General features: G+C 35.7%; 3 protein-coding genes and 1 long non-coding RNA gene across 4 annotated transcripts; 1 reads left to right on the forward strand and 3 right to left on the reverse strand.

Annotated features, from left to right (window-relative positions):
• Positions 1-28,530: 28,530 nt before the first annotated feature.
• Positions 28,531-53,213, reverse strand: LOC140165993 (uncharacterized). Its single transcript, XM_072189355.1, has 2 exons — positions 51,855-53,213; positions 28,531-30,058 (listed from the first exon to the last, which is right to left on the reverse strand). The coding sequence occupies exons 1-2, from the start codon at positions 52,389-52,391 to the stop codon at positions 30,011-30,013; spliced, it is 585 nt and encodes a 194-aa protein (XP_072045456.1). The 5' UTR covers positions 52,392-53,213; the 3' UTR covers positions 28,531-30,010.
• Positions 53,214-55,117: 1,904 nt separating this feature from the next.
• LOC140165994 (uncharacterized) lies at positions 55,118-81,927 on the reverse strand. Its single transcript, XM_072189356.1, has 2 exons — positions 80,956-81,927; positions 55,118-56,610 (listed from the first exon to the last, which is right to left on the reverse strand). The coding sequence occupies exons 1-2, from the start codon at positions 81,489-81,491 to the stop codon at positions 56,526-56,528; spliced, it is 621 nt and encodes a 206-aa protein (XP_072045457.1). The 5' UTR covers positions 81,492-81,927; the 3' UTR covers positions 55,118-56,525.
• Positions 81,928-107,033: 25,106 nt separating this feature from the next.
• LOC140165348 (uncharacterized) lies at positions 107,034-108,772 on the reverse strand. Its single transcript, XR_011860685.1, has 3 exons — positions 108,729-108,772; positions 108,097-108,182; positions 107,034-107,427 (listed from the first exon to the last, which is right to left on the reverse strand). It is a non-coding gene; the product is annotated as an uncharacterized lncRNA (long non-coding RNA).
• Positions 108,773-129,165: 20,393 nt separating this feature from the next.
• Positions 129,166-133,121, forward strand: LOC140165995 (achaete-scute homolog 1a-like). The gene is made up of 2 exons (XM_072189357.1): positions 129,166-129,963; positions 131,572-133,121. The coding sequence occupies exon 1, from the start codon at positions 129,392-129,394 to the stop codon at positions 129,917-129,919; it is 528 nt and encodes a 175-aa protein (XP_072045458.1). The 5' UTR covers positions 129,166-129,391; the 3' UTR covers positions 129,920-129,963; positions 131,572-133,121.
• The last annotated feature ends 11,058 nt before the right edge of the window (positions 133,122-144,179 follow it).

The raw sequence follows: 144,179 nt of genomic DNA on the forward strand, positions 1-144,179 counted from the left end.
AACCAAACAGCTTCTGATCGTTGAGATGTTTCCACATAGCCTTGTTGACCAACTTCTCTATGATCATTGGAGAGTACATGAAGGAGAGAGATGGGCCGGTAGTTGCTTGGAGAGTGTTTGTCCCCTTTCTTGAAACATGGACCACATCGGCAACGGCAACTTTCCGTTGGGCTGGCATGTGTCCTCTGTTGAAACATAGCTGAAAGAGCCATGCAAGAAGAGTGGCCAGTTCAACAGCTGCGGTTCTCAGAACTAGAGCGGGAATCCCATCAGACCCAGACGCTTTGTTGATATCTATATAGTTTGGTTAGCTGTTTTCTTACTATCTTAGGCCAGAAAATCACACTGGAGCATTTGGTGGTCGTCCTCGGAGGAAGGTGAAGGAATTGCTTGCTATTTTCAGTTTCAGTAATGGTTGACTTGTCACTGAAGAAGGAGGCGAAACACTCTGCCTTTTCCTTGGCAGTAATAGAAATTAGAAATAGACATTGTTACCATTTCATGTCACAATTACCCATCGACACTAGGGTCCCTATCATGCTCGTTATTTAAAGGAATAGTTAATTGACTCTCAATAATTATGTTTTTACATAGATGAATAAATTACATAAATGTGTTGGGTACAAAAACTCATGCTCAACAATAAGGTCATATTTTGGAGCTATCGTAGTTAAATGGAGGTTTATAAACTGCGCCGTTGAAAATAGTGATATTGTGGCTCCTATAATGCGACTCATATTATAATGATATTCATGGGCGATCCCTGTCATGCACAGGTCCGGAAACTGCTTCTAAACAAGAAGTAAATTGAAAGTCGACTTCAGCGCAAGGCGTGTATTGACGAGCTTGCGAAAAAACACCTGCCTTTAGATATACGCATAGCACTTTACATCATGATAAGACATGTACACGATATATACATGCATTATAGTTGGGATATAATCAGGTTGTGTGCAGATTTAGTTATGTTGTTGTCACTATACATTTTGTATTAAATTTTAAATTTTGCTATTATAGTACTGTTATTTAGCATACGGAGACCAAAGACTTGTGAGTTTTTTTTTAATATAATGTTTACGAGACATTTATACCTATTATAGAGGTCATTTGAAGAACAGTATAGATAAAATCATAAGCAGTAATAACGCAATATTGCAAGCGAAAGTATCAAATCTGATAAAAGTTTCTAAAATGATGTGGATGTTTGCACAAAAAAAGCGCGACGCTTACAAAAGACACAATACTGTAATTTCCATCCGTAATAAATATGCATTTAGATTATCGTTTTAAAATTAAATATTTCATGTGTATAGAATAAAGTCAAGTCGTACTGATTTCAGTTAACATTTTAGAGAGCATGTATAACAACGGACTTGCTTCCTTTGAACGCTTACAAAAATTACTTATGGATACCTATAAACGCAGAAATAGAGCGCAGTGACAAGTCACGAAAATGAGGTAATTGTTTACACGAAGATGTCATAATTTTTGCACACTTGATTTGTTTAACTGGATGAGACTTATGATTAAGTCATTGCCATGGGCTCTTATCCATAGTCCCGTCAGCATTACCCTGTTTATATTATATCCCAGCTCCACTGCTCACTTTCAATCCAATAAAATCATTACACTTCAAATGAAATGCCGAGGGCACAAAATCGTTCATATGTTTGTTATCAAAATATTTAACGGGAACTCTGTTGTGTCTTTTCTGTGTTAAGTACTTCTCCCCCTAAATCTCATAAATGAGCAATAATTAATAAAATTTGGTATGCTTTGTCATGATTTTGTTTTTGTAAAATGATTATAATAAGAAGGTTCGGAGTTAATTGTGCATTACTAAATACAATTTTAACATAATCATGTTCATAGTCATGATTATATTGCTAGACTTACTTGTTAACATAAACATATAACTTGAACAATGAATTATAAGTAAAAATAAAGGGGTTTGCACTTCAAGAATTTTCATGTCGCACGTACAAGTGTTGTTTCATCAAATATTTTCATATCGCATTGTGGTATAGAGTACAGCCATTGTAACATACAAAATGTTGCTAAAATATTTGCACAATCATGCTATTTATTATTGTCATTTAAGATTTGCATAAAATTGTTAGTTTTAAGAATTCCACTCATTGCCAGAACATATATGTTGGTGTGTAACACTATCTAAGCAAAATAAATAAGAACTACGTCATGTAAGTTACCAACCAAGACAACAAAGGGTATTCTGATGCCATAACTTGATTAAAACTTTTGTAGATGTTTGGTCGTAAGCTATCGCAAACTTTCGCAAATGAATTAAGGGAAAACATTTGATTAAATAACATCAAAAGTGCATGATTAATTCGTCCGAAACATCTCACTGTGCAAATTCTACATTTTAACTCGAAAAATTACAGCAATATGTTCGATCATATGTAAAAGCCCTGAAATCTCAAGCTAGCTAACTTTATTGCAAGGGCTGAACTTGTATTTGACGTTATTCATTTAAAAGAACTTAAATCGATACAATAAATAAATAAACTAAGAACCATACAGAGAAAAGTAAACTGAATCACTTCAGTTGGCAATCACCTGCTCCAAGTCCGGGGTTTTTTTTGTTGCTCTTGGCTTATGCTTCGGCTGCTTCGGTATTATCTACAAGTGTACAGAGCGACTTTGTAAAGAACTTGTGTGCTACGAGGAACCTCATAAATTCTGCACGAAAGAGCATTGAAAGAGACTGATATGATGAGGCTATAAAACGAAATGACGATGATACTACAAAATAGATGATTTCACTTGATAAGGTGACTGATTATTATTTTTGATTTGATTTTGATTTGATTTGTTCGGGTTTTGACAACCCTGGATAACCCAAGAAAGCCTCTATTGAAGCTTATTTCCAATGGGGTCCATTTGAACACCTAGACGGATTGGGAATAGTCAGGGGTTAACACCCAACTCTTTTCGAAACTGGCTGCAAGATACGTGTACAGGTATTGCTCTCTGCATACGGGATCGAAGGACGGAGTACTTTCATGATTCATTTACCCAATTCTAAATGAACCATGGGGAGAGCGGAAGTCTGAATTTAATCTACAGAGGTTGCCAATCAATTTCAGATTTTTTTCAAGTCAATATCCCAGCAAATAGCCACTGCCGGGAATTGAACCCGGGACCTCATGTACTAAAGGCAAGTATCCTAACCATTACGCCACGCTCTCCCTTGAAGAGTTGAAAGAGTTTAGAAAATAAATAAAAACGCTCCTTAGAGACAATACAAGTGGTGTCACTTTATCGGTACTACTTTATTTTTTACAAAATGTTATCACAAACAGCCATCAATTTACTTTGATATTGTTTTAAAATACATGTAGTTATTAATATTATAATTGAAATAGTATTCAGAATGACTTAAATAAATTAATGAGCAATCTCGATCATTTGAACAGGTAAATTAGGTTGTTTTCTATTTAGGAGAAAATACTGCTCTAAATTACAGTCAGATTTGGAAAGGCAAAGAAAATCCTTAACACAGAAAATTTCAATAAAAGTCAAGAGAATTAACAAATGAAATTAATGACAAAAATGCCATGGTAGTGGAAAGAAATCTCACAGTGCCAAAAAAGGAATATTCCTCTCTTAAAATAGTCTCTCGCCGTGGACAACCCTAAAACTAAAGTAGCATTACACTTGTATGGCCTCTAAGGAGCGTTTTTATCTATTTTCTAAACTCTTTAAATTAAGGGTGTTCGTAATAGTAGTTTTGTATAGGATTGATTGCCGGGAGCAAGAAAGAAACCACGCCTTCAACTTAACTAAAACATTATTTTTAAATGGCTGCATGTTTCTTATAAGCAAGCAATTCGTTAAGTCTGAGGTAGTTAGAAGAAATCAAATGAGTATCAATATCGTTGTTGTCCGGACAGCGTTTCTCTTAAAAATGTTATTGTAGTCAGAAAAATAACATAACCCTAATACTTAAAAATATAAAGGAAACCATGTCCGCCCATTTGGCCGCGTGACTGAAATGTAAACCACATGCACAGAATACGGCGAATTTTGTACCATTATTACAAGTGTTTTAATAGTGTTATAATAATGGAGTATACTAAACTAACACCCATTGAAACTTTACAAAAAAAATCAAAAAAATTTAACACAGTGCCCACCACTTGTAAAATAAGGGCTAAAATTGAGCCATTTCAGCTCAAAAGAAATAGGTAGTTGCTGGGCTGAGTCGCTTTATTGGTCCTGTGTTATTGAATGTTTGTGTACATTTGCTGCTTCCAATAACAAGCCAACTTATTAAGGATATTCATACCATTTCTCGCCTGAATTACGGTAAATTATGAAATTATGACAATTTATGTTATCAAATGTTTTATTTGTGCTATTAATATAATCTGTTCTTCTTAATAATATAGTTGTGATTTATCACGAACAGCTAATAACGAGTTCTTTTTTTCACTGATGGTAGCTTTCATGGAATGGGCAGGTGGTTCGGTCGCTTGGCTGCACTTGGTTTTGCTTAATCGTAGCACGACGAGCGACGTATTCGTTAAAATGGGTACAATTTCATAAGAAGAATTTGAATGAAGAAGATGAAGGTATAAATCAAACGAAAAGAAAAGAATGAATACAAGTTCAAATACCTTCATGTGAGTATAATTCTAATAACATAAAACAATAAACCAACCAACCAAAGAAAACGTATAGCCAGCTAGATAGCGAAATAAAGTGCAATCGATTTGAATTATTGAATAAGATTTCACAAGTAGCAAATCAATGGCAAAATTTTCACAAGGTAATGTTGGCGGAGCAATTTTACAAAAACCGAACCGTATTGTTTTGTATGAGAAACAAACAACTGAGAAACAAACAAATAACATTTTCAAAGACGTCTCATATTATCAATAACCGAGTGAGTGGTTTGAAGAGAGTCTGTGTTTTTCATATCTTAACAACAAAGTACTCGTACTATGTACGAATCGCATCTTTTATGCGAGCTTTTATGACTTTCATAGAGGTTGCGCTTTAATGTACTATACCAGAAACTTTGAAGAAACAAAACTTGATGGTCTCCGTGGACAAGTTAAATCCTCAAACCATTCACTTGCATCAATGCTAGACCTGTGAGTGGGTCACTTTTAAATATGCTAAAAGCCAGCTTAGATCTGCCCAAGGCACGTGTCACCATTTGCTTTTCAAAATAGACATGTCCACTCGCGGTTAAAATTTGATGATGAAAAAATATTTTATAAGAGTTTAATGTCTTGAAGGCAAGATATATTCTGCGCGTGAAGATCGCATGCAGCTGCAACGTTCCTAGCTGCCTATCTACTCCTCCCTGTCTGTATGGTATATAACCAACGGATAAACCCAGGCACTGTATAGTTAAGTCGCGGGTAAAATTTCTTACCAGTAAAGTCATTATCCAAAAGATGAGGATAGAGTTGAATTATTGTAAGAAAGATTATCCTAGCACCTATACAAGCCAGCTTGTTTTATGAGTTGCTGGGCTCATTTTATCAAATGCAAAAGGAAACGTATTGGAGTGATAGTCTTCTTTAGGCTACTAATTTGAAAAGGCATTAGTTAATACACCAGCGAGTTAAATAAACTTAGTAACCAATGGTAACTTGACGCTCTGGTAATTGACTACATGACGACTGTGCGGCTAGTTTCGCCGCCTTGTTGCCTCTGGCGCGCTTCTTTAAGATAAGCGAAAGTTAAACAAGTTAACGGATTCAAGATAGAAACTGTTTCTTTTCTAGTTTCTTTCAATCAATAGAGTTTACATGAAAGAGATACTTGTCACTTACGGCTTTGCCTGGCTACTTTGAGCCCCATCTACTCAGTTAGCATGGATATTAATTGCAAATCCTTTTCTTTTGCTCCCCTAATATTTTCATAAGCTCAAGTGTTAGACAATAATGCTTATTGTAGCTGTTGATCAAAACGGATTAGTTTCTTGAAATGTCATTTTTTTCTTTCTTTTCAAGTTTTTTCATTGCATCTTCCTTGGGCAGTTTTAGACATCACTATTGACAGGTTATTGAATGTGCTTTGTTAGCATCTCACACATTTTCTTCAAGAATCATATTTTATTGAGGCTATTAGGCGATCCTTTTAAGTATATTCTTTTATGCCATATTATACCATTGGAACCATACGTTCTACCTCCCTCCCAATTTGTGGATCCATGCCTAAAGCAGGTTACTCCTTGTTTTGATAATATAACATTGTATAGAAATCTTGTTCTGATGTGTTAAATTGAAAGTACCTATTGTCTCCTTACTGTGATAATCATTAATCAATAAATTATTCAATACTTAAGATTAATTAAAGGACCCATCAAAATTAACATGTAGCATCTGATACTCCGCGATCTCCTACAAGAGAACATTATTAATGTCGCTCTATACAGTCTAAACGCAGGACAACCGTTCTTTTGTTCTGCTTAGTCGCGCTAAAAGTCGATCGATACATGTTAAAATCAGCACAATTCCGAGATACACCTTTTTGCTATGAAATTTATTTTCTCGGTCAAATATAAAGCAAAATTTTTTGTTTCTTCAGTAATGTCAAATAAAAACATAGTGCTTGGATGAACATTTTTTTTAAAAATCCTGGTGTTAAAATTAAGCATCAAATTGTGTCTTTTAGTGTGATATTTTTGATTTTTATAGGCCTTTAGTTCGCCCGTGAGCTTTTTGCAGAATTCATTTTTTAGCGTCTCAAACTAATATAGTTTGCTAAAGAAAGATATTTCCCACCTCTGTAAAGCACATCGTGTGGGTCTACATATTATAGTTTTGTCAGAATTTCCGTTTTATTTTACCCTTTTCCCTCCATGCTCCGAAAATGTCAAACTTAGTACTTTACCTCGAGAGCAACCAGCACAAATAATCGATATTTCAATTGTTGTCAACCCAGGTCCCTTTTCCATTGAAAACCAGGATTGCCTGACCAGCGATTTGGTAGCCCAAATCCCCAATTCTGGTAAATGAGGTGGATTTTGGAAATTTGCTCCCGTGATAGCCTGCAATTTCAATTTATAAGGGCTAGGATGAGGTCCATGGGAAAATCCACTGTCCAAACCTAGAAAAATTCGCGTGTTATTAGAGGGGATTTTAATTTTCTGTCCCTCCTATCTCCAGGTGAATTTTGAATGACCCCCCCCCATCGCGGGTTGGCATTTTCATTACACCCTTCAGACTTGCGTTCGGGTTTGTGTAGGCCTATTTGTCATAATTTAGCGCTCTAGGACCTACTTTCTAAATGTATAGCTATAGCCGTGCTATATAAATATTATAAGGTACCGGTATGTAATATTATGTAGGCCTATGGGGGTGGGGTGGGTACTCAACACATTTGAACCATGACTTACAATGCAAGGCTCATTGTTACCATAAATGATTTTTCCTTTAGCTAGGTCATTATAATAGGTTGTTATAAACTTCCGTGTTTAACCTTGTATTGTTTTGGCTGCTTCATTATGACTTTCGGTGGGTTTAAGCAATTTCAAACAAACACAAACAAAAGGCACTATACCGAAACACTAGGTAATTTCTTTGCTATATTGAATTTCTGGCAAAACTGTATCCAGGCCGGGCACCCAGAGATATCGATCCACAATGCTAGTATTTCACGCGTGGATTTGAAATTTTTTCAGCTGGTATTCAAAAATTATGGAATCAAAACGGAAATTCTGACAAAACTATAATATATAGACCCACACGATGTGCTTTACAGAGGTGGGAAATATCTTTCTTTAGCAAACTATATTAGTTTGAGACGCTAAAAATGAATTCTGCAAAAAGCTCACGGGCGAACTAAAGGCCTATAAAAATCAAAAATATCACACTAAAAGACACAATTTGATGCTTAATTTTAACACCAGGATTTTTAAAAAAAATTTTCATCCAAGCACTATGTTTTTATTTGACATTACTGAAGAAAAAAAAAATTTTGCTTTATATTTGACGGAGAAAATAAATTTCATAGCAAAAAGGTGTATCTCGGAATTGTGCTGATTTTAACATGTATCGATCGACTTTTAGCGCGACTAAGCAGAACAAAAGAACGGTTGTCCTGCGTTTAGACTGTATAATTTCAAAGAAGTTAACCCTCTGAAAAATTGCCAGAACTTTAAACAAAGATATGACGGATGCGTAGATGATGAGTACGACAGAACCAAGTATAATCAAAAACAATGAAAGAGAACAAGTTAATACAGTACTAAACTTAACTTCGTAAACAGTGTGGTTAGAAACTTCTTGACGAGTCGTCAGTAGCTACGAAAAGACAAGAGTCGCGAGTAGAGTCTACGTCAAGACTTACAAATGGTTTATGCTCATTATGTTGCTTTAAACATGTTAAACAACATATCAAATTTCAAAGAAAAACACAATTCTGTTTCTTTCCTTTTGTTTCTTTTCACTGACTTTCTTTCTTATATTATTACATCTTTCTCAGTTCCAAGTGCTTTAGCCATGTTAACTCTCACTTCATTGATATTTGTGCCGTTATTATTTATTATTCTGCTCTCTCCTCTTTTCGGCAACATTCTCTCTAATCTCTTATTTTTATTTTTGACATTCTTCAACCCATTCAAATTTGCTCATTTCCTGTCATGTCAGTGAGTCCATCTTTATTCATTCACTCTTATACTTCTTTCTCCTTTCTTTCTCCTAAGTTTTCAGTATACAAATTCTCTTAACTTGTCACCGTCATTTTTATCCAGCTAAACAAAATTAAGTTTGCTGAATGCTTTCTGAATTTGAAAACACATAGATCGCTATCTTCTGATAACAAGACTGCATGTATAATTGCTTTATATGCCACAATTGATTTAGGAAAATATTGGTCATTGATAATATACTCGTGTGTTTAAGCTTTTAGAAAGATAGCGACACAGATAATGAGTAGAAAACAAACTTGGTGGCAATGTGGAGCATTCATTTCACGGATGAGTACCATTGATCTTCTGCCAATTTCTATTATTATTGGCTAAGTCCACGTATTCAACTTATCTCTGGTTTGCTCTAGAGATAAATACACACAAAACGTCGTGATTTTAACCATTACTCGTTGATGGTCGATAAACGTCCCAATAAATCGGACTTAGTCACCGGTCAGTTCTACAGCATAGATATCCATGGCTAACGATGGTTAACTATGGAAACATGTTAAAGGACATCAAGAAAATTTTCTAAGTTATTTATTTTGAGCTCTTTCGAGACGAGTAATGGATATATTCTGTAGATTTAGGTTTTGTCTGTGACTGCTAATGTGAGGCCGTCGTAGGTCGTACGGGGCTCAAACTCGGTGGGTGGGTGTAGTTCTGTCCTGGCAAGAAGAAGTTTATGTTCGTTAAGTCATCCGACCCCGGGGCCCCCTCCAAGGGGTCATTTGAGGTCAAATGACTAAAACTGCCATATGGGCATGAAACTAGGTCGTACAGGGCTCAAACTCGGTGGGTGGTGGGTGTAGTTCTGTCCTGGCAAGAAGATGTTCATGTTCGTTAAGTCATCCGACCCCGGGCCCCCTCCCAGGGGTCATTTGAGGTAAAATGACTAAAAACTGTCATATGGGCATGAAACTAGGTCGTACAGGGCTCAAACTCGGGGGGTGGGTGTAGTTCTGTCCTGTCAAGAAGATGTTTATGTTCGTTTTAAAGTCATCTGACACCGGGGTCCGCTCCCAGGGGTCATCTGAGGTCAAATTACTAAAAAGTGTCGTATGGGCATGAAACTTGGTAGGTACAGTCAACATTTAAAACAACATTTTTTGAAGGTCATTTTGGGGTCATCCAAGGTCACCACAGGTCATCTGAGGTCAAATTAGTAAAACTCATATATGGGCATGAAACTTGGTGGGTACAGTCAACATTTAGAGTTATAAGTTTAGATCATGTTGGGGTCATCCAAGGTCACCCAGGGGTCACCTGAGGCCAATTAGTAAAAACTGTCGTATGGGCATGAAACTTGGTGGGTACAGTCAACATTTAGAGCCAAATTTTTGGAAGGTCATTTTGGGGTCGCCAGGGGTCATCTGAGGTCAAATTAGTAAAAACTGTCATATGGACATGTCACCATCAGCCTGGTAATCGCGCCCAGCCGAGAACCGCCAAATATGGTAACCGACTAGTCTATTTTAAAACTGATGCATCAATGATTATGTTCATCATGCCATTATTCTATCATTCTCACATACATTAGGAAATTAATTTGGAGAATAGAGGCCTTGCATGTGACATATCATCCCGTAAATATGGCGGACTACTCAAATGCATTCAACAAAAGCATGATTGCAATCAAATAGGTTGATGACAACATTTGATTGAATGGACTGCACTCCGCCATAACTACGGTGAAGGACACCGGCTCAAATCCTTTGTTTGGAGTCAATCGATAATTTCATGCAGGGCCTCTATACTTTCTGTTAATAAAATACTATGCTGACCTCACACTCCAGTAATTTCAGATCATTGAGCTCAGTAATACATCAAAGAATGTCTTCCAATTCATGAAAACAAATAGATAATCTGCATATCGGATTAAAAGCTTGAGGCATTTCAATTGCAAGGCCCATTACTTATACACCAACAACAACATAGGCCTACAAGTGTATATAATGTAGCATGTGCACACATTATCATGTTGTGGATGGTGAATCAAGCTGCAGTGCCTACCCATTCCCAAATAAATGCACTCATGATTGACGTACTGTCATTATGTATGATTTAAACTCATAGGTTTTGGCCATTTGGGAGGGAGTGGGTTCAAAATGACCCCATAGGATTATACGGGGGTAAAAATTTCAAATTGCTCAAATACCCCTTTCAAATATATCAAATTATTTAAATAAATAAATAAATAAATAAATAAATAAATAAATAGATGAATGAATGAATGAATGAATGAATGAATGAATGAGTGAATGAATGAATGAATGAATGAATGAATGAATGAATGAATGAATGAATAAATAAATAAATAAATAAATGAAAAAAAATTGAACAAATTGTAGCGTAGCATTAAAATCATAATAACCATTGCTGGCAGGCGGATTCGAACCAACGATATTGACATTACCAGTCTGATGCTCTAACACTGAGCTATGCCATCATCTAGTAATGAGGGTCGAGTTTTTAGCGTATACAGTGTTTGTCTGTGAAAATGCCGCCTTGTGAAATAAATAAATATAAAGTCTCAATTTTTAATTTAATTTTATTTGATAATTTTCTAACCTATATTTTCTTTAGAGCAGGGACAAATATTTCCCCTTTTATCCGATTTGGCCGCTTAATAAGAATCTACTTCTTTTATTACTGATTTAATTCCGCGATTTGTTCCATTCAGCAATATCAAAGATTAATGTCAAGCATCTCACGACAGATATTTAGTTGGCTTAGTGGTTTTGCACAGTGCTTTTTAACCGGGAGGTACCGAGATCGATTCCCACCTCTGCCTGCAATTTTTTTTCAAGACTGGGAAATAATAACCTGACATTCGCCGCTGACATTCGTACTGCAGAAGCGGAGTTGTAACTTGTTAAACTTTGCTCCTTCCGTAAAAGGGTACATTATTTTGGCACAACATTATTTCTTTTTTTCCACATTGCTGGTAGGCCCTATTAAATATCAAATGGTCATAATTGGCGGTCACTTCAAATCATCGCCAACTGAACGAGGATCAGGAATGTACTCTCATTGTTAATTGTTGGTTAATCCACCACTTGAACAGGACTTAACCAAAGCAAACAAAGACTTAAGCTTTTTTACGAATGATATACATAAGTATAAGCTTATTATCCTCTTCAACAATAGGATTAAAGATTGGTGCTTGACTGGAATTACGTGCTAGTGTCATTGGTTATTGTTAAAAGGCAATAAGGTGTGTAATTGCAATATTTCCTCTGAATAGGAAAGACTCTCTACATCGAACCATGGATGCTGGTGGTTCGAATTAAGCCCGATCCTGACTCCACTTCGCAGCGGTATGCGATGCTGCGATGCTTTTCAAACATCTCAGCATCCCGCGATGAAATTAAAATGTACAGGTGGAGTCAGTATCGGGCTTTAGGAATAAAACCCAATTCGAAATGATGCGCTTGAGAATTCAACAATATAAATAATGGTAGCTCTATTATAATACACATTAATGATAAAATTCCAAAATATAATACGTTTTCTGTCTTTGCTTGTCACGTGGTAGCGATTATATTTTTAAATAAGTTTCAAATGAATAACAAGACAAGTGGCCGAGTGGTCTAAGGCGCTAGGCTCATAGGGCGAATTTCTCGACGGGTGGCTTAGCAATTGGCTTGTCTAGCCTCAAGGCTTAAGAGGTCGTAAGACCAGGCTTAACTGAAAACGTATTTCCCGAAGCACGGCTACCATAGCCTCGAGGCTTCGTTAGCCCGTGGGCCAGGCTTGTAGGATTAGCCCCAGGCTTCAGTAAAATTTGCATTTCTCGAAATCAGTCTTCTGTAGCCGTAGTCTACACAAGCCTGTTAGACCAGGCTTACAGCGGCTTTTCTTGGCCCTGCCTCAGAGCAGGTCTTAGGTCGTAAGCCTTGGTCTATTTCAATTTACAAATTATTTAAATTGTAACACAAAGTTTATCTTTCATATTTTGACAGTCTTTCAATTAACATGAGTAAACAGTCGCGTAACTAGGGGGGGGGGAAGCGGGGGAGCTCTTGCCCCCCCATGAAAAAAGGTAAATTAGGCCTACTTCTGAGAGTTATTAATTAACCTCATATTTGGTCATTTTAACCTTAAAAACTAAATTTTTAAGGTTAAATAAATTGCATTTATCCCACTTTTGTACCATTGGCCTATATGTCAACAGCTTTAATAGCTTAAATATGGCATTTGTACCATTTTTTTTTCAATCCCACCTCCCCCCCATGTCAAAAAGAAATCTACGCCAATGTTCCGGGGACACATTCCAAGCAGATCCCACAACTCCTCAGACCCACTCCACCCCTTACAAACCCAAACAGCATGAACGATGCCTGCCCCACGTTTATTATGTTTGCCCCCGCTTTCCCCCACCCCACCCCAAAATGAAAATGTCTAGTTACGCCACTGTGGGTAAGTAATTGTTCGATTTGGTTGAACATTTCAGCATTTTATTTTAGTGTTCATTTGAGTTAGTTGAATTTTTTCAAGTAGCTGTTGCTATCATAAGACCTGCTCATTTTGAATGATGATTTTTTTAACAACGAATATAATTTTTTTAAATTCTTTCATCATCATCATCATCATCATCATCATCATCATCATCATCATCATCATCATCATCATCATCATCATCATCATCATGAAGACCAGATGTCCCTATCCAAGCCTTAATAGTTTGATACTCGTACTTTTCATAAGTAGGCCTATTACAATATTATTTTGGAGTGCCTATATTATACCAGGTTGGACATCAATTTAATACAATAGATGAAGGACAAAATTGGTAAAGATATAGCAAATATTTGACACGAAACAATAATGCATGCAGTATTAAAACTGAATTTACGGATAAGATGCATATAATATTGCTATATCTTCTACTTAAATAATTATAAATATTGTACCAACAGATAACTTCATGTGAGATCTGAGAAGACTACTGATATCAGCAGTAGATAGCACGTTGGTTGCTTTCCGTTTTAGGGGAATCACAGATTCCTTTCCATTAGGCTTACAGTTTTACCCTTTTTGGGATGCAAAGAAAAAATCACGAGTATAAAGCATAGACGTATCATTCATACAAGTTGGACTTACAAAAAGTCAAGTGGAAATAAAATAATACATAAAAGACACAAAAACAGACACAATATTCTTGCATCAAGTTGTGTAGCCTACGGTATAAGCCCAAGCACAAGACCGCGGGTCCAGGCTCGTCTTTGCGCCGGGAACATTGCGATAATGAGACGGCAACCTTGTTAGTACGGTAAACCGTGAGGACCGCAGCTTATGTACATCTACCTCCAACAGCCTATACAATTAACTCGCTGGTAGAAAGGGACGAGGCTATCACGCGTTAAGCCTGCAAGGCCACTAAGACTAGGATGAATTTGCGTTGAAGAAATCCGGCTAGAGTTAAGACTCGGGCTTCGAGAGCGGGCTAGGCTTAGTAGCCTCAAGGCCACCTTAAGACTACGGCTTAATAAGACTCCTGTCGGGAAACTCGCCCATAGAGTACTAAGCGTTGCGCCGTGAGTTCGAACCCCGCCTCTGCCAAACTTTAAAAAAGTAAATTAAAATTTGACTTTTTTAATTTCATATTTGGGAAATGTGACTGGGAGAATTTATGTATGGTGTGGAGTGGTGTGATAGGGCATGTACTTTAACTGGCCGGCGCGGTCCGGTGACTAAGTCTTTATTGGGCGTTTTATCGGCAGTCAACGAGTAATGCGGCCATTACTAGATTGGACAAAGTTTGGATGTCACTTCAATTGAGCGTTGACTTATGTATACTTTCTTTAAATAAGTTGTTCATAAAACGCCATGCGCCATAAATGCCTATTAAAGTATATACCTTACCAAATTATGTTCAAAATATTTTAACAACGAATGAATATATACATTTTAAAGTCACTATAGTTTATTTCTTTTCAGGAGTCATTATAGTTACTGGTAATATTTAGATTTCTGCAAGTAACATGTTTATGACAAAGAAATGAATAATAAAACACCAATGACCTTCACAAGTTTACTTGAAACTGTTATTATCTTAGTTTTGATTTTAAAATATTAACGGAGGGTGATGACCACATTATCGCTTTGGTTATACTAAAAATAATATATCTACCGAATAAATAAATATGGTGCTATGTGGTTTGATAAAAAATATGCATTTTGTTACGCCGTTATTACGTTAAACCCGATAAAAATAACAACTTCTATGACTACTGCCATTTTAATTGATATAAAATCCATATTTTTATCGTATCATAAAGTCACCTGTCAAATCTGTCGTCTTGGAAGTTAAGATGAGTTCATTCAGTGGGTAAATAAACCGCAACTTGAGACTAGACTAAGGCTTTATAATGTCTTTTAGACGAGACAAAGTAGGATGTACAATGTTGTACTTGTGGTAAGATATATGCTTTAATTAAATCAACGATAATTAAGGAAATCGCAGAAAGCATTGTCAAGGTGTTGGATGCAAGTACGCCAATAGGCACTACTTCATAATACGCTTGATCAAATACATATTCATTCATAGTAATGGTAAGAGTGTGTATTATTTAAAACGTTATCATTTATGCTCAGCATATGATTCCTTTATTTGGTGTGGTTTCAAGCATGTTCTCTTTCCTTTTAATTAGGTACTGGACATGGTGAAGTCGAATGGAAAGCAAAAAAAAAGAGTCGGTATCAAATAGGGCGATACCACATTGGTTTAAACCTCCTTTGTAAACATTGTTGTAACAAACACTAATTTGGTGTAATTATCAAACCCAAGACAAGAAAGAATAACAAAACATTAACAATAGATTTAACACAAAAGGATCCAATGCTAAGGTCGATTGATAACGATCATTTATCATTATAAAGCTAAATTAGCTAATTTGTAGTTTTGACAAATTGATAAAAATTTATAATTGGAATACTGATTTGAACAGATTATTATTTTCGACAAGGTTCTCAAAAATAAATCAAAAGTTTTGGTGTATTGTATTTACACACTTTAGTACTTGAATTGTTCGTTTCATCTCTTTCACAAAAATATTTTGTAAATTTCTGTTTGCCAATTCATTGCTTATATTGCTTATATAAATGGTTATTTATTTTATTTGTTCAAATCACTTTTACCTATTATATTTGAGTAATATTTAAAATGGATTGTATTTTATTGTCAAAGGTAAAATAATTATCGTAATTAAAATAAGTTACTTACCGTTTTATTCAACTTTTAATGTTGATTAAAGTTAATGATAGATCAACATATTTTTCTATGTTCATATTTTTGATAGCGCTTTAAGCTTTTAAAGCTAAAACATAACATTACGATAAAGGACGATAAATATGATAAAGAATGATAAAGGTAGTTGCAAAGAGAGTTTACACTGTGCAGTTGTAAAGAGGTCCACATCGAAGAAACGTACCTAACAACTAATTACCTCACATCATATAGTTCATATTTATCAACATTTCTGAAAAATTAAAAAGAATGATGCCATGTTTTGCCCCAATAGCGCTTAAACCATGACATTACATCTATAAAATGACAGTTTTAAATAATTTATTCACGATAAAGAAATATGAATTAACCATATTGACAGCGGGATTCTTCACCTCAAAGTTTATAGTCATCATCACATACAAAAAAATAAACATGAATTATATACTGCTTTGCAATTAACTTGCCCCATTAGCACTTAAAACAAAACATTAAACTATCCCTGAATCATAATCTTAGCTGCAAAATGGTTCTTTCTCCAATGGAGGAAATTGACTTAACAGCGGGGGCTTTACCACCTTAATAGTTAAAATGTCAAAATACCTCGCTAATGAAGCGAAGTCGCACGGAAATAAGCAAGTCTACAAACACGATTCGAAAACTCGCAATGTTTGTCTTATGCACGTGTCTAAATCAGTTTCATTGCACTTGATTTGGTATTAATGAATCGACTAATAGGATTGAAACCAAACTTTTTTCAGAGCTTAAACTTTGTACTTTTTATGCAAAGACGTCGTGAATTTGATTTAAAAATTCACCGTGATAATACACAGATAAAGGGTTGTTAGATTCTTTTTTTTAACAAAGCATTTGCAATTCAAATTGAATATTATTTTTAGGACATTTTAATAATCTATACCAATTTCATGATATTCAAGTAAAATAGCAAAGAGTAGGTTGCACTCGCCCAAGTGACTCGATATGAAACTTTTCGTTCAGTTGAAAATAGATTTCAATGCAAGTAACCTTTCGGGCGTTTTTTGAATATTATGCAAATGTTGCTTTATGCTGCACTATGGATGTAAAACTCCAATAGAGTAAACTGTGATTCGTGCAACTCTAATCACCGTGAAAATAACTTACACACTATTAAAGAATTATATTCAAACTTTCAAAATCATCTGAAACAAATCAAAAATAAAACTCAAGTGGCTGAGAGAATTGTTTCTACACGAAACATTAATCATTATCATACATATACTTGTTGCATTGCACTGGTAACACCCTTTAATCGTACTGTCGCAAGCAATAATGAAATGCGCGTGCTCTTTCCATACCCTGTCACGCCGTTTACTTCTACGCTGTAATGTGCGCGACGTCCAATCGAAATAACAGTCGGTTCATGAGTAGTAACATTTTGTGAATATTAATTTTGTTGAGCCTCCCATTTTATTAACTAAATGAGAGAGCCCTACGATGTATAGAAGAGTTGCAGTTGAACTTTCACTAATCCATATTATTCATACATTTTACTAAACATGTCGCGTGTCTGAAAACCCTTGGTGGACAACTTGGTGAAGACTCCTTTTTAAAAATGACTTTTGACGGTTTTGCTAGCGAAATCACTACAGGCGGTCTACTATTTTCAAGCCATTGCCATTGCCATCAAAATCAAAATCATGAACAGCAGCGTTGTTCTAACAATCTTTCCCTCAGGACGTAGGTATTGTTTTGAGTAAACCAGTTTAGTGACCACTCGCGTGTTCATACTCGACTTAATGCACCTCGAATAATCTTTTATTTTTCTATGGAATTTTAAAATTCGTTGCGTTCAGAATTTTTTTTTATAGACGATGAAACTGGAATATGCAAATATATTGGTACATAGTTTATTCCCTTGGGCAGTTAAGTTTGCAGATGCATCATCTGAAGGGAGAATCACGGGTTCAGTAGGATTATAAAATGTTTGACTTGGTCCAGTTTCCAAGTGTAAACCTAATCAATAAAATTCGCTTCCACGATATAGCATTCAATGATGAAAAGTATCAAACGCTAAAATTTGTTCTTACAATATTGTCAATAATTTCTTAAATTTGATTTAAATTCATGACTTTGAAGGTGTTCGGATTGACAAAAGCGCAACGTCGTGTTTATATTCCTGAAATACGCTGACAAACCAGCTGCTTACGGTTCCTCGTATACAACGAGGCCTTTGCACTTTCACTTGGCATAATAGCCTAAAAATCGTGATCTAAAATTTAAAAATCCATTTAAAGGAATGGGTCCCATCATGTATAAGTTGTTCCATCATAAAACTGGTTCCATAGACTTTTGACTGTTTGATATAATTTTATCAAGATGCGATATGGAACTATAATCATTCTGTTCGGATACTTCTCTAGCCTTTCTCGCACTGAAACAATACCACCCTAATATGTTTTTACCAGTCAAGTGCAAATATAGGGTCCCATCATGTATAAGTTGTTACTGACCATCCTAAAACTGGTTCTATATAGACTTTGGACTGTTTGCACTATACAGAGATAGAAACAAAGACAGACAAGAGTCGTCAGCCAGCAGCACAGACAGACAGACATACAGAAAGAAACCGACACATATATATTCTGCGTCCGTAGCTTGCACTCCTACTAACCATCCACCTACTATAAACATACCCACTCCTGTACGCACCTCATCCATACCTCACCCATTTACCTATCCATACACATACCCCTACACATACCTCTATCCACCCCCACACAACCCTCACGGGGACGGTGTGTATATGTGATAGAATGTGAGGTGTATTCAAGGGTGGATAGATGTGATGGAGTAGGTGGGGACCGGTGTGAGGGTATTTGACGGTGGGATAGTGGATGGAGTATTACCATATATGATAGGTTTATGAATCCACGTCTTTATCTTTACATAAAACTGTACTTTTTGAGAGTTTTCTTTCACCAATCATTCTTTGTCACAGTGCCTACAACTGATATGATAGACGGGTAAACTACTCACGTGTCATATTGTCATACCAATCATTATAGCGTATTCTAAGCAGGTGGTATTTTATTCTTTATGAAAAATTATTGTTCATTTGTCGCAGTGATTATTTTAATAATAATTGGTTTATTATTTTGAACTGTTACCTTATTCTTGTTCGGCCAATACTTTGGCATGAGTTCAAAATGTTAAAGCAACAAGTATCGTCCTATTTCGTTAGAGATAATTAATTAATTGCATACAGTTTTAATTGACAAGAACACAATGAAAAAGTGAAAGTCAACCCTTCTCCGTTATCATGTTATGGGATAGTAAACAAGTTACGACTCAATATAATATCGTAGCACTATGGTGTAACTACGGTGTTTTCCCGTATACGTTTTATCTGACTCTTCCCGTATTACCTCCGATTCCCACATGCAATGAAAATTATAATCAAATTAACTTCTTTTATGGATCACTGGTGATTGTTTAAATCATCTTTATGTAGATCTTTAAGACATTGTTACCTCACAAGAATTATTGGCTATCTCAATTTTTCTCCTTTGTGAGTTAACGTACGTCCCATTATTGTGTGAGATTACCAGGATAATGTACATCCAATTGTTATGGCTGTATAATAGCAATTAAAGAACTTTACCGGCTGCTTAAGTCGCAATACGCGTGTACCTTATATCCTGATTTTTGAATCGTTTAACCAATTCAGCCAATTATGGCATATTGTTAACCAATTTAGAGTAATTCTCCCACACTCTTAATCTCCATGTAATTATTTGTGGTTGGTAATGATAATTTGAAAAAGTGACCGTGAAAGACAAATTGTATGTGAAAGTTGTTTTTCCGTTTCCCCATGATGTTTCCTTATTAGAAATGAATACTATCATAATTTTAAAAAGTATTAATTAATATCTTTGTTAAATATCATGACAAGGGGAAAATGTTATCTAATATGTTGGTTTGTACTGTTTTTCTTCCTTTGTTCATCTTTCTGTAGTCCTTTTCTTCTTCCTGTTTCGCTTTCTTTCTTTCTTTCTTTCTTTCTTTCTTTCTTTCTTTCTTTCTTTCTTTCTTTCTTTCTTTCTTTCTTTCTTTCTTTCTTTCTTTCTTTCTTTCTTTCTTTCTTTCTTTTTCTTTCTTTCTTTTTTTTACTTTTTTTTTTTCTTTCTTTCTTTCTTTCTTTCTTTCTTTCTTTCTTTCTTTCTTTCTTTCTTTCTTTCTTTCTTTTTTCTTTCTTTTTTTTTTCTTTCTTTCTTTCTTTCTTTCTTTCTTTCTTTCTTTCTTTCTTTCTTTCTTTCTTTCTTTCTTTCTTTCTTTCTTTCTTTCTTTCTTTCTTTCTTTCTTTCTTTCTTTCTTTCTTTCTTTCTTTCTTTTCTTTCTTCTTTCGTTCTTTTTCTTTCTTTCTTTCTTTCTTTCTTTCTTTCTTTCTTTCTTTTTCTTTTCTTTCTTTCTTTCTTCTTTCTTTCTTTTCCTCAATGTTTGTCAATTGCGTAAATGAACTTCGGCTCACTGGAATACAGTGGATTTTAAAGGTGTTTTCCATACCTTTTAATCAATGACACACAATGTTTATCTTTAATATTCTTCTTTTTTTCTTTTTTCCTTATTCTTTCCATGTCTTTTCTTTTTGCATAATATAATAATTTGTTGTTCCTTTTCCTTTCTTGTTGCACAAATAACATATCAAAATATACTTCTTTCGTTCTATCCCCCACCCCTTCACTTTCCATCATAATTATCTCCTTATATTCATCTGAGTTAGCAATGCCGTCTTTCTGTTAACTGGGAAATCATGTAGTACAAATTTAGTTTACATTAATATTAACAAATACCTTTGTTAACATGGCAAGTACAAAATGTATATCCTTTACACAGCGACACCAAATGGCCCTGTCGCCTGTTGCCCTGGTACATAAATGTAAATCACCATGATCATGATAACGTTTATCGAATGAGTCCAGCAGTTTCATCATATACATGAAGTAAAGGGTGCCTATATTTTGATAATCTTTTCTATCACTTTCCATCACATTTTAAAATCAATTAAGATCCCAACATTAATTTACCAAATTTAAAGCGTTTTGAATAAGTGACAATGAGTGATCACGATACAGAAGTATATAAAGATATTCGTCGTCAATGCGCAACATTTTAAACAAGCTTGTTAAAGTAACTAGCGCGTTTTGTATGAAAGTATGCCGCAGGGATGGATATAGCAACCTCCCGCTGGAATTACCATAACGCGTATGTCAGGTTCTGCGTTCCTTAATAAAGGGGATTGAAAAGTCACCCAAACCTGCAACTTTATTCTAAATGTATTGTTTTGCTAAACCAGTGTTATGAATTTACTTCTTGTTATTATGTTATGATTTGGACGTCTGTTGGCTTTAACAGATAATAGCGAAAGGAGAGTAACGTTTGAAACATTATTTCTTTAAAAAGCGCGTGTGCCCTGCGGAATATATGTATACAGGAGGCCTTTAAACACGATAAACAACAACAACAATCTCTTTGGATGACTCTACCAAAGGGCATTAAACAGAAATCTTTGATTGACAACGTTTGGAGGTGCAGTCAAGCACATAACATTGTTTTCATCTTGGTGTTTTACCCGCCCTAGCCATTCAAAATGCGGAAATTATGCCAGAAAGGAAATTTTCTTAAATTTAACGTGTGATGCCTATTCGTATGCTTAAATTCGCATTAGCTTAAAATAATAGAGAACTAATCCCTTTGACCTATATTTGATCTTTCCCGTAATTGTCAAGCTTAAATTAACTATTTCTGCATGCTTCTTGATTCTCTCTTCCCTTTCTTCAACTTTGGGTAATCATGGTAATAGTATAGAGTAAGACAATCTCTTTAGCAAGAAATACACTGAAGGATATTCTGTGGCCGGTCATTCAAATTGATAAACATAACGGAAATTGTTGGCATATAAGCAGCAAATAAGTAAGTTTTTAGACCCTTTTTGAAACCAGATAATGTATTTGATTCCCTGATGGTAGTGGGCAGATTGTTCCAAATATGTAGTGCTGAATGAACAAAAGACCTGTTTGTAGCAGTTTTCAGCAATTTAACGCTGTTGATCTCAGAAAGACGTGTTGTATCACAGGCGGATCTGAGGCCAGATCTGGCTGGACAATACAGAGAGAGCAGATCAGTCATATAAGAGGGCTGATCCATTAAGGCATTTGAAAATAATCATCATGATCTTGAAAATGATCCTCTCTCTGTTCCGAAGCCAATGTAATTCTTCTAAACAAGGCGTAGCATGGTCCTGTTTTGTTCTGCAACAAATGAGTTTGGATGCCCAGTTCTGGATTCTTTGCAACCTTTGAATGTCAGATGTATTACTACCCAGAAGGAGCCCACTTCCATAGTCAATGCGAGACAGTATAAGACTTCTAACAACAAGGTGGCATGTGTCAACATCCAAGAAGCGTCTAACACGGGATATATTGCGAAGCTGGTAATTCAAACTTGAACAAAGTGAGCTGATGTGTGATGTCATTGTCATTTGACGATCAAAAATAACACCCAAGTTCCGAACATTTTCAGGCGGCATATTTTGCTTTTGGTAATCAGATACCGCAACAAAGAATTCAGTCTTCTCGTCATTCAGACGCAGCAAGTTCCTGGTCATCCATATTTTGATCTCACTGCTACAAGCTGTGAGGTGAGTAAGCGCATCATGATGGATGATAGATTTCGGGGATCAAAGTTGATGTATAATAGCACCGTGACATCACTTAGTTTGACTTAATGAAGTGGGCATGATGATACTTTCCATCTAATGTATGCTCTGTGTAAAGCAGGAACAATGTTTGTACGTAATGTCAGTGTATGCCTCAAGGTATTGGTTGCTCTCATAAGCAATTGAAACAATAGTTATTAGTGTATTTAACACTTAAATACACCTTAGTTTCCACATACTCATAAATATGAGCGCTATAACTGGTTAAATTAGGTGTTTATTTCAGCATGACAAGTACCACGCTCTTCTGTTCGAGCCTGGTGCTCTTTGGCACGTGCTGTTTAGCGAGCCATCAAGCCATGAATTCGACTCACTGACTAAACCTTTCGGGTAACTGCTTTATCACCTGGGCCTTCCACGAGTCTACAGGTTTATAGAGGCAAAAATATAGATAACGTAAATTGCTAACACCTTTTCCTTTTCATTTCTCTGAAGAAATTCATAAGATTTCTAATATCATATATACCATACAACAAGACTCAACATATTGATATTGATTGGGGAAATATTTAAAATGATTGTCTTTTTACACTTTCACAACCAGACTTGGAGAAAGTGATATATCGATTCATGTGAGGCAAACTAAGATAATGATAATTATAATTATAACAATTGCTTGTGTTAAAAAGACACCAACTCTACCTCTAATCGTATGTCCACAAAGAGGTTTCATTTCCATTATTCTTTATCTTTATTATCTAACTCGCAATTTTCAAAAGTCATACAACGTGTCTATCATATGAATCTATTTGTATAATTTTTTTTTCAAAAACAATCGTACGGTTCCCACGATTGCTTTTTATTTATTTATTTTATTTTTTAGCTTTATAAAACTCTTTTGGAATTCGTCACACCGAATAAATTCCTCGTGTGTGGATGGGTTTATGTGCGTTTATGCGAGACCGTGATAAAGACCACAATTAAGTATAAAAATAGTTTAATTATCGTTGCGTGCACCTTAATGAGTTCGTAAATAAACGATTTTCTTTCAAGAGTTCTCTACTCCCGTGCGTTCGATAGCTCTTCTCCATGTACGGAGTGTAGAATTTTGGCGTTTTGGCATAGGTTCATCGCAAGAACCATCGCTGCTACCAGGTGATGATAACACGGGTGATAACATCATGTCCGAGAGATTTAGTCTGGTGCCCAAGCCAAAAACCCAAAAGTAGCGTCCGCACAATGTTTTTTTCTTGTTTCTATATCACCAAGACCTACTGATTCAGAAACTGACTGATGCCACCTCAGCACCCTTGGGCATTTCGAGATATCCAAGATGGCCGCCAAAATAGCTGCCATCACATATAAATAGCCATATATAAGCTATATAAACAGGTACGGTGATGATTTAAATTTGTCTTTGAATGGGTTTTAGAGGTCAACAAATTTATATTAATCCTTATCTAAATCACAGAAGTCTTTATTCAGGCTGAAATCCAATATGGCCGCCAAAATGACCGCCGCCACATATACATATCCATATATCAGCTATATAAACAGGTATGGTGATGATTTTAGTGTCTTGAAAATAATGGGTTTTAGGGTCAACCAATTCATATTTGGCCTTATCAAAACCACCGAAGTCTTCATTCACATTAAGATCCAATATGGCCGCCACCATCACATATAAAATGGCTATAAACAGCTGTGGTGATGATGTTAGTGCCTTTAAATAGGATTTAGGGGTCAACGAATTATATATTTGAATTGTTGCATCTGAGTGCTGAGTGTGCTTAAGAGCTATAACAGTGATATAAAGAGCTTTGATTATATTGAAGGGGATTATGTGGTCACTTATTCATCAGGTACAACTACATTATCTGGTAATGTCACAGGTGTTATACGCTTGTTTTCATCTTTAAGCCACCCCAACTGACATGGATCCAACTCAGGTAGATGATCGGGGGGGGGAAAATGCACCCTTCCATGTAACTTGCAAATGAGCTTGTTTTATATTTTCAGCAAATACCTCAGTTGTTGGTGCCAAGTTATTCAACTTTGGTGTGGTTGTCAGTCACTTTCCGTTTGCAACTTTTGACAACCAAGTGCTGTACCGAACCTCTGACATTGTTCCAGTTGGCTACAACAAATGTGGTAGCCTCTGCAATTGTGTCATCCACTGCTTGCTCTATATCACCATCTTGCCTAGCTTAAGAGAAGCACTTTGATAACAATTGCCTTCCAATTCTTCAAAGATGCCATAGTGTCACAAACAGAGAGGGTATGAGCAGCCAGAAGTTGTGGTACAATATATACATGCTTCTTTGCGGTTGCTGAAATATTTATTATTGTATGCTTGAAAATACCTTCCCATCCATAGAAAGGTTACAGGTAAGGTAAGATTGCTGTGACGTGATATGAGCAACGGGAATGCATCTGTGTCATCGCATATATGACTTTGGTCTTCTTAATCACTTGGTTGACGATGAAGACAACTTGCTGGGACATAATAACATCAGCTTCGCATGGTTTATTTTCATATCAGTCCGCTGGATCACAATACCCAAATTGACTTCTTGTGGGACAGAATAAGATCTTGCAAAAGAAGTCGATGTGTTAAAGTGTTTGTTTTTTCACACTATACAACAAAATAACATTGTGTGGATTGAGACGATATTTTGGGTTTCGACACTATTTACGAGAAAGAATTTTGACAAATTAGTGTACACAAGCATGACAAGCTGAGATGTTGATGCATACAAAATTTATCTTGTGAAAAGATCTTCAGCAAACAAACACTGCAACTCATCGATGTGCTGTGACTGTTCCACAAGAAGTCAATTTGGGTATTGTGATCCAGCGGACGTAAACGAACCATGCGAAGCTGATGTTACTATGACCCAGCAGGTTGTCTTTATTGCCAACCAAGGGATTGAGAATATCATCGTCATGTGTTACTACCTGTAACCTTTCTATGGAAGGCATATTACTACCTGTAACTTTTCTATGGAAGGTACAAGTTCCAAGCGTGCAAACATTTAAGTATTGCATCGACCGCAAAGAAGCATGTAGATGTTGTACCACAACTTCTGGTTGCTCATATCCTCCCTGGCCATACTGGCTGTGACATTGTGACATATAGTTGAGAAATTGGAAAGGCAACTATTATCAAAGTATTTCTAAAGGGCCATAAATTAGAAGTTGGGTGATATGGAGCAAGCCATGGATGACATGATTACAGAGGCAACCACCTGTGATGCAGCATGCGAGCAAGCAGTCATCTGGGACAATGTGAGCGATTTGGTACTACAATACTTGGTTGTCAAAAATTACAAAACGGAAAGTGACAACCACACCTAAGTTGAAACCTTGCTACCAACAACCGGGGCATTTGCTGAAAATGTAAAACGAACGTATTTGCAAAATTAATTAGCATCTAGAGCCAGTGTTAAACCCGGATCCACCTGATCCATGTCAGTTGGGTTGGCTAAAAGATGAACCAAACGAGTGATATTACCCGATATTGTGCAACCACCACCTTCAAAAAATATTCAGGATGATATGCTGTGGTTGTCAGATGGACAAAAACTGTCATGAGCAAAGCGATCATGAGGATTATGATGATGAATCTGATGAATAAGTGACCACATCTTCCCATCAAAGCTGATTATATCATTGTTACACCTCTAAAGCACACTCAGATGTAGCCTTTCATGTAAGATGGCGACCTCCTTGGATTCCAATGTGAATAAAGACTTGAATGTTTTAAATAAGGACAATATGTGCCAAATATGAACTCATTGACCCCTATGACCTTTTTAAAGGCATTAACATCAGCGCCATACCTGCTTAGATAGCTGATTATAGCTATATGTAGTGGTGACGGCCATTTTGGCGGCCATATTGGATTTCAATGTGAATGAAGAATTCAATGGTTTATATAAGGACACATATGAATTCATTGACCCCTAAAACCGAATTTAAAGACACTAACATCATTTCCATATTTGTTTAGATAGCTGATACAAAGCTATTAATTATGTGGTGGCGGCCATTTTGGCGGCAATATTGGATTCAAATGCGAAAGAAAATTTCAGCGGTTTATATAAAGACAGATATGAATTCGTTGACCCCTAAAACCTATTCAAAGACGCCAAAATCATCACCATACCTGCTTATATAGCTGATATATGGCTATTTATATGTGATGATAGCCATATTGGCGGCCATCTTGAATTAATTACACAATTATTGTATTGTTATTATATCCACACCTCCGTTGATTGCTTTAACCAATAGCCCGTCTTCTATCCACCCCTGTCTCTCTATCAGGTCAGCAAAATGCTAATAGTGATATCATGTCTTATACCACACAACACTGGTGAATATATAAGTTAACATTTCCTTTTTGTGCCTGCTGAGTATACAGAATGAGCACCTCGTACTTGAAGTTTAAGTATCTCATTAATTATTCATATCGTGTTTAACTACATGAGTTTTACCAAAACAGTGCCATAGTCGAACGCCAGCACGCGCAACTCGTCGTATTGTACTGATATTCCCTAAAACCAATGCTACTTTTATTTAGCTCTATTAGTGGTTTATCCCATTTCATCGTTTTTGCTAGACTTTGATGAATTTTGATAAGTTTATGCCTGCGGCTCAGCGGGGTCCAAAAAAGCAGTAGCGCGCAAGCGCAAAGGGGTTGTACAAGGGACTGTGACACTTCTAAATCGTGCCGCCATGCGGAAACCACTCACTAGCGGCATAATATAGAACAAGAAGAACTGTTTTCAAATAAAAGCCGGGATCATCTAATTGGACAAGACAAAACAGCCTCTCAACAAACGTACGGTTTTAATTGGTAACTTGTTCACATCTTTATTGATATACATTTTTCTTTGAATAGACACGGTAAGGAAAAGTAGCGTCTTTTCCAATGAAAATAAGACCTGCCTATGGGCACTACTTTTCCTACACTTTGACTCGAGTATCTGTTAACTACTTAAAAAGTTTAACCCTCCCTTGCAAGCGACCATTTTGATTTGTAAAAAATGAGTGTAAAAATGTGGTTTTTTAAAATCCGAAAATATTTAATATTTTTATGTTATATCTGAAGCACCATTCAGAAAATTCAATCACCGACAAATAAGATGTATCTAGAATTGTATTCTTGGTTGGTAAAAAGCCTTTGATAGAGAAGAAAAAAATTAGGTCGAATATAATTTATATCATGTACACGTGAACATGGTGAAGTCGTTTAGAAATTATGATAAAACCCAAGGATTATCCACCACATTGGAACCAGGCATATTTTATCTTTCTTCTAGGCTTAATTGCGATGTGGTTTGATCTTAGTTTGAATAACAAAGGCATATTCAAAGTCTGTGTTTTAAGGCGGAAGTCCAATGATGTCTCAATTTTGTATCAAATTGGCATTAAAAGCTGTGATTTATCAGCCGAGTACTTAACAACAACTATTTTAGTTCTAGTGTAACAATCTGTAAGGAATTTAATTATTCATACTTTGTAACTTCAAGACATCACTGTATTAATTAATTTATACAGATATAGATATAAACGGAAAATAATTTAATTATGTCTGAGAATAACATATGACTCAACGTAAATGATTTGACAAATAAAAGGTGTAGTTTTGCATTGGTAAAAAGTATTATGAATTTATTTAAAAAAAAATCAATACTTAAAAAGTAATGGCTCTAGGATATAGAATACATTAATGTACTTATGGTTTTATTAATATATCTGTCTGGTAAGCATCTGTATTTGAATAGGATTATGCTACTCTTATAAATCTGCTGACCCTGAATTTGATCCTAACATTGGAAACTCGATCATAATATTTCCCCTAAAAATTATGATAATATACACATGACGTATGACAAATTAAACTTCAGACAACAAAGTAGTCTTCATAATCTATAACTTAATTTGTTTATAGATTAAGTTTATTTGATTGATTTATTGGTTTCATCACTGGTATTTCAGTACATCGATCATACGGTTAAAATATTTTTTCATACAGCATCAATAACAAGTTTAAAATATAAGAATAGGTGGGACGAACATGTGCATATCCCCTCTAAGATTACCACACCTTTAGATCAAAAAGGGAGGGGATATTATATCAACCAACAATTTGTGTACCTCATGAAAACAGAGCCTCCTCATGTGCATTTGTTGGAAGGGACAACATTTGAAGCAGCCACTAAAGACCTGGCTCATGGGCAAACTAAAAGTTCAGGTTACTGGAAAGGGGAAGACAAAACCTACCATAAACATGATAAATGACAGCGCAGGGTAATGGCCGGGCCACCAAGTACGAAAATGTATTTTTTAACAAATTTGATATTTTCAGTGATATTTCAAGAACTTAAAATGCCAAAGACAGATCATTTAGCACATACAGTGTGCTTGTTAACACAGCTTTTTCAACACTCTATATGAAAACTCAACCTTAGTTTACCAAGTATCAATGCCTATATCTTTATGCTTGTGATTTGATTCAAACTTTACCATTCATGCTATAGTAAAAAAAACCATTGGGTTTCTTTTGCTATAAAAGGTAATGACCTGGCATATGAAGATGAAATGTATCCTTTTGAAGCGCTCACAATCATGTTTGTCTTTAACATTAAAATAACATTTGACATCGTCAGTAAGCATGGCAAGCAAGGAAAGAAAAAAATGGGCGACTTGTTGATGTACAAAACAAAAAGGTAAGTGCCTTAAAATCGACTCCTGTGGAACTCCGGAAACATCTGGAAACCATTCAGAGTGAATGCCATTTACGACCACTCTCGGTCGGTTTCCCGTCAAATAGGTTTTAAACAATATTTTAAATGAGTCTTTTACATCCGGGTTCACAACCCTCTATCAATAACCCAGAAGCGATTGTCAATGAATTATATCTCCGGAACACCACCGCTATATCTTCGCGTAGTCTCTCCATTGTTTTGTATTTCCATTAAGAACTGTGGCCTGTGGTCGCAAATGTATTGTTGTTTCCATAGAATCACGGAATGCTTCGATACAATCATGGAATGTATCATCAGAGCTAACTGAGTTATTACTGTATTTAAACACGCAGTATCATGTTATCTCGTAGAGGTCTCAATCCCTGATGATCTTACTTTAGTAAGTTATTACACGCTGACTTGTTTTCCAAAGATGCCTCTCCATAAAGTCTTCTATCATCAATATATACATTTAGAAATATTTACAATATTATAATATTTACAAAGTAATAATGCACATTTCCCATCTGATCAAAGTGAATTGCCAAGCAGTCAGTCGCAGTTTTAGTCCAAGTTTAACATTCAGTGATTGTTTGTTGTTGTTACTACACAATTTCATCTGATAAATCCAGCGACTGCATGGTGACCATTTACTAGTAGTAGTATCCGCCATGATTTTCCCCGTACTCAAACCCATTGCACTGAAAGAAATAAAAGAAAACAGAAGAGGAGAGTGATGGTTAGTTAGGAGTTTAAAAACACGCATATAACAACAAACAAACAAAATAATGAGATACTGGTGGATGTTAAATATTGTGTGTAGTGGGCATCGTCTCTACATCGTGTTTATTACACAACACACATGGTCTTTCCAGCAACACCATGTTGTATAAATTCTGCAACACTCTTATTACTGAATAAGGCTTGTTCGTTGAAAAGGGCGGGTGGTGTTTATTAATGACCGGTGTGTGGCGTTGTGGGGTCTTTGACAAATGGATACAAGATGGGTTAATGTGCAAGTATCTGTTTGAAAGCCATGGTACGAGTATTTCATTCTCTTTACTAGTCCTTTTAAACGACCTTGAAGGCATAAACTATAGAAATAACACCTTTTTAACACTTCAACACAAAATATTTTAATATAAACATGTTGTTAATAGTTGTTATGAAAAACCCTTGTAAACGAGTTGTAGTGTTAATCGTAATCGACGTGTAAAGTGCTGAAATAAAACCCGTTGAAGTGATAAAAAAGGTGTTTGCGGGAATTTGACAGTGTATAAGATACACGTTGTCATTATTACTATATTTGGTAACGGATCAAAGCTAATATTTTATTCATTTCAATTAATTACGTGATACGATAAAACCTAGACGCTGTATACTGTTCTCTAATTATTTCCCGCACTGGATCGGTAGCTGGGTCGGCCAGCGGACGAGAAGCACGCCGCGCCGTCTACCTCGCGCGAAATCGCCTCATTCCATCTACCGATTGCAGGTGCTTTTCTTCCCCTTGCAGGTGATTCGCATATCCCTCATTTACAATTTATATTAAACTCCGTTTACGCGACACGTGATTTCAAATCAATTTGAAGACTCAATTATATTCAATAGCCAACGGGATTGACAATTTGATACTAGCTGATCAAGGCCACTTGTGGTGTGATTTCCACATTATTAACCCACTCAAGAACATCGATGTTGCTTAATGACTTTCAAGGGTCGACCACTTGATTCATGTTAGAATAAGTTAATGATTTTCAAGTGGTTTAGCAACTCCCGACCATGCCCGACTTACTTTGTCTCACAATGTTGTCAAATTATATTTGTCAAATTACAAATTTGTAGGTTTTCAAAAGTTTTTTGTAATATTGTTATGATCATTTCCCAAGCAAAAACAGTCCAAAGAAAGTATAACAATTGTTGAAAATGTAACTTTTGTAGCCATTTTGTGTGTGTGTGGGGGGGGGGGGCATAAACACAATTGTTTCGTAAATTTCGCAGCAATAAATGGCCTACTAAAGAATTTCGAATACATTTCAATTATTTCTGAAAATATATAAAAACTTCAACACTGAATATATGGCATTTAAATTTCATGTTATTATTCAAAAATAAATCTCAAACATCGTTTATGTTGTCTGGAATCAATAATTTGTCATAGCAATAGTTTTTGAAACATTTACAACTGTTGATTGTATTAATGATTAAACAATTTAGAAACAAATCAAAATTTGAAAGTAGTAATCGTAACCAATAGACAATTACTGACATACGCGTGTCTTACACGCGTTTGATGATAATGGCCAACGGTGACCATTCAACATGGAAACATGCCCACGTGCCACACGTGCTAGGGGCGGTGAAAATCATACGGTATTACTGACATCATTTATCGCGCATGCGTTTGGGTGGACAATAAATGTTAGTAGAATAAATTGTTTTTGCTACAACAAAAAGCAACAATTTTTGTTACAATTGCAATGTTAAATGGGTTACGATTATACCAATTAACACTAATAAATTAATCCATTGTACAGAAAGTGTAATACAAGCCCAGGAATAGTACAGACTATGAAACTTTATTATAAACGCTTTCAATGGTCCATGTGAGTTTTCCAGCAAACACAAAAATGTTTTAAAAACGTTTCAACGTTATATTTCGGTTTTCGGTTTAGGTAAAAACGTTTTAATAACATTGAATATCGGGCTATATGAAGGTCATGAAAACGTTTTAAAACGTTTTGCATATGAAAACACACTACAACAATATTTTTAAAATTTTCAAAATGTTATTGTAGACTATTTTTTGAAAACATTTTTTGTCAAATATTTTGTGAACACTTAAATAACATTAATGTTAAAATATTTGCAGTAGGTTATCAAAAATGTTTTTGAATGTTATGAAAACGTTTTATACCCTTTATATACCCTTTATATAACCCGACTTTAAACGTTTTCTGACAACATTTTATAACCTTTTGCGAATGATGCCGAAAACCTTTTGTGTTTGCTGGGTTAACTCTTTTACCATTTGCCCTTGTGTGATGAAACACGCACACAATATTTGTTATATATTCAATACTGATACCATAAACGTAAAAAGTTATTTGTTAAAATCTTTGAATCAGTTTTGATGGACAAAATGATATGGTTCAATGACACGTAAAATCATACAATAAGAGAGCACGAGAGAGGCACTGGTTATTTTTTCCACACATTCCTGAATTCTAGTGCTGCTTTACGAATAGCGTTTATTAATTGTAGATATCGTAAGAGTTGTACATGACCAATGAAAAAGCCCAGTACAAATGTCAGAAAGAGAAGAAGAGAGTGGAAGAACAAAGGACGAATGAAAGGAAAGAGGAAAGACAGGGATAGAAATAACGAAAGGATGAATCAACTTGTCGACATTGTCCATGATAGTCTTTTAGAAACAGGTGTGTTTTTATTATATTATTACCAATCCATGTCACATTACGTAGTAGATAAAGGGTGAGAAACAGACCATTACCATAGATAATCGGTGTCTTGTTGAGGTATGGTGAGCATGTTAGTCGCTCGGAAGGCGAGACCCCGAAGGGGTCGAGCCTTCCGAGCGACTAACATGCGAACCATACCTCAACAAGACACCGATTATCTATGGTAATGGTCTGTTTTGAACCGTTTATCTTACATATACGGTGAGCCAAAATAAACGAATTTGTTGTTATGGTTTATTCATTTTCCAAAAGACAAACTGGAAAGCTGATATGATTATCTTGTGTAAGTTTAGGGTTTTCCAAAAATAAAAACACACCGAGACAGTATAATATTCTTCCCGTGTGTCCTGCGTTCAAGTCTATGAGTCTTATCTAGTGTCAATTGCAAGTGATTTAATCAAATCAATACAGCATTGATTTTAACGGGAGATTCTATTCAATTCACTTGTCCCACTCGATAGCCTTATTAATTCTTTACACATATTCGTAATATTAATAATGAATATGTAAATAGTTCAAAGGTCAAATTACCAAAGTGGGTGTGTTTTACCTAGACATGACGGTAACTCATTTAACACCATAGAATTTATATTTATCTTTAATATACTTATAGAACAAATGTCCTGAACCAAGTCAACGCATATTCCTGGGTACCTTCCTCGACCTTTTTGGTTGGGGTTAGGCCGCAGATTGTTGTAGTTTTTCTACATCTAGTCTTGTGGCCTGTAATGTACTGCATTTTAGGTACAAAATATCCTTGGTTGAACTTAATTTGTAAGACCTCATGGCTCTTGTTTTGTTACCTACTTTGTCGGAATCTGCGTTAGTTGGGAGAGGGGGACAAAGGTAGATTGACATCCTCGTCCTAATTATACAGGCTTTAAGAGACATAATACAAACTAATTTGCATTATTCAATAAAGGTGTTCTTGGTGTCATTCAATACACACAAGTATTGTTTACCATCTTCATTTAAATCTAATATGCATAACTTGCATAATAATTTATGCTGATCGTGTAAAATATATTAAACTTTGATGCATTTTAAGTTTGTTGAAATGTCCAAAAAGTCAAATAATGTGGCCAGTGTTTCTAAATATGAACATGTACTTCTCTTGTTCAAAATTTATTGACCTGACCAAGATTATCTTGACCTGTCCAGATTATCTTGACCTGTCCAGATTATCTTGACCTGTCCAGATTATCTTGACCTGTCAACATTACTTGATATAATCGACAGTTGACCAGACTTTGAACAATAGAAATACAATAGATAATGGAACAAAAGAAGAGGGCTAGACGTATATCTATGGACACTAATAGGTTCCCTAACATGCACATGTATTAAGACACAGTTCCGTGACCCATAATATGTGAATGTACATAAACTCATGCTCAATAATTTATGGTCATGTTTTGGAGCTATCATTGGATGTTTATGAACTGCGCCGTTGAAAATGATGATATTTTGGCCCTTAGAGTGCAACTCCTATTATTATGATTGTAATGATATTCATAGGAAATCCCTGTCATCCACAGGTCCGGAAACTGTTTCTGAATAAGAAGTAAATTGAAAGTCGACTTCAGCGCAAGGCATGTATTGACGAGGTTGCGAAAAGACACCTGCCCATAGATATACGCATAATATTAACCCCCACTTTACATCATATGTAGTTATAAGCTATGTCGTTATTGCTATACATTTGGAAACAATTTTAATTCGATTTTATAGTTTCATATTTCCAGACACCACAATCTGATTGTAATGAAGGTGAATATGGAAAGCCTTGTGAATTTATTTTACGACAAGTAGTCATACGAGATGAAAAATGGCAAGCCAACTATTTTACATTTTATATTTATATAAGAGCTAATATGGTGTTGATTTCTTTGTAACAAAAAGATCTACAGTAGATACCACACCATAATTTTCATCGGTAAAATGCATTTAGATTCCCGTTTTACGATTACTTTGATATGATTATAGTGTAAAGAATGAAGGCAATTCGTACAAATTCTGTTAAAAGTTTAGAAGGCGTGTACAACGGGTTTATTGCAATTGCAACGCAGAATTCAAGCCAAGAATCGAGTGACAAGATGAGGTAATTATTACACGAAGATGTCCTAATTTTTGCACACTTGACGTGTTTAACTGGATGAGACTTATGATTAAGTCATTGCCATGGGCTCTTATCCCTGGTCCTGTCAGCTTTGCCTTGCTTATATCGTAGCTCCACTGCTCACTTTCAATCCAATAAAATAATTACACTTCAAATAAATGCTGAGGCCATCAAATAGTTCATAATGTTTGTTATCAAAATATTTAAGTTTAAAGAAACGGGAACTCTGTTGTGTCTTTTCTGTGTTAAATACTTCTACTCCTAAATCTCATAAACGAGCATTAATGAAAAGAATTTCATATGCTTTGTTATGATTTTGTTTTTGTAAAATGATTATAATAAGAGGATTAGAAGTTATTGTGCATTACTAAATACAATTTTTGAACATAATCTTCTTCATATGTACATAGTCATGTTATATTGCCAGATTTATTGTTAACATAGCGTGCATGAACAATGCATTATTAGAAGAAAGTAATTGGCACTCCAAGATTTTTAATGTCGCACTTGAAGTACATTGTGTACAAGTGTTGTTAAATCAAAATTTTATATCATTTGTGTATGGTACATTTAAGGTTTTCATATTGCGTTGCGGTTATGAGTACATCCATTGTAACATACAAGATCTTGTTGTATATAAGATTATCATGTGTTGAAACTATTGTATATGTATAATTCATTTATTTATTAATATTTCATCAACAGATCAAATAATTATAATGTCGTGTTGCATCTCAAGTACATGTACAGTTGTACAAGCATTGTTATATAAATGATATCATGTTGTGTTAAAAGTACATGTTTTTAATTATTACGTCCCGTTGCCGATACAAGTACACGCATTATTACATGAAAGATTGTCATCTTGTGTTAAAAATGCATGCATAATAATACATCAAAGATTACCGTAACAAATAAATACATTACATTAAAGAATTGCACGCGTTGCCGAAATGTTACTTGAAACAAATTATTTATGTGTCCTTTGACAACCAAGACAACAAAGGGCATTCTGATACCTTAAAGTGATTCAAACTTTTACAAGTGCTTGTAATAGAGGTTATCCACTTTGCTCATGTGTGACTTCTTACAAAAGTTCCTGTAGTATTCCTCATTCAAACCGATTCAATGCACGACCTCGGAGTTACCTGCATGACTTTGGCGGGCTATTTTGAAACAGTCATGGTTGTACATGCAGATACTTCTTTTGAAAGTCATAAACAAGGTATAGCATTCGCTGATAGGATATGCAGCTTATAGAACACGGAAAACCTCTGTATGTTATTGTAAACTTGCATTTAGAAAAAAAACTTTCGTAAATTAATTAATCTATAACAAGCGAGCGTGTGTGTGTGTGCTTTCTTGAAGTCGTCACTTTATTGTCATGAAATTGCGTAATTACTGCTTCGTAAACCTTCAGCTTAAATTTTCAACACAAAATATATAGAAAGAAGTAACATTGGGGATATACACAAACACAACTATTGCTGCTTGTGTTCGCCAGATTATATTATTAATGGTTGACGTTGCATGATTAATTCGTCCAATACATGTCACTGTGCAAATTCCAAATTCAACTCGAGAAATCACAGTAAGTTCGATCATTCTGTACCCCGGAGGCTTCGAGTTAATTATACATATATAAAAATCCCCTGAAATCTCAAGCTAGCTAATTTTATTCACAGGGCTTAACTTGTATTTGACGTTACTGGTTCAAAAGAATCGAAACAATTGCTTGGTGTCCTCAGAAACCATCCAGAGAAAGGTAAAATGAATCCCTTGAGTTGGCAATCACCTGCTCCGAGTTCCGTCTTTTGCTGCTCTTGGCTTGCTATGCTTAGGCCTGTTTGGTATAATTTTCAAGCGTATTGAGCGAATTTGTAGAGAATTGTGTGCTTAGAAGAACCTCATAAATCGTGCACGAAATGGTATTAAAAGAGACTGATATGGTGAGGCTATAAAAAGGAATGACGATGATACTATAAAATAGATGATTTCACTTGATAAGGTGACTGATTAATTTGGTGTCACTTTATCTGCGTTACTATCAATATAATTATAGGATCGATTGCCGGATTTTTTTATAAGCAAACAATTCATTAAAAAAGGCGGAGGTAGTTAGAAACAAAATGAGTATCAATATCATGGATATCGTTGCTCTCCGGACAGCCCTTCTCTTAATGGTGTTATTGTAGTCAACAAAATAACATAATACTTTGAAAGAAATATGAAGGGTCCGCCTATTTGGACGCTTGTCCTAAATGTAACCACATGCTTGGAAAACTTCGACTATAGTATCATCATTATATAAGTGTTTTAATAGTGTTATCATAATGTAATATACTAAACTAACACCCTTTGAAACTTTAAAAATCAAAAGGTTTATCCCAGTGCCAACCACTTGTAAAATAAGCGCTGAAATTGAGCCACTTCAGTTCAAACATGTCAAAAGAAATGGGTAGTTAGCTGGGCTGAGTCGCTTTATTGGTCCTGTGTTATTGAATGTTTGTGTACATTTGCTGCTTCCAATAACAAGCCAACTTATTAAGGATATTCATACCATTTCTCGCCTGAATTACGGTAAATTATGATATTATGACACCCCATAATAACAGTTTGTATTATCAAATGTTTTATTTGTGCTTCTCAATATAATCTGTGCTTCTTAATAATATAGTTGTGATACGAGTTCTTTTTTTACTGATTGTAGCTTTCATACATTGGGTCATGGGCAGGTGGTTCAGACGCTTGGCTGCACTTTGGCTGGGCTTATAATCGTAGTAGATCGTAGCGCAGCGACGCATTCGTTAAAATGAGTGCAACTTTATAAAGAGAAAGAAGGAACAAATCAAACGATAGAAGTCCTACTACATTTCAGCACCATTTCTAAGTAGCTGAAATAGATAGATATTAATGCATCAAATGTTCACGTTCCCGCCCGGGTTCCCGCTAACGTGACAATAAGTATGGCAATGCACAACAAAATATCAATCCAAATCCAAAGTTGTAATTTCGGTGTAAAATTTATAGATAAAAAAAACCTACCAGTAGTGTTTTGAGCCCTTTGTGTATGAAAAACAAACAAAACAAATAAACAAGAGAAAGTAATAGCCTATTAGCCTATATGTTATGAAACGAAAAAGAATACTTCTAATGTACGATATACGTTTTTTAAGACTTCTAAGGGTTCGCTTTTGTTAATGTATCATTTACCCGAAACTTCGGGGAAAACAGAACTTGGGTTTCTCCCTGGACAAGTTAAATCTTCAAACTATTAACTTGGTTTAATGATGTATATTCATACGTTGCGGTAAACGTAAATAGAAAGCAAATTTATACTTCTACGCTACTCAAATTTGGTACACTCACCGGAGCGCTTTCACCGGGTCAACCGGTGTCTTCAGCGGATGTTATTGATCTGAAGATTGTTGTTGCTAGTGATGTAGTACTAGGACACCTCCGATGACGTCACAGATGTTGATGACGTCAAACTTGAAGATGTTGTGCCGCCCCCTTCCGGAGGGTCCAAAACAGAAAGAACAAAATAAGGACAGCGACAAAGATAGCAATAAGAAGGGCATATGTGTTACCTTGCCTTACGTGGAAGGACTTTCGGAACGGCTGCGCAGGGCTTTCAACTCTGCAGGTGTTAGCACAGCTTTTAAACCTCAGAATACTCTGCGCAGATCTCTTGTCTCCCCAAAGGACACAACTGAACAAGAAAAGCAATCTGGTGTCGTGTACAGCATCCCTTGCAAAGACTGCGACTCCCTATACATTGGCGAGTCTGGACGCAAGCTCGAAAAGAGGCTAACAGAACATAAATCCAAAGCGGCCAGTTCCAAGTCAGCGATCAAGGAACACGTCGACAGGAGCAAAGGACACCAGATTGACTGGGAGAACGTAAAAGTGTTAGAAAGGGAGTCCAAGGACTTCCCTCGGAGGGTCTTGGAAGCAATCCATATCAGAACTAAAAGACCCAGACTGAACCGTGACAAAGGGTTGGACATCGACCCTGTCTGGGACAACCTCCTGACCCCCCGTAACAAAGGGGGTGGCACAACATCTTCAAGTTTGACGTCATCAACATCTGTGACGTCATCGGAGGTGTCCTAGTACTACATCACTAGCAACAACAATCTTCAGAGCAATAACATCCGCTGAAGACGCCGGTTGACCCGGTGAACGCGCTCCGGTGAGTGTACCAAATTTAAGTAGCGTAGAAGTATAAATTTGCGTTCTATTAACTTGGTTGCTTCAATTTTAAACTTAGATCAGTGAGAGGGTCACTATTAATCACCAGCTTAGACCTGCCAAAACACGTGTGACCATTTGCTTTTCAAAAGAGACCTGTCCAAACGAGGTTAAAATTTTATGATGAAAGAACATTTTATAAGAGTTAAATGTCTTGAAGGCAAGGCATAATTGTGCACGTGAAGATCGTACATGCAGCTGCAACGGCCTATCTACCCCTCCTTGTCTATATATGGTCTATAACCAACGGTCAAAAACAAGAGACAACACCGTTGTGGGTACAATTTCCACCAATTATTATCCATAAAAGATGAGGATATAGTTTAGCCCAGCACCTATAAGCCGGCTTTTTTTATATCGTTGATGGGCTCATTTTATCAAATGCACAGGAAACGTATTGGAGTGATAGTCTTCTTGAGGCTATTGCTTTAAAAAGGCAATAGTTAATACACCAGCGAGTTAAATCAACTTGAGTAACTTGACGCTCTCATTGACTACATGACGATTGTGAGACTACTTTTTCCGTTCGCTGCCTCTGGCGCGCTTCTGTAAGATACGCGAAAATTAAGCAAGTCAACGGATGTAAGTTCGAAACTGTTTCTTTTCTAGTTTCTTTCAATCAACAGAGTTAACATTAATAAGAGATACTTGTCACTTACGGCCTTGCCTGGCTACTTTGAGCACCATCTACTCAGTTAGCATGGATATTAATTGAAAATCCTTTTCTTTTGCTCCCCTAATATTTTCATAAGCTCGAGTGTTAGACAATAATGCTTATTGTACCTGTTGATCAAATGTAAGTTTCTCCATCACATCTTCCTTGGGCATTTTAAAACATCCCTGTTGACAGGTTATTGAATATATTTTTTGATATAAATCATTGTAGGTTTTCTTCTTTTGAAGTTATGTCCTGATGTTATAAACTGAAAGTTCCTGTTGTTTTCTTATTGTGATAATCGTTAATCAATATTATTCAATACTTTTGCAGAGTATCTTTATTGACCACAATGCTTAATAAACAATTCTTAAAAGTAGCACCAGAGAGCCGATCTCCTCAAAGGCACACCATTAATGTCGCTCCATAAGCAGAATATGATGCGAAGGGCAGAAGTGATTTTTTTTATAAAACAAAGAACAATGAAAGTCGATGAAAGGACAATGAGATAATAAATTATTAAACACAATTTGTGGTTACAAACTTTTTGATGAGTCGTCAGAGGCTGCGAAAAAAATTAACATGCATGCTAACATTTTATACTCATTATTATTTGAATAACAATGCATCAAAGTTTGCAAACCTATTTTCTGTCTTTCCTTAACTGCTTTTAATATTCTTAGGCTATTTGTACTTTATTTCCTTTTAGTTTCATCTGCTTATATTTTAAGTGCTTTAAATCTTGTGATAAATAACAAGCCTGTATAATTGCTCTAAATGCCACAATTGATTTAGGAAAATATTGGTCATTGATAATGAACTCTTGTGTTTAAACTTTTAGAAAGATAGCGACACAGATAGTGTTGTTCCGAAAACAAACTTGGTGGCAATGTTGAGCATTCATTTCACGGATGAGAACCATTGATCTTCTACTATTATTGGCAAACTCCACGTATTCAACTTATCTCTGATTTGCTCCAGAGAAACACAAAAAAGTCGTGATTTCTCAATGATTATAGATTGGATGTCACTTCAACTGAGCGTTGAATGCTCTCTTGAAAGAAGTTGGTCATAAAACGCCTTGTGTGTAAAAATTACAATTCAAACAATTTCTTTACACGACGGAATTTGATCTGCATTGATTCGCATTCATAGATTTGTGACATCCATATTGTACAGGTCATGTTCCACAAAATTGAATTGACGATGAACTATACCTAAATGTAACTAAATCGCAACATCGAATGACACTATGAAGAACTATAACCTCTCTGAAAAAGGAGGTACATTTGGTAACCGGTACCAATTGGCTAAAAAGCTTGGGGTCTTTAAGTTGATATTGGTCCATTCAACTTAATAAACGTAAGTTGGTAATTTACAAACAAAAATAATACCAAACAGTTCTATACCTGATTTGGTAAACCGCTTTATCTTATCTTTAAGTCTGAATGTGTTTAGCCAGAAAGCAATAATAGTATCCTTAGCTTTTGATCATAACAAAATATTTGGTAATATTGTCAAGGTGAAAACAAATCGGTAGCCAATTATATTTCAAACAAGACAAAAGAATACACCAAATGATCGATGATCTTTGTTAAGTCAGCGATCAAGTACTACACACGTCGCGCGATAGATAATTTGACGCTCAAATAACCACCGTCATGATTGACTGAGAGTATAGTTCCTCGTGGAATTTCAGTTGAATTTCTGTTGAAGACACCTTCAGTATCACAATCTTCTAAATCACAATCTATTTTCTTAAACAAAAGGCTATATAGAGTATCCATATACCGTACCATATAAACTCTTTGATTTCTTTTCCGGGGTCATTAAAGTTACTGATAATTTGTTAATTTCTGAGAAAAAACCCCCCCCAAAAAAACCACTGAACTATTTTTTTTTTTTTAAAGGAAACAAAGCAACACGCGCACGCGTATGACAACGAAATTAGTAATTAAACACAGTTGACCTTCACAGGTTTACTTGATACTGTTATTATTTAATTTCTTGTTTAAAAAAAAAAAAAAATAATGGGGATAATGACCACATTATCGCTTTGGTTGCATTAAAAAATAACAAATCTACGGAAGAAAACAAATATTATGCATGTGGTTTGGTAACAATATATATTTTGTTACTGCGTTATTATATACGTTGAACCCGATAACAATAACAACTTCCATGACTGCTGCCATTTAGTTGATACAAAATCCATATTTTTATCATGTCATAAAGTCACCTGTCAAATCTATCGCCTTGGAAGTTGGGATAAGTTCATTCAGTGGGTAAATAAACCGCAACTTGAGACTAGACTAAGACTTTATAATGTCTTTTAGACGAGACAAAGTAGGATGTACAGTGTTGTACTTGTGGTAAGATATATGCTTTAATTGAATCAATGATAATTAAGGAAGTCGCAGAACGTATTGTCAAGGTGTTGGGTACAAGTACGCCAATAAGCACCACTTCACAATACGCTTGATTTAAACAGATCAAATATATTTTTCATTCATAGCAATTGTATGAGTGTTTGTTATTTAAAACGTTATCATTTTATGCTCAGCATGATTCCTTTATTTGGTGTGGTTTGAAGCATGTTTCCTTTCCTTTTAATTAGGTACTGGACATTAATGGTTAAGCCGATCGGAAAGGAAAAAGGAGTCATAATGATGGTAACTATAGCTCACGATTTTTGTCGGCATCAAAGTGGGTGGTATAAACCTCCTTTGTAAACATTGCTGTAACAAACACTAATTTGGTGTAATTATCAAACCCAAGACAAGAAAGAATAACAAACACTATAACAATAGATACAATACAAAAGGTTTAAATACTAAGGTCGATTGATAAAGCCAATTTGTAGTTTTGACAAATTGATAAAAATTCATAATTGGAATACTGATTTGAACAGATTATCATTTATGACAAGGTTTTAACATTATCAAATTAACAACTGAAAATTCGAAAACGTTTTTGTTGTATTGTATTTACATGTTTTATTTTTTACATTTACATCTCGTAAATCTTTTGTTAAGACAATTTTGTTTCATTGCATATATAACTAGTAAGTTATTTATTCAAATCACTGTACTTATATTTGTATGTCATATTAAACTTGAATCACATGATGAAAATATAATGGTCAAAGGTCAATAAATCTTATTAGGTTATCGTGAATGAAACTTACCGGGAATTTGTTAACAGTCATAATTAATGTTTACATGTAAGTAAACACATTTCTCTATGTTCATGTGTCATCGTTCTTAAGCTAGAACATAACATTATAAAGAATGATAAATGTAGTCGGTTTTGAAACAAATTTCGCCCCAATAGCGCTTAAACCAAGACATTTCGTAGACAGAATGACAGAATTTATTTTACATTGAAGAAAAGTTACTTAAACCATGTCATCAGCGGGATTCTTAACCTCAAAGTTTATAGTTATCAACACATCCGAAAATTAAAACATAAATGATGCACTGTTTTTGCAATTAATTTGGCCCTTTAGCACTTACACGAAAACATAAAAACACACAAGAATTGTAAACTTAGTTGTAAAAAGTTCATTCCACAATGGAGGAGATTGACTCAACAGCGGGTTATAAGTTAAAATTTTAAAGCCTCGCTAATGAAGCGAAGTCACACAGAAATAAGCAAGTCCAGAAACACGATTCGAAAACTCGTAATATTTGTCTTATGCACGTGCCAAAATCAGTTTCATTGCACTTGATTTGGTATTAATGAATCGACTAATAGGATTGAAACCAAATAAGCTCTCTTTTTTCTTTCTTTCTTTTTTTTTTGATAAAAAAATTCTTTTTTTACACAAGGTCTTGAATTTGATTTCATGAAATCATCATATAGATGATCACACAGATAAAGGAGTATTTGATTTTTCAACAAAGCATTTGCTATACAAACTGAATTATTACTTTAGGGGATTTAATTAAAACGTTATGTGAACCTTATCTATCTATAAAAATTCCATTCAAAGTAGAAAGGTTGTCCCACTTGTCCGTACCACTCAATATGAATTCACTTGTTAACGTTCGTTAAGTTGAATACATTATTTCTTTTTTCAAAATACACGTAAAAGATTTCAATACATTAGTCACCTTTTCTGGCGTTTTTCTAAATATTATGCAAACGATGATTATGCTACAATTGTGAAAACAATACACACTACGAATATCTGAACCTTATTTACCTATACAAATTTCATGCAAAGTAGTAAGTTTGTTCCACTTGCCCGAACGACCCAACTAATGATTACATTAAAACTTTCAAAATTATCTTTGACAAAAATACAATATGACAAGAGTGCCTGAAAGCAATTTGTTTACACGAAACATTAATCAATATAATCATTGTTGCGTTGCACGGGTAACACCCTTTAATCGTACTGTCGCAAGCAATAATGCAATTAGCGTGCTCTTTCCACACACTGCCACACCGTTTGCCTATATACGCTGTACGTATTCTGTACAAAAGTACAGTCGGCTCACTGGTAGCAACGTTTTGTGAGTATTATTTTAGCCTCTCATTTGATCAACTAAATGAAAAGCCTTCCAATGAACAAGAGTTGCAGTTGAACTTTAATGCCATAGCCTTTGCTAAGCAGGTAGGTCGCGTGTCTAAAACCCATTGATGGACAACTTGGAGAAAGACTCCTCTTTTTAAACTGACTTTTGACGGCTTTGGTAGTGAAATCACTACAGGCGGGCTACTTTCTTCAGCCATCAAAAGAGATAAATACCCGTTTCAAATTCTCAGACCAACAGCGTTGGTCTAACAATCTTTCCCTCAGGACTTAGGTATTGTCTGGAGTAAACCAGTTTAGTGACCACTCGCGTGTTCATACCCTGCTTAATGCACCTCAAATAATCTTTTTGGTAATTTTTCTATGGAAGTTAAAAACTGGATGCGTTCAGTTTGGTGATGAAAATGAATACGATACTATGACTTAGGGACAAAAAAACCGGTATCGCGGTACATAGTTTATTCCATTGCATCATCTGCAGGGGGAACCACTTGTTCAGTAGGATTTTTAAATGGATGGATTGCTCCAGTTTCCAAGTATAAAGCTAATCAATAAAGTTATAAATGCAGATGTGCTTCCATGATGCAACATTCGATGATGAAAAGGAACAAACGATATAATTTTAACATCTTGTTCTTACTATGCTGTCAATAATTTATTAATTGAAATTAATGATATTGAAGGTGTTCAGATTGACAAAAGCGTAACTTCTTGTTTATATTCGTGAAATAAACTGACAAACCAGCTGCTTGCGCTTCCCCTGGGTCTGTGACGTACAACGAGGCCTTTGCACTTTCACTCCACATACTTGGCATAATAGCCTAAAATTCGTGAACTAAAAACAAATCTGGCTTTTTCAAAACACTCATTGTTATTCATGAAGGGTGTGTAAGTTAAAAGGACAGACATTTGTAGAATTATCTGTCGGGCATATCAATTGGGTTAAAATCAAAGCCAATAACGTAGTAATTTGTACAGAATTGGAACCGCCCTTTATTTGTTGGTTTTGTATTTATTTTTTGGTAATTGACGAATTGACTTGAAATCATAACCAATGACATGGTGATTTCTACAGAATTTGAAAAGCTCTTTATTGGTTGGTTTTGCTTTTTTGAAAATTATTGTGGAATTGACATTCCCCTCTTTCTTTGTTTACACAAGATGAATTGACCAAAGATGAAACGTTTTAAAACGAGTCACCTTAAAGGCATGACATACAGACAAAGGGACAGAAAAAAAGGAAACTGACACCCCCACACCCCCACACACACCCCACACCCATACAACATAAGTCCGTCGCTCGCATCGTTCTTACCATTCAACTACCGCACATCTACCCAAATGAACATCCATAACCCATCACCCACCCATCCATCCTCCCATACACCATCCATGTGCACCAACTCCCCCCACATACCCCCTACCCATTTCCCGGGGGGGGTTGTATGTAGATATGTGATGTGGGTGGGGGTGTATGTGTTAGGGTTGGATACGTTTGTATTTAAAACGTGGATGGGGTAGGGGTGGGTGTGAGGGGTTTGACGGTAAACCCATGGATAAAAGGATATCATACATGATGAATCTATCTTTACACAAAATTTTCTACAAAAGTTCACTGTGATAGCTTTCTTTTTGTTGATCTACCATCCATTGTCACAGTGCCTACAACTGATATGATAGACGGGTAAACTACTCACGTGTCATATTGTCATACCAATCATTATAGCGTATTCTAAGCAGGTGGTAAAATTACAAATATTATTGTTCATTTATCGCAGTTTTATTACACTCATTATAATAATAATCTTATTTGTAGCAGCAGAGTAGAGCTGATTGATCTTTTGAAGCGCATCAAAGAGGCCAGCGAAGAAAAACACCTTCTCCTGAACACAAATAAGACAAAAATAATGGTTGTAGACAGAGAGCGGAAAAGTGATGAGTTTGTGATAGATGGACAGCAGATTGAGGAGGTGAAGCAATTTGAATATCTGGGTTCAATGATTAACAACAGTGGTGACAGCACAACTGAAATTAAGAGAAGACTGGCTATTGCAAGGACAACTGTGCAGGGCATGTCAAGCATATGGAAAAGCAGAGGCCTATCCATTGACCTCAAGGTACGCCTACTTCGTGCAACTGTGTTTTCCATTGCCACTTATGGATGCGAGTCTTGGGCTATGACCAAGAATGATAGGAAAAGAGTAGATGCTTTTGAGATGTGGTGTTACAGGAGGCTTCTACGAGTGACATGGAAAGACAGGAGAACAAATTCCTGGATCCTCGACAAGATTGGTACTAGTCTAACCATCAGAAGCGGCATAATGGAGAGAAAGCTGAAGTACTTTGGCCATATTGTCAGGAAACATGGAGGTGTAGAAAAACAGATTTTGCAAGGGGCTATGGAAGGCAAACGAGGAAGAGGACGTCCACCAACATCTTGGACTAATGACGTGAAGCTGGTTTCTAACCAGGGAATGCAAGGTGCAACGCACTTGGCATCAGATCGAGTGAGATGGCGTACTCTTGTGAAGACCACAGCAGCGCTACACAGCGCCACCTGACACAGAGAGAGAATAATAATAATAATAATAATAATAATAATAATAATAATAATAATAATAATAATAATAATAATAATAATAATAATAATAATAATAATAATTGTGAACTATACCAAATCTCAGCAGTTTAAAATAGTTGCTAACCTGAAGTCTCCTGACTGGAAAAGGTTTGCCACTTAGCGGAGTACTTAATTTTATTTAAACTTTAGATCGGCTTTTGTAACTTTGAGGTGGATGATAGGACTAAATCATCTCTTCTTCGTTTATAATGGGATAGTAAATACAAAACAGCCACTAATTGGTGAAGAGAATCGACGATCCGTTGCACTTGATCCGACTTCAGTGCCCAGCGTGCGACTGACGATGTTCTCCCGTATACATTTCACCTGACTCTTACCGTACTACCACTGATTCCCACGTGCAATGAAAAAAATATCAAATTAACTTCTGTTATGGATCACTGCTGATTATTTAAATCATCTTTTTGTAGATCTTAAAGACATTGTTATTTTATAAGAGTAATTGGCTATCTCATCTTTTTCTTTTGTGAATTAACGTAGGTTAATTTACTGTGTGCCAATATAATAGCAATTAAAGAACTTTACCGGCTGGTTAAGTCATAATACGCGTGTACCTTATATCCGGATTTTTGAATCATTTTTCACAAATTTAGTCAATTGTGGTATATTTTGAAACCAACTTAGAGTATATTTGTAATTCTCCCACACTATCTCTTTCTAATTATTTATGGTTGGCCACGTATTATTTTGAAAAAGTAATTAGTCTATTTGAAAGACAAATCTTATGTGAAACTTGTTTTTCGATTTCATAAGTTTTACTTTCGTTACATATTTTCTCTAATGTTGCTTTGTTGTTTTATTTCTAAATAAAAAATAATGTTATTTTTCCGTTCACATGAGCAATTTCTACGAAGTATAATATTTATCAATGTTAATATCTTTGTTCAATATCATGACAAGTGGAAAATGTTTTAACATCTTTTGTATTCTATTCGTTGTTGTACGTTATAATCTTTCTTTCTTTCGTTATTTCTTTCTTTTTTTTCTTCTTTTTTTTTTTTTTTTTTTTCTTTTTATCTTTCTTTCTTTCCTTCTTTCTTTCTTGTTTGTTTTCTTTCGCATATATAATAAATATAGATTTTTTCTTCTTCTGTCTCTTGTTGCACTTTTATTTTGTTACTTATTTTTCTGAGGTTATCTGTGTTATTATGTTGTTCTTTTCAACTGTGCAAGCAAAGTCGTCTTTCCGTTTCCCGAAATATCGTGTCTAATAGAATGAATTTACATCAATCTTAACGAATAAGCTTGCCTTTGTAAATATGACAACTGAAACTTATCCTTTACCAAGCGACGAAAACTAGCACTGTCGCGTGTTGGCCTCATAAAATTAACATGATAAAGGTAAATACCCATAATCATAATCATGTTAACTTTATCGAATGAGTCCAGCAGTTTCATCATATACACGAAGAAAAAACGCGTGCATATATTTTGATAATCACTTCCATCACATTTTAAAATCAATTAAGATCCTAAAAATAATTTACCAGATTGAAACCGTCTTAAATATGTGACAATGAGTGAACACAATATAGAAGGAAACACATTCGTCGACAATGCGCAACAAGCTTGTTTAAGTTACCAGCGCGTGTTGTATGAAAGTATGCCGCAGGGAGGATATAGCCAATTCCCGCTGGAATTACAATAACGCGTATATCTCAGGTCTTGCGTTCCTTAAAAAGGGGGATTCAGAAGTTACCCAAACTTGCAACTTTACTTTAAATGTATTGTTTTGCTAAACCAGGATTACGTCTTTGCTGCTTGTTATTGTATTATGATTTTGACGTCCGTTGGCTTTAATCTATAGCAGATAATAACAAAAGGACAGTAACTTTTGAAACATTATTTCGTTAAAAAGCGCGTGTGCCCTACGGAATGTGTGTATACACGGGGCCTGTAAACAAGATAAAACACAACAACAATCTCTTTGAATGACTATAACAAAGGCAGTAAACAGAAATCTTTGATTGACAAAGTTTGGTGGTGCAGTCAAGCACGTAACCTTGTTTTCATCTTGTTGTTTTACCCACCCGGACCATTCAAAACGAGGAAATTTTCTTCAATTTTAACGTGTGATGCCTAGAGGTTTATTCGTATGCTTAAATTCGCATTAGCTTAAAATAATAGAGGACTAATCCCTTTGACCTATATTTGATCTTTTCAATTCCCCTCTTGTTTTCTGCCTGCGTCTTGATCCTCTATGTCCTACTCTGGATAACAGAAGAAGACCATGTCCATACCAAAAGACACACACACACACACAACAAAAAAAAAACACTGCATGGCTGAACATTCAAACTTGATCAACATAACTGAAACTGCTGAAAACCTTTGCCCAATCAAAGAGTTGCTGACAGAAGTAGGGCCTATATATTTGTTAAGTACCAAATGAACTCCAGATTGAAGTGGCTACGATCGATGATATGATCATACCTTTCTTTCAGTGTGCAATTAGGAATGTGAGATAGCCAGATGTAAAATTCTCCCCAAGCATTCTGATTTTGCCGGTCTGTCTACTCATCTTCTCTGATCTGACATACTACTGCATTGCAATGAATATGACGACATGGAACACAATATATTCCTTGTACGTAAAATGTCAGTACGTAATATATGCATCAAATTATTGGTTGCTCTTATTAGCGTGAGGCCGGTAGAGTGCAGATCCGTCGGAACACGCTTTTCAATACGGAATAAATGCTAACCTCATCGTGACATCATCAAAGTGGCAAAGTTCATTTCCCATTGAAAAAGCGGTATCCGACGGATCTGCAGATTACCATTCTGTAGCGTAATGTAACACTTGTCACATACTCATAAATATGAGCGCTATAACTTGTTAAATTGGGTGTTTATTTCAGCATGATTGGATCACAAGTACCACGCTCTTCACTCTTTTGAGTCCGGTGCTCTTCGGCACGTGCTGTTGAGCGAGCCATCAAGCCATAAATTCCACTCACAGCCCATGCTCAACTTCAAAGTTATCAAATCTTTTTAATATCTTACAAACCCAAATTTAATTTTTGATTTGTTAGGTGTGCTGATTTATCTGCACGGGTTAGGGGACAAAGATATGGGTAACGTGTTAAACCAATACGTTTTCCTCTCTTTTGTACATGAAGCGATTCCTACAAATTCTTTTATCATATCAAGGGCAAGATCCAAAGTATTTCACTTGGTATGATATTATCATGATTATTGTGCAAGAGGACACATTGTTGGTTACTCACGTACCTACCTTCGTCCCAAAACGGGAGAATGGGCCGCCTGTTATTGGAAATAAACGATTGTCTTTTTTACAATTTCATAATCAGACTTAGAGAAAGTTCTCTATCCATTCATGACAGGCAAAGTAAGAGAATAATAATCATTATTATAACAATAATTATATTTAAAAAACGCCAGCTCTGTCTCTCATATTCTTTCCACACAAAGGTTTCATTTCCATTATTGTTTATCTTTATCATAATATCTCGCAACTTTTAAAGTCATACAACGTGCCTATCATATAAATCTTTTTGTAGAATATCTGTATATTTATTGTTTTTCTTTCCAATTAAATTAAGAAAACAAAGGTATAGTACCTTGGCACGGTTCCCACGATTGCTTTGTGTTTATTTATCTTAGTTTTTAGCTTTATAAAACTCTATTGGAATTCGTCACACCGAATAAATCCCTGGTGCGTGGATGGGTTTATGTGCGTTTATGCGAGACCGTGATAAAGACCCCAATTAAGTATAAAAATGGTTTAATTATCGTTGCATGTACCTTAATGAGTTTGTAGGTAAATGTTTTTCTTTCAAGGTGAATAGCTAAAGGTCCGTTGTTACTATAAAGTCTCTCAAAAGAGTTTTTTTTATGTCCACCACAGCTGAAATCTAGGAGATAACGCTGACGAAACTTCGGCCAGGCACAAATGACCTGGTGAAGGGGGGGGGTCGCCCGTAGATAGCTGGTCGGAGTATTTTTACAGGACAGACAAATGCAGCCGACAATGGGCGTTACCCTGATCGGAACTGACTGTAACGAGGTCTTTTATCATGGGTCATCTGCCCGCCATTACAAGATGAGCCACGGAGAGAGCGGATTTTTTATTATCCTTTTTTTTGAGGGGGTCCTGCGGGGAATTGAACCCGGGACCTCTCGCACCAAAGGCAAAGACCTTAACCAGTGTGCCACGTTGCTCACGTGGTTTAGTACGCTATTTGCAACATAGTTCATCATAGGTTATAAATAAATATTAAAGAATAATTGAATGATGTGATCAATTCGTTCTTGACAAATGTAATTCCATGACACAGGCTCGAGAATTTGAACTCATCTCATGTGTAATATATTTTGAGCTTTTATATTATAATTACGGGTCTTTAAAGGCTTGACATCAAATATCAAAAAAAGTTATTGACCATATTAACCGTATTAAATACACAATAGAGGTAACAAACTCGCTTTCAAAAATTGTGCGCAATTAGGTGGCTTTTGAGCAACCAAACGTACCCATCGTGTTCTCCTATAAGGCGACGGATAGTACCAAAATGCGTGAGAACAATGTTATTATTAAACATAGTTGACATGTTACTTTTCTATAAGGATCAATAGTATGGACTTATGAGGTGACGTATGAGAGTATACCATATAGCTATTTTATGTTTAGGAACGATCGTATTGGGATTTTAGCGGTTACCGAGCGATTCACTTACGATGTTGATTTGTCTTCTGACTAAATTTATCCCTGAGAATAAGATATTAATTCTTCAAAAGCCTAAAGAATAAATCTTGACAGTTCCTTAAAGAAAGTTTAATGCTTACCACAACAGCTGGCTCAGGATACGGCGTCCACTCGGTATAACCCTGATGAGGCGGTGCATGCTGTAAGGGAATAGTCATACCAAGATTTTCAAGTTCTTCCAATCTATGTTGCCTATTTGCTTCTTCATCCAATGTTTCCTTGAGATGCATGATGTAATTGATAGCCGTTCTAAGTGTCTTAACCTTGGACAGTTTCTTATTTCTAGGTTCTGTCGGGATTTTTCTCCTGAGTCTGATAAAACCTTCGTTGACTAGCGACACTCGTCTGCGTTCTCGGGCGTTTCTTCTCTGCACGAGATGCGGTTCTTTATCCTTTGCTTGTACGGCGGCTTTACTGCTAGAAGATGAACTTGATGAACCGGTATTTTCTCCTCCCGTTCGCCCGGTAGCTCTTTTCCGTGTACGGAGTAGTCCTGATTTTTGTCCCTGTGTAGTATTTTGGCGTTTTGGTATAGGCTCGTCGCAAGAACCATCACTGCTACCAGGTGATGATAACATCATGTCCGAGAGATTCCCACTAGATGATTCCGATGCCATGTCATCAACAATTTTGCCACAGAATGATAAAACTCGAACTTTTTCAATGAACAGCAATGACTTCTCAGTGCTTCAATGCTTAATGAACAACGTCGTCAGGTGATTGTCTGTTAAGTATAGTTAGAATGGGCAGAACGTATGGTTTTGTTCTAGTATTGCAATTTGAAGTCAACACCGTGAAAACCGCATCGATGGTTAGTTTTTCTTTCGTTGTCTTAATAGAGAGAACTGGCCAAGATTGCAGCACACGTTCAGTAAAATGGTGAATTAGCTTCAGAGATCAACCATGACGGAGGCACGTGCCGTGCCGATCTTTAAACTGTCTAAACCTGAGAAACTAATAGTCCGGTTTACCCTCTCGAATAAGGTAAATTAAAATCTCATCGCACAAGTGTCACTGATAAGTCATCTAAATGTGCAAGCGTTTTGTTTAATGGTTGACTATCAGATAGATACTGCGTACTGCATCTAATCCCGCGGCGGTATTTTTCCAGATTTAAACGAATTTAATTACACAATTATTTTATTGTTATATATCCACACCTCCGTTGATTGGTTTAACCAATAGCACGTCTTCTAACTCACTCCGTCTCTTTATCATGTCCATCAGCTCACCAAATTATGCTAATAGCGATATCATGTCTCAAACGACACCACACTGGTGAATATATAAGTTAATATTTCCTCCTTGTGCCTGCTGAGTATACAAAATGAGCATCTCGTACTTGAAGCTGAAGTATCTCATTAATTATTCATAACGTGTTAACTACATGGTTTTTACCAAAACAGTGCTATAGTAGACACCAGCACCCGCAGCTCGTGGTATTGTGTTGATATTCCCTAAACTAATGCGACTTTCATTTATCTCTATTAGTGGTTTATCCCGCTTCATCTTTTTTGATCGACTTTTACGAATTTTGATAGGTTGGTGCCTGAGGCTCAGCGGGGTCCAAAATGTAGTCACGCGCAAGCGCGAAGGGGCGATGTACAGAGGGCTGTGACACTTCTAAATCGTGCTGCCATGCGGAAACCACTCACGAGCGGTATTACATAGAACAACTTTAACTCAAGGCGCATATACCACAAGAAATACTGTTTTCAAATAAAAGACGGGATCATCTAATTGGGCAATACAAAACAGCCTCTTGACAAGCATACGGGTTTAATTGGTAACTTGTTCTTGTTAAGGAAATGTAGCACCTTTTCCAATAAAAATAAGACCTGCCTACGAGCTCCACTTTTCTTACCGATTAACTCGAGTGAAGTTTGAATAACAAAAGCATATTTCAATAATTAAAAATGCTTGTGTTTTAAGGTGGAAGGTCAATGATGTCTCAAGTTTGCATCAAATTGGCATAATAAGCTGTGATTTATCAGCCGAGTACTTGGCAACAATTGTCTTAGTTCTAGTGTAACAATCTGTAAGGAAATCAATTACTCATACGTTGTTAATTTAAGACATGAATATAATGTATTATGTATTGATTAATTTAGACTGATAGACAGATAAACCTAAAAATTTAAACTAATTTAATTATATCTGAAAATAATGTATGATTCAACTTAAATGATTTGACAAATAAAAGGTGTATTTTTGCATTGGTGAAAAGGGGCGTCATGAGGAAAAGCAATACTTAAAGAAAAATGCCTTAGGATATAGATTACATTAATGTACTTATGGTTTTATTAATATCTGTGTGGTAAGCATCTGTATTTGAATAGGATTATGCTACTGTTACAAAATCAGCTGACCCTGAACTTGGTCCTGGCATTGGGAACTTGATCAAACTATTTACCAAATAAAGTTAAGGGCTCGGATAGCCACCTTTGCACAGTATTTTTGTGGGACCATTTTATGTCCCTGCAGTATCTTTTATCACATTATATTGTGAGATTTAATGTAGTTTTACCTATCCCTGCAGTATCTTTTATCACATCATGTCGTGAGATATAATGTAGTTTTACCTGTCCCTGCAGTATCTTTTATCACATTATATTGTGAGATTTAATGTAATTTTACCTGTCCCTGCAATTTATGCAGTTTTACTGAGGAGATTAAAATTTCTAGGATTAGCCAACAACACACTGGAAGCGGACATGTTTTAATCTTCGCTCCAGGATTAGTTGCGATGTGGTTTGATCTTTATACTAGTTTGAATAATAAAAGCATATCTCTTAAGGCATAAGTCCAATGATGTCTCAATCTTGTATCAAATTGGCATGATAAGCTGTGATTTATCAGCCGAGTACTTGGTAAAAATTCTTTTAATTCTAGTGTAACAATCTTTAAGGAAAGTATGCCTTGTTAATTTAAAAGATGAAAATGTTAATTAATTTTGACAAATGAAGATGGAAATGAAAACTAATTTAATTTGTTTGAGAATGATTCAAGTTGGACTTTTGCATTAGTGAAAAGAAGAATTGTGAGGAAACGGAATATTAAGAAATAAATTCCTTTTGATTTTGCTAATATCTGGGTATGGTAAAGCATAAAATCTCACAACATGATGCAAGATGATAAAAGATACTGCAGGGATAGGTAAAACTACATTAAAGCTCACAATAATTATGATGTGATAAAAGATACTGCAGGGATAGGCGAAACTACATTAAAGCTCACAACATGATGTGATAACAGATATCTGCAGGGACAGTAATTATTCCCGATTGTTTCTACTAAACATTTAGCAACAAGTGGACGAAAAATAGTATCATGATAATATGTACATAATGTATGACAAATTAAACTTTAGACAATGAAGTAGTATTCATAATCTATAACTTGTTTATAGATGCAGTTTATTTATTGGTATCATCACTGGTATTAAAATGCAGCGAGAATACAGTTAAAAATATATTTTCCACAGCATCAATAACATATAAGAATAGGCGGGACGAACGAAATAACATGTACATATCCCCTCTAAGATCACCACACCTTTAGATCCAAAAGGGAGGGGACATTATATCACCTTACAATTTGTGCATCTGTTGAAAGGAACAAAATCTAAAGCATTAACTTAAGACTTACGACATAGCTCATGGGGAAACTAAAAGAACAATTTACTGGATAAGGGAAGACACGACCTACCCCAAATCACAGCGCCAGGTAATGACAGTGCCACTAATGCGAATGTATATTTATTTGTTCCCCAAGTTACCCTTTGGGCATACACTTTGTGCTTGTTTAAGTACATCTTTTTCAACACTCTATTAATGTAGAAACTCAAGCGAAGTCTAGTAGATATGGGAATATCTGTAATGGTTGTGATTTCATTCAACCTTGTACCATTCACGCTACTTGTATAGTAGATTTCTAGATTAAGTAATAACCTGGTATTGGGCGAAATGTAACTCTTCCGGAGCACTCACAATCATCTGTGTCTTTAACATCCACAATACATTCGGCATTGTCGGCAACCTCGTTGATGTACAAAACCAAATTTAAGTGCCTTAAAATCGACCCCTGTGGAACTCCGGAAACATCTGTAAACCGATCAGAGTAAATGCCATTTATGACCACTCTATGACGTCTTCCAGTGAAATACGCTTTGAGCAATAGTTGAGACTCTAACTTCCGGGCTCACATCCCTGTATCAATAATCCGTAAGATATTGTTGTCAATCTCTGAGTAACGATATCTCTCCAATATCTGGGCTCACATCCATGGATTAAAAATCCGCAAGCAATTGTTGTCAATGAATTTTATCTCTTGAGCAACGATATCTCTCCAACGATATATCTCGCATTGTCTCTCCATTGTTTTGTATTTTCATTGTCATTAAGAACTGTGACTGTGGCCCGTTGTCACCATTTCTTGTTGTTTCGATAAAATGTACCACCAATGAAGGTCTTAAAAGACATTGGGCAGTGATATATCCAAATTTTAGACATAATGAAAAGCGAAACGTCTCTTCTTTTTCTTCTTCAAACGGTTTCTAAAATGTCTATCCATAAAGTCTTCCGTCATCAATATTTACATTTAGAAATATTTACAATATTTTTTTACTAAGTAATAATGCACATTTCCCATCTGATCAAAGTGAATTGTCAAGCAGCCAGTCACAGTTTTAGTCCAAGTTTAGGGCATAGCCAAGCTTTCAGTGGTTGTTTGTTGCTGTTACTATTATAATTCTATCTGATGCATCCAACGAATGCTTGTTGACCATTGCTAGTAGTAGTATCCGCCATGATTTTCCCCGTACTCAAACCCATTGCACTGAAAGACAGAAAAAAAAACAATACAGGAGATTGATGGTTAGTTATGAGTTCAAAAACACGCATATAACTACAAACAACAAAATAATGAGATGCTAATGGATGTAAACATGGTAAATAAGCGTTTGCAGTGTCTACCGGTACCGACTGTACGTTTGTGCTTGTTACAAACATGCTGTTTCCATTTAGAAGCAACACCATGTTGTATGTATTCTGCAACAATTTTTTTTACTGAGTATGTTTGTACGTTGATTTACGCGTTGGATGGAGGGAGGTTATGTGTGTAGGTTGAGTGGTAGGGTGCTGTCTTTGGGTGTTACACGGTTGTTTGATAGCATGTAAAACTACGTCGTTTTTAAGAAAAGGTGAACACTGATGGCGCTATTTATATTAAATCGTCTTTTCATCTTTACAAGGGTTAGACACTGGTATAATTTCATTAAAAATATTAAAAAAGGAATAACAGATAGTAACGACATTTTCAAAAAAACTTTTTATAATGAAATGTTAGGAATAACTGATATTATTTGGCTAAATGTAAAAGATATGTAAATAGCGCCCTCAATTTGCACACAAATATCCTGCTTATGGAATACAAAATCCATAGAATACAAAATCTGTGTTAAAAAAGAGCTGAAAAAATACGTACATATTATATTGTGATAGTTTTTGGTATTGTCCATGTCTAGAATTTAACATTATATAATGTTTTGTTAAAAAAATTAATAAAAGGTCACATCAAACAACCGTGGTTAGTAATAACACTTTTTAAACACTTCAACACAATACATTTTAATATAAACATTGTTAAAATTTGTAGTGTTAATCGTTACCATCGCCTCCTATATTTTTACGTTTTAAATACTAAACACGTTGAAGTGTTAAAAATGCTCCGGGAATTTTTACAGAGTATAAAAGACATGTTATCATTTTTACTTTATTTAGCAACGGATTAAAACCAATATTTCAACTAAATTGCGCGCACTATCAAGATAAAACCTAGACGCATGTATACTGCTTTTCCGCACTAGATCGGTAGCTGGGTCGGCCAGCGGACGAGAAGCATGCCGTCTAGTGTCTCGCCCGCAATCGCATCATTCCATGTACCGATTGCAGGTGGTTTTCTTCCCCTTGCAGGTGATTCGCATATCCCTCATTTACAATTTGTATTTAACTCCGTTTACGCGACACGTGATTTTAAAAATTAATTAAAGACTCCATGAGATATATTTTCATAATAATAGCCAACGGAGTTGACAATTTGATACTAACTGATCAAGGCTGTTTGTGGTGTGATTTCAACATTATTAATACACTGAAGACAGTCGATGTTGCTTAATGAATTCGAAGGGTCGACCACTTGATTCATGTAAGAATAATTTAATGATTTAGGGGTTTAGCAATCCCCGACAATGCCAAGACTTACATTATTCTCATAATGTTGTCAAATTACAAATTTATGGGTTTTCAAAAGTTTTTCGGATGAATTTTTTGTAATATTGTTATGATCATTTCCCAAGCAAGTACCGTCCAAAGAAAGCATCATAATAAAAATTTTGAAAATGTAAATTTTGTAGCCATTTTTGAGACGTATCACAATTGTTTCGTTAATTTCGCAGAATGATATTATGCTCTACATATTTTCGAATTTCGAATACAGTTTAATTACGCAACAACAATTAGACAAAAGGAAAATAAATTAACGCTACAACGTTAAAAAAACATTTACAACCGTTAACTGGCTTTTAATGAGCTCATAAGCATTAAGTAACATAATCATTGATAATAAGTAATAATCTTCACCAACTTAAATAAAACTACGCGTGTCTTGCACGCGCCTGATGATATGACGTTGACCATTCAACATGGAAACAATATCGGCTATCAGCTCACTGCCACTCGTGCTACAACGGGCGGTGAAAATCATATAGTATTGCTGACATCGTACAGTGTATATCGCGCGCACTTATATGGGTGGACAATATATAATATATAATATATAATATATAATATATAATATATAATATATAATATATAATATATAATATATATAATGTAGGCTATAATATACGTTAATAAATTGCTTTTGCTGTCACAAAAAGCAACAGTTTAAAAAATATAATGTTAAATGGGTTGTCATTATACCAATTAACACTAATAAATCAAGCCATTGTAAGAAAAGTGTAATACAAGCCCTTAAATACAGACTGTTACACTTATACCGTATCATATCATCTTTTACCATATATATATACCCACGTGTGAACAATAGCGCAGCCAGGGGGCAGGTGATCAGAGTGCCCCTTACAAAACATCAAAGAGAAAAGTGCCCCTTTGAGAAAAAAATAAAAATCGGGAAGGCAAAGGAAAAAGAAATGGGACAAGGGGCCCTTTCCCCACTAAATTTCACCCCGATCATGGGCCAAAATAGTGTCAAATACGACGTTTTTACTCGCTACGAAGCCTTTCTTGGAAGCTCGAAGACTTTACATGATGTATAGTCTCTCTAAAAAACGGTATATGTATAATACCCACTAATACATTAGTACCGGCTCCAAATGATGCAACCATGAAATTTGTTTCATCTGTACTCACGAAATTTTTATTTTGTCACCCCCCAACCACCCCTACTACCACTACCACCAATAAAAAATGGGCTCAAAGACAATATTGTTCAAGGTTGCCCAACAGGGCTACAAACCTAAAATATAAATTAGTCCCCTAAAGAGGACAGGGCCTGAAGAATGAGGGATATTAAAGGGTACAAAATGATACTGGGCCCCAGTAAACAACAAAATATCCCCGTCAAGGCCGCAAGGCCGGCAGGCCCGAGGCAGGAGACTCCCATAGTTATGTTCTTTAATATACATGTATTTTAAACTGTTGCAATGATGTTGATCAGTTTAGTTGGGAGACCATGTAAATCATACAGAGAACGAGAGACGCACTGGTTCATTTTTGTCCGCACATTCCTGATTTCGAGTGCACCTTTACGAATTTGTGGTCATGTTTTGTAGCTATCATTTGATGTTTATGAACTCCGCCGTTGAAAATGATGCTATATGGGCTCATATAACATGAATAATGTAACTCCTATTTATCATGATGGTAATAATATTCATAGGAGATCCCTGTCATCCACACGGAAACTACTTCTAAATAAGAAGTAAATTGAAAGTCGACTTTAGCGCAAGGCGTGTATTGACGAGCTTACGAAAAAACACCTGCCTTTAGATATACGCATAACATTACCCCAATTTTCATCATGATGCAGACATGTACTCGTTAGCATGGTTAGGGCCTATATACATGATATAAGAATCTGACTGTAAACTGTAGTGTAGGTGAAATTGGAAAGAGATTATTTTACGAGACATACCTGTTAAGGGTGTCTTTTTTTAAATTAAATATTTAAAACGTTTTGGATCACAGCCAGTGATACAAAATGGAACATTGCGAAAATTTTACAATTTATATTTGTATAAAAGCTACTAATATGTTTTTGATTTTTTTGTAACAAAGAAGGGGCAGAGATCGGTAATATAATCCATTTAGAGTCACGTTTTACAATTATCATGGTGCGATTATATGTGGTATAAATAGTGAAGACAATTCGTACATATTCTGCTTAAAGTTACAGGGCGTGTACACCGGGCTTATATCCCTTGCAACCTATCATAGCTGTAACGCAGAATTGAAGTCATGTATCGAGTCGACAAAATGAGGTAATTATTACACGAAGATGTCATACTTTTTGCACGCTTGATTTGTTTAACTGGATGAGACTTATGATTAAGTCATTGCCATGAGCTCTTATCCCAGGTCCCGTCAGTATTACCCTACTTATATTATATCACAGCTCCACTGCTCACTTTCAATCCAATAAAATCATTACACTTCAAGTGAAATGCCGAGGGCAAAAAATCGTTCATATGTTTGTTATCAAAATATTTAACGGGAACTCTGTTGTGTCTTTTCTGTGTTAAGTACTTCTCCTCCTAAATCTCATAAACGAGCATTAATTATGATTTTGTTTTTGGAAAATGATTATAATAAGAGGATTAGAAGTTAATTGTACAATACAATTTCAACATAATCATCTTCATATGTACATAGTCACATAGTCATGTTACATTGCCAGATTTATTGTTAACATAATGTGAACAATGCATTATTAGAAGAAAGTAGTTGGCACTTCAAGATTTTTCATGTTGCACTTGAAGTTTTAGACTATACCATAGTCGATTTTTGATAAATAAAAATATGTTATTATTCATGATGAATGCATTCAGTTGAACTCGAAATGATACTGATATTTATTACATAGTATAAAATGGTTATGAAAAAGTTTATATAATTATATTTGTGACAGTAAAAGTATATAGTAAAACTATAATGGTACTTCAATAACATTTATAATTTTAGAATCTGCCAGTTTATTAAGAGAAGGGGTATGAACGTTCCCTTAATCGCGAAAGCCCGAGTTAAAAATCACTTGGGAAGCTAACAAACAGACGGAGTACGGTGACTGAAAAGATCATGTGAAATTCTATCAATTGTGCTCAAATTAATTGAATCAGAGTTCTAAGCTTAAATGCAATAGCCAGAGTATGCACAGTCGGCAAGTGGACTACGGAGAAGTCTATTGAAGTCGAAGTGTTGTTAAATCAAACATTTTCATATCGTTTGTGCAACGTTACATCAGAGGTTTTCATGACGCGTTACGGTTTTGAGTACATCCATTGTAACATAAAAACGTCTTGTTATAATAAAGACAGAGATAAAAAGAATTTATCGCGTCTGATGTCACTGTCAATTTCGATCCTTGATTGGTTTACACAGGTTAATAGCGCGTAAAAGGAAGACCGATCTATCTGGTGCTGATCGAAGAAAAGGAATAGCAGCAAATGGTGAAAAATTACGTACTTTTACAAGGCAAAAAGCAGCTTTTCTAGGCATTGTTGACATGGTGCCTTCGCGAAAGAAAGTTTCCTACTATAAAGACCTAACTTTTGAGATGGTTTGCATGTTTGAAGGTGCAAAATTAACAATAAGGCGCCCGGTTATACCGCCGCGTTCAGCAAGTCATCATCACGACACTTGTAAACAAACCAAACTCGAGTTTGATTGACAAATGACGTCAGACGCGATAAATTCTTTTTATCTCAGTCTTTAATTATAAAATCACTTGCATACTGATTTTTATTAATTACAATCAATCGGAAGCAAAATACGGTGAATTCAAAGTTAGTTATCCTATAAGAGAATTAAAGACATGGTTGTTTGATAGCATGTAAATCTACGTCAATTTTAAGAAAGGGTGAACACTGATGGCGCTATTTACCTTAAATTATGTTTTCATCTTTACAAGGGGTAGACACTGGTATAATGCCAATAAAACATCAGAAAACGAGTGACAAATAGCAACGATTTTTTCACTAATCTTTTTATCATGAAATGTTAGGAATAACTTATATTATTTGGCTAAATTAAATTTAAAATATGTGTAAATAGCGCCCTCAATTTGCACACAAATATACAGTTTATAGAATAAAAATACCACAAAAAAGCAGAAAAAGATGAATAAGTTGAAAAGAAACCAAAATCTGTGTTAAAAAGAGCTTGAAATATATGTATTTATTAGAAGGTATTGGCCAGGTATAGAATTGAACATTATCAAATGTTTTGTTAGAAAATTGAATAAATGATCACATCAAACAATCGTGAAGACACTTTTGCAGATTATAACACACAAGCGTGAATAAGGTCGTCGATTTATTTCAATTATCATGACATTGATAAAATTACTGTTTCGTAAACATTGTGGAAGGAATTATTAAATAACACAAAATAAAATCTAGGAAAATGTAACGTTCTGTTGCTGTTTGTGTTCGTTACATTAAATTATTAATAAATTGACGTTATATGATTAAATCGTCCAATACATGTCACTGTGCAAATTCCAAATTCAACTCGAGAACGCACAGTGCAGTCATAAGTACAAGTTCGATCCTTCTTTACCCCGGAGGCTTCGAGTTAAATATACATATATAAACAGCCACTGAAATCTCAAGCTAGCTAACTTTATTCCCAGGGCTTAACTTGTATTTGACGTTACTGGTTCAAAAGAAGTTAAATCGATACAATTGCTTGGGTTCCTTAGTAACCATCGAGACAGAGGTAAAATGAATCCCTTGACCTGGCAATCACCTGCTCCGAGTTCCGTTTTTTGCTGCTCTTGGCTTATGCTTCGGCCGCTTCGGTATTACTAGTATCTGCAAGCGTATACGGAGCGACTTTGTAGAGAATTGTGTGCTAAGAAGAACCTCATAAATAATGCACCAAAGGGTATTGATAGAGACTGATGTGATGAGGCTATATAAAGGAATGACGGTGATATTATGAAATAGATGATATCATTTGATAAGGTTACTGATTAATTTGGTGTCACTTTATTGGTGCTACTATTTTTTTTTTACAAAATGTTATCACAAACAATTTAACCATCAATTTACTTTGAAAGTGTTTGATTATCGCTTTTAATAATCAAAGCAATATTAACAATTAATTTAATAAATATATGAGCAATCTAACTCATTTTTAAAATTAGATGAGTGAATGTTCTTTTCCATCATTTTTAGAAGAAAATACTGCTTTAGATTCCAATTTGATTGACTAAGGCGAACAAAAATTCTGCAACTCTTTTCTTCAGAAAGTGCGAAAAACAAACAAACAAGGGAAATGAAAATATCACAGGGCTAAGTAGAAATTTTCCTCTCTTAAATAAAATAATTGTCTCTCGTCAGGGTAACCCTCAAATCAGCGTGTTTCTTGCATGACATCTAAAGGATGTTTTTAAATATTTTTCATGATGTTTGCCCAAGCTATATGAAAGAAAACTTTGTCAAATTATCTCATCTTCATCGTTATAACACTAGGGGTAGCAATTTTAACTTCCAAGTTCCAAAAATCAAAACAGCAGATTCTGCTTCCTTTTTTACAATGCAATCCATGATTGGAACAAACTACCCGAAAATGTAAAATTGTGCAATATAAAATCAAGGTTTAAAAAGGATGCTAAAATTATCCTCTTAGACCACATGGTTATATAGTTTTTAATATTGTAATTTAGGTGTTTCATGTTTTAAATAGTTGTAATATATATATATTTTCATTGTTATTTATAAGGACCCCTTTGGAAATAAGTCTCTGACTTAAAGGGATATCCTTGGCGTATTATCGTGTCAATTTTTATGTTTTAATTTGTATTTTATAATAATTATGTTTTGTATATATGTTCTGTGCAATATGTTATTTGACTCTAACGATGATATGCTTAATAAACTCAAATCAAATCAACTCAAATCAAATCAAGGAGCTAGTTCTTCTTCGTAATATTATCATGATTGTGAGCGTTCCGTACAGTATAGGTTATTATATAGGATCGATTGCCGGAACCAAGAAATACATCACGTCTTCAACTTAACTAAAACATGAAAAATGGAAAGATGGCTGTTTGTTATTCAATAAACAAGGCGGGTCAGTTAGAAGAAATAAAATGTGTATCGATATCATGGGTATCGTTGCTGTCCGGACAGCCCTTCTCTTAATGGTGTTATTGTACTCAGAAAAATAACATAATACTTTTAAATATGAAAGAAGTGTCCACCCATTTGGACGCTTGTCCTAAATATAACCACATGCATGGAAGACGACGGCTATAATATCATCATTATATATGTGTTTTAAAAGTGTTATCATAAAGGAATATACTAAACTAACACCCTTTGAAACTTTCAAGAAAAATCAAAAAGTTTATCACAGTGTCAACCACTTATAAAACAAGCGCTCAAATTGAGCCACTTCAGCTCAAAAGAAATGGGTAGTTAGCTGGGCTGTGTCACTTTATTGGTCCTGTGTTATTGGATGTTTGTGTACATTTGCTGCTTTTAATAACAAGCTTACTTATTATAAGGATATTCATAACATTTCTCGCCTGAATTACGGTAAATTATGACACCCCATAATAACAGTTTGTATTATCAAATGTTTTATTTGTGCCATTAATATAATCTGTGCTTCTTTATAGCTGTGATTTATCGCAAGCAGCTAATAACGACTTCTTTTTTCACTGATGGTAGCTTTCATACGTTGTGCTATTCCAGAAAATGAATGCATACCCCCTGCCTTTTTGTCCCGTCATGATTGTTGGAAACCAGACTTTTAAAATGTCCAAAGGCGAAAACATCTAGCAGAAAAAAATAGTTCCAAATAAGAAATACTCAATTTTAGATCTCATTTTTGACAATTCTGTGATTTTTCATTCATATGTTTGCATTTCCAAACTTTTTCTAGTAACATTGGAATTCCAGTCATTTTCAGAAAGTAACTTTGGAAATCTAAACATTTCTTTTATTAAAAAGTTACTCCTCTATAAGGGGTGTGCGTTTATTTTCTGGAATAGCCCATTGGCCAGGCCAGTTGGGCAGGTGGTTAAGACGCTTGGCTGCACTTTGGCTGTGCTCGTAGCGTGATTGACGTATTTGTTATGGGTATGACTTCAGATTTCATACGAAGAAATTGAAAGAAGAAGATGAAGGTACAAATCAAACGAAAAGAAAAGAATAAATACAAGTTATACGGCAATCATTTCTAAGTAGATTATTGATGCAACTAATATTTACGTTCCCGCTAACGTCAAAATAAGAGTGGATATTCATGAATTGTACCTGACAATTGCTATAATTAAAATAAAACGACAAACACACAATCAAAATCCAAGAAAACGTTAAGCATATATAGCTAGAGAATAAATGCTGTATTAAGGTTGCAGTGTACAATTAGGTCATGTTCTCGAAGCAATTTCTCAAAAACTGAACCGTATGGATTTGAGACCCTAAAAGCAGATAATCAAATTAACAGGCAAATAACACTTTTAATGATGTCTCATATCATTATATTAACCGGAGGCTCCGGGAGATTTTCAATATTGAGGGGCCATCAATACGAGGCTTTCCTCGAAGCGCGAAACGCTGATGTGGGGTGTGCTTTTATAATGCATACATTTTACATGAATTGTACCTTAATTATGAATTATATCCTTAAAATGAATTATATCCTTTTCCTTAAATTATTGGGGACCCTAGGACACTTGTTCCCCACCAAAATTATTGATTATTGAGGGGCCGACCCATGCCCCCCCCCCCTATTTCGGAGCCACTGACAACTATCATGAGTGTTTCATTTCATTCTCTAAAACAAAACAAAAAACATTTGAAATGTTCGGAGAAAGGCTTTGTTTTTCATATCTTATACTAACAAAATAATGATGTAAGTGATGAAACGACAAAGTATACCGCTACTGTAAGATTCGCGTGTCTTGCAGAAAACAGAACTTGATGGTATTCTTGGACAAGTTAAATCCTCAAACTATTAACTTGGTTGCATCAATTTTAAACTTAGATCAGTGAGAGGGTCACTATTAATCGCCAGCTTAGATTTGCCCAAGGCACGTGTCACCAATTCCTTTTCAAAATAGACATGTCCACTCGCGGTTAAAATTTTACGATGAAAGAACATTTTATAAGAGTTTAATGTCTTGAAGGCAGAGCATATTGTGCACGTGAAGATCGTATGCAGCTGCAACGTTGCTAGCTATCTAATGCATATCCACTCCTCCTTGTCTGTATAATAACCAGCGGTGAATAACAGGAGACAACACCGTCGCGGGTACAATTTCCACCAGTAATTATCAAAAAAAGATGAGGATATAGATCAACTACAAGTAAGATTAGCCCAGCATCTATAAGCCGGCTTGGTTTATATCGTTGTTGGGCTCATTGTACCAAATGCACAAGAAACATATTGGGGTGAAAGTCTTCTTCAGGCTATTTCTGAAAAGGCAATAGTTAATACACCAGCGAGTTAAATAAACTTAGTAACCTGACGAGTGTGCGGCTAGTTTCGTCGCCTTGCTGCCTCTGGCGCGCATCTTTAAGATACGCGAAAAATTAAACAAGTTAACGGATGTAAGTTAGAAACTGTTTCTTTTGTAATTTCTTTCAATCAACAGAGTTAAGATGAAAGAGATGCTTGTCACTCACGGCTTTGCCTAGCTACTTTGAGCACCATCTACTCAGTTAGCATGGATATTAATTGCAAATCCTTTTCTTTTGCCCGCCTAATATTTTCATAAGCTCAAGTGTTAGACAATAATGCTTATTGTACCTGTTGATCAAAACGGATTAATTTCTTGAAATGTCATTTTCTTTCTTTTCAAGTTTCTTCCTCACATCTTCCTTGGGCCGTTATAAACATCACTGATGACAGGTTATTGAATGCACTTTGTTAACGTCTCTCACTTTCGGATGATGTCTCAAGAATCATATTTTATTGTCGCTATTAGGCCATTAGGCAATCCTTTTATATTCTTTTATGCCATTATACCATTGGAACAAAACATTTTACCTCCCTTCTAATTTGTGGATCCACGCCTAAAGTAGCTTACTCCTTGTTTTGATATAAATCATTGTATGTTTCCTTCTTTTGAAGTTCTGATGTCCTTGAAACTGAATGTACCTATTGTTTTCTTATTGTGATAATCGTTATCAATAAATTATTCAATACTTGAGATTAATTACAATGCTTGATAAATGATCCATCAAAATTAATGTAGCACCAGATAGCCGATCTCCTACAAAAGCATATCGCTAATGTCGCTCCATATATTAAGCAGATGATTTAGTTATAAAACCAAGGACAATGAAAGACAATGAGTTAATAAAGAACTAAACGAAACTTCATAAATCGTGGTTAGAAACATTTTGATAAGTTGTGAGAGGCTACGAAAAGACTAGCCATATTTATACTCATTTTTATTTTAGTAATAATGCATCAAAGTTTGAAAAACAATTTTATTTCTTTCCTTAACTGTTTGTCACAATCTTCTCCTCCCTTTCACTGGTCTAATTTTTTTCCTTCACTACTTTTCCCGACTCTCCTCTCTCCTTAATGCTGCAGCAGCATTCTCTCTAATCTCGTTTTCATTCACTCTTATACGTATCTCCTCCTTAGTTTTCAATATACATTTCAATATCTTCATCCCCTCTATTCTATCTAAGTGATGTCTATCCACATAATATCTTTGGGCTTCTCTGTGCTCGTTTCTTTCTCTTTCAACGCACTTACCACGCTTGACACCGCATTTTATCCAGCCAAACAAAATTAATACAAAACTTGTTGAATGATTTTCCGAATTTGCAAATACATAGATCGCTATCTTATGATAAATAAAAAGTCTGTGTAATTGCTTTATACCATGCCACAATTGATTTAGGAAAATATTGGTCATTGATAATGAACTGTTGTGTTTAAGCTTTTAGAAAGATAGCGACACAGATAATGTTGAGCAGAGAAAAAAACTTTATTGAGCGTTCATTTCACGGATGAGAACCATTGCTCTTCTACTATTTATTGGCGAAGTCCACGAATTTAACTTATCTCTGATTTACTCTAGAGATAAACACACACAAATAACGTCGTGATTTATCGGCTATTATTGTAGATTGGGTGTCACTTCAACTGAGCGTTGACTTTGTTTACGTTTTTGAAATAAGTTGGACATAAAACGCCTTGCGTGTAAAAAATTGCAATTCAAACCAGTTGAACTCTCTTTATACACACGACGCAATTTGACCTGCATTGATGCGGATCCATAGATTTGTGTCATCCACAATGCAGCCGTGACGTTGGGAGCCGATCTGAAACTATTTGGACTGTGGTTAGATCAAAAAACGCTCACGCGCTGTGCGTACTTCACCTAGACTGTCCAGAAAGAACTTGAGGTACAGTGTGTTTGGTTCTTATTCACAAAGAAGTACGTTTAGTGTATTTTCTTAAGAACTTACAATGTCAAGTAAAAGACACTAAAGTAGGTCATGTTTCACTAAATGAAGGGGTCAAAGATCATCTGGTTGTGAAAACCATACCGCGGAAACATGGCATGTTGCCTCAGGGGATCGACGCTAAGTCAGGTACCGCGTGAGCAAACTCAAAATAGCGCAAATAGCGCGAGCGTACGCAAAAGAAACTTCGCGCGATGTCGCCAGGTCTGAACGCTGTACCGGTGTCAGCTGAATTCGAGTATACGCTTAGAGGGCACATGCATGGACAATTCCAATCTGTGTATTAATAATCTAAGGTGAAAACTATGAAAGCTTCTCTGAAAAGGGAACTTGATGATTTGGTAACGGTACCATTTGGTTAATAATATGCTTGGGTTAGTTTTGATTCGATAATTTGGTCAATTCATATTGCAAAGAATACAAAAGAATATACCAAATGATCGATGATCTTTGTTAAGTCACCGTTCAAGTACTGCGCACGTCGCGCGATAGATAATTTGACGCTCAAATAACCATGGTCATGATTGACTGACAGTGCTTCCTATATCATGACTTATTGGTATACTCATGGAATTTCATTTCTAAGACACCTTCTGTACCTAACTCGTTTGTTTATTATTCGATCATGCATTTTTGCGGTTTTCAATCTAGCAAAATGAAAATGATGTATTTTATTATTTTTGTTGCGTAACGTAACAAAGATCTTCGATCATTTTATTTAGTTGTGAATTATTTGGATTATCTGACACCAACAACCCTGGATAACCTAAGAAAGCCTATAGACATTTCATCTGAAGAAATGAAATATATACTTTTAAAGAATGTATTCACAATGCAGAAAACCATGCTAACAGCGGGATTATTCACCTCAAAGTTTATAGTCATCAACACATCAGACATAATTACAAAACATGAATGATGTACTGTTTTGCAATTAACTTGCCCCATTAGCACTGTAATCAAAAAATACCCAAGAATTATCAACGTAGTTGTAAAAAGTTCATTACACATGGAAAGAAATTGACTTAACAGCGGGGTTTTACCAAAATATAAGAGCCTTGTTAATGAAGCGAAGTCGTACAGAAATGACAAGAAATGACAGAAGTCCACAAACACGATTGGAAAACTCGCAATGTTTGTCTTATGCACGTGTCTAAATCAGTTTCATTGCACTTGATTTGGTATTAATGAATCGACTAATAGGATTGAAACCAACTAAGCTCAAACTTGTTTTTTAGAACTTAAACTTTGTACTTTTTTACACAAGACGTCGCGAATTTGATTTCAGAAATCATCGTGATAAAACACAGATAAAGGAGTATTAAATTTTTTAACAAAAGCGTTTGCTATATAAACTGAATATTAATTTTTTTAATTGAAAAGTTATAGGAAACTTAGGTATACACATTTCATATATGACTCGATATGAACTGATTAAAGCGTTCGTTCAGTTGAATTTTTTTTCTTAATGCAAATTAAATGTAAAAGGTGTCTATGGCGAGCTAAAAGGCCCATTACGTATTGCGACAACGCGTTGCTAAGCCAGCCAATAGATATAGAGCTTTTAGCAACACGTTGCTTTCCCCAAAGCAACGCGTTGCTTTCGCCTTCTGAAAGCAACGCGTTGCTTTCGCAAACAACACGTTGTTGTCATTCTTTACGTCTTGTGGCGACAACCAATCACAGCGACTCTTACAGGATACACACAAGCATGCAAGAAACTCTTTATAAGCTTATTTATTGTTCTCATAATATCTGTGAAATTTTACGCCTGAAATGGATTTCGTTTTATGATATGAACAAATTAATATTGTTGCTCAAGGAATTTCTCAGACTGAGTATTTAGGTCTACAATTGAGTGTACAATTATAGTGTGATGCACGCAAAACACAAAACATGTAACAACTAGTACCACTAAGGCGGGATGGACATAACCAACAGCTCTTCAAAGCGCCGATATTATTGGCTAATCAAAAACTCGGCTTGGGCGCCCCTGAATTGAGTATGTAACCAACGCGTTGCTTTGGGAAAGCAACGCGTTGCTTCTGAAAGCAACGCGTTGCTAAAAGCTCTATTTCTATTGGCTGGCTTAGCAACGCGTTGCTTTCGAAAGCAACGCGTTGTCGCAATACGTAATGGGGCTTTTGGCTTGCCATAGGTGTCAATACATTAATGATCCTTTCAGGCGAATTGTTGAAATATTATGCCAATGATGCTTATGCTATATTACGGATTGAAAGTCTAACAATAGAACGTAGTATGATTCTTGCAATAATAATTTTATGTCGAAATGTCGTAAACTATATTCAAACTTTCAAAATAAAATTCTACAGGAGTACCTGAGAGCAATGTTTCTACATGAAATATTGACCATTATCATACTTGTTGCACTGTACGGGTAACACCCTTTAATTCTACTGTCGCAAGCAATAATGAAATTAGCGTGCTCTTTCCATACCCTGTCACGCCGTTTACTTCTACGCTGTACTGTGCGCGACGTAAAATCCAAATAACAGCCGGTTCATAGGTAGCAACATTTGTTAGCCTCCATTTTTATCAAGTAAATGAAAAATCCCTGCAACATGTACAATGAACAAGGGTTGCAGTTGACATTTCATGACGCCGTTTTATTCATTGATTTTACTAAACAGGTCGCGTTTCTGAAACTCCTTGATGTACAACTTGATGAAAGATTCCACTTTTTAAACTAACTTTTGACGGCGTTGGTAGTGAAATCACTACAAGCGGTCTACTTTTTCAGCCATCAAAAGGGATAAATACCCGTTTCAAAATCTCGGACCAGCAGCGTTGTTCTAACAATCTTTCCCTCGGGACTTAGGTATTGTCTGGAGTAAACCAGTTTAGTGACCACTCGCGTGTTCATTCTCGGCTTAATGCACCTCAAATAATCTTTTATTTTTCTATGTAATTTTAAAATTCGTTGCGTTTAGTTTGGTGAAGAAAATTAATACTATTAATGACTTTGGGACATGCAAAAATCAGTACATAGTTTATTCCCTTGGGCGATGCATCATACGTAGGGGAACCACTTGTTCAGTAGTTTGACTTGCTCCAGTTTGCAAGTATAAAGCTAATCAATAACTTTTAAAATGTAAACTTGCTTCCACGATATAACATTCAACATGTTCATTTATGAAAAGTGACTAACACTGTAATTTTATAATCTTGTTCTTACTATTGACAATGATATCTTATATTTAATTGAAATTAATGATATTGAAGGTGTTCCGAATGACAAAAGCGCAACGTCGTGTTTATATTCATGAAATAAGCTGACAAACCAGCTGCTTGCGTTTCCCCTGGGTCTGTGACGTACAACGAGGCCTTTGCACTTTTACTCCACATACTTGGCATAATAGCCTAAAAATCGTGAACTAAAAACAAATCTGGTTTTTGAAAACGCTCTTTATTATTCATGAATTGTGTGTAAGTTAAAAGGACAGAAATCCATTTAGAAGTACAAACGTAAGAATTTAAATAAACCGTTTTATTACAACTGTCGGAGTAGATCTATTGGCTTAAAATCACAGCAAATAACGCAGTGATTTTACATAATTGAAAACGCCCTTTATTTGTTTGGTGTTTTATTCGTTTTCGTTTTTGATAATTACGTTGTCGAATTGACTTGAAATCATAATCAATGACGTAGTGATAACCACAGAATTGGAAAAGCCCTTTAAATGCTGTTTTTCAGGGGTTTTATCAATTAATATTGTCAAATTGAAATTTACAGTCTGTATCAAAATGATTGGTACCCATCAGCTTCATTGTATGCCCTATACAAAAATGCCTACTTCTTTCACATTCAACATTAGATCTTCCTGAGATGACTACAATTCTTTGTTTAGTGACCTTTTATGGTATAAATCTACAAATAAGGTGGCATTTATGCTGCATTTTGATGTGGCAGTCTTGGCCATGATCACTGGATATTGATGGGTACCAATCATTTTGATACACCCTGTACCTCTATCTTTGTTTACAAACGCTACAAGACGACTTGACAAACGAATGATACCCTGCATGTTCAAGAGTTCCTTGTACGACCCTTTTCGTATAGTATGTGATATATTTTCCAACGAATTGTACCACACTTACTATTATTAAACCAGTCTCATAATTCAGACACTGAAATATTAAAGACAAGCAAGAGACAAAATATATACTTGAACACTATAGATATTCAGTTCTTAAACAGAGTGTTTAATCCTTATTGTCTATTATTTGTAATACCTAAAAACTTTATCGTTCAGTTTTTAGGAGTGTTTATTATTTAAATTTGTTAGTTTAGTGTTTACCTCCTATACTTTAACTGTGGTAAACACTTGGCAATGTTCAAAAAGTGTTACAAATTCCATTGAAGTGTTTAAATAAGTGTTTACAACTTTAATATATTAATTTACTGTGTGGGTGGAGTGATACCATACTTTAAATGTTTATGAATCCGCGTCTTTATCTTTGTATACATAAAACTGTACTTTGTGAGAGTTTTCTTTCAGGCACCTATCATCCATTCCTTTGTCACAGTGCCTACAACTGATATGATAGACGAGTAAACTACTCACGTGTCATATTGTCATACCAATCATTATAGCGTATTCTAAGCAGGTGGTATTTTATTATTTATAACAATTTATAAAATAAACAAAATATTAATTTATCGCAGTGATTATTTTGTTTGATTTTATTATTATTTTGAACTATTATACATTATTCTTGTTTGATCATCAAAAAAAATGATAATTATAAAAAACGGGTATGTCATTCTATATAATAATGGCAGGTAGGTCATATATATCGAAACGGCTCACGAAACAATGTCATTGGACCAAAAAAGTCCGCTTTTGTGTGATTTCAAAATGTTAAAATAACTTGATAATTATCTTTCTACTCTCATTAAGTATGACTAATTACATGCACTTTTATTGAGAAGAAAACAATGAAAACAAAAAAGGTTAAACATTATCATGTACTATATGGTGTATAGCTATGGAACGACGCCATACTCAGGTCATGGAGGTACTACCTCCATGCTCAGGTGATGGTGAACATGGTGACGTTCATGACCAGTCGCATGAATCCTTACTTCCTACGTCACAAAGTACGATGCAGTTCATTGGTCCACAAATAGTACTACTATTTGTGGACCAATGAACAGTATCTTACTTTGTGGCGTAGGAAGTAAGGATTCATGTGATGTGTTATTTAATAATTATACACCCACTATTTCATCGCGTCACGTGACGCGATGAAATAGTAAGGTGTATAATTATTTATGTGAAAGTCATTGTTCGTAATTTGTTTCACTTCGATGCAAAAGAAAGAGGGCTCGTTATGGAAGGATAGCTACAAATTGTCCCAGAATCCTTTACGCAAATTCAATAATACGACGATTTATATTTTACTCAAAACAATTGCGAATGACTCTAACAAATTAAATGAAATATTTATTTTAACTTTAATAAAAAATATTTAGGTAGTGATTCGCAATAAATACAACTGACTAATACAGGAGGTGGCTACCGTAAAAGGCAGTAAATTTGACATGCAAAGACAGCTTATTCAGGTCACATTAACCAAGTTAACTCAACTCTACATAAATCTACCAGAAATTGATTTTCTTTGTAAATAGAGGATTTTACATTTTTTATAATATAGTGAGTACAAATTTGCTTTATTTTGTCAAACAAAGATCAAGAATCTTTGAACAAGTTCATTTGGAATGTTGGATTGAACTGTAAATTCCAGTGCAAATGATGTTGATCTACTCATATTTTCAGTGACGTTTCACCAGGCACTACTACCAGATGGCTAAAAGAGGCTATCTGGATACGCCGAAAAGGACGAGGGACCCTATTCACTCAACAACATCTTTGACCAACTCATCACGCCCTCTACGGCTCCAGTTGACTGTAAAAGGAAGCAGTCAAGATGTGATGAGTTGCAGTCTGAAGAAACCACTAGTGTAGTGGTGAAACGTCACTGAAAATGTGAGTAGATCAACATCATTTTGCACTGGAATTGTTCAAAACGAACCATGTTTACAAAGATCAAGAATACTTGATTCCATTTTAAATACCACAAAATGGAATTCTCCCAACCTACTTATTTAGCCACGAAAGCGGAGTGCTTGATTTTTATTTAAATTTTAGGTTGTCTTTTGCCATTTTGCGGTGAATGATGGGACTATATATCGACTCTTCTTTGCTATGGGATTGTAAACACTAAACAACCGTTTTAAATGAAGATTAATTGAAAAATTGGTGAAGAGAATCGACGATCCATTACACCATGCTGCAACTGCAGCGTCCACCGCTCGACTGACACTGTTTTCCCGCTTACGTTTCACCTGATTCTTCCAGTTGTATATACCTCCGATTCCCACGTGCAATGAAAAATTATCAAATTAACTTCTTTTATGGATCACTGCTGATTATTTATATCATCTTTTTATCTTAAAGACATTGTTATTTTATAAGAGTAATAATTGGCTACCTCATCTTTTTTCTTTTGTGAGTTAACGTAGCTTCAATTCTATTCATCTTTCTTTCTCCCTTTCTCTATTTATTTCTGTCTTTCTTTCTCCATTTCTCTATTTATTTATTTCTTTCTCCCTTTCGCTGTTTCTTTCTTCCTTCCTTTCTTCCTTCCTTCCTTCCTCTCTTACTTTCTTTCTTTTTTTTCGTTCTTCTTTCTTTCTTTCTTTCTTTCTTTCTTTCTTTCTTTCTTTCTTTCTTTCTTTCTTTCTTTCTTTCTTTCTTTCTTTCTTTCTTTCTTTCTTTTTTTCTTTTTTTCTTTACCGTTGTTGTATTTTATCTCTTGTTTTATTTTACAGTATATATATTGCTTCTTCTTCTTCTTTCTTTGTACCTTTCTTGTGTTACTTATTTCCCTCAAGTTTGCTGTATCATTAGGTTGTTATTTTCAACTGTGCAAGCAAAGTCGTCTTTCCTTCCCTGAAATATCATGTAGTATGAATTTGCATAAATCTTAACGAATAGACATACCATTGTTAATATGACAAGTACAAAATGTCCTTTACAAAGCGATGCAAACTAGTACTGTCGCGTGTGGCCTGGTGCCCTGGTACATTAACATGATAAAGGTAAACACCCATACTGATATTAACTTCGAATGAGTGCAGCAGTTTCATCATACATGAAGAAAAAGCGTGCTTATATTTTGATAATCGCTTCCATCACTTTCCATCACATTTTAAAAGCAATTAAGATCCTAAAAATAATTTACCAGATTTAAGCCGTCTTAAATACGTGACAATGAGTGAACACGATATAGAAGGAAACACATTCGTCGACAATGCGCAACAAGCTTGTTAAAGTAACGGGCTCGTGTTATATAAAAGTATGCCGCAGGGATGGATATAGCAACTCCCGCTGGAATTACAATAACGCATATCTCAGGTCTTGCGTTCCCTTAGAAAGGGGGATTCAGAAGTCACCCTAACTTGCAACTTTACTTTAAATGTATTGTTTTGCTAAACCAGGATTACGTCTTTGCTGCTTGTTATTGTATTATGATTTTGAAGTCCGTTGGCTTAAATCTGTAGCAGATAATAACGAAAGGACAGTATCTTTTGAAACATTTCTTTAAAAAGCGCGTGTGCCCTGCGGAATGTGTGTATACACGGGGCCTGTAAACAAAATAAACCACAACAACAATCTCTTTGGATGACTCTACCAAAGGGCAGTAAACAGAAATCTTTGATTGACAAAGTTTGGTGGTGCAGTCTTGTTGTTTTACCCGCCCTTGCCATTCAAAACGAGGAAACTGTCATCAATTTTAACGTGTGATGCCTAGAGGTCTATTCGTATGCTTAAATTCGCATTAGCTTGAAATAATAGAGAACTAATCCCATTGACCTATATTAGATCTGTTCCGAAATTTTTTTATTTGCCTTTTCTCTTGATTCTATATTTCCTCGACTCTGAATTAGACAATCTCTTTACCAAGAGACACAATAAAAGACACTCTATGGGTTGACATAACGGAACCTGTTTATTACATTTCTTGTGAAAACTGTCCTGCTGCCTTAGCTCGTTCACGTAGCGGTTTCGTTGTCCCACTGGCCTACTTAACAAACGTAGATTGCCTGGTGATCGGAGAGTTATCGTCAGAGCACCTCGGATCTACTGCTGCCTATGTTGGAGAGTCTGAGCGCACTGTCAGCACCAGATTGACTGAACAACGCTAGAGCAACACTCATAGAATAAAGGTGCAACTTAGAACCATTAGCTACCATTTTTGTCCCGTGTACAACACCATAAGCAATGTTCTATAAACATGATAAAGAACCTTAAAAAGTTCTATAAAGAACCTTAAGGAAGTGGCGGACGTTGTCCTTGTTAATTGATCTGGGGTGGCGTCTGATGTCTGGCTACCCTTCTCCCTTACACCACAGTTAAACCAGATAGAGCCTTGTTCTAGCACCTTCACGTCCTTCCACCCGATTGTGTGTTTCTTGGCTTGGAGAGACCGACAAGGCATTCACTCTTTTTTTTTTTTTTTTTAAAGGTGCAACTTAGAACCATTTTGTCTCATATACAGCACCCTAAGCAATGGTAATTAATCAATTCAAGCACTCATCGCAAAGTTAAGAAACGTGAAAATCAGTGTCAACCGTATTTCGGTTCTATAAAACCATTTTCTTAGCTAAAGAATGTTTTTTCTTTTCTACATAGCACCTTTGATTGGTTCTTTATTAAGGGTTCCTCAAAATGTTCTGCAAGCTTATAAGTTTCTACAAAGAACCATTTTCTTATTAAAGAACTTTTTTGGTTCTTTCTTAACGGTTCCTTAAAGGTTCTTCAAACTTAAGGTTCTAAAAATAATCATTTTTATAAAGAACATTTTTGGTTCTATAAAGGAACCGCATTGGTTTTCCATGGAGTTCTTTGTGGAACCTACTCATTGCGTAGGGTGCTGCATACGGAACAAAAAAATGGTTATAAGTTTCCTAAAAAATGGTTATTTTTGTCCTAAGTGTGAATGCCTCCTTGTCGGTCTCTAGACAAATCCAAACCAAGAAACACGCAATCGGTTGGAAGGATGTGAAGGTGCTAGATCAAGACTCTATCTGTTTTAACCGTGGTGTAAGGGACAAGGAAACCATCAACATCAGACGACACCCCAGATCAATTGACAAGGACAAAGTCCGTCACCAACTACCACCGGGTTTCGAACTTGTAGTCATGTGACAACCAATATCATTAAACCAATTTCATCAGTTTGAAAAAGATACAACAGAGTCGTCGTCTAGCTCGAAAGATCACATAAGTGAATAATTGTAGATGTGTGTGTATCGGTTTGAACTTAACCATGATGAAGGAAACTGTTTTGTGTGTTGGCTAATTTTAAAAATGTTGATGGTTATTCATTTATTATGATTGGGTCTCAAGTACCACACTCTTCATTCGTTCGAGCCCGGTGCTCTGCGGCACGTGCTGTTGAACAAACCATCCGGCCATTTAACCCGACCCACTGATTAAAACCTCGTGTAAGGCTTAGTCACGTTAGTCCATGCTCAACTTAGTCCATGTAGCCATAGACTGATGTAGCACTGGCTTCTGAGCTGTACTCTGATACCTGTGTGATGATTTAAAGATTTCGCTGCTCGCTCCGCTCGCTGTTCGAGAGGTGTCGCGGTTCGTGAATGGGGCTAGTTCATGTTCATGCTCAACCTCAAATTTATCAAATCTTAAAATTTGTTTGTTGATGTAAACTGCTTTCATCATTTGCAATTAAAAAAAAGGATCTCTTAAGGGCTGGGGTATGAACGTTTGGACAGTATTTATTTTGGGACATTAGAGCACATCAGAAATATCGAATTGCATTCTGAATACGAAGAATGTCATTCTGATATCAAATAATTTTGATTTTTGAAATTCGCAATTTAATACACATTTTATGGCAAATCATTAAAATTTATATTTTTGATATTTAACAGTACTTGAAGTAAACTTTATAAATCTGATGATTTATTCTTAAAGTGTATGTAGGTGGGATGAAAAGCCGACGATCAATTGAAAATTTTGACCTTTCGTATTGAAGATATGGATTTTTTTTCCCAAAACACCAAAAAAAGTAGGTCTTTTTGGGAAAAAAATCCATATCTTCAATATGAAAGGTCAAAATTTTCAATTGACCGTCGGCTTTTCCTCCCTGCTACATACACTTTAAGAATATATCATTAGATTTATATAATTTACTTCGAGGACTGTTATATATCAAAATTTTGAAAAATATCAAATTTTTATAATTTGTCATAAAATTTGTATTATATTGTGATTTTCAAAAATGAAAATTATTTGATATCAGAAAGACATGCTTCGTATTCAGAATGCAATTCGATAGGTCTGAGGTGCTTTCATGTCCCACAAAAAATACTGTCGAAACGCAATAAACGCTCATTTTAGATCCCTTAAGAGAAAGTTACCAATCCATTTATGCGAGACAAACTTAGATATACCTAATGATAACCCTAATTATAACAGTTATATTATTTAAAAGACGGCAGCTAGACCTTAGTCCTCACAAAGGTTTCATTTCAATTATTATCTTTATTATCTGACTCACAATTCTAAAAAATCATACGACGTGTCTATCATATAAATCTATTTGTAGAATATCTCTATAAGATTTTCTTTCAAATTAAGAGAAAACAAAGGTATAGTACCTGGCACGGTTCCCACGATTGCCTTTAATTTATTTATTCTATGTTTTAACTTTATAACATCTTTTGGAATTCGTCACACCGTACAAATCCCTGGTGCGTGGATGGGTTTATGTGCGTTTATGCGAGACCGTGATAAAGACCACAATTAAGTACAAAAAGCGTTTAATTATCGTTGTGTGCACCTTAATGAGTTTATAGGTAAATGATTTTCGTTCAAGATAACTGCCAACAATTATAAAGTCAGTAAATAATCATACGTTTTTGTTAAAATGACGCTATTTCAAAACAGTTTTGTTTAACAAAGACAACGTCAAATATTATTAAGCGTAGCGTATACATAGCTATGAAAGACAGATTGAAATGATGTGATCGATCAGTATTTGAAAGTATATAAAAAAGCTGAGGAAACCGAATCATCTGCAAAACCTTTTTCATATCGTAGTTATGGATATTTAATAAGCACTTTAATTTTCAAACGATAAAAGGGACTGAATAGTGCTGATATACCTTTGTAAACATCTTAAATTATTTTATGTGTTATTCAAGAACAATTAAATTTAAGAATTAATTTAATCTATATTAGAAATTGTTATCTGGTTATAAGTTAAAGTCGCATTCAAAGATCCCAACGAAAGTGTAAAAAAATTACAATTGATTATAAATTGCTTAAAAGTGAAGGATAAGTCATTCAAATTGTCAATTGATATTTTCGAAATGAAGAATTTTGCAAATAACCAAAAAAAAAAACCCAGCAGTGTTGACGAAGATGAAGATTTCACACCACCAAATAGAATTATATGGTTCTGCGCCCTTAATTTCACTTCTTAAGCATTAAAATGAGCAGAAATTTGCATAATTTTAGCCAAATTTGGATTGGTCATGATTAGTAATATTAATTCCTGCAAGTGTACCACAGATGGGAGAGATCGAATAACTTTTAATGATTTTAAGCAGCCTTTTCTTTACAGAAACACTGGCATGGTTTTGCCTGTAAAATAGGCAATTCCCGGATATCGTAGACTTCGAGGGCCAGTCGTAAAAAATAATGACGGTCAACCTATTCCCAGCCAGTGGGATCAGACAAGGGCTGATTTCAACCATCATAGCTTCCGCTTAAAACTGAGTCGCTCCTGTGAAGAAAAAATGACGTTTTCTTAAGGCAAATTTAGCACATATCTCTATGGGACTCTGATTTGGTGGTGTGAGATCTGAAGCCCCATTCAACAATACATGTAGCTAATTTATATGCTGTCAGTATATAAATTGCAGATTCATGTAAATGCCTTATTTTGTCTTAAATACACGGCTTTCGGCTAAACCATTAGAATGCTATGTTAACACATATCTACGATAATGACAAAGGTGCCAAAATCTGAATTTTGATGTTTACGATCGTCCGGATGAGCAAATCACTGACTGGGCCTTTAACATTCAACCTTTTTATAAGTATCAACTAACCATGTTGACGGACGAATAAAATACACTAAGAAACCCTAATAACTAGATACGTAGTGAAATGCTTGGTAAACGCTTTTTAGCAGTCTACTGTATTATCGTTGACAACTAAAAGTTGTTCAAAACATACTTCCATCTCTAATCTAAGCATTAGTCACCTGTCTAATTTTAGCATTTAACATCTAAAATAATCCCATTATCATGATCATTGTCTTTGAATAAGAATTTTGACAACTCTTTCAAAGAAAGGTTAATTGGAACTGTAGGAGCTTACCACAACAGCTGGCTCAGGATACGGCGTCCACTCGGCATAACTCTGATGAGGCGGTGCATGTTGTAAGGAATAGTCATACCAAGATGTTCAAGTTCTTCCAATCTATGTTGCCTATTTGCTTCTTCATCCAACGTTTCTTTGAGATGCATTATGTAATTAATAGCCGTTCTAAGTGTCTTAACCTTGGACAGTTTCTTATTTCTAGGTTCTGTCGGGATTTTTCTCCTGAGTCTGATAAAACCTTCATTGACTAGCGACACTCGTCTACGTTCCCGGGCGTTTCTTCTTTGTACAAGATGCGGTTCTTTATCCTTTGCTTGTACGGCGGCTTTACTGCTAGAAGATGAACTTGATGAACCGGTGTTCTCTCCTCCCGTGCGCCCGGTAGCTCTTCTCCGTGTACGGAGAAGTCCTGATTTTTGTCCCTGTGTGGTATTTTGGCGTTTTGGTATAGGTTCGTCGCAAGAACCATCACTGCTACCAGGTGATGATAACATCATGTCCGAGAGATTCCCGCTAGATGATTCCGATGCCATGTCATCAAAGATTTGACACAAAATGGTAATAACTCAACCCTTTTTTTAAATGAACAGCAATGACTTCTCAGTACTTCAATGCTTAATGAGCAACGTCGTCAGGTGATTGTCTATTAAGTATTATTTAGGATGTTGAAACCGTATGGTTTTGTTCTAGTTTTGCAATTTGAAGTCAACACCGTGAAATGTTCCGCATTGATGCTTAGTTTTTCTTTCGTAGTCTTGATAGAGAATATTTGTCAAGATCGCAGCACACGTTTGGTAAAATGGTGAATTTGCTTCACAAATCAACCATGACGATTGCACGTGCCGATCTTTAAACGATCTAAACCTGAAAAATTAGAATCTCACCGCACAATTGTCACTGATAAGTCATCTAAATGTGCGAGCGTTTTGTTTAATGGTTGACTATCAGATAGATACAGCGTACTCCATCTAATCCCGCGGCGGTGTTTTTCCAGATTTAAACGAAATTAATTACACAATTATTTATTCTTAAATGTCCACACCTCCGTTGATTGGTTTAACCAGAGTTTAACCAATAGCTCGTCTTCTATCTCACTCCGTCTCTTTATCATCTCAACAAATTATGCTAATTGCGTTATAATGTTTTATACGACACCACACTGGTGAATATATAAGTTAATATTTAATTCTTATCTTATGACTGCTGAATATACCAAATAAGCACCTCGTACTTGAAGCTTATGTATCTCATTAATTATTCATTTCGTGTTTTACATGGTTTATACCAAAACAGTGCCATAGTCAAACACCAGCACGCGCAGCTCGTGGTATTGGGCGGATATTCCGTAAACTAATGCTACTTTTATTTATCTTTATTAGCGGGTTATCCCGCTTCATCTTTTTTGCTCGACTTTTATGAATTTTGACAAGTTGGTGCCTGAGGATCAGCGGTCCAAAAGAGCAGTCGCGCGCAAGCGCGCGAAAGGGCTATCAAAGTGGCTGTGATACTCCTAAATCGGGTTTCCATGCGGAAACCACTCGCCAACGGCATTATAACAAACTTTAATTTAAGGCACATACACTACAAGAAGAACTGTTTTCAAATAAAAGACGGGATCATCTAATTGGGCAAGAGAAAAAACAGCCCCTCGATAAGTGTACGGTTTTAATTGGTAACTTGTTCACATTCTTTATTGATATACATTTGTCTTTGAATACATACGTTAAGGAAAAATAGCGTCTTTTCCAATGAAAATAAAACTTGCTTATGGGCACCACTTTGATTTACAGTTTTAACTCAAGTGGATAAAGCTCCGTTAACTTCTTAAGAAGTTTTAACTCTCTCTTGCAAACGACCATCTTTTAACGTATGATTGAACATCTAAAGGTAATTTGAATTGTTGGTTTATATCGAAAACACCAAATAGAAAATTAAATAATCCGACAATTAAGATTTATCTAGAATTGCAAACTTGGTTCTTAAAAAGCATTTGATACTGAAGAAAATCGATTTTAATGACATTTTATATCATAGCCACGTGAGGTTGCTTGTAAGCGATTAAAAATCCAAGGATTAACCACTACCATGGAATAAGCATATTTCCATCTTCCTTCTAGTATTAATTGCATTGTGGTTTGATCTTAGTTTGAATAACAAAATCATATTAAAACTTTATGTTTTAAGGCGGAAGTCCAGTGATGTCTCAATCTGATATCAAATTGGCATAATAAGCCGTGATTTATCAGCCGAGTACTTGCCAACAATTGTCTTAGTTCAAGTGTAACAATCTGTAAGGAAAATAATTAATCATGCGAAAATCTAAAACATGGAAATACTAATTGATGTTAACAAATAATGATAAAAATGGAAACTTATTTAATTCTATCTTAGAATAAATTATGATCCGACTTAAATGATTTGACAAATAAACGGTGTATTCTTGCATTGGTGAAAAGAGGTATTATGAGAAAAGGCAGTATTAAGATAGTAATGCCTCTAGGATCTAGATTACATTAATGTACTTATGCTTTTATTAATATATCTGTCTGGTAAGCATCTGTATTTGAATGGGATTATGCTACTCTAATAAATCAGCTGACCCTGAACTTGGCATATTGAATATTCAATAAAAATAAAATCGAATTTTCAATAGGGACAAATCGTTTTCGAATGTATATTCATTCGGGTGATTTAAATTTTCAAACTTTTTTTCAATCGAAAGGAGTGATTCTCTATTTTTTTAGCGATTAAAGTTGTGGGCAAATCTTTTCGAATGAAATTTCAGTTGAAAGGATTGATTTTGATTGTTGCTCAATCTCTTGCCGTCTCGAATTAGGGACAAATCCTTCCCAGTTGATAATAGATTTAAAATATTCACTCGCTCTAAAAAGTTTGAAATCTCATTATAAACATATGCCATTTGGCAGTACATTAGGAGTAACACATGATTGGATGGTGAAATCATTCTACAAAAAGAATTAGAGTCAAACCAAAGAAACATTTCAATCTATTTTTAATATAAATTAATCCAAAAGTAAACCTGGTTATTCCATGATTGTGCACTACAGAACTGTTTCGTGTGGGAGGCCCACACTCCTCAGGTGCAATGAATGCTGTTGTACTAAACACACTGGCAACATACATGAGCAAGGCAGCTAATAGTTGCCATGGTGGCAAAAAGCTGCCTTGCTCATGTATGTTGCCAGTGTGTTGAGTACAACATCATTCATTGCACCTGAGGAGTGTGGGTCTCCCACACGAAACAGTTCTGTAGTGCACAATCATGGAATAACCAGGTTTACTTTGGATTAATTTATTCTTGCTCAACACTTGTGTATTGAGCACTCTTTACCAAGCCAACCTGACATTTAATTATAGTTTTGACTATTTTTAATAATTGATTCCTATCACCAGTCGTTAAAAGATTTAAATATTTCAATCGGCCAAATTTAAGATATAACATATATTTTAAGGCCCAAATGTTTTTGGCTAATCTTGAATTCACTCATAAGCTAATATATAATTATTCTTGTTACAAAATAATAATAATAAGTTCTAATATAAATAGGCAGTTCATTCCAGCTGCAATGTTTATAGATCAAAGCGTACGGATGGGAACATAATTTGAAAGGAGTTCAGATAAATATGACGGAGCAATATCATTATTACATTTATGCATGATCAACATATGTTTAAAAACAATTTTTTGTGTGACAGGAAGCCAATGTAGTTCCTTTAGGATTGGTGTGATATGGCAAGATTTTTTGGTGAAAGTGAAAATTCCAGCGGCAGTGTTTTGAAGGCGATAGATTTGGTTTGCTTGCAATCCATAGAGAAGTGCATTGTTGTTATCCAAACGAGAAGAGAATGAATGAGTGAATAATTTGTTCAGTAGCATCGAGACTTGGGTATTTGCAGATCCGGCTAATGTTACGTAGTTGAAGCGCTGAACAACGAATGATATTAGAGATATGAGGTTGCATGGTCATGTGAGTGTCAAAAAATGCACATAAGTGTTGATTTTAAAGAGTTGTTGATGGGATCCGAACAGAAGAAATTCTGTTTTATCATCATTTAACTTCAAGAAGTTTCATTGCATCCAAGTACGAATTTCACTGATACAAATTTCAAGAGTAGCAATGGCAGAATTAGCGCTATGTTGAGAAGAATCAAATGATAAATAAAGTTGTGTGTCGTCCGCATAAACATGGTATTTCAATTTATGGCGAAGGATGATATCCCGTATAGGGTAAGTGTAAATGGTAAGCCACTGAGGTCCAAGTACAGAGCCTTTTTTTCGGAGTTAATTTTTTAGCGTTTCAAACTAATATAGTTTGAAGAATAAAGATATTTCCCACCTCTGTAATGCACATCGTGTGGGTCTATTATATTATAGTTTGGTCAGAATTTCCGTTTTGATTTCACCTTTTTTCACTTGCGACTGCCAAAATGTTCAACCAGTACTTCAATTCTAATATAACCAGCAGAAATAATCGATATTTCTATTAAGGCTTGCAAAATCATCCATCCATGGGAACATTCGCGAGTTGATTTTGACAAAATTGGCAGTCGGAATTGAAAAATGGTGCAATCAAAACCGAAATTCTGACAAAACTATGACATATAGCTTTATATGGTGTGCTTTAGAAAGTTCGGAAATATCTATCGTTAGCGAATTGTGTTACTTTAAAAAGCAAAAACGTTGACCCCCCCAAAAAAAAACTCGCGGGGCAACTTGAAGCCTGTGAAAATCGAAAATCTTACACTAGAAGCCTAAATTTTACACCTAAGTTTAACATCAGGGTTTGAAAAAAATAAACAGTACCAAGCATTATAGTTTTCTTCTGACATTTACTGAAAAAATGAAAATTATTGCTTTTCATTTGGCCGAGAAAATTAATTTTACATTGAAAAGGTGTAACAGATTAATCAAAATGTTGCTCATTTCAACACAAAATTCTATCTTTTGTATTGCCTCAGCTCATTAAATGACTGAGTGAGCCTTGCACAACAATAGATATCGGTTGACCACCGTTCTGAGTGAATCGGCCAATTTAAGCGCCAAATGTCTTTGACTAATCTTGAATTCACTCACAAGATAATATTTATTATTCTTGTTACAAAATATTCTAAATGATATTGATTTCAAATTTGATTTTTATCTTGAAATAGTATATCAGTAGAAGATTTAAAACAACAGTCACAAGACTTACTATTTGCAGAGCTGGGGTAGCTTGCGACCTGCATCTAATGTCATTTCTTATTTAGCCACTGAGGAGATTATTGCATTTGTCTTGCTACTTGACTACCAGATATTGATTGGTTTTGGACAATTGAAATCTTGTTGTAAACAACTGAGAGATCTTGGCGACCCAGTCTCAGTTGAGGCCGCTGCCAGCTCCGTCTGGATCGCTTCTCAACTCTCCTGAGCCAGTCTTCTTCACGGTAAGAATTCGCGATCATTGTGCTCACCAACCGGGGAAGTGAGACGTTCATGTTCCCTTATACAATGTTCTTAATGGTCTGGCACTTTTACATAATGATGGAAGAACAGTCTAAACATTTGATGCCATAGCCCCCCGATTTGTCCAGCTTATCAGTCTTGTCTTGGCCATTGTGGTCCCACAATGGCCTCATTCCATTTGCATAGTTCAATAACCTCAATCAATTAAACAGTCATAGTGCAAAATTTGGGTATGGGTTTTTGTACCCAAATTTTCAGAGGTCATTAAATGGCTATATAAATGTATTGGGGTTAAAGAACCGTGCCCTTATAGATGTGCATGTTGTGGATCCTGGAGATAGTAGCTTCCTTTCATTATTTAACCAAAACTCTGAAAAAATCACATATGTATGATGTTTAGTGAAAATCAATTTTGGCCAAAATTTTGTAAATAGTCAGAATTTTCAAATTTTGCGAAAGCGCACTTATCTTATGACGTCATAGTAACATCCTTGAAGAATGTTGGTAAAATGTATACATCAATAAGAATTTTTTATCACATCATGTTGTGAGATTTAATGTAGTTTTACATAATAGGGGAAAGATCACATAGATTTGGAAGAGGCTAAGGTATTGGGCAAAGTGACAGACAGATACAAACGTTACATTAAAGAGGCAGTAGAAATCAGAAAGCAATGGGACCATCATGAACTGAGACGAGGGGCAATACAATTTCAGTCACGTGCTTGACGATTTCCTAAAGAAGAATACGACTGGCATTCGCGTTGCTGAGCAACAAGCATCTTCTGCGGTAAACAGAATTTCGTTACAACATCATCAGTGTTAACAGATGAGTCTGTACTGATTTTTTTACTAGAACCACGAAATCTCATAACTATACCTGCAGTATTTTTTATCACATCATGTCGTGAGATTTAATGTACGTTAACCTGTCCCTGTTGTATCTTTAATCACATCATATTGTGAGATTTGGTGTAGTTTTACCTGTCCATGCAGTATCTATTATCACATCATGTTGTGAGATTTGATGTAGTTTTACCTGTCCCTGCAGTATCTTTTATCACATCATGTGTGAGATTTGATGTAGTTTTACCTGTCCCTGCAGTATCTTTTATCACATCATGTGTGAGATTTAATGTAGTTTTACCTGTCCCTGCAGTATCTTTTATCACATCATATTGTGAGATTTAATGTAGTCTTACCTGTCCCTGCAGCATCTTTTATCACATCATGTTGTGAGATTTAATGTAGTTTTACCTGTCCATGCAGCATCTTTTATCACATCATGTGTGAGATTTAATGTAGTTTTACCTGTCCCTGCAGTATCTTTTATCACATCATATTGTGAGATTTAATGTAGTCTTACCTGTCCCTGCAGCATCTTTTATCACATCATGTTGTGAGATTTAATGTAGTTTTACCTGTCCATGCAGCATTTTTATCACATCATGTAGATTTTGTACCTGTCTCTGCAGTATCTTTTATCACATGTTGTGATATTTAATGTAGTGTTATCTGTACCTACAGTATCTTTCATCATATCATTAAGGGATATCCCTGACCTAAAAATAGAAAACATTCTTATCACATATTATATTGACATAATACACTAAGTTCAATTACCGTGTTTTGTGCATTTGCATAATTGTTGTCTTTTATAGTTTAGGATGCTTTATAGCGTATAAATAATATCATAATGATAACAAGCGCCACCTATTGGAGCTCGAAACACGAATTTCAAAAAACAACTTGTTCGAAAATGCGTAGAGGGCGCTAATATACATTGCTTGCTGGTTTGAATATTATTGATATATTTTATCACAACATGTTATAAGATTTAATGTAGTTGTACATGTCCCTGCAGTATCTTTTATCGCATCATGCTGTGAGATTTAATGTAGTTTTACCTATCCCTGCAGTATCTTTTATCATATGTTGTGAGATTCGATGTAGTTTTATCTATCCTTGTAGTATCTTTTATCACATTATGTTGTGAGATTTAATGTAGTTTTACCTGTTCCTGCAGTATCTTTTATCACATCATATTGTGAGATTTAATGTAGTTTTACCTATCCTTGCAGTATCTTTTATCACATCGTGTTGTGAGATTTAAGGTAGTTTTACCTGTCCCTGCAGTATCTTTTATCACATCATGTTGTGAGATTTAATGTAGTTTTACCTATCCCTGCAGTATCTTTTATCACATCATGTTGTGAGATTTAAGGTAGTTTTGCCTGTCCCTGCAGTATCTTTTATCACATCATGTTTTGAGATTTAATGTAGTTTTACCTATCCCTGGCCCTGCAGTATCTTTTATCACACCATTTTGTGAGATTTAATGTAGTCTTACCTATCTCTGCAGTATCTTTTATCACATTATGTTGTCAGATTTAATGTCGTTTTACCTGTCCCTGTAGTATCTTTTATCACATCATGTTGTGAGATTTAGTGTCGTTTTACCTGTCCCTGCAGTATCTTTTATCACATCATGTTGTGAGATTAATGTAGTTTTACCTGTTCCTGCAGTATCTTTTATCACATCATGTTGTGAGATTTAATGTAGTTTTGCCCGTCCCTGCAGTATCTTTTATCACATCATGTTGTGAGATTTAATGTAGTTTTACCTGTTCCTGCAGTATCATTTATCACGTCATGTTGTGAGATTTAATGTAGTTTTACCTGTCCCTGCAGTATCTTTTATCACATCATGTTGTGAGATTTAATGTAGTTTTGCCCGTCCCTGCAGTATCTTTTATCACATCATGTTGTGAGATTTAATGTAGTTTTACCTGTTCCTGCAGTATCAATTATCACGTCATGTTGTGAGATTTAATGTAGTTTTACCTGTCCCTGCAGTATCTTTTATCACATCATGTTGTGAGATTTAATGTAGTTTTGCCCGTCCCTGCAGTATCTTTTATCACATCATGTTGTGAGATTTAATGTAGTTTTACCTGTTCCTGCAGTATCTTTTGTCACATCATGCTGTGAGATTTAATATAGTTTTACCTATCCCTGCATTTGATTTGATTTGATTTGTTCGGGTTTTGACAACCCTGGATAACCCAAGAAAGCCTCTATTGAAGCTTATTTCCATTGGGGTCCATTTGAACTCCGGGACGGGTTGGGAACAGTCAGGGGTTAACACCCTACTCTTTTCGCAACTGGCTGCGAGATACATGTACAGGTATGGCTCTCTGTACCCGGGACCGACGGCTTAACGTCCCTTCCGAAGGACGGAGTACTTTCATGATTCATTTACCCAATTCTAAATGAACCATGGGGAGAGCGGAAGTCTGCAGTATCTTTAATCACAAGTTGTGAGATTAAATGTAGTTTTACCTGTTCCTGCAGTATCTTGTATCACGTCGTGTTGTGAGATTTAATGTACCTACAGTATCCTTTATCATAATTATCATTTAGAGATATCATTCTTATCACATACATTGACATAAAACACTAACTCAGTAGTTCACTAACTGTGTTTTGTGCATTTGCATCTAGGGTCTATGGTTTTAGAATGTTTAGCTTATTATGCAATTATATGGTAACTGGCGCCGTCTATTGGAGCTCGAAACACGAATTTCAAAATAACTTTTTCGAAAATGCGTAGAGGGCGCTAATATAATAGAAATCGTAGTCGCCCTTTCTGGTTTGAATGTTATTGATCATTAATTAATGAACATAATAATTTACCTGTTTCGTGGAAGATGAAATCCACATGCCTACTGCATACCAGTGCATGTCTTTTAGGGTATATGTGTCACTATCGATTGTTTGCTAAATCTAATTTTAAATATGTTCATGTTCATGGTCAGAGTGAGAAGGCATGAGAACAGGCAGGCTAAAAACTTTAAATATTAAATTGTATGGTAAATATTATGCTTCTACATGAGATCCGTCATACAACGGGCGTTTAATGTTTAAAAATATTAAATTTAAAAAAAATGACAAGCCAGACATGAAAACGCTCTGGGACCGAAGGAAATTGATAATGTTGAAAGAGTTTTTATGTTGCGCTCTCTTTGGGTGTGAAGTATTACAGTTAAGGGCAAAGGCCGGAGGACAATATTGCACTCAAAGGAGTCAAAGAAACAAATGGAGGGCGCCTGTACCGCTTGGATGTTAACTAGTAACAAACGCAGGGCGCATGCGCGAGCCGGGAAGTTCAAGCTTGCTGTAGGTTCGGTCCCTACACATGTACACACATACTCACCGTATATGACACGTTTGCAACGCCCCGACTCAGGTGTCAATTTGTGGATTAAATTAAATAAAATAAATATCTTTTTTTCTATATGTCCGTTTCTTCGTCTCCCGGGGAATTGACTTGAAAACACTATGAGGATTACTCAGTTAATTTTTGAGGAAAAAAATCATGAAATTGGTGGTGTACTGGGAATTTTGTTATTGCCAAGTTTTAGGCCAAAAAAATATGATTTTTTTTCGAAATTTTTTTTGACCAAAAATTCGACCCTTTCTCGCTTATCTGATTAATTTTCAACTTCTTTTTGACATATGTGCTAGATATGACTTTGGTGTTTACATTCCTTGAAGTAATTGTTGTAATTTTGCTTAGTTTTATAAAAAGAAGTGATTTTCTGCATGGAGTTGTTTTGATATTCGGCTTTGTTTACGTTTCAAAACCAAAACTGAATTTCCCGGCTCGCGCATGCGCCGTGCGTTTGTTACTAGTTAACTTGGATGCGTACTGCGTGGGGGGTGATTCTGTGGGTCACGAAATGCCCCTTTTACGCCATCATTACGTATCTCTGTTTAATTCACTACTTTTGATGGCCTGTCAAGTAGGTGGCGCCATCTTTAATTCCCTATGAGGCCAAAAAAATAAAAGGTTTGTCTCAAAGCTCGCGCGCGCATTTGTAAAATCGCGCGATTTGAAAAAAAAAAAAAGAAATGCGGAATTTTTTATTATTTCAATTTTTGTTTTCATTTTTTCCCGAAAAATTCGGCGAAAATCAGATTTTTTTCTTAAAAAACATAAAAATACCAAGTCGGGAATTTAAAAAAATCGCATTTGGCATTTGTTTTCAAACCACTCGTGAGCTTCACTCGCAATGGTGACTGGTCCCTGACAGTTCTTGTCGCAATTTCGCCATTGTAATTTTCACAGACTACTTGAATAAATGAGCTCATTTAGTAGACCTTTTTACCAGTCGTTTTGCTTTCGTAACAACAGTTTGAAAATTGAACTTCGACGTACGTGGTGCGAAACTTAAGCTATTTTTACGGCACTTCCCGTTTCTTCTAATCATGTATAGTTCGGCGGTGCCTGAACATCGGAGGGATCAGGACACGCGCACTAGCTTAACTAACTGCTTAGTGCTTTGCATAGAGCCAATGTCGTCTCTTAGTAGTCAAAGTCGTCGACTTTGACAAACAACAAATTACATAATTATCCATAGTCTTTTTTACATGGGTGGGGGGGGGAGGTCCCCGGGGGAGGTAGAGTTGGAAAAAAGTTCTGAAGTGTAGTGAATCCAATAAGCTTCAGATACAATGCTCACAAATAATTTTGCTTCAATGAAGCTAAACTTGTGAAATATGGTGCAAAAGTGGAATAATTTCACGTGAAACGCCACAAATCGGCATTTTTAGGCCAAACAGGTCAATATTGGAGGGGGGATGATTGTATGGACCACCCCTATCAAAATATTAGGGACTCATTTACACCCCATCCCCATCCCCCGGGATCTACTCCTATGACACACAGAGATGTAGCTATACTGAATACTCAATTCAATTTTCTTTTTAAATGACCAGCGCCACCACTATCTCAACCCAACATGAAATTTCCGTGCTTATTACCATAATTAGCTGAGGGCGTAATTCATGCCACATTTGTATGAAATAATTACGAATTTTAGATGGCATTCTTCTTTTTATTGAAGATCAGCTGCAAGCATAATATCCATTCATCTTGAATACTGTTAAATTGGGTACCTTTTGCAGCCTTTTGCAGGCATCAATTTATTTAAGTTCAACTCTATAATTATATAAATAAATCAGAAATTGATTTTCTTTCGAAACAAAGAATTTGTCCTGCAGAAACTGACAAAGTTATCAATGCATGCCCCTTTTAAACTATTCTAGAATCTCGATTGCTTTGCAAACTTTTCTCATAGTCTTAGCCAAGAGACGAACACTTGAATGTTGTGATTTTCCAGGGTTTTTCTATAGACGAAAAAATACTACTCTGTGGTAGGTATTCTATAGGAATTTCCTTTTTTTGCGTGGAGCACCAAAATATCGCGAACAAATTAATTTTTCGGGACAACAAAACCCAGGTCGGAGTTATAATAATTTATGAATCTTACACCAAATCAAGTTATGCGGAAAAACATTATTACATAATAAGAAAATGCGATGTTTCCCTTTCTAAAAAATAATCCAGATGTATGCTGAAAGTTAGAAGAAATTTTTAATGTTGAGTGTTTGTTGCCATGCCTAGTTGTTCTCTGGAAACAGGTAGGCCTATCATACATGAAATGTTAATGTTCATAGTATATCTTTGTTGTGCTTGTCATTTTTGGGGCGCCCTCTACGGAGGCGTCCCACAATATTGGCATGTACTTGTGAGTAGCTTCTAATTTCAGTCTTACTAGATTTACTCCGCAATTGTTATGCTATTTTGCTAAAATTATGCCCTTGCTCAGAAATAAATCCACAATATGCTTGGATTTTATTTTATTATTGTTTTCTGTTATGCACAGGATAAAATGGTGTGCGTATATTCTTTGTTTAAAAGACAAAATTAATGGATTTGTAAAAACACCAAATAAATCGAGACCTTTGACCTTTGTAACCACTTTGACCTTTGTAACCAGTTTACCGCCTCTTAGAACCCGATAGACGGTGACCAACACTTTGGATTACAATAGCCTAATCTGAATGGCATAGTCCAATAAGCTCAAATAAACAATCATAGTGCAAAATTTGACCTAACTTGCAGAGTATGAGTTTTTGTACCCAAAGTTTCAAAGTCAGGCATCTTATCAAGATCAAGATAGTGATAGTGACATAACAATTAACACGCTTATCTTACCAAGGTCTTATCTATCTGCATGGGGTAATTGGAAATTATGGTGTAGCCTATTTGTTTTAAGGATGAAACAACTGGCTCCTTTTGCATGGAAATTAGAACAAATTACTATACAAGCTGTATCCAAAAGTTTGGTACCCAGCAGTTTTGATAGTAATTGAAAAGCCTGGTTCTTCCAAATGCAATATCGGGTCCCCTTAAAATGATAAAATGATCAGACCATAAATCTTTTGTGACTGTTTATGACATTAATCAACAAATTATGCGGATCCTAGATGTGTCGAGGATGTTATGTTTATGAACAAAACGTTACGTTTGTATTTTCAACATTGTTAATCATTGCTACGTGTATGTTAACAAATGAAAGTTCTGTAATTATTTTAATTCTTCAATGCTAAGTTAGTAAGTATTCTTTTGGATATCATCAAATTGTAAATCTCTAGTCAGATTTTCAGTGTGTTAACAACTATGTATCAAAGATGTTACGTTCATGTACAAAACATTAACGTTCTTATCTTGTAAACATTGTATACCCATATAGCTACTTTTGAAGAATGAATGTTCTGTAATTGTCTTTTATCCTTCATCTCTATTAGATTTTCAGTGTATTAGCAAGTAGATGATGTATATGTATCACAGACGTTATGATGTATATGTATCACAGACGTTATACATTCATAAAAACTTTTATTTTGGTCAACATAGGGGTAGATCCTCTTCTATACTATCCATCATATACCCCCTGCATAACGAAATTCAACAATATTCAATATCCAAAGCAATATCATCACTACAATATGCCCCAAAATTGAACTCCCCACCCCACATAATCGCAAATTGACACGACAGCTTCATTCCAATTCAATTTATTTCATCCAAAACGGTCCTGTGATACACCTTCCCCAATCAAACACATTTGTCTTGCATTTGATCATCTTCTACTCTTCCCTAGAAAAAATCATTATGATACCAAATCCCCGGGACCAAATCTAAACACCATGCCATGGAATTCACCATATCACGTCCAAGCTCACATAATTTGGGCGCCCCATTCCTTTTTTAAAGGAATTTTTATATCGGAAGGTGTTGTAAAACACTGACAGGTTTTGTGTCTTTGCTGGGATGATTAATTGCACGTGTGTTTATTTAAATACAACTTCTTCACAAACAACAACCACAACTATTTCTAGTGTCATGGACACTCTGTGACCGTTCTCTTTTATCGGTAGCCATTTATCATGTTTGTGTATCAAGTTTTTATTAAAATGGCTTGTGTACTTGAATTGATCATCGTAGCCTTTTCCAAAACAAATATGATAAGCTTCCAAACCCACGCGACCGCGGTTGATAAGTGCAGATAACGACTTTACTACCTGTGCATCCTCTTTACCTGGGAGATAAGATACGATAGGCACGCGTCAGTCTCGCTCTTATCATAAAGTTAATAGTAGAGACGCACACCCTCTATTTGCAAATATCTACTGTAATTATTTAGGCTTCTCAGCTCACGCGGTGCTTTTGGGCCAAGTTTTCGGGCTAAAGAGATCTGGATCAAGTATACCATGCATGCAATTCGCACATTTTATCCCCATGCGCGATGCGTATAAATGGTCCGCTCTTAGGTCTGGTCTTATATAGCTATCTTCGTCTACGTCTGGATAACGGTACTGTAAACTGATGGTAACACTGGTGTTAAGCAATGAAACATGTTCAAATGTCCAAGCTTCCAAAGAATACAATAACCACGATAACTACTAATATACTATACATATAAATAGGCCTACATATGTATTAGGACTATGTTTAATAATGCATTTATACCAAGTTTCTAAACATATTAAAAATATGATTCAGTTGGCTATGTCATTCGGGAAATCGAGAACGTCATGTTGACATTTTGCTTGTTAAAACTGATTAAATGTGTTCAAAATAATGCTCAAATTAATGCTTTTAGCAGAGAAGATTTTAGTTGTGTACTCTCTAAATTCCAGGGACTTATTAGAAGGACAAAACCTTGAAAAGACTTAAAATTCAAATCTAATGGATTTAAATTTTACTCTAATAAAGATTTGAATTTTAAGTCTCTGAAAGGTTTTGTCATTCTAACAAGTCTCTTAGACTTATTTTTAAATCTTAGGAATTTAGAGAGTAGCGCAGTTAATAGAATCTAGACGGATCCAGATTAATATGCATCATGTTGACCCAATCCGCATCAAACATGCCGAATTAAAGCAGAAGACATTACAAGTTGTTTGTTTTTGTATAACCTGATTACCTATTATATATGACATTTAAAATTTCGTTTCATCAAGAACGAAATCATTGAGAGAACTAAGTTCTGCATGGAAATAATAAGAGATTTTTTGGGCCTTTTTGCTCGCTATATAAGGCTTATAATCATGATAATAGACCTACGAAATACGAATTCACTTGAAGTTGAGACCCATCATACCATCGCGATCTCGGATAGGCATCCGCAGGTAATACACATCACCCCTCTTTGCAAATATAAAAGGCGCCGCGTATGGCACGCGAGACAAGACAAAAAACGGCGAGACTTAAAAAATGACGTCCCGTTTAAAAAATGACGCCGAGAATAAAAAAAAATTAACGTCGAGAATAAAAACAACGTCGAGAATGAAATGATAACGTCGAGAATGAAATAATAACGACGAGTTTTAAAATACAACGTTGAGTTCAAAATGATGACGTTGAGATTGTAAAACCAACGCCGAGTTTGTAACGGGCCGAGTTTTTTCGCGTCCAGATTTTTTTCGCGTCCAGATTTTTTTCGCGCCGAGAAGCGCCCTCTATAGTCTTTCTGTATATATTATATCTCAATACTAGTAATTATTATAAACCATGCAATTTATTGATTATTTACTAATATTATTCATATTTGAAAGAAACAACAATGATAAAGACAGCACTTGAGCTGTGATTATTGGCAGTATTGTTCATGTTTCATTGTAGGTAAGTGCTATGCGTGTTTGTTTAAGTCCATGATAGTGATAGTGTCTCCTTATCTATGGTTGAATCCAGCATGGTCTTGACTTGGCCGAGGTCAGTGCAGAACTGCCTAGCACATGAAAAAGCACATAGTATGGGGTGGGTTACCATGGTTATCAGGTCAAATTGCAAGGATAGGACAGGAAATGGGCAAGGTCAGTGATGTAATTTTAGGTATGGGTAGCAGGTAGGGTCAAAATGGGTTAACAAAGAGACACTGGGTATGGAGGCAACATAAGACAAAACATGAAATTTATAGGCCTACCTGTTACAATAATTTGAGTGATAATTCATGTTTGACCATAATTGGCTCTGGGGAGTGTACAGGGTGTCCCAGGAAAATAAACAACTGGACCTAAGTTGAGAAATAGGCATCAGAATCCAAATATTTTAAAAACAGCGTATAGCCCATTATAATACGATGATTTTACTTGAATCGGTTGAATGATTGCGAATAAATTAGCGATTACATAACGCATGAATCAATCACTTCATTTCAAGTTTGAAAGAAAGTTCATTCAGAATCAGAATCAGCATTTTATAGACAATCACCCAAACAAAGCAGGTATAAGTCAAACTAGTCATTAAATGAAAATACAGGATCGAACATAGAGAATACAACATATTATTATGAACATGAGAAATTAACTATCATTATTTAACATGTTTAAAGAACGTTTTTAAGCAGAATGAATGAAATTAGCAAGATCAGTGATGGCATCATTCTTATTATCGCTCATAATGAATATAAACTTATTATTATAATTAAAGTTGCCAATATCAAAACTTCAAACAAAGTACATGCCAATGGGCTTTATATTTTGGTAAAATTCTTTTCGTTCTTTAAATAATCTGTTAATAAGTTTAATCTGTTCAATAAGTTTGTTGCAGAAATCAAAGTTTTCCCGGACAAAGTGTTACTTTAAATATTGTCCTGAATAATGAATGCAAAAGTTTTAAACAAAACATTGCACAGTATCAACAATTACACTGTAAATTGGCTAGAACACATTGAACACGTCCCCCTAAAAATCATATAGTAGAAGAAACAAAGTAATAATTCCCATATGTGCATCTTCCTTTTTAGCACCTTTTTTGGCAAAAATGGGTAAAATTACACAATTGTACGCGCTTCGTGCGCGATAACCCATCAAATAGCAAAACGCACGTTCATCTAGGGCTAAAATAGTCCAAAATTGAAATATTTTCGTGCGCACAAAAAGTCACATCAGCGAAACCGGAATGCTCGTCCCCCTACTAGCGCCCCCCCCGAGATGTTAATGCTTCCATCGCGTACCGCGACTGCTTAAAGCAGGATTAACATAACACCGTTGGATTATAAGAGGACTAAATTTAATGAGATACACAATCTTTATAAGGAAGGGGTGAGCAGTATGAAAAAAGCGCGGGGGGGCACTTCAATATGAAATGGATATAGGTGTAGGGCTGACACTTTCACAGTAAGGGGCATTTGGTGAGAGCAAAATAAAAAAAAATATGGGGTCATTGGGTGAGAGCATACATATTGGCATTTGGTGAGATCAAAATGCACAAAATATGGGGTCATTGGGTGACAGACGGACCGTTTGGATTTAAATTAGTCGAGGCATTGGGTAAGAATGACCTTTTTTAAAATAGGGTCTTCGGACGAGACCCTCGAAAATTGAATTTCTAGTTCTAAATGGCTTCAAATGGCTTTGTTATTTCAAAATAAGTAACAAAATCAGTGATAGATGACTCGTTGCTGTTCAAATGGATATACATGTATAAGGGTCTTTGGGTGACAGATCAAAAGGAAAATATAAGGAGTATTTGGGTGACAGAATGAGCATGTGATAATAAAAAAAAATATGGGGTCTTTGGGTGACTGCGGTGCTGATAAAGGGAGTCTTAATGGCCCTACATACGCGTCACTTCCACGCGGAAATTGCATTGATGCGGGCATTATCATGATTATGTAGGCCCTAATCGCCCATTTCTTCACAAACAGTCAACCGAATCAAATATAATTTGCGTACATAATAATATTATGATGCACAATACAATGAGCTAAACGCCGCTTTTTACATTTTTTCCGATGCCTATTTCTTGAGTTATGTCCAAATTCATTCACCATGGTATTTCTGGTACACCTTGTATATCATGTTATGCTGGTTATTTAAATTTCACACGACATAAGAGTCATTCCATTGAACTGACTATGGCAAGTATACAGCTAGAAAGGTCGTAACTTAATTACACAAATGCTCTTCTACCATAATCTTCCTAGTCTTTCCACGGAATTAACCTCGGAATCAATGTCTGTCCTCTGAATCTCACTCATAAGATTTGCCACACTCACCATATTCTTTTATTTCCGCCATTGCAGATATTGAAAATGACTAGCTATTTGGACCATGTCAACATGGCCAATCAGAAACTATAGAGGGCGCTTCTCGACGCGAAAAAAATCTGGACGCGAAAAAAATCTGGACGCGAAGAAACTCGGCGTTACAAACTCGGCGTTGGTTTTACAATCTCAACGTCATCGTTTTGAACTCAACGTCGTATTTTAAAACTCGACGTTATCATTTCATTCTCGACGTCATTTTTTCATTCTCGGCGTCATTTTTAAACTGGACGTCATTTTTAAGTCTCGCCGTTTTTGTCCGGTGTGGCGTGCCATAGCCGCGGTCTCGATGATCAAAATTTAGGTATAGAGGTCACGTCGATTTAAATGATTAATTGAAGGTTAAATTAGTGCAATCTTGATAAAATAATTATGATTATCAATACCGGTTGTTTGTATCTATCTGCTTGGCAAACATAGTTGAACGCCATCATTTTGTCATGTTTTGCAAAAGTTCATTCTACAAATCATAGGCCCTATACTTTGAAAACTTGCATGATTTATTGTTATGAACATGTTACAAAAGTGTTGTTGTTTCAGCAACATAACACAAGAATCACAGGACCAACAAAAGTATATCTGTGAAAATAATGATCAATACATTTTTTGCCAAAGCTCACTACCATTCGCAAGATGCTGTGAACTACCAAATCACAACAGTTTAAAATAGTTGCTAACTTAAAGGAGTTATTTTGTTTACTATGCATGTATCAGTATGTCCTATCGTATATCATCAAATGCGTTAAATAATGAATTTTAGTATACGTGCTTCATTAAGAAATTTAAGATTAATTAGATTGATTGGAATTAAGTTCTTTCTTTCTTTTCTTTTTTCAGTTTCCAATATGAAATTAAACTTTCATTCCAGTTAGGTTGAACTAAATGAGGATTGGGCTTTGTTTCATCAAATAAAAATAAGCTTTTATTAAAAACCAAACATTAGTGCATCATTTTCCTGACAAAGATTTATGAGTAAGATCTGTAACTTTGAAAGATTTTGCCATTTTTTTTGTCAGAAGAGTAGGCATATCTTTATATAAAATCGTAAGTTTTAAGGGCCTATTATAGTAGTATATTTTTATGTTCTGCTTCACAGTATTTGAGGCCTAATTGTGTTGATGTCCCTCAAACAAGGTTAAAACTTAAATGAAAATCGTTATAATAACCACTTATTTTTTAACATAAACGGACTTACTTGTATAACAGTACTTTGGTTCCAAACCGCACATAAAAATGACTCGGGTTATAAGTCCGTTATTAATTTCAACTTAAGAATACATAAAGACAGTTAAACTGCCCGTCATGGATTTTGTATCGTAAATGGAAACAGATTAATCGCAAATACTTTGGAATAATTATTTAATATCGAATGATGAGATTATATCAAGTATGATAACATTGTTAGTCTTGCTGCATTTTTGTAAAATCGTTAGCCTTTTTAATCGCATTAGTACATTTTCGATTTTCATTAGTACATCTTTTGTATCAGCATACATTAGTGCATCATTAAAGTAAATACTACTAATAAAGTTAATGTATGATTATCTTAAGCGCGTGCCTGTGGTATTAGTTTTATAGTAGGCCTAGGTTTTACCCTCGTCATAGAGGAAATATAATTTCCTTATATCTTTTTAGTGTTTTTTTAATCCTTTTAAGGAAAAATCTTAAAAGATTTTTTTTTGTGTGTAAATTTTATAGCATCCTTGTTTTTTATTCTATGGGTTGGTTAAGTTGTTTTAGCTCAAAACATATACAATTTCTATTTCTTTTTGCCAGTCCATTTCTTTTTTCTCCGGATTTTTCTATACAATAAAAATCATATTGTTCTTTCATAGCATAAATCTTCCATAGAAATTCCAAGTTTTAGAAAGCATAATTATGATCTCAGATTAATACATAGCTATTTCCTTGATTATGCACATGACGTACTTGAGATCAGTTTCGTTGAAATCGGACCACTTTTCAGTTGTTGACCCCTGTAGCCCAAAAATTTGACCTTTGCCCGTTACTTATAACTTGAGAACGGTATTTCGCATATAGATCAAACTACACTTTTTATTTTATAGGATAGGATGAGAGGAATACTTTGGTATGGTTTTGAACCAAATTTGACCGGCTTTGAAATTGAACCCCTGTGTGTGTTACATTTAAAATACCAACGCCAACGCCCTTCTGTCTGGATGTAGAAGCAAAGACGTTAATTGCTCGCTTACAAAGACTACAAAACCGTGCTGCCCGCATTATCTTCCAAGTTCCACGCCGTCACTCATCTTCACCTCTTTTAAATTTGTTACACTGGCTTCCAATAGACAAGAGAATTTGCTTCAAAGTGCTACTCTACATTTACAAGACATTGAACGATCTGGCACCACCCTACCCATGCGCGTATTTTTTTTTTGGGGGGGGCTTTGACCATCCGTGTTCCAACTAGGGAAGGCCTTCGTTCAAATCAAGATCTTACGCGCCTTATCATTCCTAAGACCAACAGACTGATAGGTGGTGGATCGTTCAGTGTCTTTGGACCCAGAATCTGGAACAATCTTCCTTCATCCATTAGGTCATCTCCCACAGTTACTACTTTCAAACGTAGCCTGAAAACCCATCTTTTTAACCATTGCTGATTTTGTGTTGTTTCTTTTGCATATTTTTGTTTTCTTGTAGTCTTTAGTAGTAGGGTAAGTTTTCTGTAAAGTGCAATGATAATTTCTTTGAAATTGCGCTATATAAATGCCGTTGTATGTAATACAAAATTCGCCCCCCCGCAAAAAAAAAAAAATAAATAAATAAACAAAAAAAAACCAATAAAAAAAACCAATCAAGAGGCACCACTTGTAAAATAAGCACTAAAATATTTGAAATCCTCATTTAATTTTATTAAAGAAAATCCGTGTTGGCAACATTGTACCCAAACAAATTGAAACACCAGCACTGAATCATGATGACAATGGTGACACTTCCAAGTTTACTGCAAGCATGCGTGGTTTATTTGTACATGTTGTTCTAGATATATAAAAACCACCCTAAATGCATATATTTGTTTGCCTTCTTTCCTCGAAAAAGCAATTTTAACTTTAATTTCCTATATAGTTAGGTACTAGGAGGAATTTAGATGATTATGATCGGGCAGTATATCATCTGGCAAAACAAAAATATTTTTTGACATCAGGAGTATTCTCTTAATGTAAAAGAGTGAAAATTCACTCTTTTAGAGTGAATTTTCACTCTTACAAAGAGTGACTCTAGGGACCAGTCCTTGAAGAGTGAAAATCACTCTTTGTAAAGAGTGAAAATATTTCACTCTCAAAAGAGTGATTTCTCACTCTTAAAAAGACTGAAACCCACTCTCAAAAGAGTAGAAATGAAATGACTCTCACTCCAAAAAAGTGGTAATTCACTCTTAATTGAGTGAAAACTAATCAATCTTTTTAGAGTGAATTATATTACTCTCATGTCACTCGAATAGGAGCCAATTTTACTCTATATGAGTGAAAATCAGTTCACTCTTGACAGGGAGTGAAAATTTCACTCTTTTACATTTGGAGAGATAATAGTACGGTACCTTATACCATATACACAGAGCAGGGACATCGTTAACTGAAGTTCGTGATTGACCATCAGGGTGGCTAAAATAATATACACGTTTGTTTCTGTTTTAGAATAATGGACGTGTTAATATTCATGCTAATTAATGTGCTTTTGTAAATTGTTCTGTAAACTTATGTAAACTACATGTTTGTTGCATGAACTGGTCCACAAGTTGTGTAAAGCATTTTTGCATGTCATTTATTTGCCGTCAATTCACACGCAAACGCGTGGTAACCTGTTAACATGGATTTAATAAGTATACTACTTGTTCATTGACACAATATCGTTAGCTCACAACTCCGTGCGAAAAGGGAGAAGAACGCAGCTCACTTTTAAGTGTTTAACCAACGCTGTAAACTTACTCTGCAAACATCATATCCAAAGCATATACCAAACAAAAAAAGAAAAGAGGGACCATAAATGGCCCGCTAATACACCATCCTCATCATTGACCGTACAATAATATAAATTCGGTAGGCACGTGCGCTTTTATTTAGTTCATCAATCATTGGCTTCCATATAACATATCTGTATTAAGTTCTGAGTTGCAACCATTGTGTCATACTTGTTTTCATGGGGTTCACCCCTCTCCCCATATTATAAGCCAATTACATGCTTATAATGCCAGAACTGACAATTCATGCGTTGTTTTTCGTCACAAAATAGAGGAAGTTTTTTCCGTTATATAGGAAACTACATACAATTGACTATATATTAGTCATAAAGAATGACGAGTACAAACATGCCTGGAACTACATTAAGTAGTTCTTGAGATATATCGGAGAAATTTTGGTTGGGAGACCGCTATCATCATGATTATTGCATCTCGATTTTTTAACTGGTATTGAATTTATTGCCTTACTTAAAGTCTTAAAAGCATGCAAGTTGGACGCAAACAAAGTAATGGGAGTAAGTTTGGGGAACATAATGGGTGTGTTCTATTCATGTACCGTTATTTAAAAGAGGTTAAATAATATTAAACTTGTCATTGATTGAGGCATAGAGAACGCTTGGGAAGCCAAAGCCGAATATTAAATTCAACGCTGAGAACCAGAGTATCAAACGTACGTATACTACGGTAAAACCTAAGCAGAACGACGTTAAACTTTTCAAAAGATTTCAAACATTTTGTGTGTTATTTACTGTAAGTTTAAAAGACACTTCATATTATTCCTAATCTGTTTACATAGTTTGTTTACCAATAGGTTAAGTTTCATTTGCAACTAGATCATTCTATTATTTTGTACCTAAACCGATGGGATAACTTATATTATAATGCGTGGGGGAGTGAGCATGCATGGTGGTGAGTATGATCAATTCATATAATTTTGAGTTGTTGAGTCGGTCGTCAAAGAAAATTTTCACAGCATCGCAACAATAGTATAGGGCCTACATAGGCTGAATTTTGGTTCCTATTTCTAAGCCAAAGTTTACGACCCGATTTTGTGTAAAATAGTAAAACTCTTTATTTCGAGGGCTTAGAGCTAGAACTAGCTGTGTCCATTTGTTTTCTCAATTACATGTTACTCATTTCGGCAACTAATATACGGTTAATTATGCCCTCCATAATAAATGCAAGTGACTTTGGGGTATATGCATGGTCACTTGAACAGTTAGTTAGACGCAAGTGACCACGCATATACCCCAAAGTCACTTACATTTTCTTATGGAGGGCAGAATTAACCGTCCATTTGTTACCGAAATGAGTAACATGTAATTGAGAAAACACATGGACATAGCTAGATCTTGCTCTAAGCCCTCGATATGATTTTGAACATAAGTAATAAGTTCACGAGGTTATAACCAAGCACATAGGGGCTCCATTAATAACTATCTGCTAATCACCAAAATGTAATTCTTTATAAAGAATGACATTTTTTACCTGACAAAATCATATAAATATTTTGAAAAGTTTAACGTCGTTCTGCTTAGGTTTACACTACTGTATTTCTCATCGTTGAATTTAATATTTGGCTTTGGCTTCCCAAGCTTTCTCTATACCTCAGTCAATGACAAGTTTAATATTATATGATATTATTTGTTAATGACATAACAAAACATTTGACGAGTTTATTTGCCTATAATCAAGAAACGTGGAAATATCCGCATATGAACTGGGTTCTCCCGGTTTTTTTCCAGCATTTAATGTCTCAAGAGCAGCACTCAGGTGTAGAGAAAATAATTTATATACAGTTTTTTTAAAATTTCTCTATTGAATCATGTTCATTCGTTTTTAGGTTTTGTTTTTTTTCATTCACATAAAAATGTCACACTATTCGCTAAAATATCAATACATAAATTATGGGTTAATATAACTGCGTTTTACTTGTTGGGAGTGAAATTGTACAAAAATGATGCACGCGTACTGAGATGTTACGTTGATGCGATTAGTACACGAGCCTGCTTGGGATCGGTGAATCAACATCTCAGTACAAGTGTATTGTTTCTCGAGCAACAAGCATTACGAAGTTATTAACCTATTTCATGAGAAAAAATCTCTTGATTTTTGCTACTTTTATGACAAAATTGTCTCTAAAATTGTTGGAAATGCGAGCAAATATAAATGTATCAACCCGCAAAAAAACGAGCAACAAACATTACAGCTCCACATCATTCCATGAACCATTTCACAACGATTCAGGGACTTTGCTGCTTCAAGAGCGCACACCTTTCTACAAAATACCCGTCGCAACCAGGATCAGCTCCCCGAGTTTCGTACGGCTTACAACGAGACAATTATTAATAGCAGTAAGTTCCTTGTCCAGTTGAATTTCAAGCTAACTCAATTTTTCCACGAGAGCGTAATAGGCACCGCTGGGGTTCGAACCACAGTCGAACGCCTAATCGATTGAGCTAACTTGACTGTCTAAATAAATAGACCCGTAGGCAGCACTATTTTGCAAGGCAAGGCTGACAAATTTTCCAAAATATGGATATTTTTCCTACGAAAACTCGTGTTAATGCAAAAGGGTTATATCCATCTAATAATGAATTTTTGTGGGCTATTATGAGCAGTTTAGCATGTCAAATGGTAAGTTGGTTCAGGCGGCATATAGGACACGCAACATGGACGTACGAGGCTGGCGAAGATACAGGGCTGACAGCCCCATTCACAATACACGGTTAGCGATTATAAATGGACAATTAACATACTTGCAGTGGGGTACTTTGCAGAACCCCAACGGTTTTAGAGTAAGATAATTTTGCTTTGACACCACATAACAAATTTAGAATTGTTTGTGAAGATTCCATGATTATGTGTTAATCCAATGGAGACGTCAAAAATAACGATATCGCATCCACCATCATCTGCTCTGGTTGTAGTTGTTCCATCTTTGATATTTTACTCTGAAAAGTGCATTTTTTCGATGGAGTGGTGGTGGGGGAACGGGTACGTCGCACCATCCGCACCTATACCTACCCATCACTTTTTGGTCCCAGGTACGCCACTGTGTTATGAACTTGAAAATTGAATTATTGTTTTACAGACCGTAAACATTCATACATACTTCACGCATTGTATTATCTTTTGTTTCATTTCATTGTCATGTTGTATGATATCAGCATGAACAGACCTGGGCATGACCGCCACAAGTTACAGAGATGATAGACAGTTGAGTAGAAGTCTTTTCTGAAAGAAGTCCTCGTCATCCGTGACAATGTCACCTTTCACGATATACCGAACCTTTTAATAAAAACAAAGCATTCATAACGTGTAGAATTGAGTTAAGTTTTGATACAGGAAAGCTTATAGGAAGTAAGTTGAAGAAAACAAAACAACAACAGAGCGTGTATATACACAGCAAAAAATAAAAGCTCAATATTGAGTAAAATATTACTCATCACGATAGTAAAAAGGGAGCTAGTCGAATTTTGAGTAATTTTTACTCAGCTTCGGTTGATTAATTGTTTACTCAGTACATGTTGATTAAACTTTACTCAATATTGAGTAGCTCCTTTTTACTCAAAGATGAGAGTAAAATTTACTCTTTCACTTGGAGTAATGTTTGCTCAACGTTTGTTGAGTAAAATTTACTCAATATTGAGTAGCTCCCGTTTTTACTCAAAGATGAGAGTAAATTTTACTCATTGACTATGGAGTAATATTTGCTCAACGTTTGTTGATTAAATTTTACCCAATATTGAGTAGCTCCTTTTTGCTCTGAAACAAGGAAACATTTACTCGTTTAACCTTGAGTAAAGGTTTACGCAAGTGTTGATTAAAACGATTACTCATTATTTGAGTAAAACTTAAGTGAAAAGATTTGCAAAATGATGAATAGTAAAGTGTTACTCAACATTTTGAGCAACATGAAACGTATTTTACTCAACAAATATTAAGCAAAAAACACTTTCGAGTTGTATTGAGGCTCCATCTGCAGCTGGAACAAAGCAGTATTTTAAACTAAAAGAATGAAAAGAATACAAAATTAAATATAATATTCTGCATTTTTCCTGGTTTTATTTTCAAAATAGGTATCAAATAAATCACAATATAGCATGTCTATTGTCTCATTACCCAATGTGAGCAAACATAGAATAAAATAGAAGCCGGTCGACGGTCACCTCTCCCAAAACTTTTGATGTGAAAAAGTCATTTGAAAATTAATGTTATAGATGCTGAGTGTTTTAAATGGGACAGAAATTAAGTCTTCACTTCATTATGTTTTAACACTCAAGAATTGTCTAACGTTACCAGGTTCTTTAGTAGCTGATATAGTGTCCAGGAACTGCCAAATAGCAGTGATCAGCCTGTACTGGATATGCTAAGTCATTGTATGTGAAGGATTTGGTATATCTTTTCCACAAGTTCTACAACTTTCATCACTGTTGCGCATTGAAAAAGCTTGCCTATCCATTTATATAAAAACACAGTTCTGGATTCAACTTGCTTCACAAGTATATAAATGGCAGCGTGCGTCCAGTAAAGTTGGCGAGGAACCAGTCCAAAGCTGTGCCTTCCTGAAACATGTAAAATAAAAGAAAATGTAATAAAGGACATTAATTTCATGGATTGGGACTATTCAAGGGAAATAAAGCTGCCTTAAAATAGAAAATCCACCACCTTTTCATTGTATCAACCATAAATCAAAATTTGTTTGGTACTCGAAAGTGATGAAGCAGATGGAAGGTTTAAAACACAAATAACTAAATTTATGCATGTCTTATTTTTAAACTGTCTATAATTGGTCAGAAGGTATATAACCAAAAATGAAAACTCTTGCTGAAATTCTTGAAATATTAAAGCAAATATGACATATTTACATGTAATTTACATTGTAATCACCCATTGCATTGGCATTTCTACTTTCATGCGATTTTGCAAATATTTAAAATATCTTTATAATTATTATATTATTATTCCTGTGATAGCGGGCAATGCTATTTTCAAGGGACACAAACTTTAGGAGACAAGAATTTACAGAAATGGTAAACAAGATAATTATAAGATTCGCGGTTGATTATTCAAAGTTCACGATAGCCAACACCTGTCGGTGAGGATAAGGGGTTATGTAGGGGTTTCCCTTGGCATTTGAGGTTTCATGAACTACACATTCAATGAACTACATGTATTCTGAAATGCACAAAGAAATTGGCAAGTTAAATGCAACATTATTGATAGAAATTTACCTGTTGACTGACGTTCGTGCATCTTTCTTCAATACCTTTCCTGGAAAGAGGTAGGGCAGCACAAAAATCCCAAAGTCACATCTGATCTGTAAGTAAAATATAGATCAATATTATAAATGCACTGAAAAAGAAAACTGCCTATGGAAAAAAATTTCAAGTGATATTTTGCAATGGTTTCACTCTCCTACTACATATAACTGCAAAAAAAAAGTTATGTGGCACGAGTCAACATCAGGATCAGGGACGTAGCAAGAGCTTTGGGGCATATGGACAAGGAGTAGTGTGAGGCCTTCTAAACATCTCCTTTATCAGCCCTGATCCCTATCCACTTCATTTTCGCTTTTGGTCGGGGCCCATGGACTTTGTCCACCCTATCCGCTTGCTACATGTACGCCCCTGGTCCCCGGGCCTGGTCCACATCAGCGTATATGTACTTCGAGGTTGCGCTCAGACTAGTACATTAGTTACGATCGCAAATACACAGCTAGCATGGTGAGCCGATGACAATTACTGATAAGCTTAACTAACTTAAAAACCTGTCTATATCCGGTTCAAATCATACAATAAGATTTCTAAATTGTGTAACAGGTATATGGACATAAAGTTATGAATAATAGTAATGAAATTAGTACCTTCAAACATTGGTTGTACTGCTGACAAACTCCATTCCACCAGCGGACACTGCACCCGCATCCCGGCTCCGCTTTTATACGCCATGATGACATGAATTTTAATACGTCGTCGAATTAAACTTACTCCGCGTGTTGAATTTACTACGCGATTTGAGTAAAATACAATGTGGCGATTAAAATATTTTACTTCTTTCCATTGACCATTTTTTTTTTTTTTTTAGAGTTGTGTCAAATATCGTCTTTTACTCGTTGATGAGTAAATAATTGGTCTATTTTTTAATCAACATACTTTAGTCGGTAGCACTTTAGGGGAGAGCGGGGAGTGTTCGCCCTATTTTTTTCTGACCAGCCTAGCGATGTCAATTTTAAGGTTAGGGATGACCTGATTAGCCTATGTGAAAGCCGTATGTCTTAGCTATATTCGGCCACAATCCCAGAACTATAGGCCTTACAATAGCAACAGGATAGGACAAACAAAAAAGTTTTGCAAAGTGGCGAACTTGCCCCATATTGGGGCAGGTTCGCCCATATGGTGGGGTAAGTTCACCCTAATCACAAAAAAAGGTTAAAACATTGCATAACAATAACATATTCAATGCAAACATTTAGCAAGAGTATACAGGGCATTCATTCTCTTCTGGGGAGTCACTAAATTTGTTGCAGGGGTTGGGTCAGGGTAAAATGTAGGGGTCCAAAGTAAGCTTAAACGTATCATATTTACAACTTCGGGGAAAAATGGATTAGGACATAAACGGTGGTATGAGTAATACCGATATCACATAACTTTAAAAAAACATGTTTTCAGTAGTTTTACCTTGTTTAATGGTTTAATTATCAATATTTTGCATAATATGCTGATGGGGCAGGTCCGCCCTCCAGTTTGGGGGTAAGTCCGCCTGGGGAAGATATAGGGCGAACATGCCCCATCCTCAAAAGGGCGAACGAGCCCCTTGTGCACATTTTTGTATTTTCTTCAGGGTATGCAAAACACAAATCGAATAAGGAGTTTATAACTGCATTAAATCTTTGACAAATCCCATATGTTCCCAATACAGATTTCCATTAAAACCATCTGTATTTATGCATCAATGATAAAACAACATTATTAATGCAGGAAAAAATTACGTTTTGGTGTAAATTTTTTGTTTTGGCTGCAGTTCGATGAACACGTCCCTATATATCACGCAGCTAATATGAGAAGTTTATAATGACCTATGTCACCTAATTTTGCCATCACCAAATTCCCTGATAGCCGTAGTGCTGAGAAACAAGGGGTGGGCGAACCTTCCCCTAGGGCGAACACTCCCCGCTCTCCCCTACTCCTTATTTTTTGCTGTGTAGGAAGTCCCACGTGGCTAATAATGCATAATATCGAGCATTAGTTTTAATTACTTTTTATTTTATTTTTTTACCAAAGTAAGTTAAGATTAACTTATTCAGTGGAGCTATATATGTAGGCCGATTTAAATCAGATTCATTTGACATGAATGGTTAAGGTTTATGATATTATCTGGTCTGCGACGAACATGATATTAACCTGAATTTGAACCGTGCACTCTAATTCCCCGATTAAAGAAGCCTTTAAACAATGTTAAACTTTCTTAACTCTGCGTTCCTCGGCTGTCTCCTTACATAAGTTTTAAAAGGTTTATAAGATTAAACAATATTATTGTAAATCTTTAACTCAAGCTTTAAACTGCAATTAGTTAAAACTATAAACAGTAGAACAAGTTAAAAGCGCATACGTTATGATTGTATTAAAATGGTGAAGTTTTTGTCCTTAATAGTTTAAACGGTTTAATCCATTAATGGTTTAAATAAGTGCAGAAGACTGATGTAATGGAATTGTGAATTCTTTCCTTTCTGTAGATTAAAAAATAAGGTGTACCTGATTCCCGAACCCTGTTATTGCTTTTGCCTTGCATTGGTCGTTAACTTTTTGCCAATCATTAGTAATGGAAAGTAGTGCGCCAATGACGTTGAAATTAGGAAATGACTCCATGCTCTCGCGAGGTGAACGTGAGGGGATAGGAATGGAGTGAGACCATGTGATGCGTCGTTAAAACAGTGTTTTTGGATGGGGTGTAACTACACACTAAAAACTACGGCGTTATATTTTCCGTGGTCATTTTGAATTGACCACGTTTGGGGTTGTTTTGACCCTTCAAGGGGGTTGTACTGTTTTAATTTGACCACATTCACGAGGTCATTTTAGCCACGACGAACGTGGTCAAAAACTTAGTGGTCATTTTGCCGATACCGTCGCGCATTGATATCAGTTTCAATCTTCCGCTTTGAAAATCTCAATTCATAAATGAGTTTAAACATGAGCTGCAATTAATGTTTGTTGATTAATAAATAAAACTAATTTTTTGACCGAAGTTACCCAATTTGTCAACTTTATAATGACTTGCATTTCGAACTATTTGCACACACGGTGTGCATCGGCTCACGTGGTCACATCAGCGCCATATTTGTTCTGATTGTGCAGCTCAGCGGATTGTCGTGTGTGCTTGTCTGCATGATGGAATATGAAAAGTTAGTTGAAAAGTGAGACTGCAAGGATGCATATAGACCCTTGTCTATGCACGCAGATTCATTCCAATTTCATGCTGTCGTGGCTGGTGTCTTGGCTGCAGTTGTTATAAGCTTATATCATGTATCTATACTATTAAAGAGGAACTTGCCGATAATCGATACTTTGAAGAGGAACTGATCGATTCATCGGTATCATGTCAGAGATTATAGATGACAAATAAATTAATAAATAGATAAATAAATAAGTTCTAGCATTTCCAGATAAATGGTAATTGCATAGATAAATAGATAAATTAATAAATACAAATAATTATTTGGATTTATTGGGTGGATCAACCAATGGTGGCCCGTCATTTCGTTGCCATGCTATAGGCCTACGCACAGTAATACGCACACACGCATAGCAACCCAGCGAGCGAGCACGCGTCAACCTCAAGACGGTACGAAAATTGCGACGGTAAACAATGTAAATGCTAGAAGATTTTAAGCAGTTATGTCATCATATTGAGGGGGGTCACCGACCATGGGGGGGCTTGATGGCCGCAGTTTTTCGGCAATTTTCCTGTGGAATTTTCTAAATTTTCAGATCGATTGGAGGCACATGCCTGTCCATATCACGCTACACGCAACTGATTTAAAGGTATGTAAATTTGTAATTTGAAAATAAATTTTGAGTTTTGATGCCTTTGACTATAACTTGAGTAGGCCTAGAGAGGAAGAAAGACAGAGCAGGAGAAAGGGAAAGAAAAACCTAACGTAAGAGATATAGATAGAAGGAAAAAGACACAGAGAGGGAAAATGAGAAAGAAGTAAAGAAATGATGTGAGCAAAAGTAAAGAGAGATAGAAGGACTGAGAACGAAGGAAAATAAAGAAAGAAATGAAAGGAAAGAAAGGTTTAATGACAAGGAGCCCTGGCGAGAAATAAATAAATAAATGGTGGGAAAGGGTAGGAAAGAAAGAAAGTGAGGACGGAAGGAAGAAAGAAAGAAAGAAAGAAAGTTAAAAAAAGGTATGGCCTACCTTAAAATACGCAAAATGGATTTGTGTTTTGGTCAAATTCTAATATGCAAACACGCGTTATTGGGCTGGTAAAAGCGATACCAATTGCCATAATTACCATTTCCCCACCCACCACCTGAAGTTACGCCTATGTAACTCAACCTTCTTGAAACCCAATGTTGCTATAGTATAGGCCTACTTGATGAAAAAGAAACAAATTTAAAAGAAAGAACGAACGAATGAAAGAAAGAAACGGCCACATACATGCGTGCAAAAGTGGAACATATTCGCACGAAGAAAGAAAGAAAGAAAGAAAGAAAGACAAAGAAAGAAAGACAGACAGACAGAAAGAAAGACAACGAAAGAAAGACAGAAAGAAAGAAAGACAGAAAGAAAGAAAGAAAGAAAGAAAGACAAAGAAAGAAAGACAAAGAAAGAAAGACGGAAAGAAAGAAAGAAAGAAAGAAAGACGGAAAGAAAGACGGAAAGAAAGACAGACAGACAGACAGACAGAAAGAAAGAAAGACAACGAAAGAAAGACAGACAGAAAGAAAGACAGAAAGAAAGAAAGACAAAGAAAGAAAGAAAGAAAGAATGAAAGAAAGAATGAAAGAAAGAAAGCAAGCAAGAAAGAGAAAGGGTGAGAGAAACGAAAAGAAAGAATGGGAAAGACAAAAAGACAGACAGACAGAAAGAAAGAAAGAAAGAGCTAGAGAGAGAGAGACAGAGAGAAAGAAAGAAAGGGAACAAGCAAGAAAATAAAAAGGAGAGAATTGGAATGAAATAACGGGAAAGCAGTGGTGCGCGCAAAGGGGGGGGGCAGGCAGGCAATTCCCTCCCCCACTTTTGTTGGTCATTCAGGGGATTCGCGGGAAAAATTTGCCCCTTCACACTCCTAATCAGACTCCATGCGGGGGAACTGAACAACCTCCCCCCCCCTTTCAATGTGCTGCCCACGCCACTACGGGAAAGCAAGAAATGGAAAGAGATAGAGAGAGAAACTGAAAGAAAAAAATAAGTCAAAAGGGTGTTTGGTACACAAATTACGCAAAAGATTATGCTAAAGGAAATCGTTTGCAAAATGGAGGCAACAAATTGTACCACATCACTGACCGAGTAGGCCCTAATAATTGAGCTGTTATCGATACCAATTGTCATGATTACCATTTTCCATCGTTTATGCTAACCGCTCCCGTTTACTAACCGCTCCCGTTTACTCATCTAGCGGGGGCCGCGCGAAGCGCGGTACCCATAGTAGCTTATAATACGTGAACTGTCATAGGCGATGACTGACTGTGTGTGAGTGTGATACACAGACGCATTTTGCAGTTTGCTGTTTATGTAATGCTTTCTCTGTGCAGAAACACACTTATGTCCTGGTGGGACCAGCATGACCATAGGCCTACTAAAAAATCCAAACAACCCCTAAATGTGGTTATTGAGTAACCCTATAAAACAACCCTTTCAAATGGGTCATTTCATTTGACCCCGAAATGAGGTCATTAAGTAACCCAATAAGGCAACCCTTTTGAAGGGGGCATTTCATTTGACCCCGAAATGTGGTAATATTTTGACCCCAATGGGGTTACTATTTGACCCAAATACGTAGTCATTGCAATGACCCCGACCAATGGGGTCAAAATGACCCCGTTAGTGGTATGGTGTTTAGTTGATAACTATGCTGGGGTCAAAAATGACCCCGTTTGGGTCATTTTTTGACCCCGTAGTTTTAAGTGTGTAACAGACACAATTGATCACAAATTTGCTCATTCACTCTTGAAGACGAAAGTCAAAGTCCTGCTTGTATAGAGTCCCATGTGCATGTTGTCCAGTCACCCAATGGGGCAACAGTCACTTAGAAGACCCGTTACTCAGAAGGCACACTATTCAGAAAACCCGTCACCCAGAAGGTCCGCTATTCAGAATTCTGACAGGGTTAGGGTTATGGTTATGGGTTAGGGTTAGGGTTATGGCTTAGGATTAGGGCTAGGGTTAGGGTTAGGAGTTGGGTTAGGATTAGGGTTAGGGGTAACTCAGTTCTTTCAAATGATTAAAACAGCCCATTATAGTCAGAATTCTGAATAGTGGGCATTCTGAGTAGCGGGTCTTCTAGGTATTAACGGATACAGCCCGCTAGCCAGAAAACCCGCTAGTCAGAGAAAAAAAAGTTAAGTAGCGGGATTTTTATGTAAAAAACAACAAAAATCCCACTATTCAGAAAGTCCGTTATTCAAAAGGCCCGCTACTCAGATTTTGACTATAGTGGGCCTTCTGAATAATGGGTTTTGTGCATTCGCATGTAACATCATTATAATGACATTTAAACCCACAATGATGCATGTTCCTGTATTGTATTCGTATTACGCGGGCTTTGGATGTCGACTCATTTTCCCATGATGCATCGTATTTTGGCCTCGACCCAGCGACCGCTGGAGGCGCATCGTATTGTGAAAGGCGAGACAGGCGGCATAGGACACGCAACACGGACGTACGAGGCTGGCGAAGATACAGGGCTGACAGCCCCATTCACAATACACGGTTAGCGATTATAAATGGACAATTAATATACTTGCAGTGGGGTACTTTGCAGAACCCCAACGGTTTTAGAGTAAGATAATTTTGCTTTGACACCACATAACAAATCTAGAATTGTTTGTGAAGATTTCATGATTATGTGTTAATCCAATGGCGACGTCAAAAATATCGATATCGCATCCATCATCATCTGAGGCGAGAATTATATGAGCTTGACGTTTCAAATTTAGTATATCCTGGCTGCATATAAATCTTGTAGATGGAACTTTTATATATCGTCACCCTCATAACCAAAGTGCCTAAGTCATTATTACATGTTTCTCATTTGCAGTTTTGATTTTCTGAGTAATAAATTCATAATTACTCAAATTTCAAGCCGCATTCTTCGTTTACTTGTGGAATTTATCTCTTTTGATATATTCCACAAGTTAATGAAGAATGCGGCTGGAAATTTTTATTAATTATGGATTTATTACTCAGAAAATCAAAATTGCAAATGAGAAACATGTAATAATGACTTAGGCACTTTGGTTATGGGGGTGACGATATGGGGATTACCGAAAACATAGCTACGTCCGTAACCGATCCCGAAACTATTCGGAAAAAAGATCCTAGCGTTTTATTTAAAAAAAACCCTATCCATCCATATCTTGATGAAGAGAATAAGTAACTATCGTGATCATTTGAGTCAGCCTACATTGGTCGTTAACTTTTTGCCAGTCATTAGTACTGGACAGTAGTGCGCCAATGACGTTGAAATTAGGAAATGACTCCACGCTCTCGCGAGGTGAACGTGTATGGCAAGCTAAGAGGGCGCACCACCAAATCACTCCACGATTTATGTACCAGTGAAATTCGGTTAAAATAGTCCACCGCTTATTTGAGCTTGTTGCGGCTTTATTTTCAAAACGGATAGTCAAAATTTGCCCATTTTCAGCTCATTTGCTTCCGACAAGTGTCTACATGACAAAATATGAGAAAAAGTCCCAATGTTTTATTTCAGAGATGGAGTTTTGGCGCGAATTTGGACAATGTCCGGTTTCAAAAATTGAGCGATTTTTTAGGGTTAAATTTGCACGTTTTTTCTTTGCGGCCAAAAAAAAAAAAAAGTAGATGGTCACCAATATATTCTGTTAAAAGAATAATATTCTACACGTGATAAGCTTTAATTTGATACCAAACTTTTTATCTATATTACGTTTTTGCAGTGACAAAACGCCATCCAAACGTGCGTATTTCCTGTGTAATCCAATGGCGCAATCATTGGTGGTGCGCTCTCTTATAAGCGGCTTTTAAAGTGTGTTGCTATGTACGCGCATTTTTACAAAAAAAACATAGAATAAGGGCAGAAGTCTTAATAAATCATTTTATTTCATTCGCAAATGCTTGAAATAACATTTGTGATTAGTTTTAGCAATAATGTTTTTTTATTTATCCAAAAATACAGGTCTCTGACGTTAAGAAAAGCATCAAAAATCTACTTATATGAGCGCTTTTGCTATAGATTTATACCAAATCAGAATAACGTATAAAACTTGTATTTTTGCTTAAAATGCCACAATCAGTAGGCCTAGTTTGAAGACAGAGAACGAGAGGGGGGGGGGGTAATTTGACTCAATTATGTAAATAGGCCTATATTTAAGGTATTAAAAATATTTGTACACACATAAAGTACTTTTCACAATTAAAAAAATTAAAATTAAAGAGTATCTTTTTGCATAAAACATTCAATTTTATGTCCAACCTCTTCAAACTTCTGCATGTTGATAAACACGTTGAAATTTGGGTCTTTTGGTGATTCGGAACTGAATTTAGAGCACCATTTCTTCCGAACGGAAAGTCGTAGAGCGATGAAATCTTGGAAAATGACTAGAAACTGTCTCTAGTTTACTTAAAAATGTAAAAAATTGGATTTTGATAACTATTGACGTTTATAAGAGGGCGCACCACCAAATCACTCCACGATTTATGTACCAGTGAAATTCGGTTAAAATAGTCCACCGCTTATTTGAGCTTGTTGCGGCTTTATTTTCAAAACGGATAGTCAAAATTTGCCCATTTTCAGCTCATTTGCTTCCGACAAGTGTCTACATGACAAAATATGAGAAAAAGTCCCAATGTTTTATTTCAGAGATGGAGTTTTGGCGCAAATTTGGACAATGTCCGGTTTCAAAAATTGAGTGATTTTTTAGGGTTAAATTTGCACGTTTTTTCTTTGCGGCCAAATAGCAAAAAAAGTAGATGGTCACCAATATATTCTGTTAAAAGAATAATATTCTACACGTGATAAGCTTTAATTTGATACCAAACTTTTATCTATATTACGTTTTTGCAGTGACAAAACGCCATCCAAACGTGCGTATTTCCCTGTGTAATCCAATGGCGCAATCATTGGTGGTGCGCTCTCCTAAGCGGCTCAGAACGTGTATGGCAAGCCAAGGGGTCCAAAAGCGTGGAACTGCTACGCGTAGCTTCTTTCTCGTTACGTGCAGCTTATTAAACAATCAGATTCGCGGTTTTAAACACGTGGAGCTGATGTAAACATCCTCTCTCACAAATATTACGTTGTTAATTTTTGTAAATGAAAATATCTGTAGTATATCAGCAAAAAATGGTATAGGTGCTATTTAAGTAATATCTGAACAGAATGATGATTGTTCTATATTTAGGGGGCTATCATTTTCTTCGGAAGGGGATCCCAAATATAGGGGGTCATACTTTTTTGGAAAGTAAAATAAGGGGGAGGGGGTCATAAATTGATAATGACAAAATGTAGGGAGTCACAAGATGACTACAGATAGTGTGTTTGTTGTATTCAAAAAGACTGATTTCAATACAATTTTAGCCTGTCTAGGGGGTAAGGCACAGTGTAACTAGTCCCTATACTGACTGTAATAAAGTGAAGAGGCTCGTACATTTGTATTTATAATAATTATTACAAAACAATTCTAAATTTTGCATGAGTTTTTAAATAATATTTTAAATAATATTTAAATAAACTCATATTATTTTTAATATACTGTCAAAGCACTTAAATAAAAATATATAAATATTTATTACATTATTATAAATGTAAAAATATAAATGCAGTGAACAGTAGGTCACGACCTTGCAGCGGTTGAGTCAAATCAATATCTCTACACGTTTATGACCATGACTTAATCCACTTAGTCAATAAAGTTTATATTGTTGTGAATGAAAATTTGCATAAATCAATACTGTCAGAGATGCAGTTGATGGTCTCATGTGATATTTTTAACTTTTATACATGCATAATTTTAACAAGAAAGTCGACGATTTGAGGCAACAGTCGACCTATATGATTGGTACTGTTAGAAAGATAAGATATAAAGCTTGAATCTAATTTGAAAAATTTGAAAAACTAATGGATAGAAGTTTCATACCAGTTGAATGAAAATTGGGGTCATTCGAGGTCAGAAGCAATCAGACAAAAGAACCAATGTAGGTGTGTCTACTCTCCTGTGTGCCAATTGGCTGAAAAATGTTGTGTGTAAATTTACTTTTTTATTGAGTAGTTACAGTGTGTAAGGTGTATCGGTGTTGGGGTCGGGGGGTCATAACATTTTGATACCGAAATAGTGAGGGCCGCAATTTTATTGACGCCGACTTTTTGTAAATTTAGGAACCCCCCCCCCCCGTTCCGAAAAAAATATGACCCATTTTACTCTCTCCATATTTACACAGTGGCATGTGATATCGCTTTCCCTGCAGTATCTTTACACAGCGCTTTACATCAGTAGTAGTTGTTGTTTGACCTTCATATCCCCTGCACCGCTAACACAGCCCGAGTATAAAGTTACTTGCTATTAAACACGGTGTAAACTTGGAAACACTAAATAAATATGCTTTGTGTCATTTTAGCCAGGCATTAGCAACATGTTCTCTTAACACGTGCTGTGATTTGGCCTCCTTACCCGCTCGTTATCTATGCTAATTCCGTAAATTAATTACAAGATAATAATTGTGAAAGAGGATACCTAGCACTATGCTACGCGCAGCTAACGACCCAACCACGTGATTAAATTGGACTATTTTGATTGGTCAAACAGCTGCTCGTAACGAGAAAGAAGCTACGCGTAGCAGTTCCACGCTTTTGGACCCCTTGGCTTGCCATAAACGTGGGACTAGCTACGCGCAGCTTCTTTCTTGTTACGTGCAGCTTATTAACCAATCAGATTCGCGGTTTTAAACACGTGGAGCTGATGTAAACATCCTCTCTCACAAATATTTCGTTGTTAATTTTTGTAAATGAAAATATCTGTAGTATATCAGCAAAAAATGGTATAGGTGCTATTAAAGTAATATCTGAACAGAATGATGATTGTTCTATATTTAGGGGGCTATCATTTTCTTCGGAAGGGGGTCCCCAATATAGGGGTCATATTTTTTTGGAGGGGGTCATAAATTCATAATAACAAAATGTAGGGAGTCATAAGATGTGTTTATTGTATTCAAAAAGACTGATTTAAATACAATTTTAGCCTGTCTATAGGTGGTAAGGTGTATCGGTGGTGGGAGCCGGGGTCATAACATTTTTGATGCCAAAATAGTGAGGGCCGCAATTTTATTGACGCCGACTTTTTGTAAATTTAGGAACCCCCCCTTCCGAAGAAAATGATGACCCATTACTCTCTCCATATTTACACAGTGGCATGTGATATCGCTTTCCCTGCAATATCTTTACACAGCGCTTTACATCAGTAGTAGTTGTTGTTTGACCTTCATATCCCCTGCACGGCTAATACAGAACACGGTGTAAACTTGGAAACACTAAATAAATATGCTTTGTGTCATTTTAGCCAGGCATTAGCAACATGTTCTCTTGACACGTGCTGTGATTTGGCCTCCTTTACCCGTTCGTTATCTATGCTAATTCCGTAAATTAATTACAAGATAATAATTGTGAAAGAGGATACCTATAACTATACTACGCGCAGCTAACGACCCAACCACGTGATTAAATTTGACTATTTTGATTGGTCAAACAGCTGCTCGTAACGAGAAAGAAGCTATACGCGTAGCTGTTCCACGCTTTTGGACCCCTTGGCTTGCCATAAACGTGGGCTTCTTGCCACATGTCTGTTGGAGATCATGTGATGCGTCGTTAAAACAGTGCTTTCGGGTGGGGTTTAACTGACAAGCTGCATTGATCACATATTTGCTCATTCACTCTTGAAGACGAAAAGTCAAAGTCCTGCATGTATATAGTCCCATGTGCATGTTGTCCAGTCAACCAATGGGGCAACAGTCACTCAGAAGACCCGTTACTCAGAAAAAAAGATCATAACGTTTTATTCAAAAAAACACCTATCCATCCATATCTTGAAGAGAATAAGTAACTATCGTGATCATTTGAGCCATCGGACTATTTGGTGATTTGTTGTTTTGCCTTCTTTTCAAAAATATTCAATGCATAATGAAAACTCCAAAGGCCTTCAGTCGGTTTGGTTTACCAAATCAAGCTTTAATAGAATCACATCGCTGGTGAGAAGTGGGCGACTTAGTGTTTGTATCTCACCATATGAATCCTACAATCTGGTCTCACCTATCACTTCCTGAATTTGAAATAGAAACAAACAAAATTGTTACTTTTGCTTGGGTTGCTCATCATGGACAATGTAAATAGCAAGCGTTCCTTTTTGTTACACTTCAGTTTGTCTATACACAGATAAAGAGAACTAAAACTGACAATAAGTACGATTGCACGAAGTTGCAATAGAAAAAACAAACATGCTTCAAGACATGAACTGTTTTTTGATATCACCGCGTGCTATCATGGTTATATAGCTACGATTGACACAGAGTACGCATAGATTTTGTTTGTTCTACAAAATACGCAAATATAGCTGAGATACTTTATTGTCTTGAAATCAGTGCGTCACATGATCTTGTCAGCCTTAAGTTCTAGTGTTTGTTAACGTCTTTGTCCTGTGATAGAATATATAGACAATTGTTAAGTTATCTTTATTAGATTACTCGCACTTCTTAAAGACCTTTGTGTAATTGACAATAATTATTATTCTGTCGCATGTATTTCAGCAATTGAAGTTTTGCTACCACTATATCGTAACCTTGAAGCATTTTTCGGCAACTCCGTTTCATTTGTACAAATTAACAATTTGTAATACATTACTCAATCATTTGTCAGGAAATAATCATGATTATTATGAGCTCTAATCTTCCTTACGTAAAAGGTATATACTTTATACCATATAATAATTCGGCCTATGTAAATAATATCTTAATATTTTTACTTTGCGCACTGATTGACTACCGAATACATGCACAAGAAAGATTGAGCAATCAACAATGATCAATGGACGACTTTTTTGCAAAGGATTCGTACCTTTTACGCAATCCCGCTTCTTTTTTTTCCTTTTAAACTAAATGCAGATTTCTCTGTTCGCGATCTCTTTTCCCAAAAGGAAAGGTCATTTAATTTGTCACATTTGACACGTTTGATGGGAGTTATCTCCTTTAAAGTTTATTCATTAATGACTGTTTTACTCCATAAAAATCAATACAATACAACAAGAAAAATACAAACACGGGTATGGAAGAAAAGGCTGGAAGACCAAAAAAGGTTAGCATTTCCCTTAAATCAAACGAAGTTACCATAACATAACCAAATGGCAAGACAAGGGAAGGGAAGATGCTCACGGAAAAGATCAATTATATTTAGAATCGGGTCAGGACTCTGTATCAAAGTCTTCTTTCAGTGGGTCTTTGAACCTGCTCTGTGCCTGGCTTTTATAATTACGACTTTGAATTGGAGTCTTCATCTTTGGTTCGAGTTGTATTTTTGCCTGAATGTTTTATTATGATTTCTCTCCCTCACCAGCCCCACGTACAAGTGATTAAAAAGGGTGAAAAAAAACATATTTAGAGATAAGTTTTATTTTGAATTGATAGTGGAAATGTTTAACAGATTTCAGGTTTTTATCTAAAGAATTCCAAAGAATGGGACCTCTTGTACGAATGGCATGATCAGAAAAGACCTTTTCGGTTTTGGTTTAATTTAGGTCATTTGGTTACCTTTTAATGTACACTAAAAGTGTATATTTTCTACTCTCAGACTACAATCAAAGCGAACACTAAATCACGACAGACTAAATCTGAATAGCTATTAAAGCCTATTATGCTCGAGATGATCTCTACATGCTCCTCTATAATTTCCAGACAGATATGTCACCTAATTGTACAGAAGAAATACCAAGCTGATTAATTTTGCACCCAAACAGTACGTGCTACCCCATGGAGTGGTATTTCTTCTGTTACATTGATAGGTTATGTGTCTGGTACTGGTCTGTGGGTCGCTATGTACCGGTACGTGAGTATGACGAGAGTTGCTTTCATGGTTTTGAACTGAAATTTGCTCCCGAGTTTGCTCTTAATCATGTTAATACGGCGCGGCATAATTTGCCCGTTTTGCGTACGATGAATAAAGTTATAAACACTGATAAACACGACGATTGTCTTTATAATCATGATGTCAAAAATGTGTTACATCGCAGTTTCAAGAAGTACTTCGTGTTTCATGCATGCACTTGACAATGCGGGAGAGCGAGTTGGCGCAGCGGTGTAGTTCATTATTTATTTATTTATTTATTTATTATAATACCAGATATTTTATACTTATGCGTAGTCCGAGGTGCTCTGACGATAACACTCCGATCGCCAGGCAATCTACGTGTGAAGTAGGCCAGTGGGACAACGAAACCGCTACGTATGGCACGCGAGACAAGACAAAAAACGGCGAGACTTAAAAAATGACGTCCAGTTTAAAAATGACGCCGAGAATAAAAAAATTAACGTCGAGAATAAAAACAACGTCGAGAATGAAATGATAACGTCGAGAATGAAATAATAACGTCGAGTTTTAAAATACAACGTTGAGTTCAAAACGATGACGTTGAGATTGTAAAACCAACGCCGAGTTTGTAACGGGCCGAGTTTTTTTCGCGTCCAGATTTTTTTCGCGTCCAGATTTTTTCGCGTCCAGATTTTTTCGCGCCGAGAAGCGCCCTCTATAGTCTTTCTGTATATATTATATCTCAATACTAGTAATTATTATAAACCATGCAATTTATTGATTATTTACTAATATTATTCATATTTGTAAGAAACAGCAATGATAAAGATAGCACTTGAGCTGTGATTATTGGCAGTATATTGTTCATGTTTCATTGTAGGTAATTGCTATGCGTGTTTGTTTAAGTCCATGAGTGATAATGTCTCCTTATCTATGGTTGAATCCAGCATGGTCTTGACTTGGTGGAGGTCAGTGCAGAACTGCCTAGCACATGAAAAAGCACATAGTATGGGGTGGGTTACCATGGTTATCAGGTCAAATTGCAAGGATAGGACAGGAAATGGGCAAGGTCAGTGATGTAATGTTAGGTATGGGTAGCAGGTAGGGTCAAAATGGGTTAACAAAGACACATTGGGTATGGAGGCAACATAAGACAAAACATGAAATTTATAGGCCTACCTGTTACAATAATTTGAGTGATAATTCATGTTTGACCAATTGGCTCTGGGGAGTGTACAGGGTGTCCCAGAAAAATAAACAACTGGACCTAAGTTGAGAAATAGGCATCAGAATCCAAATATTTAAAAAACAGCGTATAGCCCATTATAATACGATGATTTTACTTGAATCGGTTGAATGATTGCGAATAAATTAGCGATTACATAACGCATGAATCAATCACTTCATTTCAAGTTTGAAAGAAAGTTCATTCAGAATCAGAATCAGCATTTTATAGACAATCACCCAAACAAAGCAGGTATAAGTCAAACTAGACATTAAATGAAAATACAGGATCGAACATAGAGAATACAACATATTATTATGAACATGAGAAATTAACTATCATTATTTAACATGTTTAAAGAACGTTTTTTAAGCAGAATGAATGAAATTAGCAAGATCAGTGATGGCATCATTCTCATTATCGCTCATAATGAATATAAACTTATTATTATCATTAAGGTTGCCAATATCAAAAATTCAAACAAAGTACATGCCAATGGGCTTTATATTTTGGTAAAATTCTTTTCGTTCTTTAAATAAAGTTTAATCTGTTCAATAAGTTTGTTGCAGAAATCAAAGTTTTCCCGGACAAAACGTTACTTTAAATATTGTCCTGAATAATGAATGCAAAAGTTTTAAACAAAACATTGCACAGTATCAACAATTACACTGTAAATTGGCTAGAACACATTGAACACGTCCCCCTAAAAATCATAATAGAAGAAACAAAGTAATAATTCCCATGTGCATCTTCCTTTTAGCACCTTTTTGGGCCCAAATGGGTAAAATTACACAATTGTACGCGCTTCGTGCGCGATGACCCATCAAATAGCAAAACGCACGTTCATCTAGGGCTAAAATAGTCCAAAATTGAAATATTTTCGTGCGCACAAAAAGTCACATCAGCGAAACCGGAATGCTCGTCCCCTACTAGCGCCCCCCTAGATGTTAATGCTTCCACCGCGACTGCTTAAAGCAGGATTAACATAACACCGTTGGATTATAAGAGGACTAAATTTAATGAGATACACAATCTTTATAAGGAAGGGGTGAGCAGTATGAAAAAAAAGCGGGGGGGGGCACTTCAATATGAAATGGATATAGGTGTAGGGCTGACACTTTCACAGTAAGGGGCATTTGGTGAGAGCAAAATATAAAAAAATATTGGGTGAGAGCATACATATTGGCATTTGGTGAGATCAAAATGCACAAAATATGGGGTCATTGGGTGACAGACGGACCGTTTGGATCTAAATTAGTCGGGGCATTGGGTAAGAATGACCTTTTTTAAAATAGGGTTTTCGGACGAGACCCTCGAAAATTGAATTTCTAGTTCTAAATGGCTTCAAATGGCTTTGTTATTTCAAAATAAGTAACAAAATCAGTGATAGATGACTCGTTGCTGTTCAAATGGATATACATGTATAAGGGTCTTTGGGTGACAGATCAAAAGGAAAATATAAGGAGTATTTGGGTGACAAAGCATGTGATAATAAAAAAAATATGGGGTCTTTGGGTGACTGCGGTGCTGATAAAGGAGTCTTAATGGCCCTACATACGCGTCACTTCCCGCGGAAATTGCATTGATGCGGGCATTATCATGATTATGTAGGCCCTAATCGCTCATTTATTATTCCATCATCTTTATTCAAGCAATTTAAACATACAAATTTAAAAGAATAAAGAAACCAACAAACATCCAAGACAACTGGGGCCTTTACTGACCACCAGGCATGGCGTGAACGAAATACAAATTACACATACACAATTTTTAAAACACCTAAAAAGATACCAAAAAAACAAACAAACAAACAGTCAACCGAATCAAATATTTCTTGACTTATGTCCAAATTCATTCACCAGGGTATTTCTGGTACACCTTGTATCATGTTATGCTGGTTATTTAAATTTCACACGACATAAGAGTCATTCCATTGAACTGACTATGGCAAGTATACAGCTAGAAAGGTCGTAACTTAATTACACAAATGCTCTTCTACCATATTCTTCCTAGTCTTTCCACGGAATTAACCTCGGAATCAATGTCTGTCCTCTGAATCTCACTCATAAGATTTGCCACACTCACCATATTCTTTTATTTCCGCCATTGCAGATATTGAAAATGACTAGCTATTTGGACCATGTCAACATGGTCAATCAGAAACTATAGAGGGCGCTTCTCGACGCGAAAAAATCTGGACGCGAAAAAAATCTGGACGCGAAGAAACTCGGCGTTACAAACTCGGCGTTGGTTTTACAATCTCAACGTCATTGTTTTGAACTCAACGTCGTATTTTAAAACTCGACGTTATCATTTCATTCTCGACGTCATTTTTTTCATTCTCGGCGTCATTTTTTAAACTGGACGTCATTTTTTAAGTCTCGCCGTTTTTTGTCCGGTGTGGCGTGCCATAGTGAACGAGCTAACTTATGCGCTGCGCACAAACACAACGCCTGTTTTTAATCCACACATTTTACAGGTTGTCGCTGGCCACTACGGTCCCACGTCATTCCACTAAACCATGGAAATCTTATCTACTATTTCCATGACTAAACCAACAACAACACAGGGGCTGAAAGAAGCACACACTATAGATAATTCCGCAACTTTCGCAGCCAGGATCAGCTCTTCGAGTTTTGTACGGGCAAGGCCTTGTCCAGGACATTTCAAGTTAACAAACCATCGCCATGGTTCGAACCCGCATCCTATCGCACCATATTGATTGAGCTAATTATAGTTGGTGCCCTTTTTGGTTTAAGAGCAGGATTTTAATTACGCAACTTCTGAAACCTCAGTATTTCTTTATGTGTCAAAAAGTTTCAAGAAGGGTCTATGCTCTATAATAGCGCGGTTTATGGATTGCCACGGTATTTGGGCTCTACTGATGACAGGCGAAACCTTTAGCGGAACTTATTGCAAACCATAATCATGACAACATCGCACTGAAATTTAGTGTTAGCCATTTTGTGACGATTTTAAGTCCTCTCAAAATTGATTGCCCATGGTTTTATTCATTGAACTATACTAATAAACTAAAGCAAAGGCTTTGTTTATACTATAAGGTGTTGTTGTGAATTCATGTTTGTGGACAGTTTACCGGTACGGGATACCATTTTACGATAATCATATGCATGTACTTATATTTCCTTTGATATATTATATAAAATTTGCGCATTGGCGCTCACAGACGCTTCTCGGGTGTTGTTGTTGTTATTATTGCTTATACACAAAATGATTTCGGCATAGTACTGTTTTTCTAAAAAGGACGGAACAACCGTATTTAAAGCAAACCGACATCATTGTGCATGCTATAGTATACTGGTAATACAGGGTGTATCAAAATGTTTGGTACCCATCAATTTTGATGTTTATTCAAAAGCCTGCCTCTTTTAAATACAACATTGGACACTCTTGGAATGCCCACAATGTATAGATTATGACTTGTAATACAATAAATCTACAACTTATTTGGATTTTATGTTGAATTTTGATGTGTCAGCTCATCCGTTATCAATGAAAACTGATGGGTACCAATCATTTTGATACAGCTTGTATACTGACATTAGTAAATTCGTGAAATTTGAAATTGCGTACACGACATAAACACGATAATTAAAAATTTCGATAGTGATTACTGGCTTTCACTTCATTGGTCATGCTCAGGTCCGTATCATGCAGCGCTTTTGAAATTGTTCAACGATGCGATCAAAACCGGCAAATTGGTCAAAAAGGGCGCGAAATTGCGGTTTGTTCGTTAGGCCCCTCGAGGCTTATGTAAAAATTGAGCTAGAGAAAATAGTACCTGTACGCGTGGTGGTTACAATTCTGCATTACGATACATCGTTGAGCAGAACGGATTATTGTGAAAATAAAACCCAAAACAACAATAAACCATGAAAAAAATAATACTAATTAAGCCTGCCGTTAATGCAATTATGTGAGTGATGTAAAGGCCCTGTTTTGACAGCATTTTAATTAAATTTAAAATAATTTGGTAAATATTTTATGATTAAAGAGTTTTTTTTCGAGAACTTGTCTATGTACGTCTGTGACAGCAGCATGTTATTCTTTGTTTTCAGTTATTTTATGTTGTGTCCCAGGGTCCTGTTTGTGTTACAGGACTATGAGAACGGTGACAATTGCGATCGCCCTGCAACCGTAGCCAATGAAGCTCCAAGTTGTGTCTGATATCATCTTGTTTCTCGTGTCCATTCCCATATTCATAGAGAGAAAACAAAATAATTAGATGTCAAGATTTTAATACATGCAGCATTTAATTGTTATGAACAATCAGGATCAGAACTCATTTTGGGTAAAAGTTTTTGCATATCATGTGTATAAATTCACGTTTTATGTCTAGTTGTACATGCTTATTTATAAGGAAATCTATGATTGTATTTGTTAAATTGTTATCTGTAACTACCAGCTTTAGTCGTCCAAGTTAATTCAAACGGCATATTAAACACTGTAAAACTTTGTTATATTTCAACTTCAGTGTCGCGGGCCCGGCTCTTGCCAAACAATTTGGTCCAACCAACATAACCAATGTCAGGCAACTTACGCATACAACATAATTATGACCATGCTGACATTGGTCATGTTGGTTGGACCAAATTGTTTGGCAAGTGCCGGGCCCGCGACACTGAAGTTGAAATATATGGATGTTTTACAGTGTTCAATATACCGTTTGAATTAATTTGGACGACTAAAGCTGGTAGTTACAGATAACAATTTAACAAATACAATCATAGAAGGTTGTAACTACATATCAAGTTGTGTTCCATGATACCGTACAGGTCTACGAACACAAATCGGGACACAAATTCAATTTTTTTTATTCAACCATGTTATATTTATTTCGCTGTGCATGTGATGATGTGACATGAAGTGGTTTTGATATATTCTTTTTGAAATCCGTCATAAAAAGTGTGCTTACTATAATGTAATACTATAGGCTACTTGTTATACTGCTGCAAGTGCAGCAAGTTCTCGTTGTAAATAATTACTAGCCCTACAGTAACTTTTGTTGTCACAATCAGAAGCGTAACAATTTAATTGCAAATTATTCACCAAAATATTCGCCAATTCTAAAGTGTCGGTATTGATATCGCATGTATCAGTCGAACTTTTTCAAACAACCGTGTCGTCGGACAAAACCCGGGGACAAAATACAATGATAAGTACCTTGATCATTTAGATAACGATAAAATTAAAACCATAGGTAGGTCCTTGGTGTATGTTATTGTGCATGGTTCATGCAAATTTCAGCCGGACGGACATCAACCGGTATATTTTCTGCAATAATCTACGTAAGAAAGCTTAGTATAATTGTATAGATACGTATCAATGATGGCGGTGATAGAATATTTTGGTATAACTTTATATGAAAGACTAAAACACGGTCCAGTGGCGGAGTTTTCTGCCCTTAGCCAAGGGTGCCGCATTCTCGCCTTTACCTGCCCATTCAGGTCACCTAGGTGAGTCGGCACACGCCGGTGACCTTCCAAGCAGGTAACAAAACTGTTCTTAATATTTTCTGTTAACAAAAGTATGGGTTAACTAATGAAATGCCACGAACTAAATATGAATGACATCTCACAGGTCTTTGGTGCCACCGATTCTAAGATAAACATCGCATTGGCATACGGTATTATGACCAAACTACCCAACCGTCAATAGCCTCTTCATATGCAAATCAGTCACACGACAGGACGCGAGACAGTCTTTTAATGACGATAATTCTATTCAACTTAGCACGAGCCGTGCACTACGAATAGTCTAGCGGTTATATGAATTTCAAAGGACCTTTCTGCAAGTGGGACGGGCTTAACCATTCATGCATGTCAGTTCGGTGATTAAAGACTTGATTCAAAGGCTTCGGGATATGTCAAACTAACCAAAATATTAGGAACCGATCCACGCTGCATTGCACCACTCCTACCTTGCGACTCAGTCGAGCAACATATCGCCTCTAGCTCCAGAGCTATATTTTCTACCTGTTACCTGTGCTACATAAATTAACAACATCATCATGAAAATGGAAAATTCTCCAGATAAATTATTGCAAGCTTGCTACAACTCAAGTGTTACTGTGAGCTCAGCTAAACGGGCTACGAAAAGACCGAAACCAGCTACTACAGAATCTGGACAACCAGAACTTGTAAGATGCAAAAGACGAATCCACTTCAACAACTTGGGGTACACACTGTCACAACCAGCACCACAAGCAGTTGCCAGAAGAAATGAACGGGAGAGAAATCGTGTGAAATTGGTGAACTCTGGCTTTTCAAGCCTTCGACAACAGCTTCCAAATGGTGTGAACAATAAGAAAATGAGTAAAGTTGAGACTCTAAGATCGGCAGTGGAATATATCAGGCAGCTACAGACATTACTAGATGAAAATGATGCTGTCAACGCAGTCTTCAACCAACCTGGTGGTTCCCTTTCCCCAACCTGTTCCCTACCAAGTTCTGCTGCATCTGATACCAGTTCATCACCAGAATCACCTCCTCTTACACCAGAAGAAGAAGAACTTGTAGATTTCACAAATTGGTTTTGAAGGAACGGACTTGAACCGTGCTGCTACGCATCGAATTAATTTCGGTAAGTTGCACTGTCAGTTACAAATTTGGCGCGATTTCCAAGTAGTTCATTAATTTCTCTTAACTGGTTGTAGGATTTCTGGCAAACTTAAGTTAAAATTTGATATTGTATTAGTTGTTACAGCTTAATGTAATTTTAAAAGTAAGATTGTCATCTGTCTAATAATAGGTTTTCTGGCTTAAATGTTAATTTTTATTTTATATTCAAAGAACATTTGCTTCATTTTTTAATCTCTTGGTGATCAGGTGATGGTTAACATTTTACCAAATCATTTTCCATGGTAACATCATCATATTAAAGCAATATACATGTTAACGGTCGCCTATAGTTAAAATACTGTTTTGCATGATAAGGTTTTTTTAAAATCTATAATGGTCAATAGTAGGTATATTAACTTCAGCAAGTCCTGGCAAGGAATCTATATATTGGTTAAGACCAAACAATACTTAGTCAGATAACCTAATATTGACCAAGTAGCCTAAAATCGATTGTCGCGTGCCGTTACTATTCGATGGTAACCCGGCAGCTTATCTTTCTTTGTTTTCCACTGTTGGATAAGGTGTTCAGCAAAGATTTCTTCTACTATATCAGGTTTCTACACTTATGGTGTAATTGCTCTTGTTCTTACTAGTTGATAACTATTGCATGCGAAGAGCATTTGGATATTTGTATATGGTTGAATATTTGTCCTAGCATTGTCAAAAGCTTATGGGTACAATATGGAGTGGAAAATATATATTAATCTGGTCTGTTCTACCAAAGTCTTTAAAAATTAACAGATTTTTAAGTACCACTTGTGAATTCAAATTGTTAAAGAGAGAAAAGATGTTTGGGCTAGCGCAGTAGGTTTCGCTAATTGTGCGCCATTAAAATGGATTAAATTATGTCATTTGAAAGGTGGCTTAGCTTGCCATTTTACTCAGAAATAATTCTGATCCCATGATGGGTTATTATGATATAATAAGAATTATTGCTAATCTAAATCAAAAAATGGGCAGACCATCTGACATATTTTGTATTGTAATGGTTTTAATAGAGGTAGTTTTGCAATGGAAGCACTGCATGATGTAATTGGCAATAATCTGCACGCGCGCTCTATACTTATACTGCTAAGAACTAAATTAGCATGAAGACGCAAGATATATCAAATTTGAGATATAAAAAAGAAGAAATATGAAAATCCTAGTATTCAATATCAAATATCTTTCTTTGGTACCTTTTAACTGATTTAAAAGAATATCCTTACGATTTTAAAAAGTTGTACAAACTTTTTATAAAGGTCAGCTACTTCAAAACAACCAAATTTACACTACTGAATATTATCATAATATATGAAATACTTTGACCCAAAAACTACCTCAGGCCAAAAACTTTTCTTTAAGTTAAAGCTAAGTAAGATTCGTTTCATGGATTTAAGATTGTTTTGCATAGTTCTCAAAAGTTTTGTGGTTCTTAAGACCCTCTTTGTTCTCCTCAACACCCTGAAGGGATCAATAATGGAGTTGGCAATTTTGGGAGGGTCACATCGAGTCGCGTGCCATCACTTGTTAATCGATGCCAATCAATACTTACCGTCTTTTGTTATCTTTTATTTTTCTTTACCTTTAGAGTGGGCGTGACTACCGAGGCAAGCAACCAATCAGGATCGCAAGCGTGGAGACCGACGCAAGCCAGAGTTTGACTAGTGGAAATGGAGTTGGATGTCAATCAAAAACCAAAAATGAGGAGCTGCGCCCTTTTTTGCATGATGGTCGGAGCTCAGCTAGCAACGAGAACTTTAGACAAAGGATTTTGTGGTTTCTCAGCGCGCCCAAACTAATGCCACAACGATCCAGCCGTTTTGAAGACTGAATCGAATTTTTCATGTCTAATAAACTCTGAACTGAAGGTATCAACGTGGAACATTACTCGTTTAAGATTCGCTACGACAAGAAAATACATTTTGTCAACTTTGTCAACTGCAAGCGAACTTTATATCGGACACTCGTCAGTGTTTCAAAGGACATAAATTCACCATTTAATGGTATTCAAGTAAAATACCATGTACCATAATTGTTCAATATTTTCAAATGTTATTGGTAAGGCTTCCAGACTATTCCAAAGGAAATGAGAAAATGCAAAGAAGTGCCTTTTACTTCGACATTTTGTACCATTATTTTGGATACTTTTATACTTAATTTTTGATATTTGATATATGTAAATATTTTATTCTTTTACAAGAAAAAACAGTTTTAATTGAACAAATAATACAATTATGCATCTTCAACCAGGTATAATGATGAAATGGAAAGAGACTATCTTTTTCATTATTAAAAATGAGAAAAATATCAGATAAGGCCAAATAAAAAAATAAACATGTTTCACGTCCCCTCCCGCTTCCTTTTTTGAGGTTTCTTCGATTTTATTTTTATTTTTTGAAATTCAGTTATAAATTTTTCAAAAAATATGTCTAGAAAGTAGAGATTCTTTCTATAGCCTTGCTAATATACAAGAAACACTTTTATAAGGTTTTGTGATAGTAAGAGGGGGCCTATCTCTCGGAACAACAAATAAAGAGGACTCCTCCTTTTTCCATTATTGTATACGCTAAAACATCTCTAATTATGGGTATATATTTACACCGATTTTGCGATAAAAAATAAAAAGTCCCCTCTTCCTCCTTTTTTTTCAAAAACACGGACGTGAAACATGTTTTTTATTTTACTTGGCCTAAAATATATTGTAACATTTTGTTTTGATATGATACTATCAAGTCAAAACCCATAAACAATGATGTGGTAATACGTGCTATTAGATATCACACATTTAACCCATGGAAAAGTGAATATTATTAAAAACTTTCAAAAATGGCCCCGATTTATTAGTTTAATATTGAATAATTTACTGTTAACATAATAAGTCTACAATCATTTACAAATATTCTTCAGTAATGTTAACCGAGGATCATGGTTTTAATAGTTGAACGTTTGTGCAACAAAACGCGTACAAACTCTAGATCATTGCATTCCATAACTTTCCATGTCCTCTATAAGTTTGTATAAAATGTAAAAAGAGAAATCTTTTAAATAGTATTAAATTAAAAATGAACATATTGTAAATAATAAAGAGATATTTGCGGAGATATTTTGTACAGAATAAAGTATAAGAAGAGAATAGTATACATGTTGTGAATTTTCTTATTTTACTGTCTCCTACTTCGCACTTTAATGCTCTGCATGCTAGCCATGCACTTTTAACAATGGAAAAAGGTCAAGTTTTGAAATATTTTCTCAAAATATCAAGAGCTATCTTAAGGGCTGGGGTATGAACGTTTGGACAGTATTTATTTTGGGACATTAGAGCACATCAGACATATCGAATTGCATTCTGAATACGAAGAATGTCATTCTGATATCAAATAATTTTGATTTTTGAAATTCGCAATTTAATACACATTTTATGGCAAATCATTAAAAATTGATATTTTTGATATTTAACAGTACTTGAAGTAAACTTTATAAATCTGATGATTTATACTTAAAGTGTATGTAGGTGCGATGAAAAGCCGACGATCAATTGAAAATTTTGACCTTTCGTATTGAAGATATGGATTTTTTTCCCAAAACACAAAAAAAAATTAGGTCTTTTTAGGAAAAAAATCCATATCTTCAATATGAAAGGTCAAAATTTTCAATTGACCGTCGGCTTTTCCTCCCTGCTACATACACTTTAAGAATATATCATTAGATTTATATTATTTACTTCGAGGACTGTTATATATCAAAAATTTGAAAAATATCAAATTTTTATAATTTGTCATAAAGTTTGTATTATATTGTGATTTAAAAAAATGAAAAGTATTTGATATCAGAAAGACATGCTTCGTATTCAGAATGCAATTCGATAGGTCTGAGGTGCTCTCATGTCCCACAAAAAATACTGTCGAAACGCAATAAACGCTCATTTTGGATCCCTTAAGAACTACTGAACCAATACTAGGCTTGTTTGTACTCATTTTAATGCATTTTTCATGCTGATTCCAAATATGGTCATAACAATTTACATTTCCGAAATTTTTGATTTTTTTTTCTAAACTTTCACCCGCGTGAAGAGAGTTAAGGTGGTACTACACCCCTTGATAAATTTGTGACTATTTTTGCATTTTTCTCAAAAAAATAATAACACAATGGTAACAAAAGTTATGTATATTATAGGGGCAAGGAATCCAGTTACTACATTGGAATTTCAGTGACTCAAGACATGCGGTACGTTATTTATGATAAGAAAAGAGGTACCGCTAGAATGTATATACCTCATTTCTTAACATATATAATGAACCACTTGTCTTGAATCACTGAAATTTCAGTGAAGTAATTAGATTCCTTGCCCCTATAATATACATAAATTTTGTTAATACTATAGTGTGTAGTTACTTTTCTTGAGAAAAATTAGTCACAAAGTTTATCAGGGGCTGTAGTACCACCTTAATGAGTGCAAAATTAAGAAATAAGATTCAGTGGATCATAGTGATTTTATAATACCAATTCAAAGAACTTTTGAATCAAAATAAAACCATGCTGTATGATCTTTGAAAAGTAAGCGGTCATGTTATTCTTCCTAAACTAAGAATGGCAGTAAAAGACGTACCGAAACATTCCGCAAGGTGTTGCCATGTTAATAAGATTTTGAGATCTTTTTTAACATAATTACTACAATAGAAATCACCGAAAGTGATCAAATCAGTTAAAGATGATAAGAGATTAATTGCGTTAAAACGATTATTAATAAATCTGACTATAGGCCTATATACCTTTTTACCTTGACATGCCGCACCGATGGTTTTAACTGCGGACTGAGTTGGCAAATGCTGGTAAATTAGTTGGCAGCATAACTTGTGTAGGTATTGTTAGGGACCGTTCACAAACACTTGTAAGGGGGGGGGCTGATGCAAAAAAAATCATCGCGAAAATGTTTCGGCCCCCCCATTAGGGCCTACAGATCTTCAGGGCCCTCCGTTTTTGACATGAAAATTAGGGGTCAACCCCATAGAAAAGCATAAACTCAATTTTCCCATTAAAATTTGTGGTCATTTTTTCAGCCCCCCTTAGGAGGGTCAAACATTTTCAGGGCCCCTTTTTGCATCAGCTCCCTAACAAGTGTTTATGAACGGTCCCTTAGGGTGGGTGGGTGGGTTTGGTGGGGTGGGTTGATGAGTTTGAAAGGGTGGGTGTATATGGGCGTGTGGTTACGGTCGGCAGTGGCGGTGCCAGGAATTTTTTCGGGGGGAAAGGGGGGGGGGCAAAGTCAATATCGGGGGGGCAAAATCAACCAATTTTGCGCAAAATGCCGTAATAACTCCCCCCAGTAATAACCTGAAATTCACTTTGCCCATGCCCCCACTGAAAAATCCTGGCGCCGCCACTGGTTGTGTGTAATATGTCGGTGTTTCTAATTGCATATGTCTACCTTGCATGCAATTGTAATTGTGGCAACAGCCATTATTTTAGTGTGACACCCATAGCAAAGAAAGCAAGTTATAGTTAGTTTGCAGAGTGCGCAGACACGACGCGATATGATAGGCTGTGACTTGCATGTGTGCATGGGGGAGGGGAGGGGGTAAGGGAACGTGATGTGGGGTGGGTGCTATTTCTAATATTATTGCATTATAGCTCACATGCAGTGGTTGCAACAGCAGTTTCATGTGACAAATAGCAATTTTTAGGAAACCCGGAGCAAGGAAAGTCTACGTTAGTTAGCAGAGATTTTTAACAGTCCAGACACGACTCGATGTACAATGTATATGTTTAATTATGTCATGCACTTGTATTGTGTGTGGGGTGGGGGTGGAGGTGGGTGGTGTGTGTAGTTGGTGTTACATATTATATTGATGCTTTAATATGTCGCTTTAATCTCTGTATGCATGGTAAGATAACGGTGTGCTCAGCATTGATGACATTGCTTAAAGTTAAATACAATTACCCTTTGACCATCACAATGATCACTACCGGGTATTGACTAAGCTTAGTCATTTTTACATTGCAATCTACGAGTAGAATTAAAGGTGGGTAACCTGATTGAAAATCTCATCCCCCACTTTACCTCATCAAAATGCTGATTTTGGTATCAGAAGAAAGCTCATTATTTTTCTCATAAACATATTGAAATTTGGTGTTCCAAATCGGTGTATTTCCGAAGAAATCGTCAAAAACTACCAAATAGTCTCAACTATGGTATACCATAGTTTGAGACTAATTCAACAGTTTTTTGATGATATCTTCGGAAATACACTGAGTTGGAACTTCTAATTCAATATGTTTATGAGAAAAATATGGCTTTTCACTTGAAATCAATATGTTACATGATCATGATGATTATCATTAATAAAAATATAATAAAAACGCTGTATAAATGTCGGTAATTCCATTAGGAATTAGCCACATTTACAAAAAAACATTTACATGTTCTTTTTGCATGAGTGCTTGAAAGGAATGACAGTTTATGTTATACATAAGTTTTAAAGAATTTGATTTTCCAAATATATCAGTTCACCTTCCTTTAAGTGACACCAGGTTGTCTGAATAGCACATATCTCTTAAACGACATATTGTCATACCTATTATTCTCTTAATTGAAATTATAATAAACCATTAATGATCAGTTTCAACATTTATGAGCTATACTTGTATATAAGCTTTTACTCGGGTCAAAGCTTTTAAGAACTTGTGTATATCAAAAAAAAACAAGAAAAGTATCACTTATCAATGGCATGGCCTTCATTATCATTCAGCCGGCCAATGTAAAGAACAGTGGAAGAGTAATTTGGACACGTTATACATTTTGTGTCAAATTTTAGGCTTATTTAATTTGTACATCTTACAAAAGACAAGAAGTTTATTTTTAACCTTTTGACCCTTTCTTTTTATAAAGGAAAAATATGCTGGTATTTGGGTAGATTAACAATTATCAAATTGTTCGTCACCCTGGATAAAAGATACTGCTTCCCGGTCGCATTAGTCGAAGACCATGAATTTCATGTAGCCTATTAAGCCCAAGTTATGGTTATAGCTTTAAAATCAACATAATAATTTATCTTGAGGCCATTTTTGGTGCCACTTGGTATTTAGGTATATGAATACATGAATGGGAAGAGACGCACGTCGTTGTCACTGAGGCTATTGTTTGATTTGCCCGCCATTCTTTTAATTATCCCTGAGGGTAAACGCGCACGTGGCAAATATTGACAGTGATACATGGGCTAGTATTATTGCAAATTGCATTGTCCTATCATATCTGCACATAGGTGCAGTAATCACTGTAATCGGCGTTAATACCCGTGATTGTTAGATGATGCATCGCCCTGTATCTCCCAGGGTTAAACTGTCGGCATTCGGTTGGGTTTTCAGATCAACCGTTGAGTTATCGATGGTGGCCAACATTAGCAAAACTTGTTTCGTTTAATCAATTTGTATCGAAATTGTATTTTCCTTTTATTAGTAAGTGTTTAAATTATTTTGATGCTCTATCATAATCTTCGATTCAAAGAATTTAACTTGAACTTGATGTAATATTTGTACCTGAAAATCTGACATCTTGAGCTATCTCGTTGTAATTATTAGTTTTTTCATAATAGATATGTACTTTCAAGCACTTGCTGATCTTTTAGATGACGTAGTTTCATCTTTTGATTTTTGGACTTCATGATGACGATGATGATACTTTCAACTGATGCCGCGCCGACGATTTATGCCGACAAAGAGCATCGGCGCGGTATTACAAGAAAAATTAAATAATATGTGTAATGAAACAAAGGAATAATATTATGTATACTCCTCTTCACAAGAAACACGAAGAAAACAAGTATAACTGAACACTACCTGTAGAATTTACAATAGTAAAAAGCCGTAAAACGACTTGTCGGCACCGTACCGGCGCTTTACTTTATCACCCGCTACTTGTGTCCCGTACGTGTAGGCCTAATATATACCTGAGTATACGGCATCCGCAATAATATCGGCCTAACACTAACTGTGCCTTGTACCGGTACTAAATGCCTATATTTATTCGACACCGAGGCGCATACAGTGCATAGATCAATTAAATGTATACGGTTGAACTTTAACCAAAGGTAAATAAATCAACCATTTTGTCATAATAATTACTATGGTTAACACTGCCATAAGATAAATGTTTTTATTCGTATATTAACATTTAAAGTACATTCGATATATTCGAGAATATAATTATATACCACCAGAATGGGTATATAGCTGAGAAAAACAGGACAGACGCTTTAAAAACTAAATAATAACTCCCCTGTGGGTATCCTTACGAAAAGTAAGAAAATAGGCTAGTCAGCACAAAAAAGAAAATGAATGAATGTGTGGGTTACCTATTTGCCGATAGGGCACTGTGTCGATCCAATTGTAGCGCGTGCCGCTTTGTACATATCGCGTGGCTTGTTACTACTACTGCTGTGAAAGACACGAGTCTTTTTTGGGTCGAAATTAGCAGATACCTGTTGCCCGGACCTGTTGCTGATGGTGGTCATGCCTGTTGCGTTTCTACCGCTGCATGCTGGACGTACGTGACGTATTGCACGGTGTTCCGGGATGAAAAAGCCTACACTAGCATGACTATAATTGTCTGCCTTTCCGGTCAAAAAATATTGGATTTTTTTTTCAAAGTGCGATATTGAACAAGTATTTATGATGATATTTTTCATTCAATTTTGGCATATTTAATAATAATTTAAATACAGAATGCGTGGTTAAAGTTTTCGAGCAATCAACACTCTATATTGTTCTATGCTCACGGCATATATTCCCACGACAGGGTACATTATGGTCCGGGCCGTTATTGTGTGTATGTCGTTTGTATTGAATCGGGGTTAAGTTTACCCGTACAACAAGTTCAATCTAAGAACAAACACCAGTCTAGAGGTCCGCGTACACTCCGCTTCGACAATACATGTATGTAGATAACTGATCGGTCTATTTTGCTCCCGGGTTCCATGGTACATTTACACTGCGTTTTCTCTTCCTTTCACCACAAATCAGAGCTGCTGGAGGCATTGATATTTTAGGCTTCGCTTACTTTTTACTTTGTGGTAAAAACGTAAACATAAACGACATGGGTATTTACCAAGTCTCTGCATTTAGCTTAGGTAGTCTCCAAAAGACCTACATATTTATCATGTTCGACGAGATTTGTTCATTGTCAGACTTGGAAACATGGCAACCATTTTGCTCCAGTGGTATTTCCTCCTTGTTCATTTAGGAACCAAAAGATTTATTTTACTTTAAATATTGGATGAAAACTTTATTAGAGAAGTGGATAAATAATATAAACAAAGGTCAGTTAAACATTATAGTCGTCTATAAAATAACATGGAATTGAACATCATGACCGTCTATGGTATATGAACATTTTGTCGTCTATAAAATAACATGGAATTGAACATCATGACCGTCTATGGTATATGAACATTTTGATCATTCAATTGGAAAGGTTGTAGCTTTTATTTTTTAAGCGAAAGTGAATTCCGTTAAGGGCAAAATGGGGTATGAACGTTTGGACCCCGGGGTTTGGACAGTATTTATTGCGGGACATTAGAGCACATCAGACATATCGAATTGCATTCTGAATACGAAGAATGGCCTTCTGATATCAAATAATTTGATTTTTGAAATTCGCAATGTAATACACATTTTATGGCAAATGATTAAAAATTGATATTTTTGATATTTAACAGTAAACCCTACTCGAAGTAAACTTTATAATCTGATGATTTCTACCTAAAGTGTATGTAGGTGGGATGAAAAGCCGACGATCAATTGAAAATTTTGACCTTTCGTATTGAAGATATGGATTTTCCCCAAAACACCAACAAATTTTCCATATCTTCAATATGAAAGGTCAAAGTTTTCAATTGATCGTCGGCTTTTCCTCCCAGCTATATACACTTTAAGACTATATCATTAAATTTATAAAATTTACTTCGAGGACTGTTATATCTCCAAAATGTGAAAAATATCAAATTTTAATAATTTGTCATAAAATTTGTATTATATCGTGAATTTCGTAAAATGAAAATTATTTGATATCAGAAAGACATTCTTCGTATTCAGAATGCAATTCGATAGGTCTGATGTGCTCTCATGTCCCACAAAAAATGCTGTCGAAACGCTCAAAACGCTCATTCCAGTTCCCTTAACGACATCAAAAATGAAGTCATGTTGCTATATAATGTTTTCAAGGTATATGAAATTTTGGTAATATCACATAATGACAAAGAAACAAACACAGAATTTATTTGAAAATTTTAGATTTTGCATTCGCCGTTTTAACGAATCCTGTAAAAAAAACCATTCGTCTTTGTTTGTGTACCGTTTTGAACTAGTAACAGGTTCGTTCAATTAAAGGTTTACTCATAACAACATGCGTGAGGAACAAATACGGAATTTATTTGACAAATCATTCAGATCTTGTGATCTATAATATTTGAATTCAACATTACTACGAATTCTATCCATGTTCTTATGCTAGAACCGATAGTTTTAAATACACTGTCTTCAATCGTTTTCCAGTTTATTTTGATCAACTTCCTCCATCTCTCAAAGACCAATTCTTGTTTAGTATATTTAATTTCCTGGACAATCTCAAATAAAAATTCCTTTAAAAAGGAATGTGGCGCCCAATGTGAACTTGGACGTGATATGGTGAATTCCATGGTGTGTAGATTTGGGATTATAATGATTTTTCTTGGGAAGAGTAGAAGATGATCAAATGCAAGAGAAATGTGTTTGATTGGGGAAGGTGTTCTGACAATCCAAATATAAACTTAGTCCACCTCAAATGACCTGTAACAATTTGTGATTGACATTACTTAATTCACCTCGGATGACTTTGATATGACATTCAACATTTTCGCGCTTACACCAATCATATATCCATAACAATTTAACTCTTACAACTTCCTGTCAACTCTCTAATTTAAAACTTTAAATTTCAGTCTGTTTGCCTTTTCTGTCTTGTGCCATTTAGTACACTACAGTTTGTTACAATAATTAAGATAAGCAAACATTGCTGGATAGATAACAGGATTTAGTTATTTACTTAATCCAATCATGGAGTAACCGCTATATAGATTCTATGGTAATTAGCAAACAAAAGCCATCAGTTTAAGAAAGCTCGTTAATTGATCTTAACACTATGGACCATAAGAGTCTCATCCCAATGGCATAGTCCAATAACCTCAATTACATAATCATAGTGCAAAATTTGACCTCAAGTTGCAGAGTATGAGTTTGTGTACAAAGGATGAATGTACAAATGTACTAGGGTTTAAGAACTGTTCCCATGATAGATGAGCATGTTGTGGATCCTAGTGTGTGGTCAAATGTCACCGTCTATCGGGTTCTAAGGCACACGGTAAACTGGTTGAACGCATACAAAGGTCAGGATTTATTTGGTGTTTTTATAAATCCTAATTTTGTATTTTAAACAAAGAATATACGCTCACCATTTTATCCCGTGCATATCAGAAAACAATAATAAAATAAAATCCAAGCAAATTGTGGTTTTATTTCTGAGCTGGGCATAATTTTAGCAAAACAATTGCGAAGGCAATCTAGCAAGAGTGAAATTAGAAGCCGTTCACAACTTCATGCCTATATTGTGGCCCCTCCGTAGAGGGCGCCACAAAAACATTTCAAAACAATTAGCTGGAATTCAAAATAGTTTTCAGTTGGGCTTAGGCTTATTTTTTTATCTAAAGGTTGTGCTTACATTGTATTATCACACCTCATCTTATGTTGGAGAATGTAGGTAGATTCATCCTTTGCCCTGTTCCCCTGTGCTGATTGTCTGTGTTCTTGTGGGAATCATTAGGTTTAGCCACTTTGAAAGTGACTTTGTCACTATCTGGCTATCCCTGCCATGGGTTCTCTTGTCCTTTTGTTTAAATTGTTCCTGGTTAAGGCATGCCATCTCTCTATTTTCTCCAACATGGGTCAATTCAATTTCAATTTCTTGCTTTATGACCTTCCATGGCTTACATTTTTATATCTTTGCATGTGTAATTTATATATTTATGTGTAATTTTGATATTGTGCAATATTTTATATGTATATGTGTCTTTTTGCTGGCAAATAAAATGATATGATATGATATGATAAAATGCCGTAACATAAAAATTCAACCTTGTCCTTGTGTGTGTAAAAAAATACAGCGCGTCTTGGTTTGTATTTTTATTTTGAACCAGACAAAATAGGGTTCAATAAGGGGTTACCTATAATTCAGCCCATAATAATGTTGCTCAGCCCCCTTTTCTCGATTGAAAATGACCATGTTAAATTTGTCGAGACAGCATAACATACAAAGAAATAAAAACCGTCTTTGACTAGCATGACTATAGTCACCCTCTAGATATTTGCTCCTGAACTTGTTTAGCATAACAATAGTTGTCCACCTTGATTTGGTAAAATTTCTTCAGATAGGTGACCTGGTATACTTTTTGTCCTTCTTACAAAAATAGAACTTGAGGGGGTAAAAGAAAATAACAACACCAAGAGATGTGGAGATTGGGAGAAAGTATAATAAGGACTGGGTCTCAGGTTGCTCTTTGTTCCAAAAGTTGTTTAGCACCGTGCTTAAGTTTGATGGATTTTAAAAGCGTTGGAACAAGTGTCCCGAAGGAATTTGTTCATTCAGTGATGTATTTTAGGTAGCAGGAGTGATATCAATTTCAGGTTGTTTTGTGGGCATTTTGTGGTGGTGGCTAAACTTTGGGCATCACCGTCCCGTCAAGTTATTTGCTATATAAGTGTTAATGTTTTAGGACTGGTCACTTCATACTATAGTAGCATGAGTATACTGAGCCCATCAGGTATGTAAATAAGCATTCCACAGGGAAATGGGACACAGCAAAATGTTTTACTTAAAAAAATATTTGTGCCTTTAGCATTGGGCAAAGTTTTCACTTTATGCTTTACATACGGATATCAATAATCACAAGAAACCCCCGAGGTAGATCTTACCTGGGTAACAGCTCAAATATATACATGTACAGCGTCTAATTGCCCCTGTAATCATGGTAATAACTTTAAAAAACTGACCCTACATTGGCAAATAACGTGGTATTTACATCAGTGTTCTTATTTAATATTATAGTCTTGATTAGACACGAAATACATTATTTTGTTGCCTACTGCAAAATGACAACCAACAACGCGCTGGTATATTAAAGTCTACATACCTATACGTATTCCCTAGTCGGCAATTTACATCCACATTTTACAAATCTCTCTCCTAGTAAATTTGGAGGAATACTGAAGATTGTAATAGACAATGATGAATGTAACAAAAAGTCAATGCTGACCATTCGGGAACACTTCGGATGAACATGATGACACATATATCACTAGATGTACCTAGCAACAGTTATACGTACATGTACTACATGTAGTACAACTGCATACATGTACGTATAACTGTTGCTGGGTACATTTAGTGAAACATGTGTCATCATGATCACCCGAAGTGTTCCCGAATGGTCAGAATTGACGCGTTGTCGCATCCATCATTGTCCATTACAAACTTCAGTATTCCCCAAAATACACCATGAGAGAGACTTGTAAAAATGTGGATGTAATGTGCACATATCTGGGGAGAATTGCGGACAGAGCAACATTAATTCGAAGAACAGCATTTGGAAAATGCATCATATTGTGAAGGCATGTGTAAAATCGCCGAATATAAAAAATATTTGCCCAATTCCTTACCAGATAGCCTATACAAGTCTGTAAACAAACAATATCACTCCGCACTAACTCAGCTGAATATGTACCATACTTGACATTATATTTGATGTATATCTCATCTTTCCTTTTCGATATGATCTCACTTAAAATTCGCCACATTTTTTCAGACCTGCATAATTTTTTTGTTAAATACTAACGAGTATGACTGTTTTAAGTCATATCGGCTGAACAGATCATACAACAACTTCAGTTTTCATATTTACCGGGTCAAAAAGTGTCAAATAGTTACAAAGTATATTTTCACTGCGAAAGATGATTTTATTGTAATAGTTCATGAATAACACTACGCGTATCGGTTTTTTTATTGTGTAAGATCATTTTCTTTAAGAGTTTGAAGTCTCTATTATCTGGGTGTCATTTGCATAATTCGGCTTATGACAGGTATGACGTAGTTTAAACTAATTGGATCAACAATCA

The sequence above is a fragment of the Amphiura filiformis genome, chromosome 12, assembly GCF_039555335.1.
Source record: "Amphiura filiformis chromosome 12, Afil_fr2py, whole genome shotgun sequence".
Taxonomy (NCBI): Eukaryota; Metazoa; Echinodermata; class Ophiuroidea; order Amphilepidida; family Amphiuridae; genus Amphiura; species Amphiura filiformis.

Coding starts and splice junctions, on each gene's coding strand:
- LOC140165993 (XM_072189355.1), bottom strand. CDS start 52,391: ATGGCATCGGAATCATCTAGTGGGAATCTCTCGGACATGATGTTATCA. Junction 30,059..51,854: donor ATCCTGAGCCAGCTGTTGTG/GTAAGCATTAAA, acceptor TATTTCTTTCAG/TGCAATGGGTTTGAGTACGG.
- LOC140165994 (XM_072189356.1), bottom strand. CDS start 81,491: ATGGCATCGGAATCATCTAGCGGGAATCTCTCGGACATGATGTTATCA. Junction 56,611..80,955: donor ATCCTGAGCCAGCTGTTGTG/GTAAGCTCCTAC, acceptor TCTGTCTTTCAG/TGCAATGGGTTTGAGTACGG.
- LOC140165995 (XM_072189357.1), top strand. CDS start 129,392: ATGAAAATGGAAAATTCTCCAGATAAATTATTGCAAGCTTGCTACAAC.